Source organism: Chrysemys picta, chromosome 2 (assembly GCF_011386835.1).
Source record: "Chrysemys picta bellii isolate R12L10 chromosome 2, ASM1138683v2, whole genome shotgun sequence".
Classification (NCBI taxonomy): domain Eukaryota; kingdom Metazoa; phylum Chordata; order Testudines; family Emydidae; genus Chrysemys; species Chrysemys picta.
In genome coordinates this window covers 249,642,367-249,786,545 of record NC_088792.1, presented here as the reverse complement: position 1 = coordinate 249,786,545, position 144,179 = coordinate 249,642,367, and the positions used below count along the sequence as shown (strand labels likewise).

At 42.3% G+C, this 144,179-nt stretch overlaps 3 protein-coding genes and 1 long non-coding RNA gene across 14 annotated transcripts in view; 3 read left to right on the top strand and 1 right to left on the bottom strand.

The window, feature by feature from the left end:
* Nucleotides 1-22,971: 22,971 nt before the first annotated feature.
* LOC135981170 (uncharacterized) lies at nucleotides 22,972-28,136 on the top strand. The gene is made up of 2 exons (XR_010598132.1): nucleotides 22,972-23,182; nucleotides 27,273-28,136. It is a non-coding gene; the product is annotated as an uncharacterized LOC135981170 (long non-coding RNA).
* Nucleotides 28,137-53,087: 24,951 nt separating this feature from the next.
* On the bottom strand, nucleotides 53,088-104,609 carry PTDSS1 (phosphatidylserine synthase 1). 2 transcript variants are annotated; one of them, XM_005291618.5, is made up of 13 exons: nucleotides 104,296-104,609; nucleotides 96,957-97,048; nucleotides 92,834-92,878; nucleotides 87,322-87,446; nucleotides 83,153-83,311; nucleotides 79,256-79,407; nucleotides 77,314-77,455; nucleotides 75,127-75,239; nucleotides 72,948-73,013; nucleotides 59,267-59,366; nucleotides 58,828-58,896; nucleotides 58,195-58,264; nucleotides 53,088-56,621 (listed from the first exon to the last, which is right to left on the bottom strand). In XM_005291618.5, the coding sequence occupies exons 1-13, from the start codon at nucleotides 104,472-104,474 to the stop codon at nucleotides 56,512-56,514; spliced, it is 1,422 nt and encodes a 473-aa protein (XP_005291675.1). In that variant the 5' UTR covers nucleotides 104,475-104,609; the 3' UTR covers nucleotides 53,088-56,511. The 2 variants fall into 2 exon arrangements, with proteins under 2 accessions (XP_005291675.1, XP_023961040.1); XM_024105272.3 differs by having other exon boundaries at nucleotides 104,391-104,548.
* On the top strand, nucleotides 104,284-132,205 carry MTERF3 (mitochondrial transcription termination factor 3). 6 transcript variants are annotated; one of them, XM_005291621.5, is made up of 8 exons: nucleotides 104,284-104,423; nucleotides 106,281-106,635; nucleotides 110,321-110,473; nucleotides 111,477-111,666; nucleotides 117,399-117,546; nucleotides 118,810-118,881; nucleotides 126,062-126,223; nucleotides 131,954-132,205. In XM_005291621.5, the coding sequence occupies exons 2-8, from the start codon at nucleotides 106,305-106,307 to the stop codon at nucleotides 132,146-132,148; spliced, it is 1,251 nt and encodes a 416-aa protein (XP_005291678.2). In that variant the 5' UTR covers nucleotides 104,284-104,423; nucleotides 106,281-106,304; the 3' UTR covers nucleotides 132,149-132,205. The 6 variants fall into 6 exon arrangements, with proteins under 6 accessions (XP_005291678.2, XP_023961042.2, XP_008166566.2 ...); XM_024105274.3 differs by having other exon boundaries at nucleotides 104,300-104,423; nucleotides 106,284-106,635; XM_008168344.4 differs by lacking the exon at nucleotides 104,284-104,423 and adding an exon at nucleotides 104,740-104,882.
* Nucleotides 132,206-143,892: 11,687 nt separating this feature from the next.
* The window catches only part of LOC101949041 (cytochrome b-c1 complex subunit 7), a 15,662-nt gene continuing 15,375 nt past the window's right edge, over nucleotides 143,893-144,179 (top strand). Inside the window, exon 1 of one of the 5 annotated variants that reach the window (XM_005291615.4) lies at nucleotides 143,893-144,008. In XM_005291615.4, coding sequence (XP_005291672.1) covers nucleotides 143,990-144,008 — 19 coding nt within the window. In that variant the 5' untranslated portion in view covers nucleotides 143,893-143,989. Of the gene's footprint in view, nucleotides 144,073-144,179 lie in introns of all 5 variants that reach the window. The other 4 variants (XM_024105271.3, XM_065585949.1, XM_065585947.1 and 1 more) reach the window with 4 other exon arrangements.

Here is a 144,179-nt window from a genome sequence, read left to right as displayed (position 1 = left end):
GATTTATTTGGGGTTTGGACCCTGTTGGGAGTTGGGCATCTGAGCATTAAAGACAGGAACACTTCTTAAGTTGCTTTCAGTTAAGTCTGCAGCTTTAGGGCATGTAGTTCAGACCCTGGGTCTGGGTTGGAGCAGATTGGCATGTCTGGCTCAACAGGACAGGGTGCTGGAGTCCCAAGATGGCAGGGGAAGATGGGGCAGAAGTAGTCTTGGCACATCGGTTGGCAGTCCCCAAGGGGGTTTCTTGTGATCCAACCAGTCACATTCTCTTTTTTAATTAAGAGCTCATTGGCTTGCAAAAGCTACTCCTCCCTTAATAAGCCTCTCAGGATCCAGCTGTATGTTTTTTCCAGATGCACAATGCATACATGGATCTGCTTGGCACACTCCCAGTTCACACTATTACGATCTTTATTAAGACCTAATTTCTTCTCCATAATAGCAGCATCTGCCCCAGTTCAATCCCTTGTTTGCTCACACAGCTGCTTTTCTAGGAACACTCAAACAAATAAATTATTGCAATTTCCGGAATCTCCCTTCCTGAAGGATTCTAATATTTTTATCTGTTTCAAGAAATCACGCACATTAATTGGACTCTACGAGAGCCCCTATTAAGGATATTCTGAATATTACTTCATATTCCAGGGGATTCATTTTGGTGTTTGTCAAGTCCATCATTTTGGAAGGTTGACATGTTTTGTCTGCTTAAAACATTGAACTTTCTCTTTGTGATGTTAAGCATGGAGGTATGCAGGGACCACCCTTAGCTGTGGAAAGTACTGAGGTTTAGCATGATATAAATACACAGCATTTTAACTACCATCCTCATTCAGTCCCCAGTCTATGATGGCACCAACAAAATGGACAGCAATTATGATTTTTGTGAGATAGGTGCATGCTTACTGGGAACTGGACTGATATCACCAGCCCACTTAGATAGGGCACCAAAGAACCAGGTGATAGTGACATTTTGAGTCACCACCAGCCAGGTGAAACATGGAACTCTCTATAGGAGTAGAAGAAGAGCACTGTTTCCAACATACAGTCCGATATCTGCAAAGGTTCTGAATAGCTTTGGCCCTAGGACTGGTTTCTTTTGAGAGGTATTTGGGGATTTACCCCCACTCAAGTGGGGAACCGGAGAATCTCAGATCATTGCACTTGACTGAGTTCTCAAGACTCATTTTTCATCATTGCTAAAATATTACAAAACCAGAACAAATGTTGGCAAGAAATTAAATTTGATTTTCTGCATGTCAGTGTTTTTAGCTGGTGACAATTTAATTCAGTATGTCTATTAATATTACTACTTTGCACCTGTAGAACTTACATCAAACAGCCTCAAAACACTTTGCAAAAATGGAGAAACATTAATACCCCCATTTTACAGACAGTGGGAATGGAATAACAAACAGGAGATCACTTTAATTGGTTGCCCACATCAGCATGGCTTCCCCTGGTGCCAGGTCAGTGCATTGCAGGGGTCCTCACTATTAACAATCTGTTGATTGCTGTTTTAATTCTACTGCGGTCAGCATCTTCCACGTTGTAGCCCTCCAGCCTCGTCACCTTTCAGTGAAGTCCCCTTTTGCAGTAACAAAGAATCCAGATGAACACCCAGAGTGACCACATAACAGGCTTTCAGCCCTGGGCTGTGTTCCATAGTCTTTGCCCCTTTTCCTGAGGCTTACACCAGCCTGCTGCAAAGGGACTATAGGACTGGGGTTTTCAACTCACAATAGCAAGAAGGCCACATTTGAGTGCTAATAATAAATGTTACATCCCATCAATCTCGTGCTCTGGTTATGATAATATGGATGCCACCATCTTCAGCTGGGTTTAATCCCCAATTAACTGTTTCTCCTCCAGATACCACAGAATGGGGTAACTGGGCCCTCAGACTCACTGTAAATCCATTATTTGCCAGTGTCTAGTATATGCCCCAGTCACTTTATTCAGTGGCAAGTTCATGACTCCACGCTCCTTGCTTTAACCACTGCTGTGAAGCATAAGGCCGCATGAACTCATTTTGTCTAATTTCAAACACTCAGGTATAGGGAGCTTCAAAGTCTTACTCCAAATCAGATATTAATGGGTTTGTATTACACCTTGCCTATGGGGGGGGGGGGGGAGAAGAGTGAAGTGTGGGGGGTAAAGCAAGTGCTAATAAAACAGTAAGTACAATGGACCAGTTCCTCAGTGATGTAGGTTGGCTACCTCCGTTTACACCAGCCGAGGATCTGATTTGCTATACATGGCCTTTATATGGGTAGGCCAGACTAGCTGTTGAGAGAGGATTCCCTTTTTCTAGAAAACATGGTTGTCTTACATTTGAATCACCATCGAGAAAACAGCATTGCTTTAAAATGACAGGGGGAAAAGTTGGTGAACCCCATTTAGTTGTGTGACCCCCACGCCTCTGACTCCCTCCCTCCCAAATAAAGTTTAAGGGATTCATAAAACCTCTAACACCATAAGATTTGTCGTTCCCCAAGGAAATTTGTGAACAAACAGGAAAGCCGTCTCTCTTTCTGTAAAGATGGAATGTAACTACATTCCGTGCACTCACATTCACATGCTGGCTAGGTATTGTAAAGTGTGTTTGGTTGCCTTTGTTACTGTGCTATTGATATTGTGACAGCCTGTGAATTGTTCTTGCCAGGGTGCACGATAATATGAAAATATGGCCTTTGTGGTTGGGCCTCACGCCATCTGTCTGAACCTGCTATTATGGAATGAATGCTTTCTATGTACTGTGAATGATGTAACATTGCCTGTAAGCTATCACTGCTTGTATGGATCTGATATGAATTTACAAGTTTTTATGGTCACAATAAAAAAATTAAATAATAAAAAGTGAAAAATTACAAGTCAAGGATATGACTCCCCTGGTGAAACTGCTACAAAGCATTTTATGTACTATACTTCAAAAGTTATATATTTCAAGTCAAGACCTGCTCTTTGAAGAATTAGTAAGATGTACCAGATGGCAAAAACATACCTGATAGGCAGTAGGTCTTTTTAATGGGGTTCTGAGATTAATCCCAAATGGGCTGCAAACATTCTAAGAGTGCTGGGCAGGAAGGGGGAAAAGGAAAAAAAAAAAAGAGGTAGAATGGATTATAGGATTTTCATCAAAGTTATGACCTAGTGGATTGAAGTTCCAGTCTACAGCAGCCTGGCAATAACTATCCCAATAAAATAAGTAATATTTTAGCATATTCCAAGCCCAGAAGGGAACATTGTGATCATCTAGTCCAACCTCCTGTATAACACAGGCCATAGAACTTCCCCTCCCACCCCCCAAATAATTCCTAGTGCATCTCTTAGAAAAACATCCACTCTTGATTTAAAGATTGTCAGGGGTAAATTGTTCCACCACCCTTGGTAAAGTGTGCCAATGGTTAGTTACTCTGGCTCTCAAAAAATGTACCCCTTATTTGCAGCCTCAGTTTGTCTAGTTCCAACTTCCAGCCATTGGATCATGTTACATCTTTCTCTAGTAGATTGAAGAGCCCATGATTAAATATTTGTTCCCTATGTAGATATTTATAGAATGTAATCAAGTCATCCCTTAACCTTCTCTTTGATAAGCTAAGTAGATTGAGCTCCTTGAGTCTCACAATAAGGCATGTTTTCTAAGCCTTTAATCATTCTCATGATTCTTTTGTGAACCCTGTCCAATTGATCAACATCCTTCTTGAATTGCGGGCACCAGACCTGGACACAGTATTCCAGCAGTGATTGCACCAGTGCCAATTACAGAGGAAAGACAACCACTCAAGATTCCTCTGTTTATATATCCTAGAATCTCATTAGCTCTTTTGGCCACAGCATTACATTAGGGAGCTTAATCACATATGAGCTTGGAGAAGTTGCTCAATAAACTAATAGTCAGGACAGTGGTCTGATAGTAGTACTGAGAGTCAGGAACTCCTGTGGACTTGGGCTAGATCTCATGGTCTGATCTTGGCCCAGATCATCCTCTCCTTGACAAGTGTGCTGGAGGGTGCTCCCAGGGAGAGATCTCTGTGAGGATCTCCTGCAAGGGATTCCCCATAGCATCCCATTGGAGAAGATGCAGTTTGGCCTCCCATGGAAATGAATGTAGGGCCCATCCCAAATAAAGGGATTCATAGAAGGCCATGGCCATTGATGAGTAAACCCTCTGCCTTCATAGCAGCTCCATAATTAGCAGACTCAGCTCCTTGGTACGAGGCCCCACACTGAAACTGTGATACCAGAGACTCACCATAGCTTTTGCTGCCCTAGGTCCACATTAACTTTTCCAGGGGATTGCTGTGGGGTCAAAGTGATGCGTACCCAACCCCAGTTCACCCAATGTCCACCCCCACCCTCCAGCACAGATCCCAGACCTGCTGGGGCCAGGGAAAGGGCCATAGAGGTGCTTCCCCCCTCTTCCCCCCTCCCCTTTCAAACAGTGGGGGAGGGGATCCATGTACAGTTCAGGAATGCATATGCAACCATCATTTTAAGCCCACTTTTACACTCTGCTGCTGTTCCTGGTGCTGCCGCCATGCAGGGCTGGTCCCTCTGCTTAGGGCTGGAGCAATCTAAAGGTTGCCACCAGCTATAAATGACCCCAAGGGACCCAAACCACTGCTGCTACAGTTCAGTGGTGTCTGAAGCCAGTCCCTTTCCTCCAGCCATGTCCCCCGTTGTCAGCAGCCTGGAGGGGGAGTGGCATATGTGCCCTTACAATGGCTCTACATCACTGAAGGAGACCTCGCGTGATCATGCTTGGGCCAGTTACACTGGCTTTAGGGACAGATTCCATTGGCAGTGGAGCACAGAACAAGCTTCACAACATTCATAAATCTGGTCCTAAATGATAAAAGGAGGGGTTGGGGGTGGGAAATGAGTTTAAGGATGGAGAAGGGTGGACACACTGTGGGAGCGCCGCTGCCTCGCCAAACATGGCATATTACAGTGTTGCCAACTTTCATGAGTCTCATGAGAATTATTGTTGTTTTCCTTAAAGCCCCAGCTCCTGGAGTCAGTGGATATGTGATGATTTCACCTTTCATTTCTAAAAGAAAAAGTAAGTTTCTCTAGCCCACGTGGCTGTGGAGAAAGCTTCAAAATGTGACCCCAGTGCACCCTAAAGGCTCAAAAAGCAGAAGGCAAATAAAAAGAACGCCAAATCTATTACTTTTACATAATCTCATGATTTTAAAGCCAATCCCATGATTGTTGGTGAGCTGGACTCATGATTTTTGAGCATTTGGGGTTGGCAATGCTGCATGTAGAGCAGGTCACTCCCCAGCTAGCTGCTGTCTCTCCCCTAGCCATTTGCCAGCCTTTTCTAGTCAGACAAGGATCACAGCCTCACTCTGTCCCAAGGCTTGTGTCTCACAACATCTCTAGACCCAGGCAGAGAGCACAGAATTCCTTCTTCCCCTCCCTGCAGCAACTTTCCGCTACAGACTTTCTGCCTCTATAGTAACCTCCCAGCTCCTTCCCAGTTAAGTCTAGCCCATCCTCCAGCTGCAGCCAAGTAGCATAAAAGGCCTCTCAGGCCCCCATTAGCCCATTCAGGGCCTGTGTAGGGTATATACCCTGTCACAGAGGACCATTGGATTGGTTCAACTACAGGAAAATACTGAAGACTGGCTTAATCGTTAGCTGTCTGGTCAACTAAAAATCAAGTGTCACACCTGGCCTCGAGCTTACACCCTATGCCCACATTGCAGCATAGTGCTGGTAAGCAATTGCACTGACAGTTCCTTAGGTAGGTTTTTTGGCATAAAATGAGGTTATGGGCTGAGGTTTCTATGTAGCTCTCCAGGTCAAAGTTCAATCCCATGGCACTACTGAAAAAAATAGTCAATTCCTAATCCCAGTAATATGGTCAAGATTCTTTTTCTGGGTATGTCCTCAGTGAGGACATAAATATAAATGTGTTCTCAGGTTAACTAACTCAGGATAACAGTGCAGTAAAGACACAGCAACTCAGCTTTTAACTGAGGTTAGCAGCTTGAGTTCAACGCCAGTTTGAGTACACACCTTTTTTGGCAGTAAAGACATAACTTGTTTTACTGAGGGGATGAAACATGTAATAATGGTGCTATTTACCTACACTACAGAGTCACTCTGTTACTGGCATCCGATAGATTTGTAAAGCCGTTTGAGATACCTTTCACATCTAAGATGCTATATAAAACCAAAGGTCTTTTGTATTTATTTCTTGGTGGTCATAGAGCTATACTGATGTTACACCCATGTCAAGCAGGTGAGGGAAAATGACACAATGAGATAGGAAATGTAGTTATGTAAACAGTACTTTCTACTAGAAATACATTTTCAAAAAACTGTAGGTTTGCCAAACATTTGCACAGACTGATGAAACCAAAAGTGACACACTGTAAATGTGTTCACTGAGTAATTTGTGTGAGCTCTTTCCGCATACTGAGTCAGGAGATTACAGGAACTTGCTGCACTGTTAATTCCAAAGGGGTATGTGAAGTTTTTATCCTATTGCCTCAGGGTAGTTTGGTCACTCTATTAAACACCTTATAGTGAAGAGTTTGATTTAGGACTACATACAATATGCTTTATGGGAACATCTGGCCATTTAAAAAAAATGAAATATTTAATATCGTAGTACCTCTTTTCCATACAATATCTGTTTTTTCCTCATGGGAGATCCAATTTCCTGAGTCTTTTACACATATTCTTCCTCTTGTACCCTAATTAACATGGTTGCTAGAGACCAGTTTCTCAAGGTCCTAGAACCATGCACTCTATAGAGCTATTCAGTGCACTTATGAGATATTCTTGATTTCATAAGCACTTTAAATGAAATGCTGTTAATCTAATCAGAAAAGTGTATAATATTTGTAATTATTTCTCCAATGCATTTGAATCACAAGCCTTTTTCCAAGTGAAAGGATATGGAGGTTCGTAATGCAACTCAAAGCAAACTCCAAGATTATAAAATCACAGTTGTTCAAACAGGGTTAGGAAATGTGTTTTAGCAGAGTTTCCAAGGATTTCAAAGAGAAAATAGCAATTTTTTTTTCCATTGGGGAAGTATGTGATATGTGGACATTGATTGTACTTTTTCAGATCCCTAAGGTACTATGCAGTCCACATTCATGCGGTTTTTCAGGTCAGACCTGCCATTTACCTTCTACACAATATCCTAGTCTTGTACCATTCACTATAGTAATTATAAAAAGTGGAAACCAACAAGGAAAAAAGTCTATTTCTGGCATACAGTGTTTGATGAAAAACACTGTATGCCAGATGTATTCAGAAGCTCCACATCCCTTCTGTTCAAGCCCTCCTGACTTGTATTTTTAACAGACAGTACATAAAACATATTGATGAACAAGGGAGAGGTTTCCATAGTCTGAAGTTTGTCTTGAAGCCACACAGTAAGATATGGTGCTCCAACCCTTACTTGTGCAAATAATTTACTCATATGAGTAGTTCCATTAAACTACTGAAGTGGGTTGGATCCCCAGCACCCCCTCCAGCCTAACCCTGAATTCCATCTCTCTTACAAGCCCTCAGTATCCCTCCTATACCTGTCTCAGGTGCCTTTCTGAGGCCACATTCCTGGTCTTCATAGTTTTCTGTCCAGCCCCCTAATCAAAGATCAGGGGGAGCTGTCTTCACTGCAGATAACCTGACTTCAGTCACACTGAAAACAATATTAGTGGCAGTCATCTTTATTATGGGCTACCTCTGTTCCACATGGAAAGACACCACCAGAACTGCTTTGGACTGGAGGCATGGGATTTATCACTCTGAGTACAATGGAGGTGTTAGAGCTTCTCAGAAAAAGATAGCAAGAGTCTTTTACAAAGAGAGGTGTTAGGCAACCAAAATAAAGGGATCACTACCAATTATTATTTTCTAGGTGAAATAATTTGGCTGTATATAATACCATGTTAAAATGTATTTGCTATTCATAAGTATTGACTGAATTGCTTGGACAAATATTTTTCAGATTATAGATTGTACACAAGTTGTTTGAATCATAGAGTCATAGACTTTAAGGTCAGAAGGGACCATTATGATCATCTAGTCTGACCTCCTGCACAACACAGGCCACAGAATCTCACCCACCCACTCCTGTAGCAAACCCCTAACCTATGTCTGAGCTACTGAAGTCCTCAAGTCGTGGTTTAAAGACTTCAAGTGCAGAGAATCCTCCAGCAAGTGACCTGTGCCCCATGCTGCAGAGGAAGGCGAAAACCCCCGAGGGCCTCTGCCAATCTGCCCTGGAGGAAAATTCCTTCCCGGCCCCAAATATGGCAATCAGCTAAACCCTGAGCATGTGGGCAAGACCCACCAGCCAGTCACCCTGGAAAGAATTCTCTGTAGTAACTCAGATCCCCCCCATCTAACATCCCATCACAGGCCATTGGGCATATTTACCGCTAATAGTTTGCTTCAGCTATCCACTGTTCCTTATTCCTGTTGTGTGGTTTCTGCTCCCTGATTAGATGACTGAAGTGTTTTAAAAAGAGAAAACCCAGTAGAAGATAGCACAGAGCAACCAATGCATTTCAGTTTTAAAGAAACATTAGTGCTAAAATTCAGAAAACTTTGGACAAGCAATGGTCCAAATACTGTACAAACCCAATAATATAATCCCACAGAGATAATAATAATTAATGGAGATATCCCATCTCCTAGAACTGGAAGGGACCTTGAAAGGTCATCGAGTCCAGCCCCCTGCCTTCACTAGCAGGACCAAGTACTGATTTTGCCCTAGATCCCCAAGTGACCCCCTCAAGGATTGAACTCACAACCGCAGGTTTAGCAGCCCAATGCTCAAACCACTGAGCTATCCCTCCCCAAATTCAGTGTTTTTACTCAAACATCTAGGCTTTTTTTACTATTTAGCTACTTTTTGTGTGTGTCTGTAGTAGTTACAAAGACACAGAGAAAATATTAACCTTGTGCAAATACTGTGCTTTTGCTATGAAAATATATTTTGCAACCTTGTGCATAGTCTGAAAAATGTTTAACATAACCAACAACAGTGTCAATTCTCTGAAGGAGCCCTTGATTTACTGCTGCTAACAACCAGTATTTCTAGCCATACCAAGTCAAAAGCTGCATTTTTATTTCTTGGAGTTTCTTAATATCTGTGTTCCAGATCAAATAATATTTAGACAGCATGATAGGATCTAATTACTTCTTCTGCCTTAATTCATGATTCTATGGTGCTCTGGAGATCTTAGATAATAAGAGGGAAAATGTATTATCACATTTAAAACCAGACTATTACCATCAACAAAAGCCCTGAAAGGAAATAAGGAATATTTATCCATGCTATATTCCCACTTCTTATTTACAATGTCTCCAGAAAGTGAAACCAGATGTTCCCATGGCACTTGTGTAGCCAGCATTGCAAGATATTTATGTGCCAGATATGCTAAACATTCATATGCCGCTTCATGCTTCAGCCACCATTCCAGAGAACAATTACAGACCGGTAAGTCTAACGTTGGTACCTGGCAAATTAGTCGAAACAATAGTTAAGAATAAAATTGTCAGACACATAGAAAAACAAACTGTTGAGCAATAGTCAACATGGTTTCTGTAAAGGGAAATCATGTCTTACTAATCTATTAGAGTTCTTTGAAGGGGTCAACAAACATGTGGACAACAAGGGGGATCTAGTGGACATAGTGTACTTAGATTTCCAGAAAATCTTTGACAAGGTCCCTCACCAAAGGCTCTTACGTAAATTAAGCTGCCATGGGATAAAAGGGAAGGTCCTTTCATGGATTGAGAACTGGTTAAAAGACAAGGAACAAAGGGTAGGAATTAATGGTAAATTCTCAGAATGGAGGGGGTAACTAGTGGTGTTTCCCAAGGGTCAGTCCTCAGACCAATCCTATTCAACTTATTCATAAATGATCTGAAGAAAGGGGTAAACAGTGAGGTGGCAAAGTTTGCAGATGATACTAAACTACTCAAGATAGGTAAGACCAAAGCAGACTGTGACGAACTTCAAAAAGATCTCATAAAACTAAGTGATTGGGCAACAAAATGGCAAATGAAATTTAATGTGGATAAATGTAAAGTAATGCACATTGGAAAAAATAACCCCAACTATACATACATACGATGGGGGCTAATTTAGCTACAACGAGTCAGGAAAAAGACCTTGGAGTCATCGTGGATAGTTCTCTGAAGATGTTCATGCAGTGTGCAGAGGTGGTCAAAAAAGCAAACAGGATGTTAGGAATCATTAAAAAGGAGATAAAGAATAAGACAGAGAATATATTATTGCCCTTATATAAATCGATGGTATGCCCACATCTCGAATACTGCGTACAGATCTGGTGTCCTAATCTCAAAAAAGATATACTGGCACTAGAAAAGGTTCAGAAAAGGGCAACTAAAATGATTAGGGGTTTGGAACGGGACCCATATGAGGAGAGATTAAAGAGGCTAGGACGCTTCAGCTTAGAAAAGAGGATACTAAGGGGGGATATGATAGAGGTATATAAAATCATGAGTGATGTGGAGAAAGTGGATAAGGAAAAGTTATTTACTTATTCCCATAATACAAGAACTAGGGGTCACCAAATGAAATTAATATGCAGCAGGTTTAAAACAAATACAAGGAAGTTCTTCTTCACACAGCTCACAGTCAATTTGTGGAACTCCTTACCTGAGGCGGTTGTGAAGGCTAGGACTATAACAGAGTTTAAAAGAGAACTGGATAAATTCATGGTGGTTAAGTCCATTAATGGCTATTAGCCAGGATGGATAAGGAATGGTGTCCCTAGCCTCTGTTTGTCAGAGGATGAAGATGGATGGCAGGAGAGAGATCACTTGATCATTGCCTGTTAGGTCCACTCCCTCTGGGGCACCTGGCATTGGCCACTGTCGGTAGACAGGATACTGGGCTAGATGGACCTTTTGTCTGACTCGGTATGGCCGTTCTTATGTTCTTACATGCTTCCATGCTGATGACGCTCGTTAAAAAAAATAATGCATTAATTAAATTTGTGACTGAACTCCTCGGGGGAGAATTGTATGTCTCCTACTCTGTTTTACCCACATTCTGCCATATATTTCATGTTATAGCAGTCTCGGATGATGACTCAGCACGTTGTTCATTTTAAGAACGCTTTCACTGCAGATTTGACAAAATGCAAAGAAGGTACAAATGTGAGATTTCTAAAGATAGCTACAGCACTCAACCCAAGGTTTAAGAATCTGAAGTGCCTTCCAAAATGTGAGAGGGACGGGGTGTGGCGCATGCTTTCAGAAGTCTTAAAAGAGCAACACTCCAATGCAGAAACTACAGAACCTGAACCACCCAAAAAAACCCAAAAGAAAACAAACAAACAAACAAACAAACCATCAACCTTGTGCTGGTGGCATCTAACTCAGATGATGAAAATGAACATGCATTGGTCCACACTGCATTGGATTGTTATCGAGCAGAAACCATCATCAGCATGGACGCATGTCCTCTAGAATGGTGGTTGAAACATGAAGGGAGATATAAATCTTTAGCACATCTGGCATGTAAATATGTTGTGACATCAGCTGCAACAATGCCATGTGAATGCCTATTCTCACTTTCAGCTGACATTCTGAACAAGAAGTGGGCAGCATTATCTCTTGCAAATGTAAATAAACTTGTTTGGCTGAGCGTTTGGCTGAACAAGAAGTAGGACTGAATGGACTTTTAGGCTCTAAAATTTGACATTGTTTTATTTTTGAATGCAGTTATTTTTTGTACATAATTCTACATTTGTAAGTTCAACTTCCATGATAAAGAGATTGTACTACAGTACTTGTATTAGGTGAATTGAAAAATACTATTTCTTTTGTTCTTTACAGTGCAAATATTTGTAAGCAGAAATAAATATAAAGTAAGCACTCTACACTTTGTATCCCGTGTTGTAATTGAAATTGATATATTTGAAAATGTAGAAAAACATCCAAAATAGTTAAATAAATGGTATTCTATTATTGTTTAACAGTGCGATTAATCGCACAATTAATTTTTTTAATCACTTGACAGCCCTATTTTTTTCTAGTCTAGCTCAATTCATGGTGTCAACTCAGGTGACAATTCATCCACCACTTTCCTTGTAAGACTTTTCTACTGCAGTCTAATAGACCATGATGAATTAAACGGGTGTTTAATATAGGTTAGAATCAGCTGACTTCCATCACAATATCAACAAGAGCCTTCTAATAAGGAGGGAGGGAACATTTTATAATGTCATGGAGAAAAGTCTGCTCTCACTTGCCATTCAGTAACTCTACTGATGTCAATTGGTTTGCATGGGTATAAGAATTTGTCCCATTCCATTTGATACAAAGCAGGAAGCACATTCTAATGGTTAAAGTCTAGAACTAGGAGTAAGAGCTGGGGGTTATATTACCTGCACGGACAATGATGTGCAGTGTGATCTTAAGCAAGTCACTGAACTTCTTTGTGCCACAGTTTCTCATCATAAAATGGCACTACTACTACCAGGCAACCTCTTAGAGAGGTCATTAATATTAATTCATTGATGTTTCTGAAGTGCTTGGAGAGCCTTGCATTGAATGTAAGCATTATTATTCAGTATTATAACAGAAGTGAAAACACACTATGGAACTATTTTAAGAGGTAAGTCACGTGTAAAAAGTTTGCAGCATGAAATATTAGCTGTGCATTTGATGAATAATGGAATACAGAGGAACATTTAAACATCAGAAGAATTGTTCTGGACATAAGAAATTCAAATCAACTTATTCTTTCAAATCAACTACAAAAATCTAGGTAGTGGCAGTTCCTATTTTCTTGAAAAGCAGTACAGCAGCCCCTCTCTTGGACTGATTTATACACTACTTGCTCATATTATTTTCAGCAGTTTGTTCTATATTTCAACCTCTCTTAGAACTCTTCTCCCAGAGATGCATGTGTATCAACTAAGCATTTTTAACATGCAGTACTTCTGTAAGTCTTCATGTTAATGAGCCAGATTCTGTTCTCCATTATACTGGTGTAAATCAGGAGTAAATCCATTGCAAGCAATGGTCAAATTGATGTTTGTGAGAGGAGGATCAGCCCCAGTGTCTCTAACATTCATAAAAGTTACGTGCAGTCAAAGATGGAATAGCATCGCAAATCTATTGATGCAGTCCCCCTGACTGATTTCTAGTTTGCTTCCCTTTGTAACTTCAGTCTTTGACTTTTTGTTTTTGAATAAGTAAAGTGACAACCTGCCCATTGTCAGGAATTCATGGTTTCCTTTTGTTTGTCTTCTAAACCTCTATGAAATGTATTAGAATTATAGGCCAAGTCTGGCTAATAATCCCAAGCATGTAGTTTCAAATCCTCCATGGTCATTTGCTGCATCTTTTCAATCTATGCAATTTTCTTTTTGAAAATAAAGTGACCGAAGTTGTACATATGCAGAGCCAGTGCCACAGCTGGTCTAACTCAACATAGGTCCATTGATGTCAATGGAACTATATGGCAATTTACTTCAGTGAGGATCTAGCTCACAGCATCTCCTCTAGCGCCAGAAATTATAGTCAAGCCTATATACTAGAACCTCTTCCCATACATGCCTTCAAAACCCTGTTTTTTGATTGCTTGCAAAACTTGGACCAATGGATCGGGTTTTATTCTACCCATAATCACCTTCAGATTACTTGCCGGATTTCTATGGTGCTTACTTCTAGACTAAATTCAATTATTTTATGCTTAGCCTCCATACGCTGGTCTTTACTCTACTAAGTTACATAATTTTTCTTTCTTCTCCAGAGTCTAGCCAAATAATGATAAAAATGCTTGGTTAGCTACAATTCTCAGTTCCTGCTTCCCCACCAGTCATGCCAAATATATTTTTTCACTTTAAAAGTTACACTCTCTTTAGGCAATTCTCCTCCCTACAAGCCAGAAATCTTTGAGACTGCATTGTTCTAGTTGTTTACTTAAACATTCCTTGCCATTTGCCCAGAGTTGTTTCACTAATTACATCATATGAAATGGGTGGTGGGTTTTCAGACGCAATGAAGCCTAATTTGACTTTTCAGTGATTTAGAGAGATTCTGTAAATTACAACAATTTTAGCATTGTACTATGAAATTCATATTTATATTACTTGAAATGAACACTGTACCTGTCCAGTTTAGTTTATTGTTAGTGAGCCTCATTTTGGGGTTTCATTTTTCCTTTCCTAGATGATGAGACTAATTTAACCTTAACCCAACAGAGCAGGCTTGTTGAATACTCTCAAAGCTTTTCATAGAGTGGACTATATCTTGCTAGAGCGATTGCCCAATGGATCACTTTCCCTCTAATGGGCAGTCCAGTAAAATTCCACTAGCAGCTACTGCAATTACTTACACGGAAGAGTAATGTTAGGAAATATTTATGTATTTTCAGCTCTCTTCTAATGCAATGTAGCAATTGGAAACAAGGAAGGAGAAACAGCACCATGGGACCAGTTCACTAACCAGTTCTCTGCAGGCCACAATTGGGAACCCTCTGGAATACCAATAGCTTCTTCAGAAAACAGACTCTAGTGCTATTCTCTGAATCACCTGGCAACATAGCATAGTGAATTCCCATCAGCCCCTCTTGACCTCACTCTCTTTTTAGTGATCTGTCTACAGCTGTCATGGGATAAGAGGGAAGGTCCTCTCATGGATTGGTAACTGGTTAAAAGGTAGGAAACAAAAGATAGGAATAAATGGTCAGTTTTCAGAATGGAGAGAAGTAAATAGTGGTGTTCCCCAGGGGTCTGTACTGGGACAAGTACTATTCAACATATTCATACATTATCTGGAAAAGGGGGTAAACAGTGAGGTGGCAAAATTTGCATATGATACAAAATTGCTCAAGATAGTTAAGTCCCAGGCAGACTGCAAAGAGCTACAAAAGGCTCTCTCAAAACTGGATGACTGGGCAACAAAATGGCAGATGAAATTCAATGTTGATAAATGCAAAGTAATGCACATTGGAAAATATAATCCCAACTATACATATAAAATGATGGGCTGTAAATTAGCTGTTAACAGTCAAGAAAGAGATCTTGGAGTCATTGTGGATAGTTCTCTGAAAACATCCACTCAATGTGCAGCGGCAGTCAAAAAAGCAAACAGAATGTTGGGAATCATTAAGAAAGGGATAGATAATAAGACAGAAAATATCATATTGCCTCTATATAAATCCATGGTAAGCCCACATCTTGAATACTGCATGCAGATGTGGTCGCCCCATCTCAAAAAAGATATTGGAATTGGAAAAGGTTCAGAAAAGGGCAACAAAAATGATTAGGGGTATAGAACAGCTGCCATATGAGGAGAGATTAATAATACTGGGATTTTTCAACTTGGAAAAGAGACGACTAAGGGGGGATATGAGAGAGGTCTATAAAATCATGACAGTGTGGAGAAAGTAAATAAGGAAGTCTTATTTACTACTTTCCCAGACCACAAGAACTCGGGGCCACCAAATGAAATTAATAGGCAGCAGTTTTAAAACAAACAAAAGGAAGTATTTTTTCATAGAACACACAGTCAACCTGTGGAACTCCTTGCCAGAAGATGTTGTGAAGGCCAAGACTATAACAGGGTTCAAAAAAAGAACTAGAGAAATTAATGGAGGATAGGTCCATCAATGGCTATTAGCCAGTATGGGCAGGAATAGTGTCCCTAGCCTCTGTTTGCCAGAAGCTGGGAATGGGTGACAGGGGATGGATCACTTGATGATTACCTCTTCTGTTCATTCCCTCTGGGCACCGAGCATTGGCCACTGTTGGAAGACAGGATACGGGGCTAGATGGACCTTTGGTCTGACCCGATATGGCCATTCTTATGTACAGTACTGTAGCTCTCACAGTAGGATTCTCAGACTGCACTTCAACCCGAAGAGGTGCATTTATGCCACACCCTTTTTTTGCCCATAAACGTAATTGTGTTTGATTCATAAAAAGAGCTCTTTCTTGGTTGGCAGTAATTATGTAGAAACATCTTTCATGGTGGTCTGGATTAGATTGTACAAGTTTCTTTATAAACTCCATGGCCATAAGCATTTACTAAGAAGTGAGCTATGCCAAGTTGTTGTTGGTGGTGTATTTAAATCTCTTTCCCAAAAGAAAACAAAAAAATAATTTTGTAAAGTGACACAAGTCTAAATAAAAGGAACCGTGTAATAGTTCACAAAGCATATTTCAAAATTTGACAAATGAATGCCATATTCTAGTTAGAATTCTGGGTTTTTTAATAGCTAAGCAATTGAGGTTTTAAATGTGTTCACTGGGAAATGGAGAGCTCAGATGATTACAGCGAGGTTGTGGGTACTTAGTGATAATCTATGTATTTATATGGTATTTTATACTAAAAAAAAAACCAATTGTTAAACATCTGTTACCATGATATGGTCAACCACCACCTTGAGTTCTTTATATATGTACATATTGTACCCCCTTTTCCCCACCAATTGCCCATGTGTCTTTCAGATTTTAAGCTTTTTAGGGTATGAATCGTGCATTCTTTTATCTAGTTCAGTTTTTCTCAAGCTTTTTGATTCTAGGGACTGGCTTGCTGCCTTCCTAAACTGTGTCAGGGAAATCTCAGGGACTGGTGCCAGTCCACAGACTAGTCATTGAGAAACACTGAACTGGTACATCATGGATACCCTTGCAAACAAATAAAAATGTTAATAACTATCTCGGATTCTGTAGCTGGTTTTGCAACACCCCTGGTATGCATCAGTGTGCCCTTGTCAATGAATTGCAGAATTTGATACATAGTTGAGTACTTGTGAACTGTGGCAGCTAGTTAAGAACAGCATGTAAGCTTTTAATTCCTTGCTTTTGTTGCTGAACCTCAGAACCTCAACATTATTTAAACAGTGTTTAGCTGGTAAATGTTAGAAATCGATAAAACACTGTCCACTAGAGTGTTGAGGTAAGCATTTATAATGCGAATGGGCTAAGATTGTAAACCACTCTGCGGTCAATATACAAAGGAGGAAGATGGGTCGAGTGATGTTTGCATTTTTTGTTTAAATTGTTGCAAGTCCTGGGATTCACTTGCAATTAAAAATGTCCAAGACAATAGTCCTGTGAATGTTGTGGTATCATTCTTGTCTTTCAATGCCACAGTCAAGAATTCTGTAATTTCAGTAAGCATTATTCACAACCTTTTGGTTATCAGAAGAAACATGCCATTTAAATGTAACTAGTGGATAAAATAGGAATAAAGATTAAGCTACAAAAGCTAAAGAGGATTATTTAGAGCACTTCCATTATGTGAAGCCATTAATATTTAGACATTCATGAACACTTATATAACTAATGCTTATTTTAATGGTCTCATATCTTGCTCTGTTAGCAGGCTGACAAAATGTAATTTAGAAGCCTAAGGTGTAAGCCTCACATGGAGAAGTAAAGGCTACAATTCACATGGTGCTTTGGCTTTAAGGCTTAGAAGAGGAGGGTGATTGTGTGGCAGAATGCAGCTTTCAGAGGGGTATCTGGATACATGCCACTCTAACCCTTAAGGCAGTGATAAGCACTGCAGAGTGCATCATAAAAAGATCAGTTTAGTTACAGCTAAATCAACATGATGGCAAATTCACAGAGGAAAAGACTATGCCTGAAATCTTTGTTCCCACCACTGAAAAGGCAAAATCCACAGGGACTTCAATGGGGCCAGGATTTTACCCTATGACCTTTATTTGCCAATGCATTACTCCAGTTTTACACCTGTGTAATTCTACTGATTCCAGTGGGGTTACACTGGTGTAAAGCTGGAGTAAGGCAGTGATGCATCAGACCCAGTATTTCTCAAGTAAATATAAATGCAATCACGGCAGACATTCAAAAAGGGGATTGAATAATTGATTGTTTATTGGGAGATCAAGGTTATTAGTTAACGTTTGTTTTCTGCTAAACCAGACTGAAGTTAATAATTATTAAGCCTATTTTGCAAAAAGGCAGGGGTAGGTTTTGACCTATGTTAAGCATTAATGTCAGAAACGATTACACAGAATAGCGTCTGATGTGTCCCCTAGGGGCCTAGTTTGGCTGGCGAGACACAAAGGTGCAGCTGGAACACCGGTGTGACTCACATACCCCTAATTTGCATCAGCACAGCTATTTTATGGTCTAAGGCACTTTTTATCCATTAATCTCATTAGATATTCTCTAAGGTAACCCTTCCCTCTCACTGCAGTCCCGCAATCTGGGCATTTTTGCAGTCTAACTAATGACAGAGTCCAACTTTGTTTCTCCATTGGTGACCTGTCATGAAATCTTATTCATAGATTCATAGATTCTAGGACTGGAAGGGACCTCGAGAGGTCATAGAGTCCAGTCCCCTGCCCGCATGGCATGATCAAATACTGTCTAGACCATCCCTGATAGACATTTATCTAACCTACTCTTAAATATCTCCAGAGATGGAGATTCCACAACCTCCCTAGGCAATTTATTCCAGTGTTTAACCACCCTGACAGTTAGGAACTTTTTCCTAATGTCCAACCTAGACCTCCCTTGCTGCAGTTTAAGCCCATTGCTTCTTGTTCTATCCTTAGAGGCTAAGGTGAACAAGTTTTCTCCCTCCTCCTTATGACACCCTTTTAGATACCTGAAAACTGCTATCATGTCCCCTCTCAGTCTTCTCTTTTCCAAACTAAACAAACCCAATTCTTTCAGCCTTCCTTCATAGGTCATGTTCTCAAGACCTTTAATCATTCTTGTTGCTCTTCTCTGGACACAATACTCCTTGTTCTTGTTCTACATCTTGTTCCAATGCTTAGTAGCAAAGGGCTTGATGGGTGCTCAGATCACCCCCAGCCACAGCGGAGCACCACAGTTGTGTTAGTAGCATCATCCCTCCTTTATGCTGCACCATACAGAGGGCTCTCCAGGGTCCAGAGCAAACTGTGGAGGAAGGGGGCAGGTGGGCTGGCTGGGGCAGGCCAACGGTGGAGCCTGCAGGGAGGAATATGTTGTCCACCATCCTTCTATCAAACCTGTGGAACCCAGGGAAAAATATGATAGAACCAGATGTGGTGTTACCATTTGTGTGACCTCACGCCTCACCCCAGGCAGTGGGGATACTCCCATAAGGGTGGAGCACTGGAGGCAGCAATAGGCTGAGGAAGCTCAGGCAGCCTGGCTTCTAGAAACAATGGAGGCATCTACCAGAGACCCAGCGTCAGTGTGAGGCACAAGTGCAGATGCTCCTGCTGATTCCCTGGGAACCTTAGTGCTCGGGAGCCAACCCTGTGGCCTATTCCATGGGATGATTGGAGAACTCCATGGAGATTTCCCACAGGAAGGTGTATGGTGGGATGTTCTAGGCTTCTACCTATTGGTTTAGGATATATTTTTCTGGTCTTCTTCAGTGTCATTCATGGGGTAGCCACACTTTTCAAGAAATGTTTATATTCCTGGTCTAATCCCATTCTATCATCACTTATGGGTTATAGAGAAGATAATCCGATAGATAAATAAAATAAAATGAAAGTGAGGAGAAGTGCACGCTGCATGAACCACTAATGTCACCTATTTATGACTGGTCTGTGAGTAATTCCTGCAAGGCAGATGTGCAGCCAGAAAACTCTAATGGGCTACATCATGCCCGTTTTCTCCAGAGGACTTTACTCCATCCCCTCATGAGCTCTAAAGGTTTCCCCAGCACGCCATATTTCTTCTGTGCAGATCTAGGAGTTGGGAATGAAATGAACAAGGTGAATCTGAGAAAGAATGAGCAGGAGAGAACGACTTTGTATTGGCCAGCCTTTCATATACACATTCTAGCAATCATAAATAGAAAGAACAGGAGTACTTGTGGCACCTTAGAGACTAACAAATTTATTAGAGCATAAGCTTTCGTGGACTACAGCCCACTTCTTCGGATGCATATATGCTCTATAAATATAAAGCTTATGCTCTAATAAATTTGTTAGTCTCTAAGGTGCCACAAGTACTCCTGTTCTTTTTGCGGATACAGACTAACACGGCTGCTACTCTGAAACCCATAAATAGAAAGGAACTTCCCAGAGTGAAGCCAGTCTTTGATATTCACTGCCTCTGGAGGGAAGGCAAAAGGGGGGAGTATTGAACCCTAATATACAAACAGAGTCCTGGATTAAGGCATGCCTACTTTTGGGGGCTGGATCAGCAATTCCTATCCTACAGTCTTGTCTTCTCCCTTTAAGATGACTAATCCTCAGTGTACAACTTACACCTCCCATAGGTGCAGAATTCTTCCTTTACTCAAAACCTCACCATCCTCTTGACACCCAGTATCCAAGTGTAAGTGAAAACCCCCCCAAACTAAACCCACCAAGTTAAACCCCTGCCCCAGGCTGGCACTAAGGCAAGTAAGCACCTGAGTCGCCTACCAGGGTCAGCCCCTGGCTCACAAAGGGAATCTATTCCATAAAACTATCACACCAAAATCAAAGACAATTCTACACTTAAAAAGAGGCTGGCTGACTGACATAAGCCAGCACACCCAGTACATTTAACAAGCCAGCCACTAAGTATGAAGGGTTTTCCCCTCCTTTGTAATAGAACACAGATGCCTTAATACTATATGGAGAGAAAACAACCCAAGTCTAATAGTTGAGCCCAACATAAACCTCTCCTCAGCGTTACAAGGGCTTCTCTCTTCCCGGCATAATTGTCTTGGCTCCACAGCCACTTGGAGAGGGGAAAGTTGCTATTTCATAGGCGGGGCTGCTTCTCCAACTTGCAAGGAAGGACTCAGTTTGTCTCCCCCTCAGTTCCCACTGCCAGTAGGTTGGGTGGAGATCTCAGAGTTGTTCTCCGTTTGCTCTTACTCTGCTGCCAGAGACGGAGAGGGGCCCAGCAGGGCAGGCAGCTCACAGTCTGAAGTCTGGAATGGCAACATGAGAAAGCCAGTTTGTTGCTGGGTCTGTGTGAGCCTCAAGCTGCCATTACTGAAACACAGCCTCACCTGTGGTAACAAACCAATTCAACCCTGACCACTGCTAGTTTCCTTTCTACATTCTTGCTGTGATGGATCGATCCATCCCAGCACCCACCAGCCCTTTGCTCCTGATCCCACTAATAGCAGACATCTTGTTTGTTTATAACACAGGGGACCAGAATGACAACCCATACAAAAGTCACATATAAAGTGGCTGCCTCCCTCATGAGCACATCAAGACAGAGTGTAGAGAATGGAGAAAAACAAAACAAAAAGACTCCACAAAAATCACAGTGAGACACTCGGACACTACAGAGGTCTATTGCCGCTAAAGAACCCTCTGGGATTGCACCTCCTTACACTAGCAGTGATATTGGCCCTTTCATTCTAACATTGCAGAAGTAATTTACATCCCCATTTTAGGTGGAACTCCGTATCTTTCCTTAGTTGTGCATGTGCTCACGTGTTCTTTTTTTGTAAGGACACTGGAGAAAGTGACGCTCGGTGCTGTATTGTGGGGGACAAGGCTGTTCAGTGAATACCTGTTGGCGCTGTTAGTGAGTAAAAACAGAATTATTTCCCCCTGTGTTAGATATTCTCCAGAAGCAACATGCCCTCACTGGTGTGAGAAGGTTTATTCTCTAACATGGGAATACCTGTCCTAACAGGTCAGCTCAGCTCAACTCTGTCATTGTATGATGATGACTCTCAAACAAGAAGGGGAACATTAACTGTTGTAATGGCAGTGAGCACATTTTTTTTATATCTGTTGAGATGAATCGGGGCGATATCGGTACAACTCATGAATTCTGATTGATATGGTGAAGTTGTATTATGAAAATCTGTTGTTGTGAGTACTGATATGTCTGGGGGATCAAGCATTGCTGACAAGTTCTGTAGCACATACACACCACACAGAGATACAATGTGGGGGGGATAGTGCTTAGGACTCAGCATTCCTATTCAGATGCAAACACCTGAACGATGGGTGAACTGAATCTTTAGAAAACCAATTTTAACTTAACTCCCCAGAAAGAGGGGGGCAGGGGGAAGAGGAAGGATCAGTGAAAAGTTACTGAAAAGACAGAACAAAGGAAGCCAGGATTTAAATAGCAAATCACCCAGGAACAGGTGAGCCACACAGGAAGGCGTGGGGCAAGAGAGAGCAAGATCACAGAAGCTGGATGGGGGACTCCGTAAAAGATTGGGGGCTGTCTAAGGGCACGTCTTCACTACCCGCCGGATCGGCGGGTAGCAATCGATTTACTGGGGATCGACGCGATAAAATCGATCCCCAATGGCTCTGCCGTCGACTCCGGAAATCCACTGCGGAAAGAGGTGGAAGCGGAGTCGACGGTGGCGCGGCAGCAGTCGACTCACCGCCGTCCTCACAACCAGGTAAGTCGACCTAAAATACGCAACTTCAGCTACACTATTCACGCATCCGAAGAAGTGGGCTGTAGTCCACGAAAACTTATGCTCTAATAAATTTGTTAGTCTCTAAGGTGCCACAAGTACTCCTGTTCTTTTTGTGGATACAGACTAACACGGCTGCTACTCTGAAAACTGTAGCTGAAGTTGCGTATCTTAGGTCGACTCCCGCCCCGTAGTGTAGACCTAGCCTTAGAGCACTCTCCTCCTGCAGGCCCCAAGTTGGCTCTTGCTGAGCCAACTCCTTCCCTGTGGAAATTCTATCTGGTGCCCGCTCACAGAATCCAGGGGAGGCCATTTCCAGCAGGGTTTGTTGTGGTGGGGGTTTTCTCCTTTTATTTCAAGCCATCTTACCAAGACCAAAGCTTTGCAGACTCTTCCCTCAGTGTCCACACAGTTCCTTCCCCAAGCCTGTCCCTCACACCACCCAGAAGTTCATCAACCCAAAATGTCCTGGCTCTTACCTTAGCAATAACAGGACTTCCCCACGGTCTCCCTTCTGCCCATCTGTGTCTTGGAACAGTTGCTCCTGCTGCAGTCCATCACACACACAAGTATTGAAGCTCCCTTCTCCATTTCCTGCTGCCTTCTTTTTGAGGATCAGCCAATTAAGTTACAGGTCTTTTTTTCCAGGTGCAGTAGGCAGGGTTAATAAGCCAGCCAGCTGCCAGCCTCTGACCCCAGAGGAATGGTCTCCCTTATACCATTACAGGCTCCATGAGGTGCAGAGACCAGCCAGCATGCAACAGCCTGTATGAGGAGGGGACATCCTGCCTACCTGGACCCCGATGGTTCCCCAAGGACTTCTAAGGGAAGAATGAGCTAGAAAGTGAGGGATGTTTGCAGCATCAGATGTTTATTGTTTTGTATGATCTGTACTCTCCTGTGCTTTACATCTTTAAGGATAAAAGAGAATGAAGGTGTTAGACTGTACAAAGTGATGTGTGTGGTATCCTCCACAACTAGTGTATGCCTCTGAGAGAGATACATAGAAAACCAGAAGCTTCACACCTTTGGGGTGGAGTTCTGGGAGAGGGGTGTATTAAGTACAGGGCAGTCTGAAGGGTCAGCACTGCACCCAGAGGGGCAAAGCAGCTGCACTGTGGGTTCCAACTCTCAAAGGGGGGGTGAAAGATAGAAAGTCTGCACCCTGCGAGTGTGCCTAGAGACCCTGAGACTGGACTCCATTCAGGCTGTAGAGCTTGAAACACCCTGGGGATTCAGAGCACAGAGGTGTGGATTCACTCACTGCCATTCGAGGGGGTGGTTAGGAAGGGACACTCAGTAGGATCTGTGACACTTGTGTAGTAATGATGTGTAAAATTGCTAATACTTTCTAAATAAGCACTCACAAACTAAAAGGGAAACCTGGTGTTGCTGCTTTTGATTCTTATACTGAGCACCGTACATTGGGCACTTTTAAAAGAGGCATTTATTACTTTGTGGGGGCTATAGTAATTGTAAATGATAATAATAGCAATCATGGATGCAGACCGACAGGCTGTTCAATGAAGTTCTGCTGCTGTTTGAGTCTCCCACTAAAACGTCCCCTCAAGCTTGTTAATTAAACACACTTTTGAAAATGTCCTTCTGTTCTCACAGCAATGGCAAGCTTTTCAATAAAGTCCTGTGGTTAAGGCTGGGTCCAAAACTCATTGAAGTCAATGGAAAGATCCCAATGGGCTTTGGAGAAGGCCTTTGTTGCTTTGGAACCTACTACTGAAATGTTCATAATACTGTCTGGGGCATCAGAACAGGAGTCTTCATTTGGAAGATTAATTCTGTCCCAGTGGCACCTAGAATTGGGATGTCTGTATGATTATTTTAATCTCACTTTATTTTCTCATTATTCTGAATAGGGTAGTGTTCTTCTGCATATCAGTCAAGATATCATAGATTTGTAAATTATATGTGCAGATCAGCATCTTCTATTCATTCCTTGCCTGGAACATTTGTTAAATCTACAGCAAAAGTTTATTCATAAATTATGTTTTCCACAAAACTGTAGACTGGAAATTTAGATTTTAAAATGTAATTTAATTCTTCCCAAGCAGCATGACACCCATCACGTGGTTCTACATAAAACCATCTGTAGTATCCAGATCCTTTTTATGACAACATAAAAGCCAGATCCCAGTAAAACAAAAAGGAATCTTCCATTTTATTTTCCAAACCCATCTCTTTACACTAGTGGCTTTCTCTCCCCTTCATCTGATTTATTGGTATTACAATAAAATTTATTTTTCCACACACTCAGACCTTTTTGGCCTCAGACACAGGCAAATTGTTGTCTCTGAAATCTCAATCTTTCAATCTCCCATACGGTTTCCATCCAAATGATAACTTTCATATTTGCCAAATATAATCCCAACTGAGCAGCAATGAAGTAGGATCTTTTAAAGTTCCTTTAGTATGTAATGAACAATTATAGTAAAAAAACAAACTATTTAATCATCACCATTTTAACTTGATTCTTCTTAGAGAACCAAAGACTTCAGATGCAGTAAAGATATAGTTGTTTGCCAGGGTAGGACTTTTCCCTATGGTATAATTTCTACTGCTTTGTCCAATCTAGTTTCATTTTTAAACTACTTTCATGATCATGGTTTGAGCATCAAGAAATGGTGCATCCCTTAGGAAACTTGTTCCATGGTCTAATGGTCTTCTTCCTTACTAGTACGATGTTTAAGGTATTCATCTTATTTTCCTTTTCTTATTTTCTTCCCAGTAATGAGCCCAATTCTTCAGGCTCTGTGCAAACAAAACTCCCATTGATTTCTTCAGGAGTATTCTATGCACAGGGCTGCAGGATCATAGACTTTAAGGCCAGAAGGGACCATCATGATCTTTTAATCTGACCTTCTGCACATTGCTGGCCACAGAAGCTCATCCACCCACTTTAAGGTTGTCAGTTCTCCCAGATTGTCCTGGAGTCTAGATTAATCTTTAATTAAATATTTTCATGTGATGTAACCTCCAGGAATACGTCCAACCAAAATTGACAACCCTAACCCACTCCTATATTAGACCCATAACCTCTGGCTGAGTTACTGAATCAGCTCCTTAGCTTTCAGGTTTGGTCTCAGGATTTGTGGGGAGGGACAGTGAAATGAGTCTTTGATGCCCGCAGAAGCTACAATGAAAGAATCCTTTTAAATAAGAAAGTGGGAAAGGAATTTTCAGGCTGCCACGAGTCTTGTTTTAATATTTGATAATTTCTGCTCCAAACCTTGACACCAATTTAAAATATATTGGTGATGAAAATGCTCTAGAACTAAATGTGTAGAATTCCATAACATCAGCTGTGAAAATGGATGCAAGGCAATTATTTGTTGTTCCCAAGGAAGAGGACAATCCCCAAGGAATTTTACCTGAGTACGAACTGCAGGATAGGCTCCATTTTCATTTCAGAATAAATAAATAAAGCTATAAAAAGCAACAGAGGGTCCTGTGGCACCTTTGAGACTAACAGAAGATCTGTCTGTATTTGTGCAAGTTTCTTCATGAGGTTAAAGCTAGTGTCATGAACAATTTGTTGTCAGTTATTAAATATAAGATACAGAGTCTGATTTTTCTCTCACTTTATACAAGTGGAGTTATTTCCAATTCACATTCGTGTAAGTGAATGGTGAATCCACCCCCAGACTCCACCAGCCTGATCCTGTTCCACTGAAGTCAATAGGAGTTTTCCTATTGTCTTGAATGGGTGTAAGATCATTCTCTGGGGAGGGTGTGTGTGTGTGTGTGTGCGCATGCACAGTGTACCAGATACACAGATGTGTGGATCCAAAGAGAATTTCATTACTTTCAAAGGATGTATCATAGAATGAAGTACAGTAAATTTATTTATTCCCATGCAAATTTGTACAATCAGTTTTAGGAACTAGACATTTCCTGCATTTCTGTTTTTAATAGAATCTTCTACATTTTATAAGGGCTACTTTTAGCTGTGTGTCTTCTCAACTATTAACTGTACTCTCCTTATAAGGAAGTTATCAGTCTCCTGCTAAACACATTTCTTAGTGTTTTTACACTGTATGCACAGTGAAATAAAATTCTTTATAAGCTAAATAGCCCTAAGTAATAAACAATCAGTGTCCACATATGTAACTAGCAGAGATGATGACAGCCTCTAAAAATGTATGGCATGTTAAAACACATCCTTTCTGTTTGTCTGCCTTCCAATAGCTTCTAATATAAATGTCACATATTTAAACAATTTATTTGTGATGATTGGATCCTGGGAATAGTGCTCATACATCAAAAGCATGGCGTTTGCAATGACATTTTCATTGTAATTTTAAGGAGAGAAATGATTTTCATATTCTGATATGTTTAGCATTTACAAGTGATGAATCAGTTTTCAGTATTGGGTTCACTCAGTAGTAGCTCCTGGAGCCAAAGAATATTATCCTGGTGATGTTTTCCATACACAAAGTACAATCATATAGTTTCAGTCTAACTGATCTATTTTAGATTAAGGGACAAAAGCAACAAACAAGAAAGATCAAGGGTAAAGTCTCCAGGAAGGGGCCCATGGTATCTCCCACCCTCCTCTGTAGCATTCTGTATCCAAATACAAAGTGAAGGTGCTGCTGGCAGACGGCAGACTCATTTAAAGGTGCTGTACAAAGAAAACACAGTCTTTCATAACCATTATACCCACCACAATCCTGACTTATGAAAATCATGGAGAGTTTACTTTTGAGCTATAGATCTGTGATGTGTTGCTCCATATTCTTTATGAAAAAATGTTTATGATATGAATATGATATAACTAAGATATACTTTATGCAAGATGGCTTGTGTGAGATATCATTGGAAAGGTTATGATTTACTGAATGTGATTATCCTATTTATATGCCTGTCTCATTTCTGTATCTGAAGTTAGGAATATTGACTATGTATCTGTATTTCAGCTATGCTACTTTGGGTGATGCCCACTGCCAACACTTCAGGTACAACAATGGAAAAGCCAGACAGGGCGATGGCCCATCAACAAGGACAATGGACTGTAAAAGAGCTTAGTCTTCCTGTGAACTTGTGGGTCAGCCTGTGAAGAATGGCTACAAGGGCCCTACAGAGTCAGGTGGTCTTGTCACCTGATACTAAAACATTACCTGGGACTTCTTGTAACTTTCCACTGTAAGGGAAGGGGGGTCAAAGTAGGAAACAAAGGATTCCCGCCTTATGCAAATCCTATTTAAGGGTGGAGAGGGAGGTGATCCTGGTTGTCAGTTCTCCCCTGCTACACCACCCAAGATGACTGCTGGAAACAACTAAGGGCTTGTCTACACTGGCAATTAACAGCGCTGCAACTTTCTCGCTCAGGGGGGTTAAAAAACACCCCCCAGAGCGCAGCAAGTTGCAGTGCTGTAAAGTGCCAGTGTAAACAGTGTCCCAGTGCTGGGAGCTACACCCCTCGTTGAGGTGGGTTTTTTTTAGAGCGCTCTCCCAGCGCTGCGCCGCGACCACACAAGGCACGTTAAAGCGCTGCCGTGGCCCGGCAGTGCTTTAGCGTTGCCAGTGTAGACTAGTCCTAAGACTGAACAGGGGGAAAGAACTGGGCCCAGGCTGAAAGGGCGTCTGGCCTATGAAGAAGATTATTAGAACCACATTTAGAGTGAGAACTCACTTGTAACCAGTTTCTTTAGTGTATTAAGTTTAGTTTGCGTGCTCTGTTTTATTTTCTTAGTAATCTGCCTTGTTCTGTCTGCTACCTCCTTAACTACTTAAAATACACCTGTTATAGTTAATAAATATATTTCTGGTTTATAATATAACCCAGTTTATGTGATTTCTATTTGGGGGTGGGTGGGAATTGTGCATTGAGGGAAGAGGTGAACATAATATATCTTTGGGTCTGTACTCCAAAGGAGGTGGACATCTGAGTGCTGGAGCAAGTCCCTTAAGCTGAGTCTTCCCACAGCTGAGCTGCAGCTGGGTGTGGCCCTGTGACGGGTTGGATCACAGAAACCCCCTTGGGAGCTGCCACCCGATGTGCAAAGACTACCCCTGCTTCTGCTTTCCCTGCCAGCTCAGGACTCCAGCACCCTGTCTTGCTGAGCCAGACACTCCTGTTTGGCTCCACACACAGATCCAGGGTCTGAATCTCCTGTCCCAAAGCTGCAGGTTACCTAAAAACAGCTTACAGAAGTGCGCTTGTCTTTAGCACTCAGATGCTCAACTCCCAATGGAGTCTAAACCCAAATAAATCCGTTTTACCCTGCATAAAGCTTATGCAGGGCAAACTCATAAATTGTTCGCCCTCTATAACACTGATAGAGAGATATGCACAGTTGTTTGCTCCCCCAGGTATTAATACATACTCTGGGTAAATTACTAAATAAAAAGTGATTTTATTAAATACAGACAGTAGGATTTAAGTGGTTCAAAGTAGTAACAGACAGAACAAAGTAAGTCACCAAGCAAAATAAAATAAAATGCGCAAATCTATGCCTAATCAAACTAAATACAGATAATCTCACCCTCAGAGATGTTTCAGTAAGTTTTTCTCAGACTGGACACCTTCCAGGCCTGGGCACAATTCTTTCCCCTGGTACAGCTCTTGTTGCAGCTCAGGTGGTAGCTAGGGGATTCTTCATTTCTCTTCTCTATTCTCTTCCCCCCCCTTTATATATCTTTTGCATAAGGTGGGAACTCTTTGTCTCTCTGGGTTTCCACCCCCCCTCACTGGAAAAGCACCAGGTTAAAGATGGATTCCAGTTCAGGTGACATGATCACATGTCACTGCAAGACTTCATTACTCACTTGCCAGCACACACATATACAGGAAGACTCACAGGTAAATACAGCCATCTGCAGACAATGGGAGTCATCAAGATTCCAAACCATCATTAATGGTCCACACTTTACACAATTACAATAGGCCCTCAGAGTTACATTTTATATTTCTAGTTTTAGATACAAGAGTGGTACATTTATACAAATCAGATGATCACACTCAGTAGATTATAAGCTTTGTAATGATACCTTACAAGAGACCTTTTGCATGAGGCATATCCCAGTTACTTACATTCACTTATTACCGTATTTTCTCTAAAACTATCTCAGTTACCTTATATTGACTTATTATCAAGTTTTTATAAAACCGTATAGACTGCACAATGTCACAGGCCCTACCTGTGTGTGTGTTAGAGGAGGTTTTAAGAGCCTGGCTCAGCAAGACACGTTAAAGGGGGCCCAGGCCGGCAGAACAGGTAGACTCAGTGGTATCTCAGCACATCAGGTGACTTCCTAAGAGGTCCAACCAGTCACAATATTTTTTTTTTTATAAGGACACATACAGAAAGAAACAGTCTCTTCTTACCTATTGGTGTTGTATTAAGCTAACTTATTGTTTAGCAAAATAAGTTATTTTTGACATAGCTGCTTTTTATGGCTCATGTATATCTGAATGGTAAAACCTCTGAAAGACAATGGTCATTCCAATGTCCATTTACCTAGATCCATTTCCCCTGCAAGAACTAAAAAATTGTCACTACTGTTTTCCACTATAGACATTTTCTCCTTCAGATTTATGAGGGACTTAATCCAAACTCCTGGAGGGAATTTAGCACATGTACAAGTGATTCTAGACATGCCAGAAGTTAGAGGAAATTTAATTTTCTTTTTGTGGGAATTAGTCTTCTAAAGTTGCCCAGCTTTAATGGGTGCTGCACATACATATTTTTCAGACTGTTCTCTACCCATTTTTGTGAGCTTCCCATTAGCACCCTGGAGTTGGCAAAGCCAATCAGCTGGGTCAGCAATGAAAAGAAAGTCTTTCAGTCAGGCAGTTTTTTCTCTTCATCATTTGATTCTTGGGGTGTTCTGAGCACAGTGGTTAAAATGAGAGCAACAAAACCAACATTGCTTTGCATCACCAGGGAAAACGGCACCATGGGGTACACCCCAGCATTGTAACAGCTAGTGGTAGCACTCTGCTCCCTCCCTACCAAGTGACTGTGTTACAGAATTTCCTGTACACTGTGAAACTGACTGGGTTTCCCAGGCCACAGCCTGGCTCAGTGCTTCACCTGTTTGCTGGAAAACTATCAGAACTTCCAATTTCTGTCACACACCCTCCTTGGGGGAAAAAAATTCCACTGGGCCTTTTCCCAGTGTTTGTGCATCAGCAAAATGCTGAGGGTTAGACACACACACACACACAGGGCACACTATTCTGGATAGTTAGTGTGACCCTTTTGGGGGTTAACCAAGGTGTCGAGGTGAATCGCTACCATGTGCTCACAGCAAGGGGGAGTCTTTTCCGTGCCCACAGAGGGACGTTCTCCCTAAGCTACAAGCTGCGGGCAGTATAACCACTCCATTCTGGCTACCACAAGCCCCGCTCATGCCCTCTTCAGGAGAGCAATTTACACTCCCCACCTTTTTACACTTGAGTGCCCAGTCCCTAGGCTTCTGGACACCTGCAATGTACACGGATCCACTGCCTCTGGGAAAGCAGCGCACCTCAGTTTACTGGCTTCACCCCAGTACAGCACTGTCCCTCACACAAGACACTTAGACATGTCTATAGAAAAGCCAAATGGAAGTTTATTTAACGGGGCTTGAGTTAAAGATTCACATAAAATCAAGTAAAAGGATTTGGAAACATAAGGTTATAGGTAAAAGAAAACCATACCATGTCATCTATAGCCTATACTTAATAAGTTACGTTCCTGCCTAATAAGGTATTTCCACCCAAAAGTCAGACTCTACCCAGAAAACCTTACAAGCTAAGGCACTGAATCCTGGTGTCAGATCTGCATGGGTGTATCACTGCTCTGTGCTTGTGGAGGCATTACTGTCCAACGGTGCCCCCAGGAGGGCAGTGATCCATCAGTGCCGATCAGATTACTTTAGCAGAGCCTACTTGACTTCAATAGGTTGGTCTGAATGGACAAATGCTGTGAAGTTGTTTCCTGTGAAGTACTGAGCATCCCAAACTTCCAGTGACAGCAGGGCAAGATGAGGGCACTCAGCACTTCCTGTGATGAAGCTTTAACTTTCATCCCAATAGGTTGTGTAACACCCACATTGTAAACTCCTGAAAATGTCTTATAATGGCATTACTGGCAGCACTGCAAAGCCAGGGGAGCTAGGAAGCTGCTGTCTTGTGTAAAAATACACTGAAAGAAATACATGTAAGATGTATGTAGCTTTTAATTACGTTCATGCAGTTGAGCTACAGAAATAAACATTCCTAGGGATAGAAAGATTCATGCCAGATGGGATGACATTCTTTACACTCACATCAGATCCCATCCCTAGAGAAAGCACGGCTAGAAAGAGCCCTCACATCTGGAAAACAGCTGATGATGACTTAAGGGACTTAATCCAAATATCCTGGAAGAATTTTGGGGGGGGGGGGGAGGGGTTGAAGCACAGACAATATTATCGAGGCACAGCTGGGAGCTGATCTCTCTTGTGTGAATATGAAATCCGCTCCGTACTGGGAGCTCTCTTTCCCTGCTTCGCGTGTAAAGCAAAAATGGAAGTAGTCACTCCTCCTCGGACAGTGAAAATAAACGCAAACTAATATGTCCATGTTTAGATAGGTCAGCGCATCTCATACTTGGGAGATAGCATCACGCACTTGGCAGCAATGACCCTTTTGTTTGTAGAAATAAAAATAGAATTTGAATAACCCTTGGAGTTGATGCTTCCATCAGATGGAACTTGGTGTTGGAATATAAAATGACAGCCTGATCCAAAGCCCACTGAAGTAAATGTTAAAATCAGGCCCTGTAAAAAGATGCAGAAATGACTTGTTTTCTGCTGGTAGGGGCTCAGGTGTGTTTAGGGTGACCAGACAGCAAGTGTGAAAAATTGGGACGGGGTGGGGGGGGGGGGGGGTAACAGGAGCCTATATAAGAAAAGACCCAAAAATCAGGACTGTTCCTATAAAATCAGGACATCTGTTCACCCTAGGTGTGTTTGCACACCTGCCAAAGCCCTCTGAATTTCTCATACTCCCTTGCTTTTCGATCCTGCGCCTTGGATGGCCCAGGTTATGGCCAATATTCTTCAGCCCAAGGAGGGCTGGAAGTGAATCTCTTTGGAGCCCACCAACATTGCGTCTGTTCAGTGAGAGAGGTTGTTGTTGAATGATATAAGGCTGCACCTCCTTTGCACTCGGGCTGAATGCACTGCCATTGTTGACTGTAGGATCTGAACTCTCATTTCCTGCTTTGCAGTGCAAAGCAATATCATTGGTCTGTCTGGCAAAAATAAGTGCATCTTCTATTAGTAACACAGGTGCCTTTAACAGCCCTGTGCTGAGGATGGTGTGGAAGTCTAATATCCCTGGCCCTGGGGTCACCTCGTTCACTTGTGGATTGGCTGAACCCTGGCTGATTGACATGAAGCCCTCAGGTAATCAGGCTCAGGGATGACACATAGGCTCAGGCTGAAGGAATAACTCATTAGACTCAGCAGCACTCATCAAGCTCATAAAGCATCCTTCAGGCTCATTGCAATAGGTGATTTAAAGTTTGCTACAGTCGTCAAATGATAATTATTATTAGCTATTAACCTGTGATGCATTTTGCTTAGATAATCATTGCTCAGAGCATAAAAGCAAAGAGGTCATTTTATCCCTGAACTCAGGTATTCCCTAGCCCTTTTCATGTATGGTTTCTGGGATATTTGCTCGCTTATTTTAATTTCAGAAGAAGAAGCCAATCGACCAAATAGCTTCAAAATCAACGTTTTTTCTGTGTGATATTCTCCTAATTCATCTTGTGGGAAGCTGCTGCTATTGACAGCTTTTGTGCTTATCTCCATAGGATTCCCCCCCAGGTTGTATTTAGTTAAACACAATCATGGAATTCAGTGCAGTGTTTTCAAGGTGCGTCAGATCATTTCATTTGGTGGCTAGATCTCAAGGTAGGTGTGCTCAGTTCCACCCATTCCTGGAAAATTAAAACCACCAGCTTCCAGTTTATTGGGAGTGATTAACTCCACTGGGTGAAGTTTTTTTGGTAGTGAGGGAAATAGGAAAATGAAAAAATGGCAAGAGCGAAAAAAGGGGGAGGTTGTAATTCAAAATTTAGAGCATATAGGATCAGGTGAGGTCCTGCGTTCCAATGTAAAAAATCTTGTTGTAGTATGCAGTCCAAGGGGTGAACATTGATACCCTCCTGAAGTCTCATTGAAGTCAGTAGGATTCGGTGCTGGTGCTGGGCCCACCCATTGGGATTTGCAGGATCTCTGCCTGATGTAAGAACAGTTGGAATGAAATGTTTACTAGGATGGAATGGGGAGTGTGATCAAGAAGTGAGAGGCTAGTCTTGGGAGATTTTATCTTTTAATAGCCCAATTTTTTTAGGCTGAGCAATTTCCTGTGGTCTATGATATATTTCCAGACAGCAAACACAAATTCTCTGCTGTACTACCCTCAGTAACTGCCACCAAAAAAGGGGAAAACATCAGCAACTTCTGCTCACTTCAACTTTCCAAAACAATCAAGCTCCATGCAAATCAAATATGCCTCTTAGTCAAAGCTCTCTGTGTGTCTACTGAGCTATAAAATCACTTTCTGTGGTTAGAATAAATATATCTTGTATATTGGTTTCAGTCCAGGATCTCTGGAGAGGTGCTCACATCAAAACAGTATTACCATTTCACACACATTTCATTTAACCCTCTTCTTGATACCTTCCAAGCCATTCTCTAGCCAGGAGAAGGAAGGCGTTAGGAAGGCTCTGATTTTGGTATTCAGTGTTATGAAGGGCATAGTGAGAAATGACTAATGCCCTCCTCTTAGATCAAGTCTACACTACAAAATTTTGTCAGTATAGCTACATCGGTCAGGAGCAAGAAAAGATCCACATCTCTGACTGGCCTGGTTATGTTGGCAAAGCCCACTTGCCCCTTCCCACGTACTTCCCATTTTAAAAGTAAAATGAAAAGACATTTTGAAACAAAAGTTGTTTTGAACTGAAAAATGCTAACCCTGATTAAATCCCTGACTGAAGAAGGCTCAAGGGCCGAGTTAAAACAGAGAAAAGAAAACCACAGAAATAAAGGCACATAAATCTAGGATAATATGGGGAACGCTGTGCACAGTAAGAAACTTGGCTTCACTTTCAGTTTGCATTAACTGTTATTAAATGTCAATGGAGCCATTCTGGAAATATGTGTGAGCCACATGAAATACTTATAATGAAAGCTGGTGCAGTAGGTTCCAAATGGGCTCTTAATGAATGGACACCTGTGTGTTACTGAAAATGCTTCTACTGCTCTCCAGGCTCCGTCGGCTTTGTACCCTGTAACATACCAACTGGTTTGGAATGGATCAGATTGGAAAGTAATTTGGAAAACTCTCAGCACACTAGGCATACAATTTCCATAGTGATTGTTCAGGCACTTTTTGAGGGCGAGGAATTTTGAAACACAAATCTGTAGTAATGTTTTATTTAAACACTTAAAAAAAAAAACAGATTGTTCACCAAGAAAGTTGGACTAAATTAAAAGTCCCAGTTTTAACCACATATGAGGCTAGGCAATTGAAGGCATTCATATTGCAGATGGTGCATGCAATAAATATGAAGCAAATATTAAAATGCTATGGGGGGAGGGATAGCTCAGTGATTTGAGCATTGGCCTACTAAACCCAGGGTTGTGAGTTTAATCCTTGAGGGGGCCACTTAGGGATCTGGGGCAAAATCAGTACTTGGTCCTGCTTGTGAAGGCAGGGGGCTGGACTCAATGACCTTTCAAGGTCCCATCCAGTTCTAGGAGATGGGATATCTCCATTTATTTCTATTTCTACAAGTGGAGGCAGTTTAGCTTTAGCAGAGCCTTCTTTACAGCCTACGTTACCTTCATGTTATATAACAAACGAGAGGCTCCCCTCACATATGGTAGTGACAGGATCAGGACACCTTAACAGATATACACATTTCAGGCTGTTAGCAGACAGGAAGGGTGGCCAAGTGGTTAGAACACTACAGTGTGACTCAGGGGAGCTTAGCTTGATTTCTTGTTCCACCACAGACTTTTCATGGGTAAGTCACTTAGCCCTTCTGTGCCTCAAGTCCCCATCTGTAAAATGGGGATAATAGCACTGCCCTGCCTCGCTGAAGTGTTGTGAGGATAAATACATTGAAGACTGTGAAAGGCTCAGTTATTATGGCAATGAGGATCATAACAGTACAGCAGATAAAGTAACTGTCCCTTTAAGTCACGGGTAGGCCAATGTAACTGCAGAAAGTGGGTTAAAATATAAAGCTGACTTTGGTTAACCTGTGAAATATTAGAAGAGGAAGAATTCAAGTGCATTAATTAATTCTTCCAGCTTCACATTTTGAAGTAGAGGATCTTAAACAAAGTAGCTTCATGAGGCCTAAAAGAATAGGACACAATCACTCCCTATTTCGTCTATCTCTAGATAGCAAACACTGTCTATCTGCTCTTCTTTGATGATGTAGGCAAGACAGTTATTGCCCAGCTACTGTTTGTGATAACAAAGAGTTTGTACTGGCTCTGCCTTCTGACCTGGCGTAGGGCTGGAGATCAGTAAGTACATGAACCTGCTAAAATCCCAAGGGCAATGTCACTGGGGGAAATATTGATAAGCATGTGGCCTTTATCTGGTGAAGGCAAACGTAGGCCACTGTGTTGAGTGCTGTTGTGTACTGTTCCCTTGTTTCCAGGTAACATGAGTTCAATTCTCTGTAAAGTGCCTTCTCTTGATTACCCCACTTGTTTGTCATGTGTTCAAAAAGAAAAATAGAACCAAGGTTCCTTTTTAACTCTCAGTAACACTGGGCCAAGTGAAAATGTAAAATGTTTCTCAAGGGTAAAATATGTGTGGGCAGATTCAAAGGGATTATGGTACAGAGTTTTGGAATCATTCTTTTATTCACATATGGGTATTTCAATATAATAAATACACATTTTCTTGTATCCCCCACCCAAACAGTTTGTATCCAGGAATGAAAATTACAAAAGTCCTTCCAAGTAATGACCTTAAATAGCAATTAGGAGCATTAACCTGTTGGTGTGAGTGGTTCCACCTGTAAAGGACCCCAATATATAATAATAATATAATATATATTCTTGTACAGTGCTTTACATCAGCAGATCTCAAAGTGCTTTACAAAGGAGATCAGCATCATTATGCCCATTTCACAAATGAGAAAACTGAGGCACAGAGGTGATATGACCTGTCTAAGCAGAGCAGTGGAAGAACCAGGAATGGAACCCAGCTCTTTTGAGTTCCACACCAGCAGTCGCTCCACTAGGCACCACCTCCCCAATGCCATTAGGATGTAAAATTAATTAGACACAGGAAGATGAAAAAGTATAAACTAAGAAAACCTTGTGCCAGCTCCTCAGCTGGTATAAATTGGTGTTATGCCATTGAAGTCCATGTATGCAGAGATGGTTCACTGTGTGAAATTCAGCTGAGGACTTTCTTAAAGTCCCACGCTGTTTGGATCTGGGGGTTTTGCTTGGACCTCATTACACCTAGAAGCAAAAATGTTAAAATTAAATATAGTATTCAATATTATAACAATATTTTTCTTTACAGTAAGAGACACAGTAAATCATATTTCTGTGTAGTCAGGTCTGTTTTCACTGCCTGACTAATGGTGCAGTTTTATTTAAGACCTGGGATTGGGAAGAGGGTGAAATTGTTTCTCTTTCCTCAGAGCAACGAAGGACAGAATTTCTCCCCTGAAATTTGGGCCCGGTTTGAGGCACAGCGATGAAGGGAGAGGAATCTTGTTTGTGCAGCCTACCTTATTTCTGTGGCTAGAGTATTCCAGGCTCCTGACTAAAGCTGACTGTCAAAAATTTTAACTGGAAAATGGTGTTTTGATTAAATGGAAATTTGTGGAACACAATTAATCTTTTGTTGTTGAAAATGGTCAGGGGGTTGAGATTTGATGAAAAACCAAACCATTTCAACACAAATTTTGAGAACAACAACAACAACATCATTTTCCAAATCACTCTAGTCCTGATTCCTTGCACCTGGTGTAGTTATTTACTGCTGTAAAACAAAAATCACCCCTGAGAGTCAGGCCCTGGGGGTTTTAATCTGGTACCTTTCATGAGCACTAGATTTAAGGAATTTTAAAGAGAGAAAAATACACTGTCTCCCTGGGTCATAATTTACTGCCCTGGAATTTTATTGGTTGGCCCTTTGTGTCCATCTTATCTAACAGAGCTAGGAGGGGATCATCAGTTTTTACAATCAATGGCCAGCTCCACACTTACTCTTCTCCTTTCTAGAGAATGGCATGGAATATATTATTTAAAAGGAGAGTATTTGAAAGGATCATACAAAACCTTGCCAGTCAGATGCCACTGTGTATTAGAGAAGCAGCTGCAGAAGAGAAAAGCTGCAACAACGATTAGGTTTTGCCATTGACAACTGAACAGCTAATCACTGAAACTAAAACCAAATGAAGTGAATGAAGGTCTGTAGAGGAGTTTCAAATGTTCTTGGTAAGTACACCTTGTGGCATTGCAGTCTCTCTATACCCACAAGAAACAAAAACCCTAATCAAATGCCAAGCAGACTAAACATTCCGTTCCCACTCCCCCCTGCCACACCCTGACATTTTCTCTGCATGAACACAGATCCTCTTGCCAGACTCCTGAAGTATCTGTTTTCTCACTGTCATGTATTTCTCTGCCCACTACAAAGCCAAATTGTGATCTCACGTACACTCCCTGCAATCCAACTGACTGCAGTGGGATGAGTGGGGTGTAAGTCATGTAGCATTTGGACATTAATATCCATCCTTCATTTCTTTTTGATTTTGAAGAAGTTGTAAATTGCCTTTGTCTCAAACTTCTTCTCTTCTTGGCTTCCCTTGTGTTTCAAGCTTTTTTTCTTCATCATAGTCTCATTTTCCTGAGAATAAATTTGATACCTTCTTCAAGCCCTGCTGGAGACCTGACCCACAGTCAAAGGCAATCAGAAATAACACTGGCAAACAGTCAAACCAGTGGGCATTGTAACTGCTTTGATAATACTCAACCAAAGTTTGTAAAAGGGTTTAACCAAAAGGTCAATGAAAGAGTCTGTGCAGATTGCAAATCCAGTAATCAGGATAAACTTCGTTTGTTTAAACTTAGGCAAGAGCCAGAGTAAACTCACTAAAGAAATTGGCCATATTTCTGAGGCGAGCAGCCTGGCAATAAAGAATATAAATATGTACATGGTACCTGTTGCGGTAAGAAAACGTAACCTCTGGGTATTGATCTGAGGTGATTCTTGCTTCTGCATGAATATATTCCTGCAAGTGAATTTATTTGTTTTAGAAAAGTTAACTAAATGTATATAGGAACTGAGATGAAAGAGTCATCTGGACTACATTAGGCCAATCCGTGATACAAGCAGGGAGAGCATGCACCATTTGATCCAATCACGCAGAATTGAAATAAAAGAAAATGAACAATTCCTACTAAATAATTGGAAAAAGTTTGTAATGTGTGTCACTAAGAATGATCCCAGAACACTGTGTATTGGGAGAGCTTCTCTAGCATATAAACTAGGCATAACATTAATTGAATCTACTTTCTTTTTTAATCAGTCAGTGGGAATTATTGGTGCTCAGCACTTTTTATGATCACAACCAGGCCTGCTGACGGGGAGGGGAGGCCAAAGGGGTCAATTGCCCAGGGGCCCAGGCTATTTAAAATTGCCTTGGAGCCCACGGTCGCTGCCGCGGTAGCAGGGGCAACAGTGGCTGGGAGCCCTGGGCCCTTTTAATTCAGCTGGGTGGGCCGCAGGATTCCTAGGTGTGTGTGACTGCTCTGTGCCCTGCGTTTTGGGGGGCCCCGCGGGCTGGCATGACTAGCCAGCGCAGTCGGTCCCAGAAGTGATAGGTTGGTCCTAGAAATGACGGATTTGTCACTTCCGCCCTGGGGCCTGGAACTGCTGTCAGCGGGCCTGATCACAACCTTAAGAAGAGGCATATAAGCAAATCTGTTCCCTTTTACATCATAATAATGAGTTCAAAATACCACCATCTCTAGTATGAAACTTATGCTTCTAAGCCAATCCAGAATTTATCTAGGTTGATAATATATCTAGGGCCTTGTATATTTTGCAAATCCATGTTTGTAGAATATGTTTCCTACTGCAGAATTGTGCTCCACAATCTATGCTTTCGTTTCAAAGGAATCACGTTTCTAGCCCCCATGGTTGCAAAGTAACCTTAAAAGGGTGAACTGTGGGCTTTCCGACCTGGGAAAATTGACCAGAATAGCTATTCTAGAATAGCTACACATCGGAGACTCTAGTCCAGAATAACAGTGATTTTTTCCCAAAATAATTACTAATCATTCCGGAATAAAGTGATTTTATTTCAGAACAGAGTCCACACAGGGAGCAATTGTGCAATAGCTTATTTCACAATAACTGCTCTGGTCAGTTTCCTCATGTGGACAAGTCCCAAGTGTAAAGGGGTGCAATGATTGCTGAGTGTGCAGCCACAGATTCAGAGGGGAGAATGGCCCCCTTTCATCCCCATGGAATGTTAGCTCTGAAATCTAAAGGTGACAATTTAAATAGTAATAAACTCCTACACTGCCTCCCCAGGTGCCAAAGGCTCCAGCTTCCCTCAGCAGCACTAGGAGGCAGTCATGTGTTGTCAATACTGACACATCAGCTACTGAAAATGTGGGGACAAGGTAAAAGAAACTGGAGTTAATAACCAAATAGCCAACAGAGGGGCTGCTGCACTCCATTTCCATCGTTAATTCAGATATCCATTCTTTGAGATTGAAAAGGAAGCTGCCAGAGAATTTCCAGAGCACTGTGGAAAAGCGGGATCACCTTAGGGTATGCTGGGCCTTGACTAAAGCTAACCATAAAGGTGGCTAGACAGTCAGGTGAGAAAGAAAACAGAGACCATTTTAGCTATTTTTAATCCTTAAAGGAAAAGGAAGAGATTTAATCTTATCACCCTGAATCATATAACTCATTAGGTTACTATGTAAGAACTTGTCATGGGCTTTTCAGAAGCACCTAAAAGAGTTAGATGTCTAACTCCCTTTGGCTTTCCAGTTGGGTGTCTGGCTCCTTTAAGCACTTTTGAAAAGGTCACCCTTGATTCTGAACACATGCCACTGTCATTGACTCCATGACCCCCACGATTAGGCCCTAAGGCTCTAAAGCAGTAGATGAGAAAAATCCCTGTAATCACATTGCTCACCCTAGAGATATGGGTTTGAGCTTGGAGTGTGCAAAGCTGTCTGGGACAATTTAAGAACATACTCCTAGACTCAGGGCTGGTGTACACTACAGAATTAGGTCGGTTTAACTGCATCACTCAGGGCTGTGAAAAATTTCCCACCCTGTGCAATGTAATTAAGCCGACCTGAGCCCCAGTGTAGATACCATTAGCTCAATGGACGAATTCTTCCATCCACCCAAATACTGCCTCTCAGAGAGGTGGATTTACTACAGCAACAGAAGAACTCCTTCCTTTGCTGTAGTACATGTCTACACTCCAGTGCTACCATGGCACAGCTGGAGTGCTTGGGCTGTGCTGCTGTAGTGCAGACATACCCTAAGAAACAGCTTCATATGGAGGAAAGAAAGATCTCTGCTGTATCCAAGCAAATAATTTTTCCACATCCCAGTTGATCACTGACCACTTCTTGAATAGCTTTTCCATTGGTCTAGCTTGTTTCTCAGCTTAAACTCTATAGAGTCATTGTGGAGAGTTCTCTGAAAACATCTGCTCAGACTGCAGGAGTGGTCAAAAGGCTAACAGAATGTTAGGAACCATTAGGAAAGGGATAGACAATAAGACAAGAAATATCATAATGCCTCTATATAAATCTATGGTATGTCCACACCTTGAATACCATGTGCAGTTCTGGTCACCCCATCTCAAAAAACAAAACCAAAAACATTAGAAATGGAAAAAGTAGAGTAGGGCTACGAAAATGATTAGGGGCATGGAAAAGCTTCCATATGTGGAGCGATGAAAAAGACTGGGACTGTTCAGCTTAGAAAAGGGACGACTCAGAGGGATATGATAGAAGGCTTTGTCTACACTACCACGTTTGTTGGTAAAACTTTTGTCGGTCAGGGATGTGAAAAAACACCCCTTGACCGACATAAATGTCACTGGCAAAAGTGCTGGTGTGGACAGGGCTATCTCAGTAGAAAAGACTCTCCTGCTTACATAACTAATGCCGCTCATTGGGGGGTTTAATTATGCCAGCAGGAGAGCTCAAGTTGCAGTGGGGGAGGTCTAGGTTGGATATTAGGAAACACTATTTCACTAGGAGGGTGGTGAAACACTGGAATGCGTTACCTAGGAAGGTGGTGAAGTCTCCTTCCTTGGAGGTTTTTAAGGCCCGGCTTGACAAAGCCCTGGCTGGGATGATTTAGCTGGGAATTGGTCCTGCTTTGAGCAGGGGGTTGGACTAGATGACCTCTTGAGGTCCCTTCCAACTCTGATATTCTATGATTCTCTCTCCTGCCGGCAAAGAGCAGCTACATGGGAGACCATACAGAGGCACAACTGTAGTGGTACAGCTGTCCTGTTTTAAGGTCTGTAGTGTAGATATAGCCGAAGTCTTTAAAATCATGAATGGTGTGGAGAAAGTGAGTAAGGAAGTTTTAGTTACTCTTCACATAACACTAGAACTGGGAGTCATCCAATTAAATTAATAGGAGGCAGGGTTAAAACAAAGAAAAGGAAGTACTTCTTTACACTACACACAATCAACCTGTGGAACTCATTGGCAGGGGATGTTGTAAAGGCCACTAATATAACTGGGATAAAAAAAGAATTAGATAAGTTCATGGAGGATAGGGCCATCAGTAGCTATTAGCCAAGATGGTCAGGGACACAAGTCCATGCTCTGGGTTTCCCTAAGCCTCTGACTACCAGAAGGTGGGACTGGATGACAGGGGATGGATCACTTGATAATTGCCCTGTTCTGTTCATTTCCTCTGAAGCAACTGGAACCAATCACTGTCAGAAGACAGGCTACTGGACTAGATGGGCCATTGGTCTGACTCAGTACAGCCATTCTTCTGTTCTTATGATTAAACCCCTGTATTTAACCCAATCAGATGTGGAATCGGTAGCTTGTAAAATCAGCTGTTTTCGCATGGGGAAGAGCAGGTTGAATAATATTCTTTGCAAAAATTATTCAACCTCCATCACAATATTTTTGAATAAATTATTTGCTAGTTTTTAATATTCTGAATATCAACACATTTTATGACATTTCACCATAAAATAATCATCTACAATGTTTTTCCGTTAGTTACCCAGCTCAGATAAAGAGGCTGAAATCAGTCTGTATGACCAGTGTTATTCAGGTCACTTGACTGTTCTTACACAATATGGAAGATGATTCCAGAAAATGGGGATGTAGTGTGGAGTCTCCATATTAAAAATAACTAGACCCCTATGAATTTTTAAAAAATAAATGTTTGGGTTTTGTTTTTGTGAATTACATTTTAGTTTGTTTGATCCCCTCTGGTGGGGGTTGAGTTCTGCCCCCAAGGGCTGGGTGGCCCTGTGCTGCGGGCAGGAGAATGAACCCACCTTGCCCAATCAGGAGGAGAAGCCCCACTGGTGCAAGGCCTGGACAGTGACTCTCCATCCCACACTCATCCTGCAGCGGGAGCTCTGTCCCATGGGGTTGAGCCCAGCTTCCAGCTCAGAATGTTGCAACTTAGTGCGTGGGGTCGCAAATACTACTTAGGTTTGGCCCGGCCACCCTTCAGTCGTGAAAAAGAGGGGTATTGCTGGGCCCAACCTCAGCAATGCTGTGGTCCTGTGGGCCAGGGTGCAATGGCCACAGAAGGGAGCTGACCCCAGCCCTGCAGGCAGGTGCTGTGGAGTGAGCACATTTTATTTTGTTTTGATCAATGGTTTTCATTTTATTTTGAGTATTCTGGTATTTGTGAGTTTTCATAGATTTTTGGCAACAACTGCAGCAAATTCTAGGATGTTTATAACAATTCGGCTGTTCTATAGGAAACCCAAATGTGTTAGCAACACCACACAACAGAGCAGAGATGGGGTACCCCTTTGGAGTGGCTGCTGGGTGGGTAGAAGTGTTTCAAGCCAGTGATGAATAGCTCTAGACTGAGTAATCAAAACCATGTGTAAGCAGAGACTGAATGAGCTCTCCCCTGACATCTGGTGATGAGCTGTGGAAGAGGACCTCAGGAGCTGATCTCATTTGCATGGGCACACCCACCCTGCCTAAGTGCTCAGCATGATGGGATTGCGTGCCCAATGGTCACTTTTGGCTGGTGTTGGATTCCCAGTCTCCTTGTTATTGGGGCAGGAGTAATAAAGTGTTGTTATCCTTGTTGTGTGAATCCAGGGCAGTAGTACTGTACTTGGCAGTTCCCAATTGAGGGACTCATCCTCAACTAAATGGCGCTCGCTATGCAGGGGACATGGGTTCCAAAGGCCAGTGAGTTGAGAGAGGGTGGGCATTTTGTAAGGGTCCTGGACAACATTTGATTTGTTTGCTCTATAATGTGTAATAGAGCTAATTTAGACCGAACTGAGAATTTTTGTTATATGCTGCAGAGCTTAAATCACTGATAGTCAAGTTTAAGTATTAGACCTGCTTTGGGATAGAGTCTTTGATGCAAGAGACTGCCTGATGTGCACCAGTAGTGAGGCTCTCCCACTAACAGCTGAAATCATTGAGAGCTGTGTTAAAGGGGTGGCCCCTGAAAACATCTTGGAGCTGGTGGAGAAGTGTGGCCAATAGCGTGGCTGGTAGAGAGTGCCAGAGCATAGCCCTGCAGAGAGGGGTGGTGAGTGAGTGCTTGAGCAGTGGAGCGAGTAAGGTGCCTCCTTACCCCCCTCAGGGTAGGGTGACCAGATGTCCCAATTTTATAGGGACAGTCCCAATATTTGGGGCTTTTCCTTATATAGGCTCCTATTACCCCCACCCCCATCCTGATTTTTCACACTTGCTATCTGGTTACCCTAACGCACGGTGGGAGGAGAACTCTGCAAATGCACCTCTGAACTCTGGAGTGGGGTGCAGAGAAGGGACGGGCCTGTTAAAGGAACTTTTGGGTTGCTGGACTTAAGAACCTGTGGGGAAAAGGACACTGCCCACCTTACTTGGTGGTGAGTCTTTTGCTCATGGTTTATGTTTATAAACCCTGTTTGCGGTGTTTCCCTGAATTAATGCCGCATTATTTCCCTCCTTTTATTAAAGATTTGCTACACTCAGACTCTGTGCGTGCGAGAGGGGAAGTATTGCCGCTTAGAGGTGACCGGGGTGGTGTGTAATTGTCCCCGGTCACTGGGTGGGGGCTCAAGCCGGTTTTGTGTTGTATTATTGAAAAGGAACCCCTCGATCCTGAACCTGGCCCTTGTTGCTGCCAACTCTGACTGTCAGAAGGGTTACACATGTTAGTGGTATTCCAGTATATCGCTTACATTTGGCACCATAGGTGATAATCTACTTTTTCTATGCCTACAGAATCTGATTGTTACGTATACATGGGGATTGTGTATTGAACGGAAGTAGAAAGATGGAGTTATGTTCAGAATGAATTACCACTCTGCTGCTTTGGTATAATATATGACAAATCTGAGGTTATCGCTATATGTAGTACTATGGGAGGGTTCCGGGTTCTTTTGCAACTACCACATGATAACACAGTAAGTGGAGAAGAGGAAGAGATTTGGGATATAATTTTTTTTAACTGCATAGTGAAGCAATTTATGCAAGTCTTTTTTCAGGGATCTAACTATTGCTAGTGTGTGCTGCTTAGGCTAGAAAAGGGTTAAACCATCGCACTAGAAAGCGGAGGACTTTATCATAGCTAAGTAGGATTAATTCTGGCATAATCCCTGTACAAAAGCTACTTTTCTTCCAACTCCAGTGCACACAAATAAAAAAAGAATTGGCTCAACGATATTATTCTCACCTCTAATTCTAGAACAATAACCATTTTAACTAATTAAAACGTTCACCTTAAAGGTGTCTAAACAAAGACTGGTAGAAGATGTATGATTAGCTACAGTGAGGTGCTAAATTGTTTACTTTAGTTATTTTATTTGCACCCCAGGTGGGATCCTCTAGAATTTTTATATTTGAAAATATTTTGTTGCTGTGTCAGTCATTGCAGGGCACTGGGAGTGGGGCAAAGTGGGCAAGGAAGAAAAAATAGGATCCCTTTTTATTGAGTGAACATACAGTATAGTTTATAACAGGATTTCAGGCAAGAAAGGGGCTTTCTGAAAACACTGGCAGGTTTTTTGTTTTTTTTTTAATGAGGATTTTAATTTTCTCAAGAGGATGAGTGAACTTTGTAGACCCATTCTCTAAGAATAGCATTGCTTTTATTGTGGTAGAGGCTAGAAGCCTATTGTACTAGGCACTGTAGGGCTATGTAACAAAGACAATCCCCGTTCTGGAGTGCTTACATGCAAAGTACAAAAGGAGAGGCAGCAGGTGGATAAAACAGTCAGGGGAGCATTAGGCCACATTGAGTTAATTTACAATCAATGTATCCCTCCCTATAAGCCTCTCTGGGACATACAGAGGTTTAGAGCGTGGCAGCTGCAGGGGACTCTACCTCCTCAAAAATAAATTCTTCATTGCTTTGGCTTTCCTGGAGGAACGGCGGTCAGGGCCACTGATGAGGCCTCCGCGGTATGGGAAGTATGTGCAGGAACTGATTTTTATTTGCCTTCCCCACTGCTGACTCCTTGCACACCCCAAATTAGGGGCAGGGACAGAGTAAGAGCACCCTTGGTAATCCCTTTGGCTACCCCTACAAAGGGAATGCCACCTTCATTGGAAGACTCGTGTGTCATTTAATGAAGAATTGATGTCTTCATTGCTCTTAGACAAGAATCTACCGAAATCCAGTTCCGCCTAATCACAAAATAATCAAACTTCTTTTTGACTGTCTCTTAGTTAGAAAAAAAATACACAGTCCTATTCAGCCCTGGTGTTAAGTCACTGCAGTTAATTTAATTAAACCAAGGATGATGTGACCCATTAACTTTAAACTTAATTTGCTCTAACACCAAGGCTTCTTAGGTTAATCATGATTCATTTATACGTTTTATTTTGATTTAAATAACTATCTAAAAAATGCCTACATGGGAGATCCAGGCACCCTGATGCTTACTTGATATTACAGCATAATACGCCCGGCAGCATTAAAACTAACATTCAAGAGGAATGTGGGGGCGGGGGGGAAATCATCTCAGCCAGGCATCCGCTGTAGAAAAACTCCAACCATCCCCACTTTTGCCCTGAGAACATGCCTTCACCCTACTACAAAAATCCAATCAATTAGATGGCCTTTAGTGTGTGCCCAGAAAGCCATTTCAGACCAAGGCAGAGCAAGTATCAGAGCCCAGGTGCACTCAGAGAATTTCTGCTATCAGCTCCCCTCTCTCATAGAATGAGGTGCTTCAGCAGTATGTGGCGCAGTATATGGCACATTCAGTAGCATAGTCTTACATGTTTTCCTCTAAAGCAGGAGATCTCAAACTGTGTCTTAATGAAGACAGCTTGTCTTGTGGAACCCACACCTTCCCATTCACCTTCTTCAACCCAATCATAATTCATATTAAATAGCGCTTAGAGTTGAAGGCCAGAAGGGACCATTACATAATCTAGTCTGACGTCCTGTGTGTCACAGGCCATTACATTTCACTCAGATCAGATACCCCTATACTAAGTACAAAGACTTTAGTTAGACCAAAGCATTTCAGTTCTCAGGACACTAAACTGTGCCATAGGTAGAGAACAAGAGGGACCTAAGGTGCCACCAATGCCTAAGGCCCCTGCAATGGCAGGGAATTGACAGATGAGATACACCCAAATGATCCCAGCAGATAAACCACAGCAGTGCTTCAGAGAACATAAGAATGGCCACACTGGGTCAGACCACTGGTTCACCTAGCCCAGCATCCTGTCTTCTGACAGTGGCTGATGCCAGAGGCTTCAGAGAGAATGAATAGAACAGGGCAATTTATCGAGTGATCCACCCCATCATCCAGTCCCAGCTTCTGACAGTGAAAGGGGAAAAAATTGAAGAATTTTTATGAGGTCATGGAAGGAAAAAAAATACTCTCAAACTTTTTGACCTTGTAGAGAGTCATTTGTTTTTTCTTTCCCCTCAATTAACCTAGCTGTACTGTTAGGTAAATAGAAGACACCAGGAAAAATCATATGGTGCACATGAGGTCAGATCAACTGATTGTATTTTTTTAAAAATCAAAGACAAGAAACATGAAGGGTCTTAAATTATTTGTATTTATGGTGGGGGCAGGACTGTGGCCAGACTGCAGACAGATGCATAGTTTCCTGTAAACAGATACTAGAAGAAAATGTGTGCCCATGCATACAAAGCCAAACATAATTCTGCAAACAAGAGGCATGCCTCTGCAACCCGATGAAGTTAGTTGTAAAAGGGGAATAATTCATGCCATTTTTAAAACGCAATGGCCAGAATCCAGCGTGTCCTCAGCTTTGAAGTCTCAGGTTACAATGGCTGCTGAGGAGTGGCAAAATCAGTTCCAGTGCTCCACATTATTTGTGGGGACTGTATTTACCAAGTTAATAGTTGCTTTGGAAGTGCTGTTGTAACATGGGCCAAGGAGTCATAGTACCACAGCCAAAAAACCCAACAACAAAAACAAACCACAAACCCCAAGAAACATGATGGCAGTGACTGTCTTTTTGTTCTGTTTGTACAGAGCCTAGCACAATGAGGTCCTGGTCTGTGCTTAAGGCTCCTAGGTGCTATGGTAATATGTACTGACTTTGCTAGTGCTTTTAATGTAGCCTGTTGTAACACTAAGCAACTATCTAGACAAGTTGATGTACCCCCTAGAAGACCTGTGTACCCCCAGGGGTATGCATCCCCGTGGTTGAGAACCACTGATTTGTGCAACTGCAAAGCTACCAGCATCATTTTTTGGTCATAACTGCAGTATTTCTATTGCTCCTCAGCTTTTTCCAATCCATTTCCCTGCTACTCTTTAAACTTATTCTAAATGCGGTCAAATGGAATGTGCTGATCCTAGCAAACTTGTGATTCAAATGTGGCAAAACAAGCTGACATGCAGAACTAAATATATATATATAAAAAAAACATGTAATGGCAACATTGTGTGCTTCGGGACACCTACTGTTCTTCCAGCACATGTAGAGAAAAGAAACCACATCATCTTGACTAATTTAATAAAAGGTATATCAAATTTTGGCAGAGTACGTTTTTGGTTAACAAAAATATACCTTAGTTATTTCCATTACTGTACTGTTTTTCCTCCAGGCAAGAATCAGTGAGAATAAATGCTAAAAGTCAGGTTAAAACAAAAAAGCAACATTGCACATTACCCTCTGTGATGTAGCAATATAGAACAGAGTTAGGGACAATGAGGTTCTGTGTTTCCTTTTCTCAGAACCGTGGGCTGTTGATTCTTCTTTCAACTTATGAAGCACCCGACCATCTATCAATCAGAACTGAAATGGATTTTTTTTTTAACAGCTAGGATCTTTTAGACATTAATACGTGGACTTGCCTCAATACTAACTCCTACAAAGCAGCTGTCATTGATCATGACAATCCATGTTGAGGTCTCTATTATAAATAGCATTTTCAAAATCTTTAACACTTCTTGGCTTTTACCAGAAAAAAATAAAAATTATTTAGTAGCGTGAGAAGATCTAAAATTTGCCATGATGTAGTGACTTCTCACCAACCCCAGAGCACATAATAGAAGAAGAAATAATATTTTGTATTTAGTAGTCTCAGGTTCCTCAACAAGACCAGAGATGCGAGAATAAGAGAGTGGGTTTCAAGCAAGCAAGCTTGCAGCCTCTTTACCACAACCAGAGATGCTGGCTCTTGTGAAAGAGCACAAGGCATTGTGGGTCCTGGAATGGCACACTACTGACAGTATAAGAGTTTTTCTCAGCAAAATTGAACAGCTTTTTCAAACAGTAGTCATCCTCCTAGCTCCACATCCCACCCAATGAGTGTTGGTAATGGGAGGAAAGCCAGAAGGGCCCTGCCCACAGATCCCCTCCCAAAGGACTGTTGGAGAGATCTGTACTCCCTTCCAACAGGAAAGCTATTTGGACAACAAACTGGTGGTTGTGGCTGTGTGCTGGAAACTCAGTAGAAGTCTCTCTCCAAAGACTATTTTTAAGCTGTCAAGGTGAAAGCTACCATTTAACGTTTTAATTAAAACGCTTCCAAAACCTATTCATTTGTGTGTGTTTTGCTTTGGTTATTTTTTTATAAGTATAACATTCTTTGATAACAGTAATAGTTTGTAGGTTTGTGTGTACAGTACATGTAATTGAAGTCAATGGGTGCTGTAGATTCCTCTGGAACATCAGGCTGGGAGGAAAGAAGTTAGCCTCCCAAAATTACAAAGCAACTTTTGAAAATTCAGGCCTTATTTTGTATTTGTAATAAGGCATCACCTAGAGGCCACACCCAAGACTGGTGCCCACTTGTGCCAGGCACCATACATACCCACAGAAGGGAGACTGTTAATGCCCTGACGAGACAACAATTCAAGCTGCTTTCAAGCATTTTGGTGAAAATATACACTTGGGATATTTAGATGAAATTATGCAGATTTTGTCAATGTGCATTTTAAAAGCATGTCACAGAGCACTTAAAACTTCCCCCCCCATCTGATGTAATATCTGTTTACCTAAAGCTCATACTGTAAAGTCCATAAAAGTACTGTGGGTTTGAAAACAAACAGAATACCCACACAAAATAAGTCATCAGGACTTTTCATTTCTATCTGCAACCTTAAAAGTATGAAAAAATACTAAAATTAAATCCATATGTACACTGCAGTATAGTCTGGTGCTTGCATTATTGCTGATTATAGGAACTCAGTGTTTATAATTTGCATTCTTTCCCAGGCTTTTCCTTTATTTTTTTGAAGTGAAAAGCTGAGGTTTATGCTCCTGCCAGGTCATAAATCAGACTCTAGAACAGAGTGGGAGCTTTAAAGACTGCCCCCTTGTGTGAAGTGTCATGTTCCCAAGCTTGAGACCAGGGCTGCAGATTGACAATGGAAACACTAGGATAAGATCCACAGTGGGGAGACAACAGGAGCCTATGACAAAGGGATCTTCAAACACTTTATAAGTCCATACAACTAACACAGAGTTCAACATGGAACCACATTGTACTTATTAAAGTATGAGGAAATTCAGGATTTATTACACAAATTCTACTGAGGATGAATCCCGTTATCAGTAATGAACCAACATATGAAGAACAGTGAAAATACCAGTGCAATCATGTAAACAAAAAAGAGCTGAGCTCACTACAGCACACTGCTTTCAAGAAGGGAATAGAACAGGGGTCGGCAACCTTTCAGAAGTGGTGTGCCGAGTCTTCATTCATTCACTCTGAGTTAAGGTTTCACGTGCCAGTAATACATTTTAACGTTTTTAGAAGGTCTCTTTCTATAAGTCTATAATATACAACTAAACTATTGTTGTATGTAAAGCAAATAAGGTTTTTAAAATGTTTAAGAAGCTTCATTTAAAATTAAATTAAAATGCAGAGCCCCCCAGACCGGTGGCTAGGACCCAGGCAGTGTGAGTGCCACGGAAAATCAGCTCGCGTGCTGCCTTTGGCACCCTGGAATAGAAGAATCAACTTAAAAATAAAAGTTTCCCCTCCAGTTTCCACTGAATGTGCCTGTAAAATACAGAATCAGTCTTCAGTACAAGCTGTGAAAGTGGAGAGGATAAGCCAAATGTCCATTGCTCCAGAGGTTATTCAATAAGGACCAAATCTTCCCACTGAAGTCAATGGCATCCATTACCCATTTTGCTGTGAATTGAGAGGTTTTATGTTTTGAAATCTTTTGGGGGAGGCGCTCTGAGCCCTTCCTGGCCTGAGATTAACGTATCATAAAAGCGTAAGAATATAAGAATGGTCCACCTAGCCCAGTATCCTGTCTTCCGATAGTGGCCAATGCCAGGTGCTTCAGAGGGAATGAACAGAACAGGTAATCATCAAGTGATCCATCCTGGCACCCATATCCAGCTTCTGGCAAACAGAGGCTAGGGACACTATCCCTGCCCATCCTGGCTAACAGCCACTGATGGAGCGATCCTCCGTGAATTTATCTAGTTCTTTTTGAACCTTGTTAGTCTTAGCCTTCACAACATCCTCTGGCAAAGAGGATTTTATATATATTGTGACAAAGTTCGCGGATTTTCTTGCCTCAGAGATTCATCATGTGGGTTGGGGAACAGCCCAGAGACCTTCTCCTCTGGAAGAAACGACAGTCCAGGTCAATTGGGAGGTTTGGGGGGAACCTGGGCCCACCCTCTACTCCGGGTTCCAGCCCAGGGCCCTGTGGACTGCAGCTGTCTATGGAGCCTCCTGTAACAGCTGCATGACAGCTACAACTCCCTGGGTTACTTCCCCATGGCCTCCTCCAAACACCTTCCTTATTCTCACCACAGGAGCTTCCTCCTGGTGTCTGATAATGCTTGTGCTCCTCAGTCCTCCAGCAGCACACCCTCTCACTCTCAGCTCCTTGCGCCTCTTGCTCCCAGCTCCTCACGCCTCTTGCTCCCAGCTCCTCACACTCGCACCACAAACTGAAGTGAGCTCCACTTAAAACCCACATGCCCTGATTAGCCTGCCTTAATTGATTCTAGCAGCTTCTTCTTAATTGGCTCCAGGTGTCCTAATTAGCCTGCCTGACTTAACTGGTTCTAGCAGGTCCCTGATTACTCTAGTGCAGCCCCTGCTCTGGTCACTCAAGGAACAGAAAACTACTCATCCAGTGACCAGTTTATATATATATATATATATACACACACACACCTCTTTTTTTGCTTTTCTACTTTTCACATTTACTTCTTTTTAGCATTGAAAACCTCTCCTGTTCCTGAGAAAAGATACACACAGTGCTGCACATACTGTTTGCATTCACTATCCAAATGCAAACATGCCACTATCCATGGCTGGTTGTAAATTACAAGTTCTGTATCTCACATGTAAAACAGGCCATGCTTTTGCAGACAATGAGTATCAGCATTCTGAGTAGGTCTTTCAGAAAGCTTCTCATGATAGAATATAGGCCTCAATTTGTGCCTGCAGTGTCTAGACACTGTGCTGCCTGGTGTTTTTAGCATATTTCAATAGCAAATAAAAATCATGTTTAACACTCCGTTTTTATACAGTATAAGAATAGTGCTGCTGCAGCAGCAACTACATTGGCTGTGAAAACTAAGTCTAAGTATTCCTATTATCCAAATGTTGCTATTGTACTTCACTGATGGAGGCATGAGCATAAACCCAACTGCAGTAACCCGTGTCTTCCTGTTCCTCCATGAGAAACCTTTCTGTTCACCTTAGAAGGTCTGCAATCAAAGCTACTTTGTGACAACTCACTTCTTCCATATCTATGTGGTCTGCAATAATAAAGTAACATATCCAAAATGCAAAATGGATAGCTAGGTTTACTAGAACAGAGGTATTCTGCCTGCTAGAAACCTGAGAAGTAGTGTCAGAAACAAGAGAAAGCTGTGATATTACTGATGTATTTTAAAAGTCTGCTCTCCTCTCAAGTAGCAGATTGCAGTGAGACCTCAGAGTGTTATAGCCTCGGTTCTATGATGGAAGTGGATGAATGCGTCAGTCTGCAATTAGTAGTATAAAAATTAACAGCTTCTAACAAGTGATCACCTGCTGTGCCCTGTTGTATATAGATGACAAACACATATTGTTGACATGGGTTGTTTTACTGAGTTACTGCAAAATACGATACTTCGCAATCAGTACAGAGCAATTCTATTGAAAACAATGTTAAACACATGGTAATTGGTGTGTCATCTTGTGATAATGTAGTAAATACCAAGGCTTTAATAGATGAAACAGCAAACTATTTTCTTCACAGCCGAGTAACAAAAGAACAACAGAAATCAAGCTCCTCCATGTATTTTATTAGATACTGTGTTTCATGTACACAGCTCTCCATCCAGCTTTAATACTGGCAGCTGGTAGTGAGGTTCACTTTTGGTGGCTTCCGGTTCACTGTATACCCTCCCAGCATTCCCCATCCTGAAAACTGTCTATTGCTATTAAATCCACTCAGCGTTGTAAAGTGTTGCCACTATCCTCTGCTTATGCCATGCTGGACTGAATTAGCCCCCCTTCAATGACTAACATTAAGTAACGTCTCTGGAGGGCAAATTCAGTCCTTTCAATGGCAGGGAATAGCTTGTTTTAAAACTGGAGGACAGAATAATAGGAGAGAGAAGAGAATAAAAGGAAGGTAAGATGAGAAGACCTGGAAGGACAAAGAATGGGTAAAAAAGGGACAGTGCATTTGTAACAGTAACAATGACTATTCAAGCAGCAGAATTCTTGATACAAGGAAATTAGTTAATATAACAGCTCAAGTTATTCATCATTCTCACTGGCCATTGCACATGAATTGTATGTGGAGTACAGCGATAAGGGGGGAAATGATAATTACTTCAGATTTACAGCAGTGATCAAAAGCACCATCCTATTTATGCCAATGCAAGGCCCATTGCCATGGAAAATGGAGTGGAAATAGCACTTGTCAGGCAGTGGATGAACTGTCAGAACACTTGTCAATCGCAGCCAGGATTGCTGGTGGAGTGCAGAAAGTGCCATTTTTCAAACTGCCTAAAAGACTCTACTTAACTTCCCCCGATTCCCCCACTCTCCCTTTAATTTTCAAAAAAATAAAAACAAAAAAACACTAGGGGAAACACGTGAAAGATGTCTTTTCTGGACATTCCTTTTCCATAGGCATTATGAGTTGAAGGTCCTGACCTATGTTTTACTGGTCTGACCTGTGCTAGTGTAACAGAATTCAGAAGTCAGAACCTTCAACAGATGAACCTTCAACTTTCTTCATATTTCCTCTTAAATTTTTAGGGTCCAATTCACAAATGTGAGTACCAGTTCTGCACTTGCAAAATATTTGCATATACCCACTGTGTGTGGGAAATGGATAACTGTATACATAAGCCCCAGTTTTCACAAGCCAGGGTGTGTTTTATATGTACAATGCGAGTGTGCACATATTTTGCAAGTACAAAACAGGCTCTCACTTTTGAAAAACTGTGTTATACATCTGAAATACAAAATGTAAATATGATGTTAAACTTCACCTTCTTGCTTTGGTATTGAATCAATGGGAAAAACAATTCACAATGCCATCCTCAGTCTTGCAGGGACTGAATTATAAACAAGTGAAATATAAAAGTAACAAATTCGAGTAGCCAAAAAAACTTGCAAATACATTCAACAATAAGCAGCATACTAAGAACAAATGGAGATGCCACAGACTACAGCATTGGTAATATAAATGAAAACAGAATATTTGTAGAAAAATCTAAAAAAGTCTTCCAGACCTTTTTTCCTGTAAAATTCAACGTAGTTGCAGAAAAATGATATAGCAGCTTTCAATACAATTTAGTTCTTAAGTTGTACATTTGTGTTGGACTGAAGAAAATTAAAAGGGCTTCCAATGAGTTAGGCAGGAGCATAATAAGTGCATTCAAATTTTTGATAATCTGTGGCACATAGGTCGTCATGGAATACACAGAATGGTTTTCCTATTTACAGTGTCATACACTTGTATGATAAAGTCTTTACAGCATTTTATAGTACATAACCTGTGGCAAATCACAGTAACATTTCTCAGAAATTAAATCTTAATTATTACAAGGACTAGTGACTCATGGATGTTATTTATTTGTCTTAACCTGTCTGCTTTGCTGAGCTCTCTAGGGTTATAGGCCCCACAACCCAGTTGGCACCAAAAAAAAAAAAAAAAAATCAATCTGCTAATTTAGTACGGGAACTGACTGATCTCACAGGTTTACTTAAAGAATAATCGTTATGCTAGCTGCAGTTTGAGGGAATCACCCACTTTCAGATCATAATTAGTATGGATGTTTCAAATATGTGGTTTGTTTGCTATTTGATAGCATGTTAGGAAATAGGAAAACACTGTATAAACACAATAATATTGTGTGAACCCTTCTACTCTCAGCAACACAGTGAGTCTTTACGAATGATTGTAAACTTACAAAAAAGTGAGCTACAGTACTTCGTGAAGAAGCTGCCTTATCACCAGACTGGGCAGTACCAAAAGCCTTCAAGCTGCCTTTAACGTGAATCTTATTTAAAACTTGAGGCAAAGCAAAGGGCAAGTATTTTACAAAGTATGACACAACTGAAAGAGTAATACCTACTAGTACTGAACACATAACACTACGTGCAGCTAATACACAGCAGTAAATGGGAATGGGGGCTGGGGGGGAAGTAAACTGAACAATACATCATCTGCCCCTGGGGTCAACAGGTATAGCCCTCACTACTGTGTAACAAGTTTCATATATGCATTGGAATTAGGCTTTAACAAATGGGATAGGGAACAGAATCAGAAATGAGGAAACATTTGAAATTAACTCTGCAACCTTTATAAGAAACCTGGACACATTCCCCAGTTGGTAAAATCCTGCCACCGAGTGGAGAGAGTGTCATTAAATAAAAATGAGCAATTGGATAAAAATATGGAATTTTTGAAAAATACTTAAAATAAAAGGAACCATTAGTATGGAAAAGTTTAGTTATCTGATTGGGAATGAAGGGCAGAGCTGCTTTTAATCAAAGATTGCATATGTTTCAAAACAAAAAAACTAATCAAAACAAAGACACAAAAACAACCAACCAATCCCATGGTGTTCCCCTCCCCCAAATCAAACAAAAAACCCCAAAACATCTGGTCATTGTCCATTAGCATTTGGGTTAATGTTCTCAACTAACAAAGATATTAAAAATGCAAATTGGGATACCTGAACATACACCTTCACATACCTGCCAAGAGCAAACTATTTTTCCTTTCAACATACTACTACTTGTTTCTGAATGCCAAGTGCTGAAGAAACTAGATTTAAGTCAGTGAATGGCACATGGCAACAGACAATGATCTGCAATACACTGATGGCTACATTTTAAAAGGTATTAGACCCTTCGGATGCTGCAAACATTTTCCCTCATCTTCCACCTGTTTTCTTATTAACCTTCTAATAGGGAATTCAGAACGAGGTCCAGTTTTCCTTCTCATGTCTAGGCATACTCTGGAACATCTTTAGAGACTGATCTTATTTCTTGCCAATTCCATTGGTTACTTTTGTTTTGGAATGACGATTCCTTCTTCTAGATGAATGGCTCTCAATGGTGCCTGAATGTTTTGGTGGACTATCTTCAGTACCTACAAAGAAATCAAAATACATTTAAGATTTGGAGCTGACTGTTGAAAGCAATTCTTCAGTTTTAGTTTTTAAGGTTTCCTAGCTATGTAAAGTTTAAACTACTGTAATTATTGCAGGCTGAAACTATTTGTTTGATACTAGCACTCCATCTAGTGGCCAAATTAAAACATTTATTCTGTCAGCTTCTGCAAGAAAACCTCTCTCAAGGCAACTTCAAAAATTTAACAAATTAAAATGTGATGCTGAAGTGTCCCTCATTTAAACTGATGGCAAATTTGAATGTGGATTAAAATGAGTGACATCTCCCTCATACTGTTGACAATTATTTACATTAGAAATTAAGAACCATGAAACTGAGGTTGAAGAGAATTATGGAATGAATCCCATCACCAAGTTTCCTGCATGAATAATTGTTTAGTATCTCTCATTTTGCATCTTTGTCACACACATTGGGCCTTTGCAGGTGGAGAGGTCTGATGATGATGAATATACACTGGCATTAACCTCTTGCACACTTTAGCAGAAAATTTGCCTTTGAGCAGATAACTCTGATGAAGTCAGGGGACACTGTTAATGTTTTTAGACCAACAATTAGAGTATTTTCTTTTTCTATGCTTGAAAAATCTATTTTAATGGATGTATTTTTTAAAGAAATCAATCTAATATGCTTCTTTAAATAACAAACCAAAAAGAAATCAATACAGGCAACCTAGGAAATCTGTGCATGCAACTGAAGAAAAACATGTGTAAGTGCTTCAAGTGTCAGGACTCTAGAAAGTTACAATGAAAAAAAAATATTGTTTTAATGATGTAAATACACCTGGAGTGTAACCTCTGAATGGTAGTTTCCAGATGCTAATCTTGTCCTTTTTCCACAGGAAGGTCCTCACTAAAGTGTGAGAAGGAGAAAACAGGCTGCCTACTTGATTTTCATTGCAATAAAAAGTGGCTGACTAACTGTCTGTGTGGACCCTGCTGAACTGCATTAAGCTCGTTAATCAACTAATATACTTTGATCTGGTTCTCTTTGAAACAAAACGCACATCAGTAGGGTCTACATGGACAGCTAGTCTGTGGCAGGCTAGTGCAGGGTAGATTGGCAGCCCAACTTGCCATGAACTAAATGTTCATGTAGTCAAGCCATTATTAAGTGTCAGTAGGAACATAAGCTCCTGGGCACATTCCTGCCTGCTCACTAACAAGCAGGCATAAAAGCACATCTCACATTGTTCACTTGAAGCCATACAGGGGATGTTCAGCGAGAAAACCTGCCCAACAAAGTTGTGAAATTCTCCAATCTCAAACATTCACTGTCAGAAAGGAATGGAACAGTAACAGGCGGAGGAGCCATTTGTTCCATTAAAAATTAAATCACATTCTAATAAATGGAAAGGAAATCAGTGGGGAAAAATAAAAGTGGCTTTGCAGCTTATTTCTATATGCACTTGAATTGCGTGGGTCAGAAAGTAGATCAAATAACCTATACTGTAGGTTTCTCAAAATACATTTGTTAGGACTGAGCTGTATTCCCACTGATACGACACTCAGAACGTGCATGCAAAGCAGCAGTACCTTTAGTGAATTTAGAATGAAGCCATGAGGCATCTGGGCTGTATGGGCTGTCCTCGCTTTCTGACAAGGTCTGTAAAGACAAGGAGGACACACGTCATTTGGAGGCTGAGTCAATCTCCACTTCTCCTTTCCACTACATTTTTGGTTAGGACTTGTAGCATTAAAGCTGCAGCAAGAATTCTGACAAAAATGCTAATGGAAGTAAAGGTCTTTCCCCATCTCATTATCAAGCACAAATAGCTGATACAACAACAGGACCGTAAAATGGCAATAAAGCAACAGCTCCGAGGTGGTCTGTCTTTTAACAAAGCTTTTCTCAATATTTTTCATATTTTTCTTGTCTTTTCATGTAGACAGTGAAGACATTAGTTATTTATTATTCCAGTCTTTGATAAAGTGTTAGCCCTATTTCGTACAGCTAGGATTACAGTGTTCCTTGAAGACAACAACACACTTTGGGCCCACTCCAAAGCCAACTGACTTCAATGGAAGCGTTTCCAACTCACTTCAAAGGACTCTGGATCACACCCTTGATTCCTATGTCAGAATTCTCTTTACAAGAATGTATAACAATGTGGCTGTGTTGCAGCTTAATTTTGGCTTAAAATAAAAATTGAGTCCCCACCAAAGTACCTTTTCTCGGTGGCCAGAGTACTCCGCATACCAAACCATTCCATATAAACACAGGAAAGTCGTAACAGCCTACAAAAGGGTGGAAAAAACAACATAAAAACGTTTACAGAATTTTGGGACAAGATTTCTACTGGTTTAATTGCACTGAGTCAATGCAGCTACTCCATTTGAGAGAGTTTGACCCTTTGTTTCTGAGAATATTAGTAAATCCAATTTGTTTATTAAAGAAAGAGTATTTACAAATTCATTGTACCATTAACAATTTTCAGAGTATTAGGGCTCACATCTGCAACTCTTACTGGGTTAAGAAGTCCTTACTTACTGAATTCAGCAGGAGTTCTTGTATATGTACACACTACTCAGGTACATAAGGTTTGCAGGATCGAGGCCTCAAGGCATTGCTGGGCACTGTGTTTCATGAGCGAGAAGTCTCACTTACCACACAAAGAAGCCAAAACACAACATACAATATTTGTGTTTTGGAGAAGAGCTCTTGACCAAACTTTATGCACACAAAAGCTTCAAGGAAACCAATGACTCTGTGGGTAGAGAAAGAAAAAAGGTGAGGTTATAAACACTGATGAGGTAAAGAGTCTGGACTCTGTCTGCTCTAAATAAGCAGTAGCTTTAACCAGATTTCTGATGAGTACGCCATTCTTTTGCAGCAGTGTTAGTGTAGAGAACATGAAGAATGCTAGGCTGACAGCCCTCAGGGTTGAAATTCTCTGCTTATCCATGATATGGGCACAAAGGGTTCAATGACAGTGAAAGCTTCCCCACAATGTCTGCTAATGCGCCTCCGTCTTCACCTGGAGGGATAAGATGATCATTCCATTTCTATGTCCACTCAACCCACAGGTTCTCTGTGACAGTCAACAATGAGGCAACTGTACTGTGGACACCAGTCTACTTCACACTGGACTGAACCACCAACTCATTTCATGCAGGCCAAACAGCCATTAGATGGTAGATGGTAGTTACTTTACCACCCTAGAATGGTTTCAGCGGGGGAGCCAGAGGTGAAAAGCCATTCCCAATCCTCTGAGCCACCATTCACTCTGGGTGAATCCCCAGGCTGCTGCGCCAGTAGTTAGGTTTGATAGACACGTGAAGGTTCTGGTGCCTCCCTCAAATTCTCCACCCAGCAGTAAGATGGGAAGAGTAGAAGGAGGGTAGCAAGAAGAAGGGGTAGACTTGCCTATTATCAAACAGCCAGTTCCCTCTCCTAGCTAATATGCACTGATACACGAGAAGTGGTCACACAAAGCTGAGATTATGCCTTCCTGGCAGAAGGAGAGATTCCAGAATTTTGGTCCCAAGTACACATGAAAGACATTAAAAATGAAGGTCCAGATCCTCAGTAAATCAGTGCAGTTCCACTGCCGTCAGGAGAGCTGCACTCATTTATACCACATGATCTGGTCCTGTAAGTTTGAAAACACAAAGAAACAACCTTCAAATTTATAAAATTAAGAGATTGGCTCCTACATTTATGGTACAACTGACATATCTGACAACATCCCAGGAAACAAAGCTTCCATACTTGCTAAGTAGCAGGTGACACAATATCACTGACGTACATGACTAATTCATGGATCAGGCCATAGGGGAGAGAAGATAGGGCAGCTCAGACAGCAGCAAACAAAGTAAATTTGCAGACAGAAAACACGGCTTCAAAAAGGGTAGGTTTTTCTGGTTTGTTCTTTACTGGAAGATACCATGTGGGTGAATATGAAAATTGTAGGACAACAATGCAACATTTAATTTTGCATCTTGGAGTGCAATTATTCTTTTGATGACTCCTATAAAAATCTGTATATATAATTTGCAGCTGATTACACATGTAAAATATTGTTTGATCCAAGTGATACTGAACATTGTACATTCATAAACACAAATCCAATTTAGGCATAGCAATAAACCCAAATACTTTGCTATAAGACAAAGGGTCAAGTACTGATTGCATCAGACATTATTAAACATCCTTTTAAAAGGCTGCAGAAACAAGGGCTTTTTCAGATGCCATTCTTATACCAAAAAAATATTCTTCACAAAGGCTGTCAATTTAAAATAGGTCACCAGTTATCAAAGACATCGATTTTAGTCAGTTTATAATTAAATCTTCAAAAGCTCATGGGAACTTGGTGAGAAACTACCATAAGGGGTATATACAATTTATAGCTCATGAGACAGCTGGATAGGCACTGGTACCTTAGAATTTCTTATTAACTTGTTGAAACTGAGGTTCTCTCAGAATAATAAAAATAAGTTTTCTCCTCAGAAGTGTGTCCAGAAAGAACTATGAAAAATTAAATGAGACTGATTGGCTTACAATAACAGTATGCTCACTAAGGACTGGAAAGATTACATAGAGATGTTATCAGAATATCGGTGAGGTGTTGGTTGGGGGTGAGGGGAGATTTTGTATGATGTCACAACAGTACGAGTGTGTGCATGAAGGGAGGGAGGAGAATTTATAAATGCCTAAGCAACTACTGGTTTACTGGTCTTCCTAAAGAAACCAACAGAGATGAGAAGGAGTCTAAAGGAGTCTCAGGTTCTCATACAGTGGAGATTCCTAAAGCAGAGGATATGAAAAAGGAAGGACTCTTAGTTCTGGTCATCTACCTCAATCTCCATTGGTTGCAGCTATTTGAGATGCTGTTTGCTCAGCAGAAAAAGCATACCTATCCCCTCTTCAAACCTCCCTGAGGAGGATATCAAACACCCTGCTTAATGCAAATCTTTCTGTAATCATGACCTTGAATCACCCTCCCTCATCTAAAACTGATGCTTTAGAAAAGAGGGTGGATAATGTTGAAGATTTCACAAGAGACTGGATGCATGATCAGAGCGAAGTATGAAGTCCGTTAGTGGAGTCCTTATCAATTCATTGTTAAATAGAACTCTATGAAGAATAATTGTGAGAACATCAGAGCTACCAGAAAAAGTTGAAGGACTTGGTGCACATGAAGCACTTACATTCCATAGCGATAGGCATTTGCGGATACCTTTTTTTGCATTAGAAAGAATTGGGTTAGAAGTTTGAAACGCTATTCTGTGTTCTGAAGTTTTTCAGAACGCATTTTAAATAACGCATGGGCCCCTCCATCTGACTCATCCCATCTTTCAAAAACCCGTATTAAGCACCAATTGGAAAGTAACCAATAAGAAAAGGAGCATTAAGGTAATCTGGAGTCATAAAGACACCTTAAAATTATGACAAAATATACAATATTGCAAAGTCTAGTCAGATGCACAGTAAATCTTTGACTTGTCAATCAGGATATTTTCTCTTCAGGCAGAAGGGCAATAGTTCTTTTTCTTGTCAAAACTTTCTGTAGTTGATCAGGGAGAGAAACACACATTTTTCATTTTTATGACATACAGCCACTTTTAAGCAATTCAATTAAGAAAAATAATTTGATTGGGCTAAGTAGGGCGATGAACGTGATAAAAAACTATACAGTACGAAAACAGAACTTCTGAAGATTCCCTTTCAGATTCTGTTCTTCCTGAACTTCACTCAGGTTTTGTTTAAATGTTATCTGCATTATCCCCCTTATTTTAGTGAAATTTCTACATACTTTCAAATGATCATTTACATTTTTTTTTTCTATTTTAAGGATGATTTTTTTCTGACTGCTCAAGGTGATTGGAAGTTTTTTTAAAAAATTTGTTATGAAACTTATTCAAGGAGAGACGAGGCTGTTAAATTCAGTTAGTGGTAAAGAGACCGGTTCTGCTCCTCCTAATTCCGAATGTTCAGATTTATAAGCACAAAAGCACAAACTTCCTAAAATATGTCCCTTTTTGGCAATACATTTTTTTAATGATTTGTATTATCTGACTACAGTCTAAACACTTCCATAGTAATTTATTTATTTATTAGACAGCTCTCTTCTTACCTAGGAAACTTCAATTTAAATTTTCTTTAAAACACGTTTTCTTACTGATGGTCAGTCACCCTATTATCTTTTTACAAACCAGATATCAATGACAGACTATTAAATTCCCTTCCATGCACACAGCTTCTTTATATATTTTGATTTATAAAACATACCTAACCTGACACTCCAGATGCACACAGAATGCAGTCTTTAAAAACCCCATACAAAGCAAAAGTCAAGTTTCACCTAATCTGAATCTACTCATCCTTACTCAGCCCTGAAAAAAGCGTAGAATAAAGGAACAGGGTTTGCAACATGCTGTAAAGGTCAAAACCTGTATCAGACCAAAAGAGTCTGGGGAATTTCCACTGTGAACTTCATCTTCCCAGCCCCCAAATGATATTTCTAGAGCTTATCATCTTGAGCATGTCATCACAACCTCTGGGTTAAAAACCAAGAGAGGATCTTTCTGAGATACACAGAATACAAACAATAAAGAGAGCTTTATAGATCAATGCCAACACCCTGACTTGCATGAAATGGAAGCCAGTTGAATCTCTGCAGCGCAGGTGTAATGTGCTTCCTGCAGGAAGTACTGGTAAATAGGTGAGGAGCTGCATTCAATACCAGCTGAAATTACCCAACTTGTCTTCATAATTCTGTCAAGGCAACATTACCTTCTTGTAATTTCATAATCTGCCCTAAAATGGTAATGAAAGAACTAGACTTTCCATGCTGAGCTAGATAACCCAACTGTACTGAAGTGTGTTAACACAGGTTTTGAGGCAATAATGAACAGTCTAGCAAACTATGAACTGTAGGGTGCATTTTTGGATTCATGTACAAAGACTATTCTGTCTATAACAGACACTGTGTTCACTCTTCTCCCAAGAAAGAACAATGAAAGGAATTCACCAATACCACTCCTCAGTTGGTGAGAAGGGCCGCTACTGAGCACGTTTGGTTTTCTACCTCTGATAGGGGAATGTCTGCCCTGGTCGCATAAAGCTTCAAATCTCCAACAGGCCATGGAGATGGAGAGGTTTTACATCAAGAATGTAAACAGACATTTACTTAATTAAAAGATACAGTAAAACTACATAGAGAAAGGATAGCAAATAGGATACTGTACTTCTTACTTTTTCATCTTTTGTCAGTAGTACATAAAAACACGAGACATTTTCCTATAAGAAGCATGCAGAAACTGTTCTAGCAGCAGTTGAAACTAAATTTTAAAGGCAACTCCCCTTCAAAATAATTAAAAAAAAAAAAAATCAAATGACCAAAGAGAACAAAAACCAGACCCCCGTCTGCATCAGGTAAATCAATTTTGTGGACAAAAGAAACTATTAGACATTTAAGAAGGACCAGAAGTTAAATTGTGGCTCTCTTGAAGTCACTGGTAAACTCTCCTCCACTTCAGTGGGACCAGAATTTCACCCCTGGTCTCTACCTAAAAGCAATTATTCAAGTCCTTACTGGTCCAAATACTTTGATTCCTTTAATAAAGTATTGCTCTAATGGACTATATCCTGCTAAATTCTTCCACTTCACTAATTGAAATAGTGATGCCAAGCAGACTACTGTTCACATTCAATCTCCAAGAGGCACAACATTACCAACTGCTCCATAACAGTAAGGAGTTTCTTGGCACCTTTCCCTTTGGTCTGAAATGTACAAGTACACTGATTAGTGTGTGCACATTCATGCCACTTCTTGATCCATTCTTTAAGAAGAGAAACCTAATCCATCTTGTGAAAGATTAAACAGCTTTCTCTGCACAGAAGAAAGTCAGTCTATCTTATAAGAATCAATGACATATAGCTAAAAGCTGCCTTTTATCTTCCTATCTTGTTTGGCCACATTTGTTCACATGTAGGACCCACTCAAGAAAAAGAAAACTTGAACTTGTACATTTAGCATCAAGAAGCTCTATCCCTCAAACCTGCAGCCAAAACCTCAGAACCTAAATTAAAGCCTGCACTGCTCTTAAGCACCCTTAAGAAGATATATGAATATAATAAAAAGGTTCTTTCATTGAACACGTAATAGTTCTTCAGTGAAGACTTTCGCTTAATGCTCTCACCAACTTTCAGGCGCTAGAAATTCATTGCTTAAAAGGGATGTTCATTTGTTCAGATTCTTGTTTAACATCTTTATTTTACTAGCGCTTGTTATATAAAATATCCACATACAATTGAAAGTCTGAACCACCCCCAAAGACCTAGCTATATTAGGATTTTATATAATTTGCAGGATTGCCAACCACAAGCATACCAATTTTTTATATAAATAAGATTAAAAGAAACCAAACAGCTTTTAGGTTTTTTTTATTTACTTTCCTGTGATTGAGCCTTTAGGGTTCACATTTTCCAGCTTTGTTCCACATTCATGAGAGTTATAAACTTCCTTTTAAATGAAAACTAAGATTCTTATTTAGTCACATGATTCTAGGAGCTGAGGCCATCAGAGAAACACCAAATACCTTATGACTTCTGATAAAATCACAAGAGTTGGCCGCAATATTAAATGTATATATTTGTGGTACCTAAGCACTGCACAAAATTAAGGAACATAAAAGCCTAGAACAAAATGGTGTTTTAGTAAGCAAAAGTACCCAAGTTCAAAGGGACTGACAGATGAGTGTGTGACTTATTCAGCTCTCTAGAACAGTGGCTCTTGACCAGGAGTCTGGAGCCCCCCTGCAGGGGCCACGAAAGATTTCAGGGGGTCCACCAAAATAAACCAGAGAGGGACCAGCACTAGACTCGCTGGGGCCAAGGGCAGAAAGTCGAAGCCTGAGCCCCACCACCCTTGGCTGAAGCCTGAGGCACGGGGCCCCGGGCAACTGCCCTGTGTGCTACCCCCAAACGTCGGCCCTGGCTTTTAATCTACTGGATATGCAGAAAAACAGTTGTGGCACAGGTGGGCCATGGATTTTTTTAATAGCATGTTGGGAAGGCCTCAGAAAGAAAAAGATTGAGGACCCCTGCTCTAGAATATCTTAAATTGCAGTGTGAAATATGCTGTATACTGTATTTTGATTTTCTTTGATCATTTCTTCCAAAGTTTTGTACTGTGCTAAACAATGTAGTGCTCAAATAAATAGGAAGTGACACTCATTTGGGGAATCTTCTGAAGTTTCAGAGTTTGATACAGGATTATAAATTACTGTCTGGAAATTCCATTCCAAACCAGTACTCTAGAAACTGTAACACTTTCTACTCTGCTGCTTACTATTATGTTGGATCTATACATCCTGGCACTCATTACCTTCCACAGTCAGATCTATATTTGGTCTTCTAGAGATTAAGCTGATGTCATGCTACATAAAAATACTAGGGCTGTCGATTAACCGCCATTAACTCACGCAATTAACTCAAAAAAATTAACTGCGATTAAAAAAATTAATTGCAATTAATCACACTATTAATAGAATATCTATTGAAATTTATTAAATATTTTGGATGTTTTTCTACATTTTCAAATATATTGATTTCTATTACAACACAGAATACAAAGTGTACAGTGCTCACTTTATATTATTATTTTTGGTTACAAATATTTGCACTGTAAAAATGATAAACCAAAGAAATAGTATTTTTCAGTTCACCTCATACAAGTACTGTAGTGCAATCTCTTTATCGTGAAAATGTAACTTACAAATGTAGATTTTTTTTTGTTACATAATAGCACTCAAAAACAAAACAATGTAAAACTTTAGAGCCTACAAGTCTACTCAGTCCTACTTCTTGTTCAGCCAACTGCTAAGACAAACAAGTTTGTTTACATTTACAGGAGATACTGCTGACTGCTTCTTATTTACGTCACCTGAAAGTGAGAACAGGCGTTCGCATGGCACTTTTGAAGCCGGCATTGCAAGGTATTTACATGCCAGACATGATAAACATTCATATGCCCCTTCATGCTTTGGCCACCATTCCAGAGGACATGCTTCCATGCTGATGATGCTCGTTAAAAAAATAATGCATTAATTAAATTTGTGACTGAACTCCTTGGGGGAGAATTGTATGTCTCCTGTTCTATTTTACTGGCATTCTGCCATATATTTCGCGTTATAGCAGTCTCGGATGATGACCCAGCACAAATTCATTTTAAGAACACTTTCACAGCAGATTTGACAAAATGCAAAGAACATACCAATGTGAGATTTCTAAGGATAGCTACAGCACTCGACCTACGGTTTAAGAATCTGAAGTGCCTTCCAAAATCTGAGAGGGACGAGGTGGGGAGAATGCTTTCAGATGTCTTAAACGAGCAATACTCTAATGCGGAAACTACAGAACCCGAACCACCAAAAAAGAAAATCAACCTTCTGCTGGTGGCATCTGACTCAGATGATGAAAATGAACATGCGACAGTCCACTCTGTTTTAGATCGTTATCGAGCAGAACCTGTCAGCAGCATGGACGCATGTCCTCTGGAATGGTGGTTGAAGCATGAAGGGACATAGGAACATTTAGCGCATCTGGCACGTAAATATCTTGCGATGCCGGCTACAGCTGTGCCATGCGAATGCCTGTTCTCACTTTCAGGTGACATTGTAAACAAGATGTGGGCAGCATTATCTCCTGCAAATTATAACCAAACTTGTTTGTCTGAGCAATTGGCTGAAGTTGGACTGAGTGAACTTGTAGGTTCTAAAGTTTTCCATTGTTTTATTTTGAACGCAGTTTTTTTGGTACATAATTCTACATTTGTAAGTTCAACTTTCATTATAAAGTTCTTGTATTAGGTGAATTGAAATATACTATTTCTTTTGTTTTTTACAGTGCAAATATTTGTAATCAAAAATAAATATAAAGTGAGCACTGTACACTTTGTATTCTGTGTTGTAATTGAAATCAATATATTTAAAAATGTAGAAAACATCCACAAATATTTAAATAAATTGTATTCTATTATTGTTTAACAGTGCGATCTATCTAATCGCTTGACAGCCCTAAAAAATACCATTAATCTTGCTAACTGCCAGCTCCATAAATGAATTGGCTACACAGCACATCAGCCTGTATGCCATTCCAAAAGCAGACAACTGAATCTGAATGTTCACTGGTTGTTATAATGGAATCTCTTGAGATTCAGCAAATGGGCGTGAAATGGATGTCCCCTAAAACCTCAGTGCCAACTGATTCACCTTGGTTGGCTATATTTGCCAAAAGCAAGAAGCAGGAGTAAAAGCATACCTCAGCATGTATCAGCCCTGATGGGACAATATCTACACGAGCAAGCCTTGCTTACATGAACAGCACTGATGTCCGCAACTTCAAGAGGACAGAATGTTCCTTTCAAAAAAAGGACAGATGTTTTAAGACAGATTTGTTCCCTTCACCTTCTATAATGTTTCTATGATCGAGTGGGAAAACAGCAAGTCCTTAAAGCCTTTCTGCAGACTGTAATCCTCTCCCAGCTTTAGAGGACAGGTTTCTATGATTTTTGCCAGCTGTGCTGCTACATTGTCAGAGGCCAGACTCCTACAATATGGATCTTACCCAGGCAGTGACAGACATTTTGCTTTCCAGAACTGTCCATTTTAAAACAATCCTTTCCATATCTCAAAAATGAAAATAAGAAAGAAAGAAAAAAGCAGGATAAGACTCTAAAGAGATATAACTTTAAAAAAAAAAAAAGTTTTTTCTACTTAACGTCTTTCATTGCCATCACTTGTATTACTTTTAACATGTTAAACGTCAACTATTGTACAAAAGAACATTTGGGATAACTGCATTGTCTAAAGAAGCGGCGTATACAAGTGAGGAAACAGTAAATCAAAAAATAAGGAAATTTTAGTACTAAAGGTGTTGCCCTACTACTCCAAGATCAATGGGAATAAAACAGTTACCTACCTACTGTCATTCTGCAAAACGTGGGTACAGACATATATTCCACTTGGTGTGCATGTGCCCACTGCACTGAAATCAGAGAATTTTGTTTTACATTGCCCATTGGGGTGGTGTTTGTGCCCTCTGGCCCCATAGCCTCTCTCATAGCTATTTAAAGGCAGTGCTGCCTCGACCCCCCTCCATCACACTGAACATCAATAGTTGAGACTTCAGTGCAGAGGGGACAGAAGCTGGGTTGTGGAATACACATCTGCACCCACATCTAGAAGAACAACAATTGAAGAAGAGGTAGGTGACTTTTTTTCTTCTTCAACTGTTTGAAAAGGTGTATTCTACTCAGGTGACTCATAAGCAGAAAACGACGGAGGTGGGGCTCAGAATCTGCTTAAATAATGACAGCAGAAATGCTCTTCCAAAGTTTGGTTCTGATCTAAATGCCCCACTTTAGACAAGAACTTAAGGTGTGGCCTCAAGGCCACCTTGTTTTTGAAAAACTGAATATAGGGAGAGTCCACCATTAAGGCCTACAAGCTCACTAAATCTCACAGAAGTTAGGACAATAAAAAAAGCTGTCTTTTGGCAAAGAAAAGACAGAGAGCAAGTGGCTAGGACCTCAAATAGAGGACCCTAATGGCAGTGTGCTGAGATCGCACCAGGTAGACCCTCAATGAGCTGAGAGAGACCTGAGGACTTAAGATGCAACAGGTAATCCAAAATGTCTTGAATACGTGCTAGCATTGGCTGAATTCCCTGAGTCAAAGACCAAACCAAAAAATGCTTCCACCTCGCCAAACAGATATATCTAGTAGAAAGTTTTCTATTAAATAGAACTCACTGCACTGCTTGCAAACATTATTCTTCTTTCTAGTCTAACCATGCAGCATCCACGCCATTAGATGCAGACTGCTGGATGCCATACCTGGCTGTGGCGTTGCACTGACAGGTCAGGAATGAGGGGAAGAGAGCTAGGAGGTCAAATAGATGGACTGTGAAGGTCGGAAAACCAACGTTGTCTTGGCCAAGCTGGTGCAATGAGTATCACCTTGGCATGATCCAACTTTAGTTTGAGAAGCACCTGAGGAATGAGTGGGATTGGGGGGGGGGAATGCATACATCAATAGAATTCAAATAGAAGGTGTCAGTTAACGAGCCCAAACTGAGACCCATGTGCAAGCAAAATATCAACTACATTTTTTGTTGTCTTTCGTTGCAAACAAGTCGATCATCGGAATGCCCCAGTCTTTGGAAATGGACCTCAGCATACTGTCCTTCAGAGCCACTCATGACTTTGGAAGAAACTCCAGCTGAGTTGATCAGCCAGCCAGTTCTGAGCACCTGGTAACTGTGCAGCTGTGGGTATGTCTTCCTTGATGCAAAAGTGCCAAAACTTTATTGCTTCCTGACAAAGTTCTTAGATTCATAGATTATTAGGGTTGGAAGGGACCTCAGGAGATCATCTAGTCCAACCCCCTGCTCAAAGCAGGATCAATCCCCAACTAAATCCCCAAATGGCCCCCTCAAGGATTGAACTCACAACCCTGGGTTTAGCAGGCCAACGCTCAAACCACTGAGCTATCCCTCCCCCCAAAGTTGGTTGGAGTGGGCTCCTCCCTGCTTGTTACATTGTTGTAACTATATGAACCACTGCCCTGATCTGATACCAAAAGGATCGACACGCACCGTAAATGGCTCGAAACTCCAGGACGTTGATATGAAAGGATGCTTCCTGTTCCGACCACAAACCCTGAATTATCAATATTCCTAGATGTGCTCTCCAACCTATTATGGAGGCATAAGTGACTACAGTCCTGGTCAGTGGAGAACAAGCAAAGGGTATACCCTAGCATATTATTGATCTGTTCTGTCCAACACTGTAGAGAGTCCAGGCATTTGGACAAGCCCGTCCAATGACTGACAACTTGAGTGATAGACCAACTTCAACCATGATTGAAGAGAACAAGATGCAATCTTGCATTCTGGACTAGGTAAATGCATATGGCCTAGTAACTTCAGATATACATGGACTGTGGTTGAAGACTGAGATTGGAAGTCCTGACACAGGCATCATATTGCCTAGAATCGCTCATGCGGGAGATAGGTCCTTGAACTCAGAGCCTAGGATAGCAATAATTAACTTGATTTTCTGTTTTGCTTTGACTTTTTTTTTGACAGTCTTCTGATTTTGTTTTGTTCAAAATCAATGCTAGTCAATCAAAGAGATCGAGTGTAATTGAGGACTGATTCTTCAGATCTGCCCCTCACTAACCAATCATCTAGGTATGGGAAGAGATGAGTTCCCCTCCTCTGTAGATAGACTGCTATCACCGACATGCATTTGGTAAATATGGATGGGACTGATGTCAAGACAAAGCGGAGAACTGTATACTATTAATGCTGACCTGCAACTAGGAATCTCAAACTTCCTGTGGCTTGGGAAAATCAGCAAATGGGAACAGGCATCTTGGAGACTAAGAGCAGCAAACCAGTCGTGATTCCAGCCATGGGAAGAAGGAACAGATAGAAATTGGATGGTATAACCCAATTGCACTGTGTTTAGGATCCACTTGTCTGAGGTTATTGAATCCCAAGCTCTATGGAAGTGGGACAACATGTCCCCAAATGGAGGGGAAATAGCCTTGACCGGTGACTGGTTTGTTGCCCTTGAAGGGAGGGTCAAATTGGCTGCTTGCCATTAGTTGATGGACTATGGGCTGGCTGGCTGAAGATGGAAAAAAGAGGGCCTTCTCCTGTGCAACATGTGTGTCTCCTCTTGGAGAAGTCCTGTTGTCTTTCAGAATAAACAGGCTGCCTGAAATACTGTTGGGAGTACTATTGGAATTGTTGTTGTTGTAGATCCCCATAATGATGTCTTAACTGTTGAGGTATAAACCCCAAAGGATCATAAAATGGCCCTGGAGTCCTTAAAAGAATGTAATGTCTCATCAGTCTTTTTAGAAAACAAAGACATAGCCAAGTCTGTAGCCAAGAAGCTCTCCTCATTGTTACAGTTGAAGCCATAATCCTATATGAGGTGTCCGCCATACCGAGTGCTGATTGCAGTGATGTCTTAGACACTAGTGGGCTCTCTGCCATAAAAGCCTTAAACTCTTCCACAGCATCCTCAGGCAACTCGTCTATAAATCTGGACATTGTGTCCCAATTCACAAAGTCGTATTTAGATAAAAGCACCTGCTGATTAGCAATGTGCATATGTAAGGAAGACATAGAATAAATTTCTCCCCCATTTAATCCAATCTCTTGGCCTCTTTTAGACATTCACTTATATCTGCTCTGTCACATTCTCTCATTAGTGGCAGTCACTGCAAGCGAATTAGGAAGTGGATGCAAGTAGAAACACTAAAATCTTTGCACAGGGCTTGGACTAATGTGGCCCTTGGTGTTGAAAACAGGATCAGTACTGTTATTTTTTAGCATCTGTTGAAGCACTTTACTAGAGAGTTCCCTTGTGATCCAAAAGAAGGCTTCCTGCAGTGTCAAAGAACGTTTTTAGTGGATAGCTCTATAATCCAGCGGGGGGAGTCCACTAGCCCAGATTGGAAGTTCTGGTTAGCAAAAAGGTCTGTACCATCTCTAACTTCTATGATATGAAGAGGATTTTGTAATTTAAAATTTTATTAAGCCACTGTTCCAGAAGCCAAGTAACTAATAAATGAAGACTAATACAAATGAGCGTGACTGGATTTTTATATTGATCTAAAAATAAAATCTGCTATATGCCATCTATCTGCGGACAATGGTGAAATAATTTACAAAGTGTGCTTAATAAAAATTTGTATAATGCCCAGCACCATGGGATCCTGGTCCATGACCTGGGCTCCTAGGTGCTACTACAATGAAAAGTTATTATGTATTAAGAGCCTAAAATTCAACTCTCGTAAAGCCAATAATCACTGAAAACAGAAGGCGTTGCGCCCTCATACCTGAAGGCAGAATTTAGCCCTACTTAATTATGCTTCACAATATCCCTGCTAGGCAAGCAATCTGCACAGTTAAAATGGATGCATCAGAGGTAAGCTATTTGCTAAGCCACCAAATGCACCACCAACTAAGTGGGGAACAGAATGCAGATGCCCTAACTCATATTTCTTTCTTTAACCAGCTGCACCTATAACTCTCCCTTCCCTTCTCCATCCTTTCCACCCCACAAATCTAAGATTTTCTTCTCCCGTAGGCTTCTCCCAAGGAACCTTTTCTGTGCCTGTCTTTTAGATTGAAAACAATTTGGGGCAAGGACTGGCTTCATATCACACCTGGCACCGCACTGAGCGCACTGCCAACACTTAAAACAACAAAAACAGAACACAGCCTCATGTTTGTAAAAATTCCAATAGTCAAGAACACTTACCCGAACACCCAGCACTGAGTTCCTACCCTTTTGCACTGTGTGTCTGTGAGGTAGGCGTAATATTGCCTGGAAACAAAAACAACAAATGAAAATTCTTTAATGAAGCACAAAGCTTCTGAAATACATTTACATTTTTAAAAAATGATTAACATTAATATTCCCTATATCAAAAGTGGAGCACTTAGGGCTTATATCATGCGTTAAGTTAAATTATGATGAAAGCCTACTAGATGGCTTCAGTTTTAGTAGGACGAATCATCAGATGGGGTAAAAAAAAAAAATCAACCAGAGGCTAACAAGTCTTGGAAGAGCAAATTTGATTAAAAAAATTATCTATGCTCTAAACTTTGAAGTTACTTTTCATTTTAAGTTATTCTAGTTCCTGAGTGCACATGTACGGCTTGGGAGGTAAAGTGTGTCAGTAGAGGGTTAGTCCTGGGGAAAAAACAGTCTAAGGAAACCAAGGATCTGTTTAAAAATTAGATTCATCATTTTAAAATATGCCTCTTTCCTGTTTTGACATTACTCTGAAAGGCTCCCATTCTGACACTGCGTCTAAGTGGGAATGGAACAGAGTTTACATGATTATACTGACAGCTCTGGTGACTGTTATCCTCCATTCACAGAACACACACAGCACAGGCAGCAGCACAATGCAAGGTTTTTCATAATCTGCCAACCTGTATCAGCATTGACCTGGAGAGATCACTGCTCGGGGTGGGGGATAATTCAGTTTCCAAGCCGTTCAATTCATGTTTTTTCTACAGAGACTGCCAATAAAGAATACTACTTGTGACAGTGATTGTATTTTGAGAGTAACAGATTAACGGCTAATTAATGTGAATGGAAGGTAGAGCAATACTTATGATATGATTATTAGGAAAAATGCCATTTCCCAGCATAGTGGGACACATGATAGCAGAATTGTCTTCTTTTTATCCTTTCACAAATACAGAGGAAATTAAATTCAAAAGTCTGTAACGTCAGGGTGAAGAATTTAAACAGAGGAAGCATAACGGGGAAGAATGGTCCAGTGGTTCGGGGTGCTAAGCTGCGACTCTGGAGACCTAGATTCAATTCCCTGCTTTGCTACAGGCTTCCTGTGTGACTTTGGGCAAGTCACTTATCGTATGCTCCAGCCCAAGCAGGAACGTCTACACTGCTATTTTTAACCCACTTGCAGGAGCCCCACAAGACCAAGTCAGTTGACCCGGGCTCTGAGACTCGATGCCATGGGCTTTTTTTTTTTTTTGGGCAGTGTAGACATACCCTTTGTTTCTCTGTGCTTCTGTTCCCCATCAGTAAAAGGAGGATAATAGCACTTCCCTACTCACAAGACTGTTATGAGGATAAATACACTAAAGACCGTTAGGCGCTCAGATACTATGGTAATGGGGTCCATATAAGTACCTAAGAGAGACAGAACACACAATATTGAAAAGTTACAGTTCCTATGCAAACAATTTGCACATACATATTAAAATATATATTTACCAGAACCCCACCCAAAAACAACCTCAAGTACAATATATGCTTCATTAGCTGGAATCTCGACTTTTCAATTTGGATGTAAACAGAAGCTGGTTGCTACACAAAATTACTTCATGAAATAATTTTGTGAGGTGACTACGGATTGATTAGTTCTCAAATCCCAATCATGGTTCATATTTTGTAGCTTCACTAATTATTCAAAACAAGAAACTATCACCTTTCCTTATAAACACATTGTGGTATATTCTATACTCAAGCATAAATAAGTAGCTAGAGGCAGGTATCATGGAAAGACCCACAGGTGTAAAATTCCCTAACCTGCATGCTGTCATGATCATATGGCTCTTGTCAACAAAAGAACCTTACATGAAATTATGGATGGCTGTATATGGAGTTAATCCACACAACACAGGCAACTGCTGTGCAATCAGAAGAGAGAATGATGGATTCTTATCAAATGCAGATTTTCACACAAGTCTCACCATTAGTAGCATACACCCAGACTGCTGAATTCTATCCTTAGTCTTATACCTAGTACTGAAAAATAATGATAATTTTCCCCTTTTTGGAGACTTAAATTCATTATTTCTTTTCACATACTGTACTTATTTATAAAGCCTGCACACCTTTTCTTGTGTTCCTAAGGATCAGAACTACTGTACAATTAGAAAAAAATAAAATAAGTTACCTTACAGTGGGTGCTGTGATAATTCCAATGAAGAGAATTCTACCCCAGCTTAAAGGGTGACTTGCTTGGAATACAAAGATATGTTTCAAAAAGAATGTGTTCAACTCAGTCAGCTGGAAATAAAAAAATCAGTTAATAAGGGTCTATTGAACAGACACATGCACATGTAACCCCTTCTCAGAGACTGATACAGAAAATGTTAGGATTAATATCATAATTAAAATACACAAGAGGGAATTATTTATGGTTTACTGCAGCTCAGTAACTAGCTCTGCTGGTTGGACTAAGAACTAAAAGCTCTTAAAATATCATCTTCAGAACAGGCAAAGTTGTATACCAAGTCAACAAACCAAAAAATAAAATTAATAAAAATAACCACCACCACCCCCACCAAAAACAACAACAACAACAAAACAGTGCTGAACTACTTTGTATACTTCAGAACCCATCAAGGTTTCAGTTAGTAGTTTGTAGAGTTCCATTTTAGAATAACAGCGTAATTCTTGAACCAGTGCTAGGACACAAATTTAGAAAGAAGAGAAAGTGTTCAAGTCTGTAAAATTCAGAGCTCACTGGACTCTTTACAAACCAAATCCAGCTGAGTTTTTTCTTTTTAAAAAAGAGTTCCCCATTTATACCTGTTTAGTTTAAAAAGTTGTTTTTTTAAATTAAATCCCTTAAAAAGACCTAAAGTTAGTATAAATTATGGGCAAGTGGCTGAAATATGCACAAACATGTTCATAATTTAGTACCAGCATATTTATGCACTCACCCCAACAAAACCACAAATGATCAAACTAGTCCATCACTTTTAAAAAAACAGCTAAAATTGAATATGAAAATCTGGAATTGGAGGTGGCAGCTCCAAACAGCTGTAATAAACCACCTGCTCCCTTGAAACAGGTACTCAGGTTTAATTTTACTGAAATTTTTAACCCCTTAAGAATTCTCACAGTAGAAAATCAAGTGAGGATGTGACTGCCCAATGTGATCATTTTTTATTTTAGATAGTGTGTCCTACACTATATTGTACTGAAGTATTTTTGGAGTAAGAATTGTAGGACTGGTGTCCCAGTGGGCCTCATCTCAAAACAAGACACATCTCTCACAAAGGAAGTCTGTTCCAATTAGCAAAATTGTAAGTAAGTAAATTACATGCTATCTTGGGGGTGAATTTTCTACGATGCTAGAATGATAATATTCAAACATCTCTGTCGACATTTTAGAAATTAGCTTAATTTTTATGGGGAAAGAATTTCTTCTACCTCTCTCCCCCCCTTTACATTCACTGCATTAGTTCCCTTCTTTTTGCATTAACGTAAAAGCCTTTGGCGGCAGCAATATGACTGGGGCCAGACACCAATGACTGTAAATAGTTTGCAGTCGCTCAATAATGCAGTGCTCTCTTGCTGTATCTCCTTCTGATCAAGAATGGTTTAAATTAAACCAGTGGTTCCTGAGCTTTTAGGGCAAATGTACCAGTTTAACAGAGTTGTATGAGGTAGTGCCTGCCAACTCAGGCAGATTACAGACCACACAACTGAATGAGAGGCAGATAGCAGTAGCACATAAGTGCCCAGAAAACAGGGTCATCACTAAAGGCTATGTCATTAAGGGCTATTATGGGCTTCACTTAAGCAAAACTGCCACTTGTATTAAATGTTGCCTGACTGAACAGAGATTAAGGGCAATGGGATTAGAGTCCTAAAAAAGAGAGCATATCCCTGGGTACCATCACAAATGCTGTAAAGTATTTCAGCAAGTGCCTAATTTTAGGCACATGAATATTCCCATTAAAGTCATATGCACTTAAAGTTAGGCATATGTTGAAGCACCTTGGTGAACTGGGGACTGAATTCAGAATATCATACTGGTGCATGCACCATCAGCTGGGAAAAACCTACCCATTTGTTTCTTCAATTCTTATAACTATCCTTTGCATACAGTAACCCCACAGCCAGTACATCAATCTGCAGCCATTTGTTTCTTTCACAGATACTGTAATTTCACTCCTAAACTGTAGTCCAGATGCATTGGATAGTGTCCAGAATAGTTTGTGGTATCAGTTCATTTAATTATACATTTCAATGATGGACTAAGATAAGAATATAATATCTTCTAACCAAACTCAGCCAGTAAGTAAACTGAGCTGATACTAGTTTTGATTTCACAAAAGTTATTTCTTACCTGCCAGATGATCATGAAAAGGTATATTCCAGCCACTCTTTGAAATGAAGACTTGGGGTCAAACCAGCGAACATAGGTCCAGCTAGCTGGAGTGAACTGTAATACAGCTCTTTTGATTTTCCCTGTGGTGGTATGAATGTCCCTGAAAGAAAAGAATGGCTGCAGTAAAGATAAGGAAAAGATAAGGCGGGGGGGGGGGGGGTGAGAGAGGGTAGAGGGGGAGGGGAAGTGATACTGCATTTTAGTATTTCTTCTATAACAAATCATGATGCACTGCTCTTTCCCATGAATCTGTACTTAAGGGCATTGTGTTGTGTGTTACAGCGAGGGTTGCATTAAGAGGCAGAATTTATTGAGTGTTTCAGTGAAGAGGCAAACGGTTATTATGAGAAATAGCCTTCTTATAGCAGAGCTATATACAGACTTCAGTCAGTAGTAAAAAAGCAAAAACTAGAAAACAATGACATCAAACTCTCAGTGCTATCTAAAGTACAGTTATTCAGTTTGGGTTTCAAAGCATTTTGTTCTTTCCCTGAAGGAAAAAGGACCAAGAGGAATGGTGTTCTGCAAATCTCCCACAGAATCCTGAAGAGAGGTTCCCTCGTTATCTCCCTATTTTACAGCTTCACTGTCCTTACCAAGAGGTGTAGATGGCGATTCCCTTCTATAGATCATCAACCCCACTCCTTAAAGGATCAGTCAGATTTCATTATTTAGAAATATGGGATTCCTATTCCACTGGTCTGAGTGTGTTGCTATTGCAGGATTCCCAACCCATGTTAGCTTGATATTGGACCCAACTTGGGTGCCCCACATGGCCATGTACATACAGCACTGTATGTAAGCCATAAGCTTACCTCTGCTTCATAAATTTTGCCCCCACGCCCACCCTCCACCTTGGAAGGAAGGGGAGTCTCTGTCAGATGGGCTGCATTTTGTTTTTAACATCTTTGTTACCCGAACGGTTAACAAAACAAATGGAAGGAAAGCTGTTGGTGGAACCTTCCAACTCTCCTCTCCTCCAGCTGAGGGTTGGAAAAGCGACAAATTAGATTTCAGCCTGTTGTGATGTCACTATCCCACTCTAGGTCTGTGCTCCTCCAGGAGAAACAGGGAAATAGAGATTAACATTTCTGGTATTTGGTTTTTTAAGTGCAAGTTTGGTTTGTTTGTTTATTTTAATCTTCGAACCTACCTTTATATAACAGAAAAGAACAGTAAAGGACACAAGCAAAACCATTTTTCTCCTTGCAGTTCACCTTTGTAAAATCACCAACCAAGAATTTAAAAATACTAGGAATTCACATGAGCCTCTTAACAGATAATGACAACCACCACCACACCATCCTAAAATAAAAAGCTAGTGGTGAAGACGGTTCCCTCAATGGATATACTATTTGTCTTACTCTTAATCTGCACTGCACTCTCCCACAGACGTGGGACACCAACTCTATGATGCTCCTTGTGTCCCTGCTGGATTGAGAGGCAGGAAATCCTGAATTTAGACCAAAACCCAGGTCTCCCTCATCTTAGCAAACAGCATGTCCAGTTAAGGAAGGTAGTGTGGTTTAGTGTATAGGATACAAGACTGGAAGGCAGGAGATCTGGGCTCTCTTCCTAGCTCTGTCCCTGACTTGTCCAAGGTCACTAACAAGAAGTTACTTATCCTCTTTCAGTTTCAGTTTCGCCATCTGTAAAAGATGGATAATACTGCTTTGCCATCTCAGTAAAACTGTGGATGAAACTAAATCTTTTAACACAAGATGGTGCCCCAACATTAATAATCTCATATATAGCATTGTAAATATACACTGATCACACTCCATTTCTATAGCACATGCATTTTACATACATAAAGACATTTCACGAGGAGCTAATAATTCAGAATTTTACACTGCAATATTTTAAACATGAAGCTTATTGGCTTTTACTTTAGACCTACTTGAAACTCGCCCAATGATAGGTCCTCATCTCCAAGAAACGACAAACTATCATGCCCAACCAGATGCCACCCCCGTTACATAGCAGGATGTCCAAAATGACTTGATCCCACCAGCATTCAGCAAAATTAGGCAGAAGATGCATGAAGAACAGCTAGAGAATACAGCAAAAAAATTCTGGATGAGGAACAACATAGAATTCTTACAAAGATTTTCAACTTTCTTTTCTTTTCTTTTTTAAAAAAGCAAGTGTTGAACAAAAAGTGTCATATTTTATGAGCCTGCTTAAAAGTTCGTTGAAGTCAATGGGCATCTTTCCACTGATTCTAGTAGACTTTGGATCAGGGTCCTAAAAAGGCTTCAGAGGTTTCCCTCCTCTCACCTTTTCCCTCTAGTGCTGTACTATCTATAGGAATCAAGTGCAGAGTTTTGACCCCCTCAGATATAATTCAATGTTATAACACAGAATCCTTGCAGAACAACTGCATTTCTTTCAGAGAAAGGAGTGTGGTTTTGTGCTTGTCTAAAATTAAAAGGCTACATTTTAAAGAGAATCTTCTTTGTTATTTAGTGTTAAACTCTGTTGTCTGAACAGTCAATAACAGAATCAGCAGAATGTGTTTACTTTTTAATCATCAGCATCAATATTGAAGCACATTGGAATGCATGATTTTTAAGACTTCTAACTGAACACAATTCAGGAACTTAAGTCTTTTTTGTTAATGATTTTTTGGGGAATTTACTGCCTGTAAAAGGTTATAGGGCTGGCAACCCGTATGATGCAATTTTTCTATTCATAAATAGATACAGCAAAGGCAGTGGCAGTGCAAGCTTTGCCATGCTGACCTACCAAACTGTCTCATCCTTGACCTGGAGGGGCCTAGGAGCAACAGGATATTTCATTCTCCATGTGCTTTCAATCCCTTGCATTTCTGCTAACTGCCAATTGAGATAGTGCTGAGATGGTGCTATTAAAAAAAGAAGACTAAGGGTTGGTCTACCCTACCGCTTAAGTCGATGTAACATAAGTCACTCAGGGTGTGAAAACGACAACCCCTTGAGCGATGTAAGTTACACTGACTTAAGGCGCTGTCCACATCGTGCTATGTCAGCAGGACAGTGCCTCCTGCCGACATTACTTCTGCCTCTCACGGGGGTAGAGAAATTATGCCGATAGGAGAGCGCTCTCCTGTCGGCATAGTGTCTCTTCACGAGACACACTACAGCAGTGCAGCTGCATCAGTGCAGACAAGTCCCGGGACCAACTACTTATTTCACATAGGGCAGAACAGACAGTAATGACTTTCAGTCCTCAAGAGCTAGATTCAAACAAGCAATATAGGGGTAAAAGAGCTGTTACAATCTCCCAATATTTCCAGTTTCCTACGAACTTCCTTTGGAGAGTGTAACATCATTCATTTCTAAAGCTCACCGTCTTGCTCCTGTATGACTCATGTTCATGTCATGAGCAGCGTATGGCATCGGTCCAGCAATAAGATATACCCTCTGCCCTTCAAGAAGAAGTAACTTTATAATCTTCATTCATAGAGTGAGTGAGGCAGAATGGTGGGACTGAGACATTTTAAGTAAAACACAAACCTGATTCATTCAGGGCTAGAAATGGATTGCTCAGCTTAAGTCAAAACAAGTTTTGATCTCCATTACAGATTATCTCCGCAAACCCCAAAGGCTCGAAACTGGATAACATTTAGTAATTCTTCAGAAAATGGGATATGTGCATGTTGAGCAGTCCCTGTGATATGTTCAAGGAGGTGCCAAGCAAAACAGATATTTCCTCATAGTATTCTATATTTTCTTTCATTAAACGCTAACAAAAGTAAAAGGAATTGGCTTGTGTAGTCTTTTGCATGCTACCAGAATTTCACATTAAAACATCTTTCATTGCCAGAAGAATGCAGAAAAAATGTTATGTCAGATATGTGAGGGAGGGGCAAGGAGTGCCTCATGCACAGAGCAAGAAATTATGCTGGTCATTATAAAATGAGATACAGTGATCTATCCTGACAGTGATACCTTTCCTCCAGGGTAACTGCAGAAACAGAACTGTTTAAACATCTTTATTTTTCCTGCACTAAAGCTGTGGGCCAGTTTTAACATGAAAAGGAAGAACTTTAAATTATTCTCCAGAATCAAAGGCGTACGCGACTTATACTCTAACAATGGTTTCAAATCAATCATCTTACTTTGTAAAGTTTTTCGATAAATCTGGCGTGAAATTGGCATCATATCCATTTCTCATATTATGTTTTAACTCTCTTACAGTATTTAATGATCTTATATAATGCATTATTTTTTCCCCAAAGACACTGTAGATTATAGCTGAGGAGGCTGAGTTTAAACAAAGTAACAATATTTGCATAATACCAATATGTGGTGTTGGTGGTACTGAGCAAGGAGCATCAAAGGTATGTTTGAATTCCAACTTTAAGAAGATAGTATTCAGCATGTGTGAGTGTCCAGTTTCAGTATGGGGATTTAGCCAGCTGACAGCTATCAATGTTAACAGGAGATGCCCAACAACTAAATCCCTATGCAACTCCCCTGATAACTACGGTAGGTTTCTAATGACTCTTCTGAAATAGTTAAAGCCCTAAAAATCCATTTGAGTGGCAGCATCCTACCTATATGGTAAACTTTCCCCTAAACACATTGTCTATTCCAATATTCTGCCCTTCACTAGCAGGGAATACCAATCATATGGGGTCAAGTTGTGGGGGTGGCTTTGTGATGATCAATAGGGCACCATCAAACTCCAATGAAATCAATGAGATCTGCTGCTTTAAAAATTAGGCCTACTAAGTTGGGTGCCCTAAAATGGATTTAAGAACCTAAATTTAGACGCCAAAGTCTCAAAATTTTGCCCTAAAATGGATTTAAGAACCTAAATTTAGACGCCAAAGTCTCAAAATTTTGTTCAAAGTCTTTTTGGCTTGTAAGAACTAGAGCCTTCCTGGTCTGAAGTGCTTAATAACTGAAAGCAAGTTTCAGAGAGTCTGTCTCATTGCAGCTTCTAGAACAACAGCTTCCCCATAACTGGCATCCTCCACACCCTGATCATTCAGGCATTACAAAACTGAATTCAACTTTACAGAAATGTGGCCTCAGGAGTTAGGCTGGTAACATTCTACTGATTAAATTATAGGTTAGATAAGATAAAAGTTGGATAAAATTAAGTTATTTAGGATAACGAGTATTCAACTTAATTATCAGAACACATCTAAGAACAACAGGCTACTGCACAGACTGCTGTTCCTACTGGCCAATTCAACATAGATGTCAGCAATTATCAAGCACAAAGAGGGCTTGAGAATGAGAGTCAGCTGCAGAAGAGAGTAATGTGTGTGTGAGCCCACGTATAGAAAGAACTGCTTTCACGTCCTAGCACAGAAATCAGTCAGTAATCCTTACAGTTATACGACAGTGTTTTAAGATAACAGCTCAAAACACTACTGTAGGCTGGGGTCATGTTATGTAGGATACTGTTACATATGGGGGAAAAGTAGGGCTGAGCATTGCAGGGCTAGTCTAACCTAAGGCTTTGTCTGCACTAGGGAATAGCTCCCACTTGGCAACTGGTGCCCTAACTCAGCAATTCGTGCTGATCCCTTAGTGTGGACAGGGGCAAGTTAGCGTTTGCACTGATTGAATTAGTCAGAGTTTACTACTAACTATTCTCATTTTCTAATTTTATTTAGTGTAGCCTATTTGGTCTTCACATTTCTTCCTGAAATGATTATAGCATATGCTTTTTGTAATTTACTTTGTACGTATACTGGGTATTTAGCTAGTGCTGAAGTAAAATTGCCAATCCTCTTTCCTGTATGCTCTGAGTAATATATAGTACCATCAGCCTGCTCATGATTAACATGTTAACCTACCTCAGTGAGCTCCCAGGTGATGCTAATAGTCCAACATAGCCCATAGCTGCGGACCAACAAGGCCTTCATTGCCCAGCCCCAGAAATGCCCAAAAGCAAATATGTCAAAATGGCTGAGGATTCTCTCCCAGGTGATAACGTGGCAGTTCACAGCATATTCCTGTTAACAAAACAACAACAGATCCTCAGTTAGGATTTACATCTGGAAGCACCAGAACGGAAGGACAATTTTAGCTCAGCGTAAACCGAAAGGCTGAAACTAAAGATATTTTGGATTTTGAAATCCATGTTGCTATTCCCACCAACATTAGAAATGCCCTCTTCCACCTCCTCCTAGCCCTGGCAATTAGGTTAGAAAAAGGGTCACTGGGAAACTGAATGGTGAACACTTGAAAACAGAAGGAATTTTGCTCCTTCTGGTGTGCATCTCTATCATTTTTGACTTGTTTAAAGCAGGTGCTGATTGTTATCATTGCTGGTAATTATGGGGCAAATTCTGTCCTCAGTGCATAGCCTCAGGTACGTACACTGTAGGCTGGTTTTTGTGCATGGTGTGGATTGGGCGCAGAACGTCCCTCTTGGGCCTCAGAGCTGTACAGAATGGAGTCTCTGTACCCTGCTCCCTGCCTGGCTAGAACTGCACCAATGCTGCTGCGATCAGGACCTCACATACCAGTCTCACATGGAGACAGGACTTTACACTATGTACAAGTTTATATTTTGCCACCTCCCTTTTTTTTTTAAATTAATCAAACAGCTGGTAAGCGAAAATCATGCTGCGCTCTTCCATAAGCCATAAATCTGAGATGAGTTAGAACAGGGACAGAGAGAAGAAATCCAAAGAAATAGCTATGTGGAATAATGTTGCTCCCCATCCCTCAGTGCTCTTCCTCAATTTCTAGCCAATAAAGCTGCAGTAAACAAGAATAGGATAATACTGATGTTATCATGGTGCAAATGAATCTGAAAGGGGTAGAGATAGTCTTTGGGGTGAATGCTGCACGTGTGACTGAAGGATAGAAATAATAGTAAGGAGAAAGAAATATGGAAAATATACATACAAAACCCCAAGCAAGCTGGTCATGGAAAAAAAGGTTATATACAAGTGATCACGGTTCTCTTGCTTTAATGCTGTCCTTGAAGGTCTGGTTTTCAAGCAACTCAACAGTGGTACATCCTCAGTACAACGCCTGAAGCAGTTCCACAGACAAACTGCAGATCCAACTCCCACTGACTTCAGTGGAGCCAGGATTTCACCCAAGCTCTCCCCACACAAGGATGGTAAGCGCTGCTCACTGCAACTGCCCTCACATGGGCAGCAGGTATAATAAGCCAGGGCTGTTGCACGATGACACGCCACCCCATGGCCCCACACTCACTCCCCCTTTTCTCCGAAGCTAGGGGGGTTCAGCTCCAGCCAGTGGCCTGGGGGGTCAGGCTGGGGCTCAGGCTGGCCAGCAGCCCAGTGGTCAGGGTGACCTGCAGCAGCCAGAGCAGCTGGGGTTGGGCCAGGCTCTTCCGGGCACGGGGGAGTGGTGGTGCGGCTCAGGTGCAGCCTTATGCGTAGGGCCCTACCAAATTCACAGTCCATTCTGGTTAATTTCACGGCAAGAGGATTTAAAAATTGGTCAATTTCACAATTTCAGGTGTTTACATCTGAAATTTCACCGTATTATAAACACAGGGGTCTTGACCCAAAATGGGCTAATTGGCGGGAAGGGGGGGTTGCAAAGTTGTTTTAGGGGGGTCTGCAGATTGCCACCCTCACTTCTGTGCTCTGGGAGTGCCCCAGCTGGGGGCTCCTGGCTGCTAGTCCATGCCAGAGACCGATTAAGGCAGGGGCCCCCAGCCAATTTGGGGGCCCCCCCAGGAAAAATGGGTGCCCCAGCCCCGGATGAAGCCCCAGGGCAGAAGACCCCATTGGGTCACCCTGAGCAGTGCAAGAGCTGCAGGGGAAGAAGCCCTGAGCCCTGTCTGCAGCCGCGGCCGAGCCCAGGCTGGAAGGCAGGGGGTGAAAGCCCTGAGCCGGAGCAGCTGGGGGGGAGGGAGGCCCCAAAAAAGCCCGAGCCCAGGCCAGAGCAGCTGGGGGGTGGGGCGGCACAGAAGCCCCAAGCCCAGGCCAGAGTGGCTGGGGGGGTTGGGGGGGAATGCAGAAGCCCCGAGCCCAGGCCAGAGCAGCTGGGGGGTGGGGCGGCACAGAAGCCCCAAGCCCAGGCCGGAGTGGCTGGGGGGGGTTGGGGGGGAATGCAGAAGCCCCGAGCCTGGGACAGAGCAGCTGGGAGGTGGGGGGGGGGGGCACAGAAGCCCCAAGCCTGGGCCGGAGCGGCGGGGGGGGAGGAGCGTGGAAACCCCAAGCCCAGGCCGGAGCAGTTGTGGGGGCTGGGGAGGGTGCGGAAGCCCCAAGCCCGGGCTGGAGTGGCAGGGGAGACGCAGAAGCCCTGAGCCCAGGCTGGAGCGGCTGGGGAGGCGCGGGGGCAGAAGCAGGGGAGATCAGATTTCATGGACGGTGACATGTTTTTCACACCTATGAAATTGGTAGGGCCCTACTTATGCGGAAGGGGCAGGGGACTAGCCTCCCCAAAGCGGGGGGTTCATGCGCCAACCATGGTCACAGGTAAAAGCCACTCTAACAGGGTTGCTGAAAGGGGGGTTATTGCCCTGTCTCCTCCTCTCGCAGGCTAGTGGAGTTGATCGGGCACAGAGAGAAGTGAAAGTATCATCCACTGTAAGGGTGGCAAAGCTGCAGTTGCAGTGCACGTGCCAGGGAGATCCCTCCAGAGGAGTTAGGAGCCCTGGAAGGAAGCCTATTGCAACGTAGTCTGCACCCTGTCCAGTGCAAACTATGCCTTAAAAGCCACAATCTGGCCCTACATTTTAAAAACCATTACACCATAATTAAAAAAAAATTCTGTTCCTAGCAAGTCTCCTAGCTGTAAGGTTTACATTTACTACTACTGGAGAAACCAGTGTAATACCAAAGATAGGATAGCATGAGAAAGCTCAGGTCAAGAGCCTATGAAATTACAGAATCTTAATCTAATTATTTAGGTTATTCAGTGCCACATTACAATAATGTAGGGTGCTGCTTTTTTTTTATGGTAAAATGTAAAAGTCATCTTATTGACGGGCACAGCATTTTGAGCACCAGAGAGAGGGCTCTCATTTTGCCACCAATGCAAACAAAACCATCAGAATATCTACTTAGTTCTTTAATTTCTGACTACAGATGGGTATACATCCTACAGCATACCCTAGACTCTTCCCAGGTCTGGCCACAGAAGACCTGGCAGTATGAACTTCATGGGTTTTGGGGAGAAGGCCAAGGAGGGAGAACACAGTTGCTTTATGCTTTGTTACTTCTTTTCCTGCATACACATATGCAGAAAACAGGGTCCAAATTCAAGCCATAAAGCTATAAAGTTAAATTGAGTTCATCTCCCAGTTTGTATAATGACCCACATGCATATGCAATTTTTTAACTATGTACTCTGTTTTATTTCTTGAACAAAGCGTATTGTTTGCCTGAAGGAGATTGTAAGTTCCTAGATAGGGCAGGGTGCTGCATGTTTGTATATTGTAGACACAATGATAATACGCAAATAAAAAGCATAAGACTTGCAGCAAGATTCCCCAGAAAGAAGTCTAATTATACCTGGAGCTGCAAGTACAGCTCTGACACCCTAGCAGTGGGTGCCACTTGCACTTTCCTTTGTGTCAAGAGGAGACAGGGCCATAACTCTGGATTTAGTTTGTCCACAAATAAGTCATTTATTATAGCTATTTGTAAAGGATATGAGAGAAATTAAGTCTGTGCAAAAGCACAAAAGGAACAAAGTTCCATTGCTTAGTACTGTCAGGAAAACCCCCATATTCCCCATTAAATTTGGTCTGATAGCAATGGTAGACCACCTATTCTGACTTGACTCCAAGCTGCTCAGGTATGATCTAGATACTACAATGATGGATATCCTTCACCTATCTAGCATCACTTTCATGATTAATATAACCCAGAACCTCATCACAAATATTTCTAATATGCCCAGTAGATCAGTTTTTACTAATTTGAATCAGAAAGAATAAAAAAATATTTAACTGGTTCATTGAAATGTAGAGATCTGACAGTTAATACAAAATAGCTGTAATTTGCACGAGGATGCTAAGTATACATACCATGATGTCTGCTTCCCTGGTGGCATAACGAAGATTAGGATCTAGCCAATACATCACTGCTTTGACCTGCTCCAAGTTAAGGAAGAGCACAAACACCAGAAACAGGAAATAGAGAACGCTGAGACCTGTCGGAGGTAGAATGTTTATTGAGGAAATTCCATGGGCCAAATAGTCAAAAATTGGTTCCAAAGTGGTGCCCCAAAGCCTGCTTACAGTGGTTAACTGCACACAGAAATGCCAATTTGCACAAATGCAGGTTTTGTTCAGACAATAGCTGCATACAAACATTTTGCAAACACACACCATGTGGCAATCTTTGGGGGGAAAAAACAAAACAAAAAAACCCAGCCTTTCATACCATTGGTTATCGGATATTCTATTACGTAGACATGACTGAGCAAACAGAACCAAAACAAGTCACATCCAAAGAGCAATTTAAACACAGAATTTAAGCAGGAGCACAGGGGAAGCTCTAAAAAAAAAAAAAAGAGAGACATTGGGACTCAGGGACTGGGCTTTTCCTGTCCCGATTTCATTCTCTCCTGGCCTCACTAACACAGCCTTCTAAACCAATAATTGCATATTAAGGGACAGAGACGCCTGATTTGAACTGCTCTGGAAATGCAAATTTAGCTGCAATTTTAGCTTTCCTGGTTAGTAGCTGCTTTGATGTGCTGGAGATTGTCATTAAAAGTTTAATTCTAAAAAAAGGCAAACTTAGGAAATTCAAAAATACAAAACTACATTAAGTTAAGACTGAGCGTACATATCAGTAATTTAAGGGTAAACACACATTACAGGGATGTTTTAATGCTTGAATTTGGGCATAATTACAATTCCAGGAAATTCAATTAAGGTTACACTTAAGAGAAATCTAAACATGTCAATGCAAGAAATGCAGTTTAGACACTCAAACAACCTTAATTCTGTCCTCTAGCAATACCATGAGGGGGGGAAAATATGGGAAAAAACCCATATCTGTCTTTAAAATCAGTTTAATTAAGACAAACACTAATAAGTCTTAATAATAACGAGGTTATTGCATGATGTCACTATATATTAAGAGTCAAATCCTGTCCAGAGGTATGCAGAGAGAATATGAGGGCTAGAGGATTGTGCAGAGAGCTTCCCTCCCACAGGGGATCTGTACAACATAAAGGAAGGATGGATACCTATCTAGCTACTAGACGAGGTATGGCCTACTGATTAGGAGTTGTGGTGAAATATATGCTTCCCAACTGTGCGTGAGACCAGGGCCAGCGCAACCCATTAGGCGATCTAGGCGGTTGCCTAGAGCGCTAAAATTTGGGAGGCGGCGACTGCGACGGTATTTCGGCGGCGGGACCTTCCGCCGCCTCTGTGGGGGGCGGCATTTTAGGGCGGGACCTTCCGCCGCCTAGGGCGGCAGAAAAGCTGGCGGCGCTCCTGCGTGAGACTCTATTTTGGAGTTGCAGTTAGGTGCACCCCTCAGAGCCATCCTGCTCTGCATTTACTGAACAGCTGTGGCTGACTAGTCATGTCCAGGGAAGCAGAATCACACTAGAGCAGGATTTTTCCCTAATTATGCAGGTATACTCTCTCTCTAATAGTACAATAGAAGTTCTGGGCGTGTCAACCTTGAGACCATCCTTTTAATTTACAATTACTGTACCCCAAGACTGTACAGCAGAAGGTAGGTTATTAAAGCTTCTCAGTTAGCTGAATTCTCAAACTTGTTATAGCTAATCAGCAGTGACCCTTTAATGTCAACAGATGAGTCATCAGCTACTTTAAGAGGCTAGATATTTTTAGCTACATAAACAATCCCAACAGAGGCATCTTCGATATCTTTTTGAACAGATCTATTCTTCATATCAGACTCAATTCTATAAAAATATTTTCAAAATCTGCTTTATGCCGCATGAACCTCCAAATATTTTGAGGGGAATTTTGCATGTTTTTGCCACGTATTTCAGATAGTTTTAAGAAATAGAATTTCACTGAGTAATTCCTGCAGTGGAGGGAATTTTTCTGCCCTGCTATGTAAGTGAACACTGTGCTGATCAATTTATTGTTAAATTTATGGTTTATGGTTAAAAGTTTTGCAATTAGATACCACATTTAGATACCACACTGATAGTCAAAAATACCTACATAGATAAAATTATGCTGGCACACATGGCTCAATGGGACCCAAGGTGCTCCCCAATAATGTAAGTGTGAAACATGAGTGACTGTAGCATGGGTTCAACTGCACTCCCAGAAATGATAAAACCCGGGGTGCAAACCCAGGCAAACATCCCCTACTCCTGGCCTAGTGCACTGGGGAGGGCTGTTGGGTTTGAGAGCAAGACTGCCCTGCATCTATCTCACAGTGGCAGCTCCTGTCCCACGGGTTTGGGCCCAACTGCCTGCTATAGGCATTGCAGCTGGTGTATAGCGTCACAGCACCACTCAGTTCTGTCCTGGCTGCAGATGCTGCAACACCCATGCACCAAGTCACAACGCCACTTGATCGAATTTGGTCCAGCAGCCTCTCTGTCACAATGGAGGGGCAGCCAGGGCAACCCCAAGTGATGCTGCGACCCCATGCACAGGTTGCAATGACTGGAACAGAGAGCAGGGCCCAGCCCCATTGGACAGGAGCCACCCCTGTGGGTGAGCCCAGGGCAGGCCTGCTCTCTAGCCACTTCCCAGCACCCAGGAGCGGCACCAGGGTTCTTGCCACCCTAGGCGGCAGCGCTTCTCCTCTGAGCATTCAGGGGGCCTGGGGTCTTCAGCGGCAGGGGTCCTTCCGCTCCGCGTCTTTGGGGCACTTCGGCGGCGGGACCTGGAGCGAGTGAAGGACCCGCCGCCGAATTTCCGTCGAAGATCCGGAGCGGAAGGACCCCCCGCCGCCGAATTTCCGCCAAGGGCGGCAAAATGTCGCCCCCCCCAAATCCTGCTGCCCTAGGCAACCGCCTAGGGGAAGCACCGGCCCTGCCAGCACCCCCCAGGATGGGATTAGGGTTGTGGTGCCAGGGTGATCAGTGCTCCCTTGGCAGGTCAGTGCAGTGCCCATTGAATTGGGACGCTACAACCGCCCCGATGTGAAAACAGCAGGAAATTCGTAGTTCACCACAACGGATTGTGAACTTCACATTCTACATACATAAATGTGACATATTAATTAATGGAAAACAGTTTTAAGGATTATGATGAGGCAGCAGTTCACTTCCAACATTGTAATCTTGTAACTAAATGGGCAACTTTCAAAAGACATGTAACACTTTTGCTACATGTATTACAAAGAGGATGCCCTGTTCTGATTTTTTGTGCTTATTTCTCAGCAAATTAAGATACTTTTAGGAGTAAGCTGTTTAATAAAAATCACAACATTTGAAAACTGCTTTTCTTGAAACATGAAAACATTTCTCTCTCTCTAAGCCCCCATGCTTCCAGAATGAATGTGCAGTGTCTGGGAGAGATCTGAAATGCATCAGCCCCCTCAACAAATGATTCATAAATCTGCAAAGATTTTAAATTCGGGGCTCCTTTCAATGTATATTTATAAAAACCTATTCTCAATTTTTCTGCTTCACTGGAGTTGACCATTTTAAGCAAAACTTAAAGCTCTAATTGTAAGACATTTTGGAATACTACAGGTCATCCCTCTATCTGTAGAAACAAAGCAGCATCCCTCCACAGACAGGTTAGAGTACAGGAGCAGTGTCTAATTAAAATATTTGTCAATGAATTAATGAAAAAAATATACAAAACAGCTTATACCAGGAATAAAACAATTACAGAGACGGCAATTTCCTTAGGGAGGTTATTTAATAGCTTGAAAACGTAATCTAACTCGATCTCCCAGGCTCCTGGCTGCACAGCAATCCCAGAGAGCCTGCATGGATTTCAAGCTCCCGGATCCCTGATAGGGAGATCTATGAAAAGAGGCAGGGAAGTTTTGGAGTGAGTTGAAAGAAGCAATGTAAGAGGCTTCTAGGTTCAGCACATGTGATATCAAGATGGCCATCAATGAAACAGTGGTGGTGACTTGCAATGGATGTACCATGTTTTTGTTCCTGCTTGAAATCCCTTCTGTCTTCATATGCATGAAGTGCGGGTTAGTGGCTGTGCTGGAGGAAAAGATTCTTGCATTGGAGGAGCAAGTAGAGACGTTACTGAGAATCAGAAAAGCTGAGAAGTTCCTAGAGAGCCAGGTTCAGGAAACAGCAGTAACCCAGATTCAAGGAAGAATGGAGCTGGCCACAAATGAATCAGAGAGAGAGGGAGTCAGAGAGGAGGCCTGGCAGTTTGTAACCACCACAGGCAAGAGGTCACAGTGGCATTCTACATGGCTGGAGACAGATGAGGACGGGCAGGCTGTGGCCACCAAAGAGAAGAGGACTGTCAGGGATTCCATACATCTAGAAATTTCCCCTTGTTCTAGCAAGCGGTTTCTATTCAGTGGTTCTTTGAACTTTTGTGTAAATAGTTGTTAGTTAGTTTACAGTTCTTCATAGCTAGTAGACCTTAGTGAATAGTCCCCTGAGGGACTTAGACCAGGGAATGCATTTTGCATGCAAAACATGTTAATACAGCTAAATGTAATTGTGTACATTTGGAACAAAGAATGTAGGCCAGACTTATAGGATGGGGGACTCTATCTAGGAAAGCAGTGACTAAAACAAGATTTGAGGGTCATGATAGACAATGAACTGAACATGAGCTCCCAGTGTGATGCTGTGGCCAAGACAACTAATGTGATCCTGGGATGCATAAACAGAGTAATCTTGAATAGTAGCAGAGAGGTAAAAATAACCTCTGTGTTTGGCATCGGTGCAACTACTGCTGGAATACTGTGTCCAGGTCTGGTGCCCATAATTCCAGAAGGATATTGATCAATTGGAGAGGGTTCAGAGAAGAGCCATGAGTCTGAGTAAAGAATTAGAAAACCTGCCTTATAATGAGAGACTCAAGGAGCTCAATCTATTTAGCTTATGGTTAAGGGGTAACTTGATTACAGTGTGTACATACCTATGTGGGGAACAAATATTTAATAATGGGCCCTTTAATCTAGCAAAGAAAGGCATAACATGACCCAGCGGCTGGAAGTTGAAGTTAGACAAATTCAGACTGGAAACAAGGGGTAAATTTCTAACAGTGAGGGTAATTAACCATTGCAACAATTTACCAAGGGTCATGGTGGATTGGCCATCACTGACAATTTGGATATTAGATGTTTTTCTAAAAGATATGCTCCAGGAATTATTTTGGGAAAGTTCTATATTTATACAGGAATCTCAGTCTAGATGATCACAATGTAAGGCCCTGGAATATACGAACCCTGGCATGGCAGAGCTCTCCGGGAGCTGCGGATCATACAAGCGTTGGATCTATGGGCCCATGGCAGACAGCATGGAAGGGCCCATACACGCGATTTGGTGCAAGTTAATTGAACCCTATTCGTTTTCTTGAAAAATCTCAGGTTCAACCGACCAGCATTTTCTGATGAAACTAGGTAAGATAAAAATAAAGATTTAAAACTTACCAAAAACCATCCGCCATATCGCTGGATGTGGGCGAGTAAAAGGCCCTGTGGAGAGAAATGTTTGTTAGATGACAGTGAATTGATTACAAAGAGTAAAACTACAGCATATTATTTTTAAGACTTGGTTCAGGGGGATAGCAGCAAAAGTTAACATGCAAAGATCAGTTTTCCTTCAAGCTTTACAATGTACTTGAAGGTTTGGCTTAGAGACTCTGCAGTATTTAAGTAAAACAAGTTCATTAGTAATTGATTCTAGGATTTGAAGGTTTTTTGATCATTACTGGGACATGGAAGAAATATGCAACTACTTTTCATTGGCATTCTTTCTCCGGCGGTAAGAAGATGGCATGTGTTTTGGATGCATGTATGCTGAGGTGCCAGCTGCTGGTATTTCTAACAGGCTGATCTCTTGAATTGTTTTCTAGATTACATCTGTTTTGTGGTTTTTTACAGTTGCAGGCATGTTTCATTTTGGGAATGAATAAGTAATCAAGTACAAGTTTCTGCAGGTTAGCAATGAAATTGGGGGCACTGACTCCCAAAAACATTATCAGGCAGGCCACCTAAAACTTCGAACGGACCTAATATCAGATATCGCAAAGAATATCAGGCAGGGGTTGGATTTGTGTGAAAAAATCAGCTCTTCTGTCTACAAAATTGAAATTGATACCTTTAAAGACACCATTAAGATCAAACACAAATCCTGATTAAACACACAGCTCAAAAGGGTTTAACTTCAAGATATTTTCTCAAGAGCCTGGATTCCTGAGGATGAGTGTCCTCTTATTACGGCTTCTGTTTTAGATTTATTTATTTTGCCAGAGATTAGATTGACTTCCTTTATTAAATTAAAACGCCAAACTAGTGCAAAAAGAGAAGTGGAGATAAGGGCCACCTTTGTCTGGTAGAGCTGAAAAGTTTCTAAATATAATCCATTCTTCTAGACTGCAGGAAGAGGCTGAAAACATAGATCTTTAATACACATTATGAATTGCTCTTTGAATCCCATATGCAAATAGCTACACCTATTTCACCCTGCAAGGGTTTTTTTTCTAAATCCATAATTGAACGACAGTCACATGCAGATCTTGTGGTTTGGGTCATAACATTATGCAACCTCCTTCGCATATCCAAATTTGTTCTTCCCTATAGGAAATCGGTTTGGTCTGTGTGTGATACATAATTCATTTATGGGGGTAGGGAGATTAGTGATTACCTTGATGAGATTTTATAGAATGTAGCTATGGGACAGGCACACTGGGTTAAACCCTTGCCTTCTTTTGTCAACAGCATGATAGTGGTTGATGTTAATTTGGAGGAACTTATTTTCAAATTACGATTTGTGTGAGTAATCCCTGAATTTGTAAGGAGTTATTTATTTGATCCACAAAGATTTTGGAAAAATCTACCCAAAACCAATTATGGGCCATGAATCCGAGTTTTCTAAGAGAGTTAATAAAGTTAACAGTCATTTAATCTCCACCTTCCTAGCACCCTAATCGTTCTGTTATCTAAGCATATTTAAAAATACTTAGTTCCATCCATAATTTTTCAATAAAAACATTAAGACTATAACTCCCATCAGAAACTCACATCAACAACTTTAAAAAAAAATGTGCTAGTTCAAAAAGAATTATTATGGGGAAGTTCTATGGGATGGTCAGACTAGATGCTCACAGTGGTCTCTTTTTGCCTTGGAATTTATGAAGCTGGATTTTGGCAGGCTTTTACATCTGATGAGAGGAGACATGATCTCTAATTTATCCCCTCTGCCCCCTCAGATACTCTTGTGTGATCCTTCAAGATTGAAGAATCATTTGCTGTTGAAGACAGAGCTGATCACCAGGAGTTTACACAAGCTCTCTCTCATGCCAGAACAGCCTCATCTAGAATGCACTAATTCATATTGTGCCAATGTGCACTCCAAAATAAAACTTTCATGGCATATATGGGTAATATAACCAGAAATTCAGTTTCTTGCACATAAAACTCTTAATCATAAGACAAAGCTCTAGTGAGTCCTTTTAAAATGTTCCCCTCTAAAGCTGCAAATCTGTCCCGATTTAAACTATTGCTGAACAGAGGCAGCATGGGAATATCTGAAATGGGGGGAAGCAAAACTGACCAATAAATGTATGGTCATAGCCAGTCTACAGCAGCAAACAAAGATCACAATACATGTAACTCAAAACAGGATAACACTTCTCCTGAAGGGTCTCCAGGGTAACCAAAGCGTTATTCTTTTCAACTCCCATCATTAGTAGAACACGGCAATACAAATATTTTGATTTACTTCACAACCACACTCACAATCATTGAAAAATTCTTTCAAGTTTCATTTTCTTAGAGGGTGGAGAGGAAGTAGAGCAACTCTACCGTCGTTGTACATCCGTAACAATAAATGTTAGATTTAGGTTCTAGTCCTGGCTCTGCAACTAGTCTTTTATATGACCTTCAGCAAGTCACTTTCCCTCCTGGAGCCTCAGTTTTCCCATCTATAAAGTGTGGATAATGATACTAACCTCCCCTTTGCAAAGCACTTTGAGATTTACTGATGTAAAGCACTGTAGAAGAGCCAGGTATTATTAATTATTATTATTCAGAGATTAAATCCCCAAATATGCTGAAAAAGCTGACATTTCCATTTTCAAGGGACTATGGCTCTCTAGCAACACCATGCAAAAGCTAAATAACCTGTATTTTGTTGGTATTTCAGCTCAATGCTATTACAACTAATTTATACAGTGAATAAAATCTATCTAAAAAAAAACCCACTTACTAACCTTTTTTAACTGTTGTGCTTTGAGATGTGTTGCTCATGTCCATTCCATGTTAGATGAGTGTGCTCGCCACATGCATCGGTGCCAGAAGTTTTTCCTCAGTGGTATCCGTAGGGTACCAAGTCTGGTGCCCTCTGGAGTAACGCACATATGTGCCTCCACCATTCCTCAGGTCCTTCTTGCCGGAACTCCGAAAGTGGAGAAGGAGGGTGGGTCATGGAATGGACATGAACAACACATCTTGAAGAACAACAATTACTAAAAGTTAGTAACCATTTTTTCTTCTTCAAGTGATTGCTCATGTCCATTCCATGTTAGGTGACTCCCAAGCAGTGCCATCGGAAGTAGGTAAGAGTTCATGGACGTGTTGATTGCAACAAAGCTCTGCCAAATCCAGCATCATCTCTGGCATCCTAGGTGATGGCGTAATGAGTGGTAAACATGTGTACTGTTTACCGCGTCGCAGCGCTACAGCCCGCGCTAACTCGTAACAGGTGCGGATGCAGTGGTGATCCAGTTTGAAATCCTTTGAGAGGACACTGGAAGGCCCTTCATTCTGTCAGCAGTCGCAACAAAGAGTTGAGTTGATCTGCGGAAGGGATTGTTGCGCTCCAAATAGAAAGCTATGGTATGCCTGACATCTAGAGCATGCAGGCATCTCTCATTGGTCTTGTGAAGTTTCAGATAGAACACAGGAAGGACGATATCCTGGTTGAATAGAGGAGCGTGCAAAGTCTAATGTCTCTCCCTCTCTTGGTCCAGAGCTTGAATCCCTTACAAATGCGGCACTTTTTGTGGATATGGGACTCACCCAGACACTTCAAACAGCTTAGGTGTGGATCGCTAATTGGCACTGGCTCCTTAAAGCAATCACATGACTTAAAGCCCGGGGAACAAGGCATGCCCCATCCCTGGTCTAAGTCCCTCAGGGGACTATTCGCTAAGGTCTACTAGCTATTAAGAACTGTTAAGAACTGTAAACTAACTACTAACTAACAACTATTTACACAAAAGTTCAAAGAACCACTGAATAGAAACCGCTTGCTAGAACAAGGGGAGTGTTCCAGCACCGACACTGGCGTTAAGAAGGAACTGGAGGGGGAGGCTTATACCGGAGCATATGCAAGCCACTCCAGAGGGCACCAGAACCGGTCCCCAATGGATACCACTGAGGAAAAACTTCCGGCACTGGTGCATGTGGTGAGCACACTCACCTAACATGGAATGGACATGAGCAATTACTTGAAGAAGAAGCAAGCAATCCTTTCCAGCTCAGAAAGTAAATGGCAACAAGTGAAAAGAAATATGCATGTGAAATAAAGATAAAGCATCAATATACTTACCATTTGGAAAAGCTAGAACACTAATGATTAGAAAGAAGAAAACCACAGAGAGGATACCCTTCCAAATATTATCTTCTGGGATAGAATCATTCCTGAAAAGACAGACCTCATCAAGTTAGTAACATGACTTTTTTGAAGATAATGAGAAAAGGCATTCTAGACACCAGGTTAATGAAATACATTTGGAAATAAGCTTTGAAAATCAATGGCGGTTCACAACCAATAAGAGATGCTAACTTAGTAATGGTTTCACTTGACACCCTTACACATCCATTTATACAAGAACAAAGCTAAACATAAAATCAATATACACAGACCAGGAGCACAGCTTCTAGCCATTGTCAGAACTGACTGCAAAGTTAAAATAATAAGATTTAAATTATTCCTCTTCTTTTGGAGAAAGGTTGTTGTTATATTATAGCCAAATGATAGACGTAAGCATCCAGTGTGAATATCTTGACAGGAAATCCTGGCAAGCCTGATTTAGCTGTTTTTCCTTCTCAGACAGCTAAGAGTACCATCTAGTTTACATGGGAGATCCACCCATTCAGAATCGATCTGGCTTTTGCCAACAAATTCTCTCTTCTTCAGTCAGTTCTAGGACCCTTAAATAACAAAATCAGTAAGTGTAACCATTAATTATTAGTAACTCAAATACAAGCATAGTCGATATAGCACATCTTAATTATTACTATTAAGATTAAAATCTTATTGCTTATAACTAAATATTTTAATGTACTCATCATGAACTTATCTAGATACCAATATACAATGCACAGAAATATATTCCATTATTTCTTCCTTTCCTTTTAGCGTCAAATTTTCTTTCTAGTTTTACAAGGGACTAAGCTGTGCATAGTGAAGTAAGGGTATCTTATTTCAGGATGGTTCAAAAATGAATCTGCAGCAGCAGAATTTGCCCCACAATAATTGCCAGGATGGGATCTGTGAGGAAATAGTACTGTATGTTAGAGTTTGCACCAACATTTAGCCTCAGATGCAGAATTATAAATGTGGGCAGAGCCGCCCCGGTGGGGCGGGAGGGGGAGGAGGTGGAGCCCAGGGTGGAAGTGACAGATTTGTCTCTTCTGGGACGGACTGTGCCAGCCAATCGCACCAGCTCACAGAGCCCCCCAAAGCGCAGGGCCTGGAGCGGTCGCCCCAATTCGCCCTACCCAAGGGGTGGCTCTGAATGTGTGACATATAATTTTCCCCTCTTCCAAAGTGCTGCATAATCTCCTATTTAGATTGTAAGCTCTTTGGGGCAGGAACAGCTTTGTTTGTTTTGTGTTTGTACAGCCCTTAGCATATTAGGGTCCTGGTCTATGACAACAGTTCCTAAGTATTATGGTAATACAAATAAAGAATAATAATACATTACACCACAACGGAGTGCCATGGCAGCCTTTCCGACCCGTGAAACTTCTAAGCCCTGGATAGGTCAGGTCTGCCATGCGAAGCCCCCACATGGCACATGAACAGGGACCTACCAAATTCATGACTGTGAAAAACACGTCACGGACCGTGAAATCAGATCTCCCCCATGAAATCTAGCTATTGGAGGGCCAGGGCTGGGGGCGCCCCAGCCGGGGGCTCCTACTGTTCACCAGGCTCCAGCTGCTGGGATGGGGTGGGGTGGGACAGGACTTCCTCTTTCCCTGCACAGCTGCTCTCAGGGGGAGATCAGACCCATCTCTGGGTACCTCCCCTAGCTGCAGGAAGCTCATGGCTGCTACTAGCTCTGAAGACTCCCAGCAGCACAGGGGAGATCAGACCCACCTCAACCTCCGGGAATCTCCCCCAGCTGCAGGAAGCTCCACAGCTGTTGCTTTCAGAGCCCAGAACTGAGGGTGGCAATCCCACGACCCCCTACATCAGCTTTGCAACCCCACTACCACCCCCTTTCGGGTCAGGAACCATGTGGTAACACCACCCTGAAATTTCAGATGTAAACATCTGAAAATGTGAAATTGACCAATTAAAAAACCCTCTGGCCCTGAAATTGATCAAACTGGACCATGAATTTGGCAGGGTCCTACATATGACTAAAGCTCTCACCAACAGTTGAGAGCTTTACTCATATTTAATAAAAGCTATTTCCTCACAAACCTCTAAAGCACCTCATGGCAGTGACCTTTCTCTAATCTTCCCCCTGTTCCATCCAGATTTACTAGTGTCCGTTTCCTGCTTGTAGTGCCACCCATGCATGTCTTAGAGTCATTCCATGACTAGCTTAAAAACAGGAATTCTGCCCTAGCACTGGGCTCCCTGGGCTCCTCCAGGAGTTCTGCCTTGATCAGAGCTGCTGCCCTGTCTTCTCCCACCGACCCACAGATTCACAATGGCTCAGCATACAGAGGTAGTATTCCTCTGCTACAAATTCACGTAGCAGTGTACATTCATTATTTTCACTTAGTAATGCCTGGTAGAATGTTTTCCATAAAAATGAAAGCTACTGAATGATTTAATAATCAAGTAAAATTGCTGCATAATTCAGTGCAACCTAGCCACATATGTTAGAGAAGGATGGACTAAGTCACTTAAGTTAAACCTAATGTGGCAGCAAATATTTTGGCTTTGTACAGATCAAGATTTCTCAGCCTTGTAGAGCTTTTTTTTTTTTTTTGTCATTACATCACTACATGAACAGATCAGATCCCCCGCCCCAAGACCCTGACTATTGTGTTAATCTAACATCTTTCTCTCTGTACATCCTCTTTACTTACTGCCTACTAGATATTCAAAGCCTTAATTAAGAAAGCCAAAAGTTACTGCTTTAGTTAGTTCATTTTGGGATTAATACAGTGACACTGTTTAAAAGGATGTTTATCCTGTCTTCTTGCGAGAGGTAGGTAAGAAAAAATGTGAGTCACACCTTAGTTACTGCTTCTAAGCTAGAAGATAGACTACAGTGTTTGTTTGGAAGAGGTGTTGCTGGGAATCCCGAGAGGAAGGTGCAGGCACAGGGAAACAAAATGACTGTCACAACAAACCATAATTAAGAAAATGTACTCTTGAGGGGCTGTGCCAAAAAAATAAAAATTCTGCACACAATATTTTAAAATTCTGAAAATTTTATTTTTGATAAATAAATGTGGAGGCTCCAGCATGGTAGTGAGGAGCACAGGCCATTGGCTGCATGGAGGTGGGAGATCACCCTAAAGCCCCCACGTCCGAGCACACGGACTCGGTGGTTGCACTGTGTCAGGGTCAGGAGCAAGGGCCGGGCCTGCCCAGAAACACCCTGTGGCCCTGCCCCTCCGTGCCAGGCATACCAGGTGGGGGCAAGCACGCTCAGCCCAGCAGAATCCAAGTGTGAAGGGCCTTTGTGTGGGGGGACAGGGTTCTGTGTGGGGCAATCTGGGTGTGGGGGATCTGGATGAACAGGGGCTCACTGAGGGGGTTATGAGTACAGGTGCAATGGGACTCTGCAGGGGGGTCCAGGTGAAAGTGGTTGGGGCTCAGCGGGGAGTGGGGGGCTGGATGCAGGTTGCTTGGTGGGGGGAGGGGTGTCTAGGTGTTGAGGGAGTGGGGCTTGGTCGGTGGGGGTTCAGGTCCAGCTGGCTGGGGCTCAGTGGGGTGGGGGTCTGGGTGCAACTTAACCCTATACAAAACCAAATCAGAAACCAAGAGGTAGGATGGCCCAGACATGTTGGTTTAATCAGCACTGTTCCAGTGTTTTGAAGGGATGGGAATGCACAGTCCTGCATTCTATTCCTGCTTTAATAAAACACAGCCTGTCACCTCCATTAAAATGCTGCTGTGTGGGCTTCACAAAGGAGTGCCCACCACAGCCATCCCTCAGTTGCCATTTCCCCCTTGTTGATTGCCTCTCAGCTAAATGAAAGCCATATCCTCCTCCCCAGAGGAGGAAAGGGAAACAGTGGGGCACAGTCAATAGGAATCCCAGCTATAGCAACAGATTTGGAGCTGGGAAGCCAGAGACCAGCTTATCCAATAGGAAAACAAGGCAGGTGCAGCAGTTGCCCTGACAGATTTAGGTGACAGATACATTAGAAAAGCCTAAAATAGGCAAATTAGGCAATTGAACACACATTCAAATTTACTTTGTTGGCTTTTCCACATGGAAGCAACCCCTCTCTGAAGTCTAGCTTCACACCAGTCTGCCAACTTCAGGACTGTGACCTCTGTCTCCTGAGGTCCTAATGAAGGTTCCCAAAACTAAGGATGGATCTGGCTGCTGCATCCAACAGAAGAGCTTTTCCCAGGTTCATCTGAGATCCTTAAATTTCTGGCATAGAAGGAACTGAGGACGAAATAAGAAAGAAGCTTTCCAGGGCTGAGTTAGCCCATCCTTGTCTGATGTTCCTTAAAAATAAACTTGTACTAATAATTACACTACTTAGTGTATAAGACAACATGCCTGAATTTTGGGTTACCTGACTGCATTGCACATGTGAATCTGTCACGGGTGGGTAGTAAGTGACTGCAGAAGGAAGGCAGCGGTGAGTCATTTATGTCTAGGTCTAAGGAAACTGGGACTCTCTGAAGGGATATTCCAAAGGGGCAGAGGAGTGATTGGGACTGGATGGCCCAAGCATGGGAAATGAGAACATGGTGGGTAGAGGCTCAAACACCATGATGAGGAAAACAGGAAAGACAGACAGTGGGGAATGTAACTGGAAACACATGATGATATACTCTTTTCTTCTCTATGCCTATTCAAACAACTAGCTACATGTGTTGGGTATTGCCCCAGCAATGGAAGAAGAGGTGGCATGTTCGTATTACTGGAAATTAAAGGGAGCAGAAGAAAAAAAAGGGGGGGGGAAGAGGAAGATACCGGAGCTAGGGGAAAAGTGACAGCAGAGAAAGACAAAAAAAGAAAAAGAAAACCGACAAATCTATCCAAAAGCAAGTATCTGAGCACCTAGTTAATGTCCTGTGTCTTGAGGACAGTAGATCTGAACTGCAGCCCAACCCACCCTTTATTTGGCAAAACATAAGGATTAAGCATTTCTTTTTTCCCCCTGGGTGAATCATCAGTCCCAAGGACCCAGTCTTCCAAGATACGCTCAGCATCTCACAGCATTGTGCCCTAAAAGAATAACCAGTTGGCTTTGTCCAAGGATAGTTTTAGGCAATGATAGCAAATACGGAACTATTTATGCAACAGAATATGGAGATACAGGGTCATAGCCAAGATTTAAAAAAGGGGTCTCTGGGCCATCCTACCCAAGTTACAAATGACAGTAAATGTTGATACTTGCTGAGAACAAGGGACGCACTTTATCAAATGTATCTTATTGAGTGCCACACGGGTAGTAATAGGAAAGGGATGCATTTTGTTGGGAGTTTCGAATTAGATTTTTGATTTTCCTCTCTCACAAACAAACCTTTCTTCTCACACACACCCTTCCCAGTTTTACAAGATTTATTTTGTTACCTTTGTAATTTAATGATTAGCTATACATTTATATTCTCAAAATCAAAGCTATCAAATTACATTTTTTTAAATTTTATCAGCCCTGAGAAAAGTAGTGGTTCTCTCCTCTGTAAATCTCTGTTGGTGTTCAATCAGTAATAAAAAAAGTCTAGTTGTAATCTGTGACCATATACATACAATGTCACCATGATCAACAAGTAAACAGTAAACATGAGTTCAAATCCTGCAAGGCTTACTTTGGCAAAAGCCCCACTGAAATTAGTGTGCTTGGATTAAGGACTGCAGGGTTGCGTCTATAGTGAAGAGAATTCACAAACTCCTGCTCAGGAAATACAGGTTTCTAGCAATCACTAAGCCAAAGGAGAATCACAAATACATGAGCAAGAGTGTGACCCTATTCAGAAGGAGACATTGGCGCATAGATATATGCACATATATACTGGCCCCATTTCTGCAAGGACCTCTGCATGAGTGGACCTCTACTGATTACAAATAAGACCCCAATCCTGTAAACACTTATGCATATGCTTAGCTTTACTTCTGTGAACAGCTCTAGTGACTTCAGTGGGACTACTCACAGAAGTAATGTTAGCACTTGAATAAGTGTTTCCAGGATCAGGGCTTAAGCCTTCACATTACCAGTGGTGTCTCTATAGAAGAAAATAATTACAAAAATGACTGCATAAAACAATAGTGTTCAATAAGCAAAAGATGTGACGCTATACAAGAAATGGTGTAGTTGATAACTTTTTTATTTAATAAAAATAAGTCCCAGATAACTGCTTGAGAACTATGTTCACTTCAAGGAAGACTTCAACTGATGGTTTACAAAAACATGGTAGGAAACTAAATAACACTGAAAAAAATCACACAGAGTTAGACTTTATGGTACTGAGAACAAGCTTTGTTGTTTGTTTAAAAAAAAAAAGATATGAATCATTTCTAGTACCTGATACTCTATATCTTGCTAGAGATATAATACTTTTTAAGACACATTGTAATTTGGATTAAGCTCATTGAAAAAGGCCAAAACAAAGTCTTATTTTGATACCACAGCTATGGTTTGATAAGATCTGTTACAGCTCACTCTCACTAATCCTGAAGAAATTTACCAGTGAATATGGTAACGAAACAAAAAAACCCACTCTGCCTCCACTGTACACTACCTTCTCCAACAAGAAATAGGAAAAAGAAATGTACAACAGACTTAATAGCACTGTCTTCTGTCATGATAAAAGGGACTAGTGTCACTATCACAAGAGATGCCTTGTCTTTATCTACTGTATCAGCACTTAAAATAATCTGAATTTGAGAGGTTGACTCAAAATATGTATTCAGTAATGAAGATCTCAGGTACATAACCAAATATACAGCAAACCCAAATGATTGTACTTCAGATTTACCCTGTGCATAAAAGACACCAGGCAAAGTAAATTAATGTCAGTTTGAATAAAGCCCTAGTACGACAGTCTAGGATGCATCCTCCTGCTGCACTCAGGTGCTTTCCAAAGGCAAAAAAAAATACCTTCTCTTTATGGATATTTTTTAGGAGTCCAGGACAGAAGTAATACTTGGCAGGGATGCCTTGACAGCATCCAGAGAGGGCGGGGGACAAACTCCAGCAGAGGTGCAGAACCCCAGTCGCTCTGTGGCCATGTTCAAAATAACAGCTCGTATTTTTTTTTTACAAAAAAGAAAACCTGGCGCATGGTAGAGACCAACCCATCCCGGTGTGACTGTCCCCCAGCTAGGCTGCGCCTCCACAAGTCACTGAGCTACTGGCCTGTCGCCTAGCCTGGCAACCTTCATGCCTAGCTAAGTAACCTTCCCCGGCTCGCTCCTCCCATCCAGTCCCTCCCGCATTCATCCTCCCTTCCCCCATTCATTCTGGACAGCCCCCGTCCCCCATTCACTCTGGGCCGCCCCGCGCACCGGGTGAAGGCGAAGGCCATGAGGCTGAGGATGGTGAAGCTCAGCAGGGTGATGGTGTGGGGCCGGTAGAAGAACTCCAGGGTGATGTCCTCCACCTGCTGCTCGTTGATCATGCGGAAGTGCAGTCGGTAGTTCACATCGTCCTTGCTCAGGGTCCGGCTCCCCACGCAGGACGCCATCTCCCCGCGCGGCGCCGCCCGGCCCGGCCGCCTGCTCCGCTCCGCTCGGCTCAGCGGCTGCTGCTGCTGGGGAGGCCGCCCGCGGGAGGGAGAAGCGCTCTCCCCGCCCGGGGGCCTGGGCGCGCGGGACCAAACGGGCGCTGGGACCAAGCCCGCCGAGGCGGGGGGGTTGGGGCGGAGAATTACTGCGCGGGGGGAGGGAGCGGCCGGGCCGCGCGGGGGGAGGGAAGACAGTATCAACCCGCACCCGCCGGCAGATGGTCTCGCCCGGGCAGGAAGCGCCTCTGCAGGACGTGAGGGAAGGGGGCGGGCGAGGCAGGGTAGCTGCGCGCAGACCTGCCGGGAGGGGGCGGGGCGAGGCGACAGGAGGAGCCAGTAGCGCGGCTCAAGGCCTCGCCGCCGCCTCAGGTGAGACCCTCCCCGCCGTGGTCACCCGGCCGGGGGCGCTGGGAATGGGGCAGGCTGCGGGCCCGTGGCCGGAGTCAGGGCCGGCGCTGTGCTGCGTCGGTTCCCTCAGCCTGTCACTTTAGGCCGCAGGGCTTCTACCAGCGGGGCCGCCTCACAGCCCCGCTTCCGTCCCTCCGCCGCCGCGCCGCAGGGCCTGTGTCTGGGGGGGAGGCTAACCGCGCTGAGGCACGGACCGGGCCTCCTGCCAGCCCAGCACCTCGGGGGGACAGGTTCAGAGCCGGGCTCCGGGCACGGACGCGCCAGGGAGGACAGAGGCAGCAACCCAGGCACGGTCTGAGCGTCCCTGCGCCCCCCAGTCCTAGGATGTCTTGGGTTTTAATTACTTGTATGAGGCCTGTTGTCTCACTTAAAAACAGTGACAATAGATATTTGTAAGGGGCTTTATGAGCTAGTGGTTGCATGTGATTCTGTAATACAAGACATTGTGAATTGTTTGATTCCTAGGCATGACACTTTACTTTGACTGGGGTTATGTTAGAGTCAGACCCTCCTGCTTTTTTCAGACCACTTTAAGCGCTGCATTATCTTTAGGTCTGATGGGTGCTCCTGCTTCATGTGTCCCGGGGAGCTGAGTGTCCTTGGCACGGTCCTAGCTCTGGGATCTGTCTGAGAGCAGGAGCACATAGTATAACTTTATCTTGGTATAACTTATGTCACTCAGGCATATGAATAAGCCACCCCTCTGAGTGACATGAGTCACACCTACTTAAGCACTGGTGTGGACTGCGCTACCTTGGCCGGAGAGCTTCTCCCCTTGACATAGCTGCATTGGGGGTGCACTGCGGTAAGCTCTCTACTGTAGCCATAGCCTCAGAGAGCAATGTACCTGTTGGGCTAGGGGGAGCTGCCTTGTCTTTCAAGATACAGTATTCATTGCATGCTCATAACCAGACTAAATGTGTTACTGTTATAATTAATTTATGTGTATTAGCATAACACCTAGGAGCTTTAGTCGTGGACCAGGACGTCCCTGTGCTATGTGCTTGTACAAACACGGAACCAAAGGACAGTCTGGCAGTGCCCCATCAAGAGACTTGACATTGTGCCCTGATTCTCTCTTTTTCATAAAGAGATTATTGAGAATTAACAAACTTAAGGGAAACAATTTCAGTTTGAGATTTTTAAATAATTTTTATTGTGTTCAATTATGTATTTTCTAGGACATCACATTTGTAAATTTACGAGGCAGTAGAATGACATTATATAGCACAGACCTACTTCTGCTTTAATTTTGACAAAGCTACTTCCTAAACTTTCATCCTAGTTTGTGTAACAGTGAGATGTATTGCTTTATTCCTGACAATTTTCTCCCTATAATTAAGTGCTCCTTTTCCTTAGCAGGGAACTGTATTTATGTAGAAGATGGCTTTTTGGGCTCGGCAGATAAGCATATGGTGCTCATCAGTGAAAACAAGTAATGTTGCTAATTCTATTCAGCGACTGAGAAAAACTCACAGAACATGGATGCAGTTGGATGAGCTTTCAGTTCTATCTTTGCTGTGCACTGATAATCGCTTTCTTCAGCGTGGATTGAAGACCTACCGACCTGTATCTTTGGGGAGCCGTTTACAGTCCACCAACTCAAGTAATGGACAAATTGTTTCTTCAGAAAGTAACTTACTTTCTCCAGTAAACCACTACCAGCAGCAAGCAGAAGTAATACCCAGCTCAGATACAAAAACATTATATGAGGGTAAGAAACTTTAAGAATTTTAATTTAACTTAAACTTGAAGTCCACCATGTCCCATCAGTTTGGTGTCGGCTCTTAGTCTCCAAGCGTTCTTGTCCAGTGCATCTAACAAGCTGACACCAACTTTCATGTCCTCCTTCAGCATCTCAAACCACCTTTTTCTAGGTATTCCTCATGTCCCACAGCTACAAGTTCATATATTCTCTAGCCAGCATATCCCACGTCTCGTCTCACATGACTCATTCATCTCAGTTGATACTTTCTCTGCTTTTCTGTGATGAGGGCTCATGCCATTTTATTGCGTAGCCTATCTTACTTAGCGTCTACCTAAGTCAGTGGTTCCCAAACTGGAGCTGGCACAATGTTACAGGGGGTTTGCCAGAAAAATGTCCTTAATGGCAGCCAGAGGATCTGGGGCATGGGAGGCAGCAGGTGGGACCCCGTTGTGGAGCAAACAACCTGAGCCCCGTGGAGCACTGAGCGGGCAGCGGAGGGGCCGGCAGCCCGAGCCCCACAGAGCGGGCAGCGGAGGGGCCGGCAGCCTGAGCCCAGCAGTCAGCGGGGGCCGGCAGCCCGAGCCCCGCAGAGCGCGGAGCCAGGCAGTGGGGGCCGGGAGCCAGCAGCCCAGACCCCAGCGCAGGGCTGCCAGCCTGAGCCATGTGGTGGGCAGGGCAGCAGCTGGGACCCCAGGCACTCAGGTGGCAGCTCAGACCCCTGTCCTTGGCAGACAGGGGAAGTTGGGCATCATGAAGGGCAGAATGAACAGGGGCCATGCTGTACATGGAGGGTGGTCCCTCGCGGGGCACCCCCTTTGGGATGGCCCTGGTGGCGGAAGAAAAGATGTTTGCGCACCAAACCACCCAGAACTATGTTGTAGTCAATGTAGCAGTGTTAAGGTGCCTCAGTAATTCAATACTAAGTCATTTTCTCTGGAGTGCTGTTTTGCTTCAGTGAGATGTGAGTGAATCTTCTCATTTTCTAGTTTGTTGGTTGTTAGCATCACACTGAGGAGATTTAAACTTAAATCCCTGGAAATATTCATTTTTAGGAGGGGGTTCACAAGATTTCACATTTTAATGAAAGGGGTTCACGGGTTGTTAAAGTTTGGGAACCACTGACCTAAGCATTCTCATTTTGGCAGCATGATGTAGGAACTTCTATTGTTCTGTACTGAAAATCCTGCTTTAAACTTTACTTTTGGCTGTTAACTCATTCAGTCCTGCTCATGCTGGCATATTTGGACAGTCTTTACAAGTTTCACTCAGTTTGAACCCCAGTATTAATACAGGGTTTCTGTAATATGAGACAAGTACTTGATCCAGAAACCATGTTGATTGCTTTTAAATCTAGTCAGAAGTTAATCTGCTTATCAGAATATCAGACTGGTGGTAAGGAGACATGAATTCTCTTTTCCACTGTGCCACAAACTCATTGTGTGACCTTGGGCAAGCCACTGAACCACTCTGTGCCGTCACCCCTAAATAAGGATAATAACCTCTGAAAAGGGCTTTTAATGTGTATGGAGAAAAATTGCTATGGAAGTACTAAGTATGAGAATTATACTTCATTCTTATAATAGCATTTACCTGCAACTGTGAAATAAGGTATTAGAGATTGTTTTAACCCTTTATATCACTCATAACAATGTATGTTAAATGATTAGTGTGTTAAAACAGTAGTTTAAACACACTAATCGTTTAAACTGTTTTAGATACTGCTTACAGGCCTTTCTTCCCCACAGCAGAGAGGTGGGCTATGAGCATAGTACCAGGAGCCAAGAAACTGAGTTTTAGTTTGGTTCTGGCAAAGACTCCTTTTTGTGTCCTTTGGCAAACCATTTTCTCCTTCTGCAAATGGGGAATGCTAGAAAAAGTGATTTTCCTAAACTGTGTTGACTTGTCTGGCCTACACTTGCAGCTAACCCCATGTACAACTGAGAAGGATTGGATCCTCCGTGACTGTAGTGCAAAGAGGGTGTAAATCTGGTTTAGATGAGTCGGCTTTCATCCAGAGTGTATCAAAGTAGAGATTCTGCAGTCAGAGGTGTAAATAGGTGGAAGTGTAGCAAGCTGTTTAGTGACCCATACGATGTGCAACTCACATATGTATTCTCGAGCAACATGTACCTTTTCTAGCATAGACCAGGACTTTGTGTTTTTAGACATTAATTAAGCCCTACAACCCCTCTGTGAGGTACTCCAACTTCCATGGAGTTTTGTCTGTTTATGCCAGGGCTGAATTGGTCCCAGAAGTGCAGATAGGTATATTAGGATGAAATGGAGAAAAGAGAAACTTCTGCTGAAAAATCATCTAAAACCCTATAACAGTGAGAGTTCTGTATAGACTGTGGAATAGAGGTGCTAGAGGCCATGTCTCAACTTTCAGGGCATTTAAAACTAGACTCTACAAAGTATGGGAAAATCTGAGGAACAATTCTGCAGTTACAGTGGCAGATGGACGATATAACTTATAACTCTACCTTTTATTCTGTCTAGCCACACTGGCTATGCACACTAGCTGGATGTTTATGCTAAAACTATCACTACTGAAAAATTGAAGTGTTGACACATAGAACCTTGTTAGAGAGACACACCATCCACTTCATAGCTCCTAAATAGATACAGTTTCAGGGACTCCACTAGTCCCGAATGTCCATGCCAGTTTTGTAGTTTTTCAGTTTTATTTTCTTTAAAAACTAACAAAAAAGAAGTTTCTCCCTTATTGTTGTGTGAAAGACCCACACAACTGGAGAAACTTTGAAACAGAGTATGTGAGAAATGCTGACAAGTGTACAAAATGGAAAAAAGTGTTTTTCTAACTCGTTTCAAGACAGACAACAAATTACTGTAACAAGAGTAGGTTTAAAAAAAAATCTGAAGTAAGAAGAAGGATTGTCTTGTGGTTAAGGCACTAGACCGGGAATCAGGATGTATAGGTTCAGTTCCCAACTCTGCTATAGACTTTGTGTGCAGTCTTGGGTAAGTCACTATTTCTGTATCTAAATTCCTGATCTGTTAAACAGAGATAACAGTAGTTCTGTACCTTACAGGGCTGTTGCAAAGAGGTGTGCTAATATTCTCCAGGCCCTTATAAATTTAAATGTCTCAATTGATGTGGCTTTTACAACTTCCCTTGTGTGACTTCTATATAATTCAATAGATCTCACTATTAGGAAGCTTTTTGGTGATGTTACTACAGCAGCATCAATCCAAGGACCTTAAGATACATTCCAACTATTAATTGTGCTTCACCGGCTAGAGATCTGATATTATCCATATTTGATGGGGAACTGAAGCAAAGATTGAGTGACTTGCCCATGTTGCACTGTAAAGTTCTGCTAATACTTACACACATGCTTATTTTTAAGCACATGATATTACCACTTGGATGCTTAAAGTTAAGCATGCAAAAAAGCTTTTGCGGGATTAGCAGGAAGTCCTGGCTGAGCTAGGGAAAGAATTGGTCCTTTGAGTTCATCACATTACAGCTAATTATGTTTCCTGTTGCCTGGTAATCAGAGTTGCCTCACAGAAGAAATACCTAAACAAGTAAAAGCAACAACATTAGTAAAATCATATTTTGAAAATACTTTAACTTCTAGTTCTTGAGACATACTGGGAAGGTACTGGAAATTCTGACAGTTTGTCAAGAAAATCTATTAACATTTCTCTTCTTAATGGATTCTAGTTTGGGAAGATACACCACCTTCATCTGCTTTGGAGGAGATCTCTGAAGAAGAAGCTGTGCAGATTGTCGCTGAGCCACCCCTTCCCCTTGGTTCTTTCACACTTAGAGATTATGTTGATCGTTCAGAAACTCTGAGCAAATTAGTGCTTTTGGGTAAGTGTAATGATGTTTAGGCAGATTATTTGTGCTTGGTGTGTTGAATAGTCCTTAGTTTATATTTTGATCTTACTGACTTAGCAGTAAACTTGCAAATCATAATTTTGTAGGTGTAGCAACGCACAATCCAAGGTAGAGGGGAGAGATGTAGGACAAATGAACACAAGTAGAGGCTGTTCATGTGGGTTACCAGCAATGTATGTTAGTTTGGGACAGAATCTGTGTTCCTCAGCTGTTGATCTAGCACAAGCTAGGAGCACTGAGAGGGCGTCACCTGCAGCTCCTGAGGGTAGGGAACACCTTGCTGTACTCTAGCAGCCTCCATCCCTCTGGGCTCACTGAAGAAACTGGCTGTGGAGAAGCTGCAACTTTTTCCTTCTTGGTAGGAAGGAAAGTTACCATCATGCAGGGCCCTAAAAGTGAGAAAAATTAAGAGAGGCAGGGTGGGAGAAATGGGGAAAATCGTGACTCTCTCAAAAAAAACCTCAAATTGAAAAAGAAAGATGCCTGAAGTCAAGGTGATCTCATCCTCCCTTCCCCTCCAACCTTCTTTAAGTGCAAGAAATGCATGGAATACAAAAATGACGTGTGGGAGGGGAGATCCAAAAAGATTTGGGACTTGTCTACACTATACCAGACAGTTGTAGATTTTAGTCCTCACTAATGTGCCGTGTGCTAATGGTCTGTGTAGGCCCTGCGGACTTGCACTAAAATTTCTCTAGTGTGTATTAACGTAGTACTGTTTGAAATGGGAGTCTGGTGGCACCTTAAAGACTAACAGATTTATTTGGGCATAAGCTTTCTGGGTTCTCTTCTGAATATACAAGCTATTGTGACCATAATATCTTGAGCAATCAAAATATTTTGTCTGTATGCACAAAAGTTGTATTCAAGACTTCATACAAGCAGTGTAGCATGTACTTACGTTTCTTATCTCTTCCTCATAATTCATTTAACTAAGCATTCAACTAAAGTAGTGTCTGTGATTTATTTGCTGTAGGAGTTGATTTGTCCAAAGTAGAAAAACGTCCAAATGCAGGCCAACTCCTACTGAGACTGGATTTTGAAAAAGATATAAGAAAAAGACTTCTGTTTCTTAAGGATGTGGGTGTAGAAGATAATCAGCTGGGGCCATTCCTGACCCAAAATCCATACATTCTTGCTGTAGACATGGAGGCGCTAGAGACAAGGTAGGTCTTTCATGAAACAAGCCCAAGATCCATTAATCCTATACCTGCTAACTATAATCACATAAACCCAATCCCTTCTACTTTGATTTACCCATCTATAAAATAGGTAAAATATTACAGTGGGATTTTGTTGGGTCTAACATGTAAATGCTTTAAAATCTCAAATGGGCTGGTGCTTGGAGTCAGGACCCTAAGTAAAAATCCACACACAATGCCTCCCTCCTCATCTAAAGCCACCCAATTTCCATGCACCTGTGCTACAAACCTGTTGGTTGTCCCATCTTTTCTGTGCCCCCACCATTCCCATCTCAAATTTCCTTCTGCCTCCCCACCTGTTCGGGGATCTACACCTACTGATGTCTGCCACTTCTACATGAACCAGGAAATAAGGCAGGAAGGAAGTTCAGCTTTCTAAACAGGGAGCAGAGAGATGCAGTTATAACTGAGGTTGTGCAGAAGACTGCTGGTGCCAGAGTCAGTCCAGACTATGGAGGGTAATCGGGACTATGGGAGCTAGGTGCGGGGCCCTTGGGAGTTGGAATCCTACAGTCTCATAGATCTAAGTCTGCCACTACTCAGAAAGGTAGAACAAAATTTCAAAAAAATGTATTAGACTGGGAACCCTACAACTGTGACATTTAGGTAGGTGGGAACATGTTTGAAATTATTCTGAGAATGAGAAACTGTAGTTAAGTCACAACAAAATTCTTCTACCTGGCTATTTTGCGGGAGTGAGTCTGACTAGCAGAGGACAGAAAACAAATGAAGAAGCTGGAAAGATTTGGGCTACTCGCATCCTTTTCCAGGAGCCTGATTTCTATGTCATGCCCACCTGCTAAGATGGCTTACTCAATTTTCTAGGCTGATATAGCTAAACCTAGCAGAATTGCAGTTTACGAGCTGCCCCCGGCCAGAGCCGGGTTGGGGAGAGCCATGCTGGCAGCCCCGGGGAGCCTGGGTCCCTCCACCTGCCCTGGGCGGAGAGCTCAAGCAGCCCCCGGACATGTCTGTGTCCCCCAGGTGCCCTGCCCAGGGCAGGTGGAGGGACCCAGGCTCCCCACAGTGCAACTTGGAGCCGCAGCCCGGCCACAGTAAGAGCTGGGCTGGCTGCTGTGGGGAGCCGCAGTGGACCCTCCACCCTGCCCGGGGTTGGGGGAGGGCTGAAAGCAGGCCCTGGCTGTGTTCCCGCCCGGCTGAGGGCAGGTGGAGGGTCCGTGACTCCGACGCGCCTCTTCCCGACCGGGCTCTAGCATGGGGGTGCCTTGGAGCCTCAGCCCAGCCACGGTAAGTAGAGCCCTGCAAATCTGTGGATGTCCGCAGATAATTTTTGCAGCTCGCGGATCGACTGCAGATACACATTTTTTGTATCCGCGCAGGGCTCTCTATTAATAGCCCTGCACATTTGCATGACAATGGCCCTGATGGTGGATTTCTCAACTCCAAATTGATTCCCGACTGACCGGTAGCAATCTGATGTTGCTAGTTTCCACAGTGCGATCGCCACTCACTTCTCCACTGTCAATGCAGCTCTCATTTTGGTTTTGCTGTACTGGAGGACTCGGGCAAGGTCAGCACACAGATCCAGGAATGTAGCCTTGCACATCTCAAAATTCTGCAGCCACTGCTTATCATCCCATGCCTTAATCACAATGTGATTCAACCAGACAGTGCTTGTTTCTCAGGTCCAGAAGCTGTGCGCCACCATCTGCAGCTGCTCAGTGAACACCATCAACAACCTTGAATTGGTTCTCGCTATGTCCCACAGCAATCTGTCCTCCAAGAAATCATCATGTTCCCTGCTGATTCAGCTCTTCTTGCAGCTCTGCAAATACTGGAGGATTGTGTGTCCTGTGCTTGCAGTGCTCATGACAAGAGTGCAGAACTGTGTAGGCTCCATGCTTCTGTTAGTGATGGTGGACAGTGAGGAGGGCCTCACATGTCTGTGGAATATTGAAAAAAGGCATGAAAATTATGATCAATGGTTCTCAACCAGGGGTCCAGGGCCCGCTGGGGGGCCGTGAGCACATTTCAGGGGGGCCGCCAAGCAGGGCCATTGTTAGACTTGCTGGGGTCCAGGGCAGAAAGCCAAAGCCCCATCGCTTGGGACTGAAGCCCACATGGGCTCTGAGTCCCACCACCCGGGGCTGAAGCTAAAGCCTGAGCAATGTAGCTTCGTCGGGGCCCCTGTGATGTGGCGCCCCAGGCAATTGCCCTGCTTGCTACCCCCTAACGCTGGCCCTGACTTTTATATGCAGAAAACCAGTTGTTGTGGCACAGGTGGGCCGTGGATTTTTTATAGCATGTTGGTGGGGGCCTCAGAAAGAAAAAGGTTGAGAACCCCTGATATAGCTGACATTGTGGGATGGAGACAGTTGCCCACTGGGAAGTTGACCCCTTGCTCCAGTCATCCTTGCACAGCTCATTTCTGCCCCACTATGTGTTGCCAAACTTTCCCAGAAGACAGTGCGCTGGACAGTGGTGGGTTGCACACTGGGATACCCACCAATGGTGCACCGCACTGCATCAATACAAGTACTCCCGATGAGTACGCATAGCGCCGATGCAAGGAGCGAAGTATGCACAAGCGACATACTAAGTGCTTTGGTTTTATGCTGATGTAACTTGCCTTAACCAAAGTTTATAGTGTAGACGTGGCCTTAATTTTCTTTACCCAATTTATGCAGTTTGTTTACTGTGGTGAGGCAGTTACTGAATGCTGAAATAACTAGTTCGTTTCACTTTCTGGCCAAGTTCACTACCCCAGTGCTAAGTTTGTGCTAGTACTGCAGTAGAATGGGCTTTTTTTTTTTTTTTATTTAGAAAGTTTCCCATTTTTTTAATTGGTATAGGAATCAACTTTTTACAAAACCTAACTTGGTTTTGCCTATGCCTGCCTGGCTTCTGCACATAACAGATCTGTCTATCCAATAGAGAAATTCCTGAAAGCTAGCATTTAGACTAGAAATGCTAACAAACCTGTAATTGCTGCACTCTTGCTAGCTGTCAAAAGATCAATACCCTTTTTCCCATGGAGCAGCAATATGTCTGTACAGAAAAGACACCTATATCACATTCAATATGAAACCAGTATTTACAGGTAGAGCTGTGCTGCAGTATGCTTACTTTGGAGGGTCTGCAGCTGCTTCTAATTTTCTCAAGATACTCTCTTTAGGATGATAAAGTCAACCTAGCTCAGGTGTGAAGTCAGACTTTCATTTTGGTGAATGTCCTGTAATGCCATCTGGCTTGCAAAGTTTACAAAAAAAAAAAGTACACTCCAATTCATTTTGAATATACTAAACATGTGATTTGAGTGAGTTTATCTTTTATTTAGCATTCATAAATGCTTTCATGGCACTTTAAAAATAAGTTTGTAGTGCAGAGGATATAGCAAGCTGTATGTTGAATTAATATGTAATGTATCCTTTGAATTAAAGAAGCAACATCACCTGTGCCTAAACACTTAAATACAGATGGACACAATATTGGTTACATCACTCTCTGGAATGTTTTATTGTTATGGATCCCATGCTGCCAGGAAACAAAACAAAAGTTTCAACAGATTTGGCATTTATGACTTGAGATAAACACTGTAAAAGTAAAAACATTCCATAATTCATAACAATTCTGACAGTTGCAAATCAGTGTCTGTAGTGCAGCTGCACCAGATATGTTTATTTTGAAATACTGTTAATGGTGACTTGAATCTTTAATATGCTTTATACAACTGCTGATCTGACAGGGTTGCCAACTCTCACAGGATTATCATGAGTCTTGTTCGTGTCTGTCTTAAAAGTCTCAGCTCTTAGTGTCAGGTGACCACATGAAAATGTCAGCTGTACTTTTAAAATTTGTTTTTAAAGTAAGTTTCTGGCTCTCATGGTTTTGCAGAAAAGCTTGAAACCATAAAACCTAATGACTCGCCAAAGAGAAAGCAAAGAAAAAGAACTCCACAATCCTTTGACTTACATTGTGAAATTTTAAAAACCATTGTGTGTTTTTTAGAATGTTTGGGATTGGCAATTTTGAGCATATGATATATTTAAACCGGTCTTGAACAATCCATTCATTGGGGTAAATAGGAGACTTCCTCTGAAAATGGGAGACATCTGCCATTAGTTTCGGCAGAAGTCTAGGTTTCATTGCAAGGAATAATGTATCTAGCAAATTTTAAGTGGAAGAAGTGCAGCAGAGTAAAATTGTGATAGGAAAATTTTCTTTTTAGAACCCTATTGGCAACAAACTGACAAGAATTAGGTCAATTTCACTTTGTTGCTTGGGTTGGGGACCCCCCAGGTTACAACACTGTGAAATTTCAGATGTAAATATCTGAAACTGTGAAATTGACTAATTTTAAAATTGACCGAAATGGACTGCATTTTGTAGGGCCCTACATATAGTATTTAAATAGAATTCCATTTTCACTGACTTCAGCAGATGGAGAGTAAATAAACCTGTCTTAAACATAAAAATGTTACTCATAGACTTTAAGGTCAGAAGGTACCATCATGATAATCTAGTCTGACCTCCTGCACATTGCAGACCACAGAACGTCACCCGCCCACTCCTATAATAGACCCCCTAACCTCTGACTGACTTACTGAAGTTTTCAAATAATGATGTAAAGACTTCAAGTTTCAGAGAATCCACCATTTACATTAGTTTAAACCTGCAAGTGACCTGTGTCCCATGCTGCAGAGGAAGGTGACACCTCTCCCCTCCCCAGTCAGACTGGCAATGCTGCAGAAGAAGGCGAAAGCCCCCTCCCCAACGGTCTTTGCCAATCTGACCCGAGGGAAAATTCTTTCCCAACCCCAAATATGGTGGTCAATTAGACCTTTTAGAGCATGTGGGCAAGACCCCCCCCCCCCCCCCCCCCCAGCAAGACAGCTGGCAAAGAATTATTTATAGTAACTCAGAGCCCTCCCCATCTAGTGTCCCATCACCAGATGATGGAGATATTTACTGCTAGCAGTTGCAGGTCAGCTACGTGCCATTGTATGTAGGCAGTCTCATCATACCATCCCCTCCATAAATGTATCAAGCTCAGTCTTGAAGCCAGTTAGGTTTTTTGTCCCCACTGCTCCCCTTGAAAGGCTGTTGATCAACTGTTTCTGTGTCCTGGCAACCAGATATTTTATAACTTAATCTTGGGGCCAATGACCAAAAGTAGAGATCTATTATAACAAAAATAACTTCTACAAATCTAAAAATGCTTAATTTACTTTTTTGTGGAAGGTTTCTCCATACATGGCATTGTATGGTATTTCTACTTCTGTGATATTGGCATAATAGGACTGTGCAAGGGAGGATGGTATTGAGGTCCTTAAGTTTGACTAAAGCAATGAAAATGTATTTCATTAAAATAAACAGAAGGCAATGTATATTGTCATAGCCACATGCCCTGATGTGTATAAGTGCGTTCTTAATCTGTGAGACAGGCTGGTACTTAAGCAGATAACTATTTTAACCTGTATTTTAAGTACAGCTGGAAAGAATTAAAATCTGTCTTCAGTATTGACATTTTGCTCTCATATTTTGCTTGTAGTTAATTGGAAGGGATGGTATTTTGCTTTTATGATAACTGCAGACTTTCCCCCCCTAATTATTTCTGGCAGGGTTGTATGTTAATATTAAAACATGTCTGTTTGCCAGGTATCACTGAGGAATTTGAGCAACTAGTTGAATATATGGAGGCAATAAATGTTCACTGATTGTTTGCTCTTTCCTAGAGTGGCTTACCTAAAATCAAAAAAATTTGGTAAGGAAGCAGTTGCACGGATGGTCTCGAGAGCTCCGTTTTTACTGTCTTTTTCGGTGGAAAGATTGGATAATAGGTTGGGTTTCTTCCAAAAAGAACTTGGACTAAGTGTGCAAAAAGTAAGTAATATACCCCTACATACTTATGTATTTTGTTAGTGAAAGTAGGCTAGACTTGAAATATAGGTGCCCATAGATAACCTCAAAATACTTCTATAGTGTACGTGCAAGGTTATTGATTGTCATTCTCATGCTGTTGCTGAAGTCATGACTTTAACTCCCCCAGGTAGGTAGCTTGAATCTTTATCACTAAGGATCCCAAAATACTGCCTCTGAAGGCAGTATATCTGTGAACAGTGTCAAATGCGTATACAGCTTTATCATCTGATGCAGCATCAGAGGATTGATCCTACTGTTAAAACAATAAATAAAACAACTGACTTCATCTTTTTTTAAAATGCTGCAATATAATGAGGGCCTTAAGTACATCATATAGTATACAAATACCATACCAGCATAACCTCCTAACACTGTGCTTAGCCCAGAAACCTATTGGATGTACTCTGCATGGTTGCACAGGAGACCAGATTAGATGCATGGTCCCTTTCTTTATGGTCTTCAAGGCATTATCAGTCCATTCAGTCTTCTGAAGCATGTAGGAGTTGAGTTAATTACTTCATTCAACGGCTGCTCCTTAATTATCAGCCTCCAAAGGGTGTCCTCTGCTCTTTGGCTAGAAAGATAACTGGAATAGAGCCTTGAGAGTGGTGGGAAGGGGAAGAAAATCCAAATAGTACAAAACCACGATGATATGTGTCACACATGTCTCTGATTGGTGGTTAAATTCTTATTTGTCTCATGATAACAACATAGAAAAAGGATATGCTGCTAAAAGTCTTTAGGAGACTATGGTGGAGAAATAAAGTGTACCAGGTGATAAAGTCCATACAGCGACCAGCACCTTAATGTTTCAAAACTGACTGGGTATCTTAACAAAAGAACAACTCTTAAGAACTGTCGAAGAATATGGAGTTCAATATGCCTTTGTCCATAGGCCTATTTTAATCCCATCCTCCTGCTGTTTCGCCATACCTTTCAATCCCATTCTTTTTTGAATGGTGAAATTTGACTCCAGCTATTTATTAGTACCTTTCCTCTTATTTTTTCCTTTTTCTTCAGACTCTCTAATCCTGGTGCTGGAGATACAATGAATTTTCAAATGAAAGAATTAATTTCCTCAGACTAGAGTTGAAATTCAGGAGCATATGTGTGTAAAAATAAAAAAAAAGTTTGTGAATTTAAAATATGTATCTGATTTACATGGATGGATTTCTAACAGTTGTGGTTTCAATAACAATAATCTTTCCCATTTTTAAATTATAGACCCGGGATTTAGTAGTTCGTCTTCCAAGGCTACTGACTGGCAGTCTTGAGCCCATAAAAGAAAATTGGCAGGTAAACTTAAAAACCATCTCATAAGTCAATATATCGTATAGCTATGCTAATTAAAATACAGATTTAAAATTCCTTAGATGTAAATTCCACACAGGAGGTAATGTATTTATATGTACATCTAAAACCACTTTAAGGATCTTTCTAGTAAAACTGTTTTGGTCTTTAACATTCAGGTTTCAGAGCACATGTGCAATAGCACTTTGTTTTGGTTTTTTAAAATTTTGGACTTAGAGGATTCTCTGGGCGTAATTTACTCAGTTAAAAGTCCTGTTGACATGAACAGGTATCATTTTCTGAGTAAACAGTGAAAGATTGGGCCACTATCTTTTCTTAACCCAAGCTGGCAAAAAATATAGTAATTATCCCTGAGGATTTAGGAGCAAGAAATATGCAGCTGATTATCTTCTCTTGGTAGGAAGCTGAGCTGCCAAAAAGTGGATTTGACACCTATTATCTGATAGCAGATGGTCATTATTAACAATTGTTGGATAAATAACTTGCAATTCCATAAGGACTTCTTTCCCCTTTGAAAATGTAAGTTGTGTATTGCTTTAATTATTGTGCTGTCACACCAGCCAGGCCAACAGCATGATGTGCAGTAACTCAATTTGAGAAATCCTATTACCATATAATCCATAAATGAATAAAAATCTATTGTTTTGAGTTGGAATAGCTGCTCTGAAACTCCTGACCATTGGAAATCTGCCAATCTGGAAGGGGTGTGGTGAGGGAGGAGGTTTGGAAAGGAGCAGATTGTTTCAATTAATAGCACTTTCTTTTTAATGAACTTTGAATCCCCAATCCGTGCAAGTAATGTGTCGCAATGAATGTTTTTGAAAAGCCCAAGTTTGTGTCTGTCTGTCTAATGAAGTACATAGTGTTGCTGTCCTCAGCTTTGTGGATGGGAAGAAACAGTTCTGATTAGTCACTAATTAAATCTAGTAATACTGTGGAAATAAATCCCCTGAAGGCTAGATAATTCAGGGACTGCAAGTGAGATAGTCTTTAATCTTGCAGACTTGATTACAGTCTATAAGTACCTATATATGCAGCAAATATTTAATAATGGGCTCTTCAGTCTAACAGAAAGAGGTATAACACAATCCAGTGGCTGGAAGATGAAGCTAGACAAATTCAGACTGGAAATAATGTGTACATTTTTAATGGTGATAGTAATTAACCATTGGAACAATTTAGCAAGAGTTGTGGTGGATTTTCCATCACTGACCATTTTTAAATCAAGATGGGATATTTTTCTGAGAGAAGTATCGGGTTAATCTGTATCCACAAAAACAAAAAGGAGTCCGGTGGCCCTTAAAGACTAACAGATTTATTTGGGCATAAGCTTTCATGGGTAAAAAAACCCTCACTTCTTCAGATGCATGGAGAGTCACTTCATCTGAAGAAGTGAGGTTTTTTACCCATGAAAGCTTATGCCCAAATAAATCTGTTAGTCTTTAAGGTGCCACCGGACTCCTTGTTTGTTTTTCTGAGAGAGAGATTCTGGGAATTATTTTGGGGAAGTTCTGTGGTCTGTGTTATACAGAAGTTCAAACTAGAGGATCACAGAGGTCCCTTCTGGCTTTAGAATCTATGAAACTTTAGATCAGTAGTTCAAATCCAGCCTAGGTTGGTAGTGGACAAGAGTTGTTTCCGTCGGACAATTGTTAGATGGTCTGATGGTTCTCAGGGCACCCGGGACTGAAAGTCCTCCTGCCTCTGCCATGAGGGTGTCTTGTCTGTGCCTAGCTGGGTATTAGCTCCTTAACACTACCAGCCTTTCAGCCACCCAAGTACTCTTCTCTGGGCTATACTAGCCCTGTTTTTTGCCTTGCAGATTTGGTGCATCTGAGTTGCACAGTCTGAAGCATTCCCCTGTGGTATCCAGCCCATGACACTAGTTAATCACAGAAATGCCAGGTCCTCTGCCCCAAAAGGAGCAGTGTATCCCCATTTACTAGTTTTACCTTAAATCACCACTCCTGTATAAACACAACTTTAGTAAAACAGAAGGTTTATTTAAGAAAGGAGAAAGTCTACTAAAAACAAGATGAAGTGATGGAAACAAAAGGTTACAATACAATACAAAACAAAATCAAAGAAACCCTTGGTCTGCACTTAATAGTAGTTACTTTTCCTGTCTAATAAAGTAGTTTTTCTCCCAAAAAAGTTCAGTCTGTTGCAGAGCTGGCTGGCTTCACAGGATTGAGGAGCATCCAGTTTTTCATGAGAACACCCCCACTTCTTAAGTTGTCTCCTCAGTAAGGGCTTGTCTACAGTGCTACAGCGGCTCAGCTGCACCACTATAGCACTTTAGTGAAGATGCTACTCAGCTGACAGGAGAGTTTCTCCCATCGGCATAATTAATCCACCTCCCTGAGAGACAGTAGCTTCTCCCGTCGACATAGCACTGTCCACATGGTCGGGGGGTGGGGGATAATCCTAGACTTTAAGATCAGAAGGGATCATCATGATAATCTAGTCTGACCTCCTTCACATTGCAGGCCACAGAACCTCACCCACCCATGTCTGTAATAGACCCCTAACCTCTAGCTGAATTATTGAAGTCCTCAAATCATTATTTAAAGACTTAAAGTTACAGAGAATCCACCATTTACACTAGTTTAAACCTGCAAGTGACCTGTGTCCCATGCTGCGGAGGAAGGTGACACCACTCCATTCCCCCCAGTCAGATTGGCAGGATTTTAGGTGGGAAGGCTGTGACAGATACAGAGGCAGCAGTGGTAATCAACCAAGCAATGGAAGAGACAATGAAGATGACCGGATGTGGAAGCTCCAGGATGAACACGATCCTGGAGCGGATACCTGAAAAGACCTTTGTTTGTATGAAGTGCCACCTGGTAGAGCTGATGGAAAAGAAGATCTGAAGTTTGGAGATGCAGGTGGAAACTATGGTTGAGTTTCGAAGAGGATTCGAGCAGATGATGGAGGGAAGGCAAGAGCAGGCTGAAGGGAAAAGTCAAGACTTGCAGATGAAGCTGGACTGAAGAACTGTAAGGGGAGATTACTGGGTGAGAAAAGTGGCCAGAGGAAGCATGTGACTACAAGAACCAGGCAAAGGAAAAGACCAGCTAGTGAAGGAGAAATAGAGCTCAGGAACAGGTTTGCGGAGTTGGTGAATGAAGAAGGGGCATGACAGGCAGTAACTGAAAGTGGGAGGGCAAGGAAGAAGAGAAGAGTGGCTAGTCCTATAAGAAGAGGGGAAGAGTCAATGGAGATACCCAGAGTTCAGAGCCCCAGGAAGGATACAGGATGACTTGCAGAAGATTGTAAGGGAGAATAAAAGACAAGAGGACTTGCATCCAAAAAGAACAGGAGGAAGGCTGGAGAATCACTCTATCAGCAGGAAATGGAGGTCTATGTGATTGTTCTTCTTAGCAGGGAGTCCCCAGACCCAGGCCTGTCACCAGAGCTGATCTAGAGAACAGAAGGGTGTACTGTATGCCAGGAGCTAAGATATGGGATGTAGAGGATCCTAATGGGAGCAGGAAAGGATCCACTGATTGTCTTTCATGTGGGAACAAATGATGCAGTTAAATGCTTGCTGGAACGTATCAAGGGAGACTCTGCCAGGCTGGGGAAGACGCTTAAGAAATGGAGGCTCAGGTGATCTTCAGTGACATTCTACCTGTCCCTAGAGGAGAATGAAGATGAGACAAGATTATAATGATCAACTGATGGCTCAGGTAGTGGTAATAGAAGGAGGGCTTTGGGATGTTTGACCGTTGGGAGGCATTCATGGACAGAGGACAGTTCTCATGGGGTGGACTCCACCTGAGTAGTGAGGGAAATAAACTTCTGGGATGGATGTTGGCAAAACTGATTACAAGAGCTTTAAACTAGAAACTCAGGGGAGATAGTTGGGGTATGCTCATGTAATCTCCACAGCTGATTTTAACATTGAGAAGGAGGAAAATCAAGAAAGGATACAACAATGGATAAAGGAACAGCAGTGGGTAGGAGAATGGACATTAAAAGAAAAAATAGTGCCAATACCAATGAAGCTACCAGTCAGGTAGGCAATACTGGCAATAGATTTGTGTACCCAGTTGGGTGAGGAATGTCGGTGAAGCTAAGCAGCGACAATAAAAAGATGTTCCTACAGTAATGCCAGGAGCCTGGGTAACAAAATGGAGGAACTAGAACTATTAGTGCAGGAAGTGAAACCAGATATATAGGGATAACAAACATGGTGGAATAGTAGTCATGAGTGGAGTACTGGTATTGAAGGGTATGTGCTGTTTAGGAAAGAGAAATAAAGACACAGGTGGTGGAGTAGCATTGTATATTAATGATGAGATTTACTGTAAAAAAAATTAGAAGCGAGGGAATGGATAAGACAGAGGGCATGTCTACACTTGCCATTTAAAGCGGAAAAAGTCCCTTTTTTGCACAAAACCCATGGGAGCGTCTACACTTGCCAATGACTTTTTGCAGTAAAACTCAGACTTTTCATCGCAAAAAGAAAACCACCTCCACGAGAGGTGTACAGCTCTTACCAGTGATGCTTTTGTGGTGATGTGCAAGTGAAGACACGTTCTTCCTGTTTACACAGCTTTTAGCCTCCAGAGGATATCCCACAGTGCCTAGATGACCACTCTGGCCAGCAGCTCTGCTGCCAGGTAAACAGACATCCACCCCTCCAACCTGCATGAGCAAGCATCTCAAACGGGTGATTAAAAGAAAGCAGAAAGCCTACAAGGAATGGAAGATGGGATGGATCAGCAAGGAAAGCTACCTCTTGGAGGTCAGAAAGTGTAGGGATAAAGTGAGAACTGACAAAAACCAAGCAGAGTTGGACCTTCCAAAGGGAATTATAACCAATAATAAAAAGTTTTATAGCCATATAAATAAAATGAAAAGGAAAGAAGTGGGACCGCTAAACATTGAGGATGGTGTGTGAGATTAAAAATAATCTAGGCATGGCCGAACACCAAATCAAATATTTTGCCTTTGTTTTTAATAAGGCTAATGAAGATCTTAGCGGCAGCGGCAGGGTGGCTAATGGAAACGAGGATATGGATGTAGAAATTACTACGTCTGAGGTGGAAGTCAAACTCAAACAGTTTATTGGGACTAAATCAGGGAGCCCAGAAAATCTCCATCCAAGAATATTAAAGGGAGTTAGGTTGGTATAACTACATTGCTCAGAGTGTGGATAAACAAAAAAATCCACACACCTGAGCAATGTAGTTATACCAATATAAGTCTGTAGGGTAGACCCAGCCTTGGAATTCTGCTTCTGGGCAAGTGGAGGTGGTTATATTGTGCAGGGATAGTATTTCTGGAGGTAAGTCTGACTATTTCCCTCTATTTTCGTTCACCCCTTATCACCCAACCAATAACCTTCTCAGGCTATCAGAAGAAATATTGTTTCTTGTGTTTCCTTTGGTTTGTTGTCCCTTGTGTCATCAACCACTAATCAGGATGGAGGTGGAGGCATAAAAGGATGACTGTTAATGAAATTGTGGGTCATAGGCCTGGGATGGCAGACATAGTTAATACAAGTATCAGAGGGGTAGCCGTGTTAGTCTGAATCTGTAAAAAGCAACAGAGGGTCCACCTAACTGTTAGTCTTAAAGGTGCCACAGGACCCTCTGTTGCTTTTTATAGTTAATACAATAACTCCTCGATTAACGTTGTAGTTATGTTCCTGAAAAATGCGACTTTAAGCGAAACAATGTTAAGTGAATCCAATTTCCCCATATGAATTAATGTAAATAGGTTAGGTTCCAGGGAAATTTTTTCCACCAGACAAAAGACTACACACACTTTAAGTTTTAAACAAACAATTTAATACTGTATGCAACAATGATGATTGTGAAGCTTGGTTGAGGTGGAAGTAAGAGGGTGGGATATTTCCCAGGGAATGCCTTACTGCTAAATGATGAATTAGCACTAGGCTGAGTCCTCAAGGGTTAACACATTGTTCATGTAGCCTCACGCTCTACAAGACTGCACAAATGGGGGGAGGGGAGACAGCATGACAGACACAGCTACACCCTGTGTGTGTGTGTGTGTGTGTGAGAGAGAGAGAGATGCGCATTGCCCCTTTAAGTACGCTGACCCCACTCTAAGTACATTGCCTTTTTAAGTAGATCAGCAAGTTGAGACAGCAGCTGCTGCCAGCAAGCTCCCTCCCATCCTGAGCCCTGTTGTGTCCCCTCTCCTGCTCTGTGGAGATGGGGTAAGTGGTGGGCAGGAGCAGGGGGGAAGGGGACACCCTGACGATTAGCACCCCTCTTCTCCCCTCTCCCTCCTTGCACAGCAAGCAGGAGGCTCCTGGAAACAGCTCCAAGGCAGAGGGCAAGAGCAGCATATGGCAGTGGGGGGAGGGACAGCTAAACTGCCTGACAATTGATAGCCTGCTGGGCAGCTGCCGCACAGGGAACTTAGGGGAGCAGGGAGCTGATGGGAAGGGGGGGGGGGGGACTGCCAGTCCATCCTGGTTCTAAGCCCCGACCAGTCGTCTGCAATGGGCTGTGCTTTCTGCAAGCAGTGAACAAAGCAGGCGGCTGCCAAACAATGTTATAAGGGAGCATTGCGCAACTTTAAACGAGCATGTTCTCTAATTGATCAGCAACGAAACAGTGTTAACTGGGACGACTTTAAGTGAGGAGGTACTGTACAATTAAAAAAAACCTGAGAATGTAAGTATGAATACAGTTAAATCACTTGGGATGTTCACTTGGCGCTACAACAGACCTACTGTGTGACCTTGGGCAAATCTTTTGATCTCTGTGCTTAGTTTCCTCATCTGTGAAATGGGATAACAACTTTCCTACCTGACCTGAGATAAGATTAAATTTATTTTTTTGTAAAGTGCTTTGAGATCCTCAGTTTGATTGTGCTGTAGTATGAAAGTGCAAAAGTTTTATTATTCAGCAACCTACCAGATCACGTGTGTTTATATCCTTTTTGTTGAACACCATCAGTGTTCATGGTGGTTCTATAACATAAAGCAACTCAGTTTCTGTCCCTAAGCAGTTTACAGTCTAAACATGGTGGTCGCGATAGTTTAGATACCCACAGCTAGATGACCAGTGATTGCGATATCTTAGTAGTACAGATAACTTTTTTTTTTTTAAATATAACAAGTTTCAGTGATGTGTTAAGAAAAATCAAATTATCGTAGCTGATTTATTATTTCTTTTTTCAGGTGTGCCAGGTTGAACTTGGTTTTCGACGTAATGAAATTCAGCATATTGTATCGCAAATCCCCAAGATTTTAACTGCAAACAAAAGGAAGCTAACAGAGACTTTTGACTACCTGCACAATGTAATGGGCATTCCCCACCACATCCTTACTAAATTCCCTCAAGTAAGAGATTTAAGAATTGTAGGTTAAAGTGTAATTGCCGTCAAAACAAGCAGGTTGATTTCCTTCACTGAGCTAGCACTGAGGGCAAAATTATACAACCGCCAGAATCCACATGGATTCTTCAAGTGATCTCTGGCAGCAAAAAGTAGTTTGGGGCTTTGCTTAAATTTGAACAATTTTTATCAGTAATAATTCACTCATGATTAGTTCAGTGGAGCAACAGGAAGTTGTGCTAAATATTTCAGTTTGGGAGCTCATTTAGTACTTTTTTCTTCCTTGGTCCAGTGAACATAATAATCTTGTTTTCTATGGTTATGACAGTGGTGACCTCTACTGGGTGATTTACAATATAGATAAGTGCCTGCTATACTGAACACTGTTGTTGGAGCCTTCATCATCTGCACCTCCGATACTCAGACTGAGGCTAGGTCTACACTATGGAGGGGGGGAGTTGACCTAACATACGCAACTTCAGCTACGTGAATAGCGTAGCTGAAGTTGTGTATTTTAGGTCGACTTACCTGGCTGTGAGGACGGCGGCGAGTTGACCGCTGCCACGCCGCTGTCGACTCCGCTTCCACCTCTTGCCGCAGTGGATTTCCGGAGTCAACGGCGGAGCCATCGGGGATCGATTTTTATCGCATCTTCACTAGACGCGATAAGTCGATCCCCAATAGATCGAATGCTACCCGCCGATCCGGTGGGTACTGAAGACGTGCCCTGAGGCTTGGGAACTGCAAGTGGTTCTTTAATGTCTCCCCTTTGCAGCACATGATACTAAAACACTGTGATTTAATTATTAACCAATCAGGATGCTTTCACTATATTATTATTGTGGAATACTTGGTCATTTTGTTGTGAGAATAATATATACATATAAAAATAGTAAATGAAACAATGAGTTCACACTACTGTGGTTCTTTTGGGTAATGTTAATCGCTAATTTGGCTCCTGAACCACTGAGTTCTGAGTACCACTGGACCTAAGGTTTTCATGGGAAATAGGAAGGACACTGGAGAAAGTTCAATCTAAATTATTGGAAAATCCAATCCAAAAAATCCAAACCCTCTTCATCAGGTATTTAACTAGTTCTAAAAATGCAGTTCTCGCAAAGACTTCTTTCAGATTTGCTCTGTTTCTAAGTTAAGTATTTTAGCTGGCAGAAGTTTAATATAATTAAATAGCTTGAATGTAATTTCTTGTATTGCCTTTAGAATGTATATGGCAAGCAACAAAATGTCTTCACACATCAGTGTACTTCTTTGACTTCTTAAAATCTTTACTGAGGTGTATTGCACAAATAATTGAGTTCCTGATTAACTTTTTTTCTACTGCCTTACATTTTCTTTCATCCTAAAAATAAACAGTATATTTCGGGTTTACTTTACCCACTGCTGAAATGCAGTCATCTCTGAGTGGAACATGGCAACTTTTTACAAGAAAAACGTGCAATTTAAACCTGCAAAGGGCAGTTTAAGAAGGAATTAAATGATTGTAGCCATGACACTGAGTCTAACATTCTAAATCTTGAAGTAAAAGCCATGGGATGGCTAATCTTAAGAAGTCAAGACCAAACAAAAAGGTAAACTAACAGACTGTTGGGGAGGATTCTTCTCTGTGTCTCTCCCTCCATCCAGGATCTTGATGACCATTTTTTCCCCCCAAGATAAAATGACAAAATCTCGTGTGACCTCCCATTACTGCCTGTATCTCCACTCTTCCCTCTCAACATTCACTTCCAGCATTTATAATAGTGTTAAATGTAAAAAAGTGTTTTTAATTTATAAGGGGGGGTCACACTTGGCTTGCTGTGTGAAAGAGGTCACCAATAGAAAAGTTTGAGACCCACTGCTCTAACACTAAGTCCAATGGCCTCAGTGTTTATCTCCATATTCATCTTCCTGCCTTTGGTACTATTCACATCATCCCTTAGGTTCATGACTCCATCTCTCTCGGTTCTTCTCCTAACTACATGTTTAGCCATTCTTTCTGCGTACATTTTGAAGGCTTTTTGTCTGTTGTGAATCCCTGAAAGCTCAGTTCTTTGACACATCAACTTTTCCGCCTGTGCTCTATCCTTGGTGGGGCCCATGCACTCACTGTTAACTATTGCCTTTATGCTGATGATTCACAAATATAAACTGTCTCCAGCAGCTGAGTCTCATCTTTGTCTCTCTAACATCTCATTTTAGATAATGGATCATCACCATTTCAAGCCTCATGCAAAACCGAACACACAAACTTTCTTACCAAGCCCTCTCAGCTACCTCTTTTCCACAACAATTGATGCCACCATCCTCCCTGCCACCTAGGATTATAACTAAGGCTAAGATTTTGTCACCGATATTTTTAGTAAAAGTCATGGACAATAATGAAAAATTCACAGAAGCCTGTGACCTGTCCTTGACTTTTACTAAAAATACCCATGACAAAATGGGTAGCCTAGGGGGGAGGGCCTGGCCTCTCTTCCTCCTCCTCCTCTCCCCACCCCACCCCCCCCAGCAGCCGGGAGCTCTGGGGTTCCCTCTTGCCGCCTGTGGTGGCCGAGAGCTCGGTGGATCACCCCTGCCACCCATGGTGCATGGGAGCAGTGTGGATCCCCCCTGCCGCCCGGGGTGGCTGTGAGCAGCAGGGATTCCTCCTGTTGCTGGGTCCCCCTTGCCGCCCGCAGCAGCTGGTAGTGGCGTATCCCTCCTGCCACCCTGGTGGCCAGGAGCTGCAGTGCTCCCCCTGTCACCTGCGGTAGCTGCGGGGCTCGCCCACAGCTCCCTGCCTCCGCAGGCGGCAGGGGACCCTGCAGCTCCCAGCTGGCGCTAGCTGAAGTCACGGAGGTCTTTGTAAGTCACAGATTCTGTGACCGCTGAGACTAAATTGCAGCCTTAATTATAATTGGGCTTATCTTTGATGCTTCCCTCCCCCCCCCCCCCCAACAACATATAGGCCATGTGCAAAAATCTGCTCCTTCTGTCCTGATGACCAGATTATTTGTCCACACCCTAATTAGCTCCTGGTTGGACTACTACAGTCTCCTTCTCTCAGATCTATTTAGCACGCACTTTTAGTCCATCCAAAATCCCTTTTTTCACTCATTGCTTCCACTACTTCATCCCCCTCTTAAGACGCTTCACAGCCTCACCATTGTGCTGCACATAATATTTAAGTGTCATGTCTTTACTTTTAAGGCCTTTCATCATTCATCCATGATACTCTCTAGGGAGGAAGATGGCAACCTTCATGTGGTCCTACCCGTGCTTCAGCATGATTAGAGCCATCAACATGGCGACCGAACACCATTGACAGCCTTGTGGTCCGAAAAGCAACTCAAGTGACAATCTTCAGTGAAATGGCCCTTTTCAGGGCAAACATTGAAACATTGGCTTATATCTCTGTTTTCCAACTCAGTGTAGAAGGGGCCTCTCTCCACTGCAACATCTGATTACCTGACCAAGCTACTATGCAAACAGAAGACTGATGTCTTCACTTATCCAATGACAAAAAAGCATTGCAATGCCATATGAAAGAAGATAGATCGATCTCTAACCTGGTTTCTCTTTGTGTCTTCTCTGCCCTCCCCATTCTGCCAATATCATCAGCTTTCATGCCTCTTGTTCTCTCACATCTCCTTTCCTTCTTTCATGCTACCCCTTATGCTGGGAACGGCCTCCCCAAATCTTTCACCAAGCCCCTCCTTTGCCTCATTCAGATTTCTCCTAAAAATTCTCTATTTGTCATCTTGTTTATGAGAAGTGAGGGGAGAAAAAAATGACATTTTTATTAACCATTAAAATAGTCTTAATTGTCACACTCTTCCTTCTTATTCCCTTATTGTCTGTTTCTGATCCCCACTTAGTGCCATGTCCTATTTAGATGGTAAGTTTTTGGGGGGCAGGAACATAGGCACTGCCATACCAGAACAGACTAGTGACCATCTAGTCCAGTATCATAGAATATCAGGGTTGGAAGGGACCTCAGGAGGTCATTTAGTCCAACCGCCTGCTCAAAGCAGGACCAATCCCCAGACAGATTTTTGCCCCAGATCCCTAAATGGCCCACTCAAGGATTGAACTCACAATCCTGGGTTTAGCAGGCCAATGCTTAAACCACTGAGCTATCTCTCCCCACTCCTGTCTCCAAGAGTGGCCAGAGTAAGAATACCATACCAATACCAGCCTCTTCAGAGGAAAGTGGAAGAAGCCCTGCAGTCAGCAGTTCTGGATAATCTGCCCCCAGGTAGTTTCTTTACTCCCCTTAAAGAAGTTGAGTGATGCTCTGAAGCATGAGGAATTATATTCCTCCCAAAACTCTTGAGTTTGTTTTTTAATCCGTACTGCTATAACTCTGGATACCTTATCCATATAAATGCCCAATCCCTATTTGAATCCTATCGACCGCTTGGCCTCAGTGTTATTTTGTGAAAATGAGTTCCACAAGCTAATTGTGTACTGTATGAAATAAACTACCTTTTATCAGTTTCGTATAGCCGATTGGTTCTGCATTATAAAAGGTGACTAGCTGTACCTAATCTACCACCACTCTACCATTCATTATTTTGTACTGGATCATGTCCTCGTCCCCTCTTATTTGTCTCTTTTCTAAGATACAATTCTAGTCTGAATCTCTTTTCACATGGAAGCTTCTGTTTGCCTGCAATCATTCTTGTTGCTTATCTCTGAACCCCCATTTGTGCTATCACCTTTTTTTAAATAAGGTGACTGACTAGAACTGAACACAGTATTCCAGGTTAGAAAGTACCATTGATTTATGGGTTAGCATATACAGGGGATGCTGCTTAATAGCAAACCCAATGTTAATAATTTTCAGTTAATGGGAGCTGATTCCATCCCATTACCTTTAATATTAATGGGATTTGGATATTGGTAATAGGCATGTTGCTTACTATTTTTTTATTTAATTGATTGATTGGAATAAGGGCCCCATCCATAGGCAAGTTTGCAGGGCTGCAGCCAGGGAAGGAAATCCTAGGGCTGTGCGGTACCTCTTCCTGCGCTCTCCAGGGTGCATCCTGACCTGGCACTAAAGTCCCAGGCTTAGCACATCAAAGAGCTTCCTTCTCTGGTGGCAGCCCCCTGCCTTCACAGGAGTTAACAGTCTGGGGCGCTTGCATCCCTGCCCACTGGGGAAGCCCCTGCAGGAGTCCTGGCGCTGCAGACTGGGAAGGGAGGTTGTGGGTAGGGCAAGGGAGGTTACAGTCCAAATGTCGGGGTTTTCCATGGGGAGTGAAGGCACTGGGAGTCCATGGGGAGGCATGGTACCTCTCCATGTGCTCTCTGGGCTTCATCCTGCATGCACCAGCTGCAGACAGGCTTGCAGTGCTGCAGGCAGGGAAGGCATGTCCCAATGCTTTCTTCCCTGGCTGCAGCTCTGCAAACCTACCTTCTACTTATTGGCAACTTCCAGATAATGACAACATTTTGCTGAGAACCAAGCAGTTGCTAATAAATGGAATCCACTGTGTGAAGTTACTTTCTAGAGATTCATCATCACTTATTGATTCTTTGTTTAATTCCAACAGTGCTAATTTAAAAATAAAATCGAGTGTAATGTAGGATCTGGCTCATATACTTAATGAGGAATGGTTTCGAAAAATGAAGGGGGAAGATGCAAAACTTTCATTTTTATTCAGAACTTTTTAGTTGCAAAACTTTTAGTTTTAGATGTACTTATAGAGCCTGAAGCTTATAAAACTCAACCTTTTCTTTTGTTTCCTAGGTTTTCAATTCAAAGCTATTACGAGTCAAAGAAAGACATATGTTTCTTACATTCTTGGGAAGAGCACAGTATGACCCAGCACAGCCCAGCTACATCTCTCTGGACAAACTAGTATCCATGCCCGATGAGGTGTTTTGTACAGAGGTTGCCAAGGCCTCAGTAAAGGACTTTGAAAAATTCTTAAAAACACTTTAATTAGTAACACATGTAAAAAGAGAGAGAATGTTATGAAATAAATGTGTTTTACAAAAACTGCTCTCTTCTGTCTCTTAACTGCTTATTTACTGGTTTTAAAAGTTATTGCTTATGAAATTACTGCAATGTGTAAGGATAAAGACTAATACATATTTTAAATTTATTTTAAATATGGATTTCTTAATAGAAAAGGGTTAAGCAAATGTATGTATAATTATTGCCATAACTCTTGAAATAAAATCCTAATATTCATTCATGATTGGCAATGCAGCCAACTAAGCACACAAACTTATAAAACATGTTAAAATTGATTTTTTGCTACTTTTTCACCCACATTTTGCTTGTGTACTGTAAGATGAAAAACTGATCCTATTTTTAGTTTGCTTGGATGGACACAGTTGCACTTTTTGAATGATCCAGATAATGCTGGAGCAGGAAGATTATTATTCTATTCAATTCTATTGCACCGCCTATACATTCTCTGACATGGTGGCTCTCACACCAAAGGGACTTCTTAACACCTTCCAGTGAGTATACATCTTTCTTAGAGTAACCTTAGTGTTCACCTTAACAGTAGCTAGACAGCTAATCAAATCTGTTCTTTGATATTTTTAAAGTACCAAAGGATAGCAAGTTGAAATTTAGTCCATTTACAAAATAATTAGAAATACTTTGATACTTCACTTGCCAATTTGTTTAGTTTTACAATCCATTTTCCTGTCTTTTTTGTCTCTTCCCTTTTGCTGTGTGAAAGACACACAATGCTGTTGTGTGTACAAAGTTAACTGAAAAACAAATATTTTCCCCACAACTTTCAGGTATAGTAATGTTGAAAAATGTAATAATAGATATATTCAGATGGAAGTGATCTAAACTGACTGCATTCATTAATACAGAATTATAAAAAACAAACACCTTCATTGTCCATGCTACTTGCCAAGCTGAATAAAATGCATAAAGTAAATTAAACTAGACAGGACACTTTCTGATCTTGTCTACAGTCAGTATGATTCTTCATGCTAGCACAGTGATGTAGTGTTTGGCTTATAAATATTTTAAGAAAAGTTTAAAAACTAGATATTTTAATTCAAATTTATTAAAATGCAATTTTAAAAGCTAAAATTTGGAGCCTATGTTCCCTAATAGTTCTCTCCCTTTAAAGCAGCGATACTCAGACTGAAGATCAGGAGCTTCAAGTGGCTCTTTGCAGCACATGATAGTATTTCTAATAATTAGATTCACCAATCTAGCAACAAAGCAGCCTCTACAACACCTCACTGGTTACCCAGAAACCAAAAACACAGTTCCCTTAAAACAATCCAGCCTTAAGCTCCCACCCAGGCAGCCAAGTCAAATATGATGAGGATTACTAAAAATCTTCATCATATAAAAAATTCTATCAATCCCAAAGGATCAAACACATTACCCACCAGGTCAATAAATATTTCAGTTCTTACCTAAATACACGTTTACAGCCAATTCTTATTAACTAAACGAAAATGTATTAAAGAAAAGAGAAAGTATAGGTTAAAAGATCATTATATAGACAGATATGAATAAAGTTCTTAGTTTAGTTTCATAGGAGAGATGGTAAGCTTCAGAGTTGCAAAAAGTTATTTCAAAATAAGTTCCATAGGTTATAGTCCAATATCAAGATGACCCAGACTGTAGCTGGGGACCAAAGTCTTGGACTCAAACTTTCCCTGATGAAGCCTAAGCAGATCAGAGATAACAGGATCAGGGCCCCAGAGTTCTTTTTATAGTTGTCTGGCAGCTTCTTGACAGCAGGCAAATAATAGGTGAAGCATTGTGGCTTTGAAGTAGGCCTATTTCCTAAGCATCACCAGTTTAAAAAAAAAAAAAGCTCCATCTTCTGCCATTTACAGATAGTTTATTACATAATTCAAAGAGAAATAAAGACAATGATATTACCACATTCACAGTTCATTTAAAAGTTAATATTCCCCTTTGATCTTTGCCGCATTAGAACATAGTGACGGACAGGAACCATCTGGTGACACTGTTAATCTCTAACGATATAGGTAAACTAGACTACTACAATCACTATCTTCTTCCAATTCTTTAACAATACAAGTCTACATTTCAAAGCACCAGTCTATTTAACATTACTTTGCTAGCTATTTATAAGGAATAGACCGAATTATCATTTACATTTTTAAAAAGTAGAATTTCAGTAATTTTGTCTGCAAGTTGCTTAACCCTTTCTGGCTCAGTGTCACAATCATGAGAGCAATCGCCATTGATTTTAAATAAATCAAAATGGATTCTGGAGCACAATTCTGCAGGGTGGAGTGGATTCTGCTGTGGAATTGCAGAATAGACTGAGCCTGGGGTCTAGCAAGTACCTACCCTTTTTAAATGGAGCATGCATAAGAGGGTGGATTCGAATAAAATGATGGTTATAGTTGCTGGGGTTGCCTTAAGTCTACTTTTCTATACCTTCCAGGGTGCCAATGTGAGGAGGAAGGCCCTCAGCCCTGGAACCCTCGCTGCAGTGCCTGAGACCTTGTTGGGACAGGGAAGACCCCAATTCTGATTACTTGTAGGAGATGGGGAGGGAGGAATTAGGGAAGGGAGCTGGAGTCCTGAGCTGGGTGGGCTTCTTCAGACTCCCAGGGCTCTGGAAACAATGTGGTGTCAGTATCCTTTGTAAGGAGGGGAAAGGATAAATCTTTTGCTGTGCTGGTAAAGCTAATATGTATTCCCTAGGGCGTCTCTACACTTAAAATGCTACAGTGGCACAGTTGTGCCACTGCAGCACTTCAGTGTAGACACTACCTATGCCAACAGGAGGGATTCTCCTACCAGTGTAGGTAATCTACCTCCCCCAAGAGGCAATAGCTAGGTTGACAGAATTCTTCCACTGACCTATTGCTGTCTTCTTGGGGACTTAGGCTTGGTCTACACTACAAACTTAGGTCGACATAAGCTGCATTAAGTAGATCTAATAATGTATGTGTCTACACTACCGAGTTCTTTCCACCAACCTAAGTGGCCTGTAAAGTCGACTTCTGCAAGAGGCGTAGCACTTGATTTGACAACCATGGGTCGACATGGGGATAGTGTAGACACCGCACTGTGTAATTCAAATGAATTGGCCTTCAGGTCTCACAGGCCTCTGCTGTGACCACGCTGGAGAGCCCTTTCAACTCCATTGCACATCAGCCAGGTATGCAGGAAACAGCCGCTCCCGTTAAAGCCCCGAGAACTTTTGAATTTTCATTTCCTGTTTGATCTGTGTGGAGAGCTTGCCAGCACAGCTGATCATGGAGACTCAAGGCCGCAAACACACTACAGCATGGAGTACGCGGGAAGTGGTGGATCTTATTGCTATGTGGAGAGAAGAGACTGTGCAGGCAGAGCTCTGATCCAGCAGAAGAAATGCTGACATCTATGCCAAGTTTGCGTGGGATATTGGGGAGAAGGGCTACACCAGGGACACACAGTAGTGCCCCATGAAAATAAAGGAGCTTCGGCAAGCATACCACAAGACAAGGGAGGTGAACAGTTGTTCTGGTTTTACCCCACAGACATGCCGCTTTTATGAGAAGCTGCATGTAATTATCTGCGGCAACCCCACCACTGCCCCTAAATGCTCCGTGGATACCTCCCAGGAGCCCCAGGCAACCTCGAGCAACAACGAGGAGGAGGAGGAATAGAAGAGAACATGAGGCAGGCAAGCGGAGGATCCATTCTCCCTTACAGCCAAAAACTGTTTTTAACCCTGGAGCCCATCCCTTCACAGGACCTGTTGACAGCGGAACATGAGGCCAAGGAAGACACCCCTGGTGAGTGCACATTTCCAGTCAAACTGTAGGGATTACATGCTATTATTTTTTTGTTTGTTTAATCTGAACAAAAAAGGAGGTGTAGTGGGTATCGGTGGCCACTCCAGCTACACCGAGGGTGCTCTCCAAAGAAGACTGTTTATGTGCACGGGGATGGCCCAGGAATCCTCCATGGAGATCTCTAGGAAGCTTTCATGGAGGTACTCTGCAATCCTTTGCAGAAGGTTTCTGAGAAGGGCTGACTTATTTCATTCACCATGGTAGAGCACTTTCCTGTGTCACTCCAGTATTAAGAACATAAGAACATCAGCACGGCCATACTGGGTCAGACCAAACGTCCATCTAGCCCAGTATCCTGTCTTCCAACAATGGTCAATGCCAGGTCCCCCAGAGGGAATGAAAAGAACAGGTAATCATCAAGTGATCCATCCCCTGTCGCCCATTCCCAGCTTCTGGCAAACAGAGGCTAGGGACACCATCCCTGCCCATCCTGGCTAATAGCAGTGCCACTGACTTGAAGGTATAAGTTATGGGACAAGTGATGTTATTTGTCCACAATTTCAGCCTGTGCACGTCTGTGGAAGCACTCTACGTAGAGGTCCAGTCTGTCATTTTGACCGTCAGGAGGAGTCCACGCAGAGTTCTTCTTCTTGTAGTGTTGGTAAGAGGGTTCCTGTGGGTCAGTGCACTGTTCAGTGGTGCGTTGAAAATATTCCTTGAGTCGGAGACGACGAAAGTAGGCTTGCAGATCACCGCAGAACTGTAGCGTGTTCGTGGGGATGGTGGGACAGAAAGAGAGTCCCCGAGATAGGACAGACTCTTCTGCTGGGCTAAGTGTGTGGTTGGAAAGATTGATAATTTTGTTCGATGAGTTGAGGGTACCACTGTTGTAGCCCCCTGTGGCAGGTAGGAGTTTAGATAGCTTACTGTCCTTTTTCCTCTGTAGAGAAGTGAATTGTGCATTGTAAATGGCTTGTCTCATTTTTGTAAAGTCCAGCCTCGTGGAAGTTTGTGTGGAAGGTTGGTATTGTATGAGAGTCTCCAGTTTTGAGAGCTCATTCTTGATCTTCTCCTGTCTGCTGTACAGGATGCTGATCAGGTGGTTCCTCTGTTTCTTTGAGAGTGTGTAGCACAGTCTCTCACCATAGTCAGTGTAGTATGTTGATTACAATGGATTTTTTACCTTCAGTCCATTTGGTATGATGTCCATCTGTTTGCATTTGGAGAGGAAGATGATGTCTGTCTGTCTATCTGTGCAAGTTTTTTGTTGAGGTTGATGGATTTCCACTCCATACGGCTAAATTTAGTGCCTTGCATAGTGTCAAGTATCAGGGGGTAGCCGTGTTAGTCTGTATCTACAAAAACAACAAGGAGTCTGGTGGCACCTTAAAGACTAACAGATTTATTTGGGCATAAGCTTTCATGAGTAAAAACCTCACTTCTTTGGATGCATAGAGTGAAAGTTACAGATGCAGATAATGATTCCCAACATTCTGTTCGTTTTTTTGACTGCTGCTGCATGTTAAGTGGATGTTTTCAGAGGACTATCCACAATGACTCCAAGATTTCTTTCTTGAGTGGGAACAGCTAATTTAGACCCCATCATTTTATATGTATAGTTGGGATTATGTTTTCCAATGTGCATTACTTTGCATTTATCAACATTAAATTTCATCTGCCATTTTGTTGCCGAGTCACCCAGTTTTGAGAGATCCTTTTGTAGCTCTTTGCAGTCTGCCTGGGACTTAAGTATCATGAGTAATTTTGTATCATCTGCAAATTTTGCCACCTCACTGTTTACCCCTTTTTCCAGATCATTTATGAATATGATAAATAGGACTGGGCCCATTACAGATCCCCGGGGACACCACTATTAACCTCTCTCCATTCTGAAAACTGACCATTTATTCCTACCCTTTTTTTCCTATCTTTTCACCAGTTACCAATCCATGAGAGAACCTTCCCTCTTATACCATGACTGCTTACTTTGCTTAAGAGCTTTGGTGAGGGACCTTGCCAAAGGCTTTCTGAAAATCTAAATACACTATACCCACTGGATCCCCCTTGTCCGCATGCTTGTTAACTCTGCTGGCATAATTGCAGCACACAGCATTGCAGCATAAGGACCAGGTCTGCACCCAGATGCATGCAGCATTTGCTCCCTTGCTGCCTCTGTTACCCTCAGGGGAGTGATATCGCATAGGGTCACCCAGGGGAAATGGCGGAAGTTTTGAATGCTAGCCCTTAAACCACAAACAATTCAACAAGTAACACTGCTTTATACCCAACATGCTTCTGAAATAAATGTAGTCAAACTTTACTAATTCTGGGTCACTGAGAACGAAAATGATGCTTAAAATTGTTGATTGGCTCTAATTTTCAAGATATGCTATTGGGTCAGTATATAATGTTTTGCCATCAATTCCAGTTGGTCATGCAGTCCATATGAAGGAAACCTATGACAACATGAAACAACTTTTGAGGTGCATAAACTATGACCAACATCAGTGGCAGCTTTGTGGCGATTTGAAGGTTGTTGCTCTCTTGCTTGGTCTGCAGACTGGATACCCAAAGTACTGCTGTTTTCTCTGCGAATGGGATAGTCGTGCAAGAGATTCCCACTACATCAAGAAAGATTGGCCACTCCGACAGTCATTGGAGCCTGGGAGGAAAAGTGTTCAGCATCCACCACTTGTTGAATCAAGGGAGATTTTGTTACCACCCTTCCACATCAAGCTGGGGCTGATGAAGAACTTTGTCAAGGCCATTGACAAAACACAAGCAGCTTTCAAGTACCTCCGTGGAAAATTTCCAAGGTTAAGTGAAGCTAAGATAAAGGAAGGTGTCTTTGTTGGTCCTCAGATTCGTGAACTTCTTCAAGATGATGCATTTGACCATGCACTGCGTGGCAAGGAAAAGGCGGCATGGAAAGCCTTCCAGTTAGTGGCAATAAATTTTCTCGGAAACAACAAGGCAGACAACTACAGGTTGTTGGTGGAAAACCTCCTCAAGGCATACAAAAGCCTTGGTTGCAACATGTCACTAAAGATACATTTTTTGCACTCACATCTAGATTTTTTTCCACCGAACTGCGGAGCAGTGAGTGACAAGCACGGCGAGCGATTTCACCAGGACATTGCAACAATGGAGAAACGCTATCAGGGCAAATGGAGCCCATCAATGCTTGCAGACTATTGCTGGACAGTGACAAGAGATGCTCCATTTAATGAATACAAGAGACAAGCCAAGAAGGGCCGAGTAGACACTGAATAGGACTAAACTATGTACATAATAGTTTTTTGCCTTTTGTTTCATAATAAATTTTATTTATATAACCCTTTTGCTGATTTTTAAAGTGTTACATAAACAGGACAGGTGAAATATTATCATGTAAAGCAACCATAAACACATGAAAAGACCTAGGTTTACAATTTATGATTAAAACTCTATCTACACAATATACATAGACCTAAAATGTAAAAACTTAAATATCTTAGAAACAGTAGCCAATCAATTGTTTTGTCATATTTGAATTCAGCACATCAAAATACATAATAAATAGCACATTTTATCTCTGAAGCAGACGACTTCTCAAAAATTGTAGACCAGTGTTATCTGCCCCGTTTGGTGAAATCTGGGTCACACAACCATGCTTTCCTAAACATGCCATGGTTGTTGGAAGGGATCACCATGTATTGTGAACAGTACTAGGGGGAAAAAAGGCGGGGTGTGTGGCTTCCTGTTTGTCTCCCTTCCTTCCCGACCCCGTGCCACTTTGTTTTTTTTAAAACTATTTGGGGGGCTTTACACTGGTGTCTGTCCTCAAGCACCACCCATGTTGCTAGGGGAAAGGGGATTTTTCTCAAGTTCCAACCTGTGATCCCAAGGATGTGTTCATAAAAGCACCAGCACAAGACCTCTCGCCCATGTCTTGTGGCCTTACTCACCATGGCTGGAGCAGCACACTGACTCTTACAATAGCCAGTAGTTGTGATTACGTTGTGGCTTGCAGTGAAGTGTATTGAGGGGTGGATTTTTTTTTATTAAAAAAATTAACCTTGCACCAGAAACAATGTATCCACTGTCAATGCTACCCTTGTGCTTTGTATTCCTTGCAGCTGAAACCTTGTCCATCGGGACATCCTCCACACTGGGACAGAGACTTTCCCAGATTAGAAGGCGGAAAAAGAAGACTCGGGAGGACATGTTCAATGAGTTAATGTGCGCCTGCGAGAGTGACAAGATGGAGCTCAGAGCATGGAGGATTACACTGTCCATGAACCTGGACATGGACAGGGAGGACAGGAGAGCATGCAGGGAACAATGTTTTGGTCCCATAAGGCATTGCAAGCCCAACCCAAAAATCTACTCGGCTACATGCACTGTGGAATAGCTACCCACAGTGCAGTGCTCCGTGTGCCAATGCAAGCCCTGCTAGTGAGGATGCACTCCGCCCGCACGATGAGTGTAGTGTGGACAAGCAAGATTGACTTGCTTAAATCAGAGGCTTGATGTCAACTTACATGAAGTCGACTTAACTTTGTAGTGTAGACGTGACCTTAATTCTGCTTAATTATGCCACTAACCAATGTCATTAAACTGAGCTAATTTTCTGCTGTAGACCAGACTTTAGGATCAGTACTGAAGTAGGGAGTCTCCATAGAAATAGGAAAAGATGTTTGTTTTAATTTAGTGTGCTTTTCTTTTAAAACTTGTTCCATCGTGGCTTTCTCAAGTTCTTCCTATTCCTAGCCAGTGAATTAAACTGCTTAAGTAAATTGGTCAGCCATTAATAATGCTCGTGACCTTTTCCAGTTCAGAAGAAATTCTCAATACCTCTGATATGTGCAATGTTTCAAAATAAAGTTGTAATTTAAAATAATAGCTAATAATTCATAGTAGTTGTATCCTAATACTTGTGTGTCAATGTGTATCGTGTTGGGGGCTAGTATAAGAAGAACCAATGGTGGAATTATCTACACTTTGAGTAGTCTTTGAGTTGTATAATTTAGAAAGATATATTAGTTTTTTCATATACAGACGCTCCCTGGATTACGCAAGACCCGATTTACGTAAATCTGCATTTATGGAAAAAGTTCTGTAAGCTAGAAATAAGTTTTTTTTTTTTTTTTTGCATAATGGTTGGAGATACATTTCCGACTTACACAAAATTCGAGTTACGCAAGGCATAATGCTTGCGTAAGTCGGGGAACGTCTGTATTTTTAAGGGCAGAAGAGACCATTATGATAATCTCTACTATCCACATAACACCAGCCCTAGAATTTCACCAGTTCTTGCATAGGGGATAAATCTATCACAGGATTATGAACCTAGAACGTCTGCCATTGAATTCCAGGGGCTATACCTTAGGCCTTCAGACTGGCTTCCTGCATTGTTTCAGTTGTTTGAACTGTCATGTATTCGCTAAGCAAGTGAAATATTCAAATGAGTCCAAAATACAGGCGCACCACTTTTGTGTAGCCAGCATGCTGCCATCACCTGACTCTATTAAATATTTGATCACTCTCTATTTTTGGAGAGACTTTAATCCCTCAATTATACTGACAACATGGGGGGAGGGGCATTTTAAGCCCAGTAAAAGGTCAGCTGGCCATGTCCCCCCCCCCCCCCCCACCTCCGCATGTCTTGGAATGAGAGGGGCAAGACACAAAGCTAACAAGGTCTCCCTGCTGTGCAGTGTGTCCATACTGCACCGTTCTTCACTCTGTGGGTTTTTGGCAGTAGACAGTATCAGGTTTACCATGGCACCAGTAGCGCCATGGCACCGGGCCCAGAGTCAGAAGGGGCCCCAGCCAACTGAGCCGGCCAGGAAAGCTGCCTCTGCCCCCACTGGTGAGTGCTAGGGGGCAGTTCCCCTCACCCCCAAAGTCCTGCAGCCTAGGGGGCAGTTCCCCTCACCCCCAAAGTCCTGCAGCCAAGGGAGCAGATCAGAGTGGGCTGGGGCCAGGTCGCTCCACTTCCTGCCGCCCGGCTCATGCTGGGGGGGGGTTCCCCCATGCCCCCAAAGCATGGGGAGGAGATGGAGCGGTGGATAACGGGCATGGGATTGGGAAGAGAAGGGGATGGGGAAATCGGGGGCAGGGGGGAAGCTGGAGCCGAGCACGCGGCATCCCCTTGGCAGAAGCTGGGGCTCCCCTGTTAAGCAGGCCCATCGAACCCTCACCCTGACTAGCCCCACCTCCCCTGCATCTGTACCACACCAATGAGCCCCCCCAGACACCCTCCCCATTGAGCTCCAACCACCTGCACCCCTATCCAAATGAACCCCACCTCCTCTGCACCTAGACCCCCCCTCTGCTGAGCCCCAAACACCTTCAGCTGGATCCCCTGCAGAGTCCCATTACCCCTGCACCTGGAATCCCCCAATGAGCTTCTGTGCACCCAGATTGCCCCACAGAGAACTCTCTTACCCCCATCTGGATCCTCCACACTAAGTCCCTCTGCACTTGGATACTGCTGCCGGGCTGAGCCTGCTCACCCACACCTGGTGCGCCTGGCACAGGGGGGCAGGGCTCTACAGTATTTCTTGGGCAGGCCCTTGCACTGTATCAGGGTCGGGTGCAGCCCCACTGCCGAGTCTCTGTCCTGGGGTGGGGAGAGGCTGCAGGGTAAGCTCCCACCTCCATGCAACCAGTGGCCTGTGCTCCCCACTGCCATGTTGGAGCCTCCACATTTAATTATTGACAAATAAAATTAGCAGAATTTTAAAATATTATGCACAGAATTTTTAATTTTTTGGTGCAGAATCCCCTCAGGAATATGGGGTGCTGGGCAGCTGTGATGGTGGGACCGTGAGGAAGGTGGTGGGCAGTGGAGAGGTCTATGGGCGGCAGGCACTGGGCAAGCAGTGTCGTGTGCAGGGTGCTGTGCAGCTGTGGGGGGAGGCCAGCAGGGGAGGTGGGGGCTGGGCATAGAGCTCTGTGGTGGAGGTTTCTGGGGGAGGGGGCCCTGGGCATCAGGGTGGGGCACTGGGTAGGGGAGTAGTGTGGTGGGGGTCTGCCCTCAAGGGGAAGGGGTGTGCTGGCAGCACAGGGCTGGGCAGGCTACTGTGCGTCTGGCAGCTGCAGGTTTGTAAACAGAGCCCACCTCCTGGGCTGCACAGAGCGGAGCTGCTCCTGCTGCGCTGTCCCTCATTGCCCCAGCCCCCCTTCCCTCTGGAGACTGACCATCCCGCCCCCCTGCACCTTGCCCCATCGGGGCCCATAAATATGTTTGGCGCCAGGCCCACAAAGTTAAAAGTTAATCCGGCCCTGACAGTAGATCAATCAAATTCAGTCTGTTTGGCCTACTTGAATTGTAAGCTCTTTGGGGCAGGGACCGGCTCTCGCTCTGTTGGGGTGGTGCCTAGTCCTGACCACGGCTGGTCGCCTAAGTGCTGCTGCAATACAGCACCCGGTGAGAATATGTACAGCGCCCTGCGCTGGCGCGCGCGTGGCTACAGCCTGCCTCCCTTGCGGGAGCGCGGAACCGGGCCGAAGGAACGAGCCACCGAAGCGGCTCCTGCGCGCGGATGAGTGACGCGCCCCGGGTCACCCTCCCCAGCGCTGCCTCCTCGCGCGCCTCTGCTGTGCCCAGGGCGGCGCCTCCCAGGCCCGCTAGCGGGGAGCGGGAGTAGCGGGGGAGTTTGGTACTGCACTTCGTTGGGGCAGCGCTGGGCACTGCCGAGCCGCCGGGCACCCCCGGGGCCGCGCCCACAGCCGGGGGTAGCAGCGCCGCCGGGCGGGGGCCGCGGTGCATAGCGGGGAGCCAGTGGGATCGCAGTAGCCCTGGGGAACCCCCCGCCTGCCTCCTTGGGGGCGAGGCCCAGCCGGGAGCTCTGCGCTCTGCTACAGGACGCAGCCCCATCTCCTCTACCCGCCTCGCCCTCCCCTCGGCGCAGCGGGCACGAGTTACGTTACGTTCTGCACGGAGCGCATGCGCGTTGCGCAAACGGAAAAGAGCCCGTACGGGTCACGTGACGCGGGGAATCGGTAGTTTACCCAGAAGCCTGCGCTTCTTTTTGAGGTCAAGATGGCGGCGAGGGCACCAGGTGAGGAGTCGGTGGCCTCCGCGAGTTGCGTGTCCTTTCCGGCCTTTGGGTCTCCTGGGCTCGGGTGAGCCTGGGGACATGGCAATGCCGGGCTCCGTGCGCCGTTGCCCCAGAGGGTGGGGGGGAGAGAGGCCCCTTTCTCTCTGCGCCTGGCCCCATCAGCCCGAAGCA

Excerpts from the sequence above, each read along its gene's own strand:
- PTDSS1 (XM_005291618.5), bottom strand. The coding sequence starts at position 104,474 with ATGGCGTCCTGCGTGGGGAGCCGGACCCTGAGCAAGGACGATGTGAAC. Across the intron at positions 73,014-75,126 it reads ATCACAGCACCCACTGTAAG|GCAATATTACGCCTACCTCA; the intron begins GTAACTTATTTT and ends TTTTGTTTCCAG. Across the intron at positions 58,897-59,266 it reads TGTTTTGGCTTCTTTGTGTG|GCTGTTACGACTTTCCTGTG; the intron begins GTAAGTGAGACT and ends ACCCTTTTGTAG.
- MTERF3 (XM_005291621.5), top strand. The coding sequence starts at position 106,305 with ATGGCTTTTTGGGCTCGGCAGATAAGCATATGGTGCTCATCAGTGAAA. Across the intron at positions 106,636-110,320 it reads TACAAAAACATTATATGAGG|TTTGGGAAGATACACCACCT; the intron begins GTAAGAAACTTT and ends AATGGATTCTAG. Across the intron at positions 117,547-118,809 it reads TTGGACTAAGTGTGCAAAAA|ACCCGGGATTTAGTAGTTCG; the intron begins GTAAGTAATATA and ends TTTAAATTATAG.